This window comes from Myotis myotis, unplaced genomic scaffold, assembly GCF_014108235.1.
Source record: "Myotis myotis isolate mMyoMyo1 unplaced genomic scaffold, mMyoMyo1.p scaffold_m19_p_1, whole genome shotgun sequence".
Classification (NCBI taxonomy): Eukaryota; Metazoa; Chordata; class Mammalia; order Chiroptera; family Vespertilionidae; genus Myotis; species Myotis myotis.
In genome coordinates this window covers 215,703,552-215,846,336 of record NW_023416313.1, presented here as the reverse complement: position 1 = coordinate 215,846,336, position 142,785 = coordinate 215,703,552, and the positions used below count along the sequence as shown (strand labels likewise).

Here is a 142,785-nt window from a genome sequence, read left to right as displayed (position 1 = left end):
CCAGCCTAGAGAGACGTGGGGTGCTGCTGGCCTCCCAGTCCTGGGCTGTGTTTCGGGACTGAGGAGCTCTGAGAACTCAGAGAAAGTGGGTGCTGTTGAAAGTAGGAGGTTCTCTTAGAGACGGGACCAGCTCCTTTTCAGGTTTCTGAGTCTCATGGTTGCCGGCATTGCATTGGGGCCTTCTGGGTCCCAAGCCCATATTCCAGAGCACATGGCTACCCGAGCTGGTACCAGCGGAGACGGCAGCCAGGTTAAGTGGACCGAGCCCCCTGCGTGGCCTGGAGAGATCCCGGGGGAATCTCATCTCCACCAGCACTTGCCGTCTGAACCTGGACAGGTTACTCCGTGCCTCGGTTTCATCATCTGCCCGGGGACGGGGAGGTAGAGGCTCCAGGTGCCGGGGCAGCTCCCTGATCCTGCCACTCGGAGCTGCAGCCCACTTTCACCTCTGACCCCAGGGCCTTGTTTGTTTCCAACAATGACCAGGCAGCTCTTAAGTGCCACCCAGTGTGGCTTATCGTTGCTATTCTACTTAAGCAGACGCCAGAGTTAAGTCAGGCCAACGAAAGCACTGACTTTCCAACTCTGTAGAGGTGGACCCCGCTTTATGGCAACCCACGGGGGTGGCGGGGGGAGGATGAGAGAGAGGCCAGGCTCCAATCTCCCCGGCTGGACGGCTTGTACAAGTCCGGCAGGTGCTGGGGTAGCAGGTGGGGCGGTGGGAGGAGGTGAGGCATCCCACTGAATGTGATTAGTCCAGAGAGACACAGTGCAGGGGAGCTTGGAGAGACCCCTGGCTCAGGGCCGCTCTCCACAAACCACAAGCAGGACGTGCCCCGGCCTGGCTGTTCTCTCCTAATCTCATGATCTCCAGGAAGGAAATCAGGTTAGCCTGACAGGCTCGTCTTTTACAGAGCCGCCTGTTTTCCGTGGGTTTGTTCTGTTGCCCTGCGTAACCCCAGACTCTGCAATAAAGCCAGCAGGAAAGACCCTCCGCTGTTCTAATGGTAGAATGGGGACAAGTCATAGACGGCACCCGGTCCCATCCCTTCATTTCTGTAAGCTTAAAAAAAAAAAAAGTTTACGTCAGTCACCAGGGTTCAAATCCTGGTTCCACCACTGGAAGGCTTTATGCTGTGACTTAACCTCACGGTGCCTCAGTTTCCCCATCTGCCAAAACGAAACAGTGATGTTCCCTTTTAAGATAAAGTAATAGGATGCCAATAAAATGAGTAGGGTCCTGTGAGTCTCAAAGGAGTTAATACATGGGCCTGCTTAGAGCAGTGTCCGGCACCTCGAAGGGCTCCCCGACTCCTGCCCTGTGCTCGCTTCTCTGCCCAAGGCTGGGGTTTCTGGGGAGAGCCCTGTGCCCTCCTGGAAGGGGCCACAGGAGTAGTTACAAGCACCCCAAAGGCCAGGGGCTGTGACAAACTCTTGTCCTCACCACTCTGCCCCCTCCCCAGGCACTGTGATCCCCACGCTGTGACTTATTTTTATTGAGGTTTAGAGAGAGAGGAAGAAAGAGAGCTAGAGAGATAGAAACAATGATGAGAGGATCATTGACCGGCTGCCTCCTGCACGCTCCCCCCACTGGGGACCGAGCGGGCAACTGGGGCATGTGCTCAGACATAACTGCTGAGAGCCACTTAAGATGATGTGAGGAAACCATTTGATGCCACTGTTGGAAGCTGTTTGAGGGTGGTTTTAAGACTTTGGAGGTCTCGGGCATGAAGTTGCGGGGCCACAGAAAGGTGGGGGTACCACGAAAGAACAATTCCCCGGGCAGGAGCTGGGAAAGTGAGTCCTTCCGGCATCAGCTGCTGGAAAGGCCGAGACTTTATGCCATGTTTGTGTCAGCCTCGGGGGCCAGAGCCTATGAGGAGAACATTCTAGGCTTTCAGAAAAACAATGTTTCCATCAGCTTAGTTTGCTCCCTGCTGACCCAAGAGATGAGGATGGACCACTGGTACTTAGGGGGTTATTTTGACACCTTGTTCTCACTCGTATTAAGAAGGGAAGCAGGAGAAATTAAAAATGATTGTCCTAGCCCGGCCAGTGTTGTTCGGTGCTTGAACGTCGACCTATGAACCAGGAGGTCACGGTTCAATTCTGGTCAGGGCACATGCCGGGTTGCAAGTTCAGTCACCAGGAGGAGGCGTGCAGGAGGCAGCCAATCAATGATTTTCTCATCATTGATGCTTCAATCTCTCTCTCCCTCCCCCCTCCTCTCTGAAATCAATTAAAAAATTTTTTTAAATGATTGTCTCATATTTAGGAAAGAATGAATGAGAAGACGTGGTGTTTTGGCTGTCCAGCATCCACCCCCTCCCTACAGCAGCCCCATTTCCTTGGGGGAATTCTCTCTCCTCCATTGCTCATACTTTCCATGGAAAATGATTCCAGGCCTGGCACCCCATCGCAGGAGTACATGGGACAGATGCTCTTTCCCTGGGGCCTGGGACCTCGGCTCAGCCACAAAGCCATCTCTCCTGTCCGGCCACCCATCGGCCACATTGAGGAAATGGAAGTCACCAACGCTGGGGAGTGGACTTAGCGGGTGGTGTGGCTTCATGCCCAGCTTTGCCATGTCTAGTTATGTGAGCTCTGACATGTCACTTAACCTCTCCGAGGCTCCATTTGTTCATGTGGGAAAATGGGCACATGTTGGTTATGATTTTGAGTAAAAGAAGCTGCCACAACATACACTGTATGAGCTCATTTGCATACGGTCAAAATCAGGCAAGGCTACACTTTATTATTTAGGGATACATACATGGTGGCAAAACTAAACCAAAAATGAAAACGTTCTTCATAAAAGCGAAGCCATGAGTGCTGTGGGCGATGGGAGGGGATGTGGATGGGAAAGGCATTCTCTCATTTATTCCCTCTTGAGCTGGGTGGTTTGTCACACAGACTGTTTGCTTTACAATTATTACAGTTACAATTATTCATGACACTTTACATTTGTTTATGTCCTTTTCCGTGTGGCTGCTGTGATGCTGAAGAAGAAGAAATGGACAATGTTTTGAAAGGGGCTTGTAAACTGAAAAGGGTGTGCACACATTAGGGCTCCCATACAACCTCTTCCTCCTGCCTGCCTTTTTCTCTAGGTTCATAATCTGGAATGTTCAAGCTAGAAGGGACCATTCCTGTCCAACCACCCAGACCCCATCATACAGAAGGGCAAACTGAGGCCCAAGAAGGCACAGGCATTATCTCCTCTCCCTTCCCTCCTACCCTCACAAGCTTCCCAGCCCTGAGACCCTTGCTCACCCGGAACCTGAGGCTCCCCCCTTCCCTTAAGCTGCTGGAATGATGTGTGTGAATCCAGACACCACAGACCTCAGAGCCCTGGGCATTTCCTCTCCTTCAGAACCTGTTCCAACCCTCTCCGTCTTAGACTGAAATAAAACGTTTGCAATTTCCTCCCGCCCACGACTTCCCTCGGATGCCTCAGCCTCGGGAGTAGTAGGGGACTTCATTATTTTTTTAAAGAAGCCATACATACCCTCCCGAGCTCACATAAATCTTCTGAGAACCCTTCTACAAAGGAGTAAGAACCAAGCGGGGGAGAGCGCCGAACCCGCTGCAGGTGCATCTAAGATTCTGGCTCAGACGTGATAAGCTTGCAAGAGGCTTCCTGGCCTCCCCGTCACCCCTGCAGATGTGGCCCACAGGTCGCTCCGAATAAATTGCCTCCAGCTTGGAGCAGCCGGCAACTTTACCAGCAGTCCTGCTCCCAAGGCCAGTCATTGGCCAGTGACTAAGCTACACCGGCCTCGGCCTCGCTTTGTTCTGGGTGATGGGGACCACTTGTCCCGCAGCCTAATTTTCAGCATTTGTAGAGCTGTGGACACGGGCATCCCGGGTCCCAGGCCTGAGGTGGGGGCTGCCCTTTGCCGGCGTCCTCGCCTAGTGCAGGCAGCTGAGGAAGTGTAACTGACTTTCAATGACATTCGTCGGTCTTTGTTTCTCCCCCATTTCCCTGGCACTCATCTTCCAAAATAAGAAACAAACAGAGTGGGCGGACTGAAGGCCATTTTCACCGCTTTGACAAAAACAGGGAGTTGTTCCAAGGGCTGATGAGATCCTCCAAATCCCTGCCCTCCAAGAGCTGGAAGGAAAGGCCACTTGGATATCCACTGCCGAGCCCCGCGCTGCCACGGGGCCGCCACCCCAGTGCAATGGACCCCGTTCAATGGAGGTCCATGCCCGGGCCTGGCTCTGAGCTCACAGGCACGGTAACTTTGTGCATGTCATTTAGCCTCAGCGTGTGCATCTGTGGACAAGGTATGACCACGTGAAATAAGTATGTTCCACAGGGTGGTGTGAGCAGGCAGTGCTGACCACATCAGTTACAATAGGCAAAAATCAAGACTGCAGGGCCCCTGGCTCAAAAATTACAAAATTTCAAGATGCCAACAGCTGAGAATGAACCCAAGTGGGGTACCCTGTGCAGCTGCCCAGGTCGCATGCCTGTGAAGCTGGCCCCAGGAGGAGGCATTCATTCCACAAACAGGGGGGCTGTTGTGCCAGATACAAGCCCTGGGGGCTGACAGGAGTCAAGAGGTCAGCAGATCTGGGACATGGTGGCTACTCCATAAACGTGCCTTTATCCCACGTAAACCTCACACTAGAATACACTGTGTTATCATCTTCATTTCACATATAAGAAAACTGACGCTGCAAGGCACGAACTCAGGTCCAGAGCTAGTAAGCAAGAAAGGAGTGAGTTGAACTCAGGTCTGTTGCCTCGGCCTCAGTCCCCTCCAGTTCCACAGGCGATGGCTGGAGGCAGCCTGGGGGTCCCAGCCCTTCTGTCAAGGCCACGGAAACCCCTCCCTCCAAGCTCAGCCCACTCACTGCTGGCCCATCGCGACCATTAGGCCAAGTGCAGCCTCCCTTCCTCCAGGGTCTGACCGCCCTCTCCAGCCTTGGGCTTCCTATGAACCCTCCTTACTACCGTGTGACTGCAGGCTTGTGGGCCACATGCCTGGGTTGGGATAGGGCTCTGCCTTCCTGCCTGTGCACCTTGGAGGCTTCCCCTTTCTGTGCCTCAGTTTCCTCATCTCTCAAAGGGGATGCTAATGTTCCTATTATCATGACCACCATGGGTGGTGGTGGTGAAATGTCATCGCCTAAAGCAGTGAGTGGGGCGCTGGGCAGCCAGGGAGTGGGGCGCTGGGCAGCCAGGGAGTGGGGCGCTGGGCAGCCAGGGAGTGGGGCCTGGGCAGCCAGGGAGTGCTTCTCAGTAGCTGTTAGCGAGTCCATCCGAAGGCCCTGTTTCCCCACATGTGAAACGAAAGCGTTGAAGTGAATGGCAGTTGCTTTCCGGCCTGTTGATGGCACCTCGCAGTGAGAAATAGATTTTTACATCAAGTTCAGTAAACATGTAACTGACACAAAACAGGTACAAAGCAACACTCACCCTGACTGTGTGCGACGCATGCAGTTACTGATTCCAACCGGCGGGTCAAAACAGCCATTTAAGGAGCCCTGGGCAAGGGTCCTCAGAGACACTGTGGATCCCCCACTCTGGGGGGAAGAGACCCCCATCAGGCAGGACTTTGGGCCGTGCACCACCCACTCCTCCAGCCTCAACCGAAACAACCCTGCTCCTCTGTTTTGGGCATTGGGTTCCCCCAGGAGGTTTAGCTAAGAAAAGGTGTTCTCTGGTTAGACTCCCCCCGAAACAAGAGTAAAATCAGCTGGACTGGCAAATATCGGGTGATTCGAGCTTTGATGGTCTATGATTCTGTGGTTTGCACTGAATTGAGCAAAATGGATAATTATGAAAACATAATAAAAATGGGGGGGGCTGGGAAATGGCGCTAGAACTATTTCATCTGGAGAGAAGGACTTTGACTTCTTTCAAGTAAATACATGATTATCATGCATTAAATAAGATGATGATCTTTCTCAGGAGTCCTCTATATCCCAGACAGTTACATGACTCAATGTGATCCTCACTTTCTTTATAGGAATGGTGGGAAAATTCAATAAGAATATATATATATAAAGACCTGAGCGCAATACCTGGAACCTAGTAAATGTTAGTTATTCTAATTATTGTATTGATTTCTGTTATTATTTGTATCCCCATCACCATATTACAATGCCTGCTAAAAAACATAAATGCTCAGTATATTTGTAGGAAGTAAATATGCCAGAGAGATGGTGCCATTTATTCATCACCTACTACCTACAGAATTTCTACTAAGTACTTGTATCAGTCAGCTATTGCCTTGAGATGTTGTGTAACAAACCACCCCCCAAATTCAGAGAATTACAACAGCCATCATTTATTCACTCAAGGGTCTGCAAGTCAACTGGAGCAACCCTGCCCCCCAGGTGTTCTCTCTGGGGCCCAGGATAAAGGGCGGCAGCAGCCAGGGGAGACTTTCCTGGTGGGAATAGCAGAGGGGCAGAGGACAAGTGGAAATCTGCAGCTTCTTGTGGCCTAGGCTGAGAACTGGCACACTGTCATTTCTGTCACTTCTATCTGCTTGCCATTGGTCAATGCCAGTCACATGATCAGCCTCAAGGTCTTCGGGATGGGAAAATCTACTCTGCCTCTACAAGGTTCTTGCAAGGGTGTGGGTGTGCTATACCAGCACAGGCCAGTGAAGAATTACAACCAGTAACAACAAAAAACACACACATAGGAAAGAATTGCCGCCTCGCCGGTGTTGCTCAATGGTTGAGCATTGGCCTATGAACCAGGAGGTCATGACTGGACTCTGGGTCAGTGCATATGCCCAGGTTGTGAGCTCCCCAGTGTAGGGCGTGCAGGTGGCAGCCGATCAATGATTCTCTCTCATCATTGATATTTCCATCTCTCTCTCCCTCTCCCTTCCGCTCTGAAATCAATAAAAAAAGAAAAAAATGCAACCAGTAATCCCACCTGCCACAGTGCTGGTTCTCTAACCTGCAGGTGACTGAGGGCAAGTCACTCTACCACCCTTTCCCCCAGGCTTTGCCCAGGAATCACTAGAAGGGTGTGTCCCCGCCAGGATCTTGGGGAGAAAAATATCTCAGGCAAAGAATGAAACGTATTTGGAAGCATTTTGCAAGTATAAGGAAGTAAAGCACAAACAAAGAGCAAATCCTCTCATTTTGCCCTCTGCAGGTCGAGAGGTTCCTACAAACCATTCCTAACAGCGTGTTCAATTTTGAGAAGCTAGAGATGGAGCTAACAATGTGTTGTTTACTGCCAATTCCAGGGTCTGGAAGTAAAAAGAAAGCATGGTTCAAGCCCAAGGATTATTTGTTCCAGTGGGATCAAGCCTCCATTTCAACTGAACAACACCCCTCTTTCAGGCATATCCACCTTTCTCTTTGAAGAGGGCCTTGGGCCAGGCTGGTGGGAGCAACGAGAGTCCCAAGGGTGGGGGCCAAGTGCACTCACTGATAGGGAGACAGAGGCATCTGGAACTTCAGGTGTCCCCGTGGCTTGTCTCGGTGGGACTCCCTCCGTCCTCGGAGCTTGGTCCTCCCTGGGGATGGTGCTAGAAGGGAGGAAGCAGAGCTGTCAGGGCCGGGGATGTGGAAGGAAGTCTGAATTTGCTCCCTCGTAGCAGCAAAGACTGTTTACCTCCAAGTCTGTGTTTTTCAAGGAAGTGGAGCCCAGCAGAGGAAAAACGCCCTTGTGAAAACATTTCCATGAATTTATGTCGTTCATCTGGGGGGATACAACCCTCCGTGAGGCCTCTGAGAATTGACATGGTCAGGATGAGGCTGGCCTGCCGCTGGCTGCTTGGGCTCCACAGCCACTTGGTAACCAGCCTGCTGGGTCCTCGTAGGAACAACACTGGCCAGGCTCTAAGGGTACAGGTGCCACCGTGGGCTCCGTGGCCAGGCAGGCCTCCTTCCTGGAACTGGGGGTGGGATTACTTCTACCCAAACCACGTGCCTGAGACTCAAGGATGGTGGTCTCCTATGGACACTCAAAGAACAGTTCCCTGAAGGAGAGAGCAATGAGTAGGTGCCACAAAGTCTCCCAGCCAGCAAGGGGCCCACCAGGCAGCATCCCTCAGGCCAGCGTGACACACTGGGAGACGAGACTTGTATTCGCAGGAGTGGACCCAGCACTTAGGCAGTGGTGCTACGGCTCCCATGAAATAGAGAATTCGCTAAATCCCTGCTTACCCACCCCAGCACCACACAGGACTGGGGTGCCTTCTTCTGGGCCTCAGTGCTCAGGCCCTGCATTGGAGGTGGTGGGGGAGAGGGATTGGACAAGATTGGGCTGGAATGATGGTCAAGCCCATGGAAGAGATGGGGTTCTGGCAGGGTTAGTGGTCCCCAGCTTTGCCTTAGACCCAGCGCCCAGTTGGCTCCATCAGCTCCCTCCCCACCCTCATATCTCCTCTCCCTTTTAATCCAGCAAAAAGCTTTTTTATCGTTTTATTTCATCTGTAGTGGAGCCTGAGGATTTAGATCTTTTGCATTTTAAATGTCTATTCGTGTTTCAATTTAAACCCCTAAAACTAATTCTGGGGATTCCACGCAGACCCTGAATCCTTCCTCATCCTGGTCTCCCAGCTCATCAGACTAATGTGATACAGTAGGATTTGTAGGTGGGTGTGTTTTTTTAAGAGAGGGAAAAACAACAACAAAAGGGTTTTTGAGATATTAAACCGTTGTTTTTAGTCTTTGAAATTTGGGATGGTTTCCATGGTAACTGGTAAGTTTGCCGCTTTGTTCTCTCCAATTTTCTAAAGAGGCCGAGATAGCTCTGGGTAGCTTCCCAAGTAGGTTTGGATCAAAGTCCCAGCATCCTGGTGTGGGAGGGGTCCGGCTGCAGCCCCAGTGGTAAGGAGCTGCCCCCCTGAGACTCCATCACTGGTTAGTAGGAAGGCAGGAGCCAGAACAAGCCTCACATTGACCCCACTGCCCTTCCCACATCTGTCCCAGGCTCAGGTCCCATGAGGTCCAAGAGGGCTGCGTGCATGCTAGAAGCCCCTGTCAATCTCCTGCAGGAGGCGTGGGAGTGAGGGGGTGGGCACAGGGATCGCCTACCTCGGCCTCCCCAGCTCCCCTGGGGCCCTCCCAGCTGCCCTGGGGCCTTCCTGGGGTGCCTGTCTGAATGCTCAGACACCCTCCCCCAACTGCCTGGGCTTCAGGATGGCCATCTTGGGCTCTTCCTCGTGGGAGCCAGGCCTCCCTGTGTCTGTGGCTCAGCTGGTTCTCTCACCTCAGCCCCAGGGCCGTCAGTTGAGTCTGGGGTGTAGTGCTCAGAAGTATGGCTCCCCAGTGGAGCCTATTCTGGGGGTGAGCCTCCTTCTGGCTCACCATTTCCCAGCCCGCTTGTCAGCTGGCCAATCAGATGGGCCCATCCGACTCCTGAACCTGGGAGACCAGGCCACAGGATGGGTAGGATCCATGGGATGGGAGCTGTGGGAAGGCAGGCCTCCAGAATGGCCGTGGGCGGAGCTTGAAGAGAGCACTGTGCGGACCCTCCCTGGAGGCAATCTGAGTGGGGGGATCCGGTCGCCTGTGACCTGCTGGAGTAGAAGGTGCGCCAAGGCATCAGGGGGCCTGGTTCTGCCCTAGTCTGTGTATATATATACTTTTTATCTTTTCAGAGAGGGAGGAAGAGATGGAAACATCAATAATGAGAATCAGTGATGGCCTGCCCTGGCCTGACCACCCCCTCCACGTGTGACTTTGGTTGCTCCTCCTCGCTCATTTGGGACCAGGCTCTTCACCTGTTAAGTGGAGAGCGTGGACTCAGCGCGCCTTCCCAGCTCCACGTGTTAGGAAAACCAGCCGGAGCCCATCCCACAGGCCTCTTGCCAAGAGGGACTCTGGAGAAACCCTGCCTGGGGTGTGTTTTCTCCCTGCAAACATGTTTGGCAGGAGGGAGAGCAGGGTGGAACCCCGGCCGCCTGCCCTGACGCCCGGCCAGGAGGCCTCGCCCGCCCAGAGCAGGTGAGCGTTCAGGATATGAGTGGGTTTTTCCCTGAAGCTTCTCCGGAGGGAGGGCAGATCAGCAAGCTGGCGGGGTGCCGCCTGAGTCAGCCCAGCTCTGGCCTCATTCGAGGAAAACTAACTGCAGGAGGTCAGGGAGTCGGGGGTGGGGCAGGGTGTGTGTGGGGAAGTGGGGTGTGTGTGTGTGCGCGCGCCCTTGTATGTGCCTATGGATAAGTGAATGTTCAACATTGACATTCATCTGATGCATGTCTGATACATACCGTCATGGCCCTAATAATCTTTAAATATTTTAAAACGTCCTGATAAAAAAGCCGCTGCCCACCCGGCGGGCATGGCTCAGCGGTTGAGCGTTGAACTATGAACCAGGAGGTGCCAGGCTGCTGGCTCCACCCCCAGTAGGGTGCGAGCGGGAGGCAGCTGATCAATGATTCTCTCTCATCATTGATGTTTCTATCTCTCTTTCCCTCGCACTTCCTCTCTGAAATAAACCAAAAAATAATAATTTTTTTAAGTCACTGCCCCAAACACCGAGGGCCCTCTTTGTTGCCCCAGCCCCGCCCTGGACCCGCGGGGCCTCCCCATAAGCCTCTACCGCAAGGGTTGAGTCCTGGCGCTGCTCCAGCGGGAGGGCAGCGTTCTGGTTGGTGGAGGGGAAGGGGGCCCTGCCCTTCGGTTGTTTATTACCTTGAGGATGGCCCTGCCCTTGCGCACACGACTGTGTGTGAAGGTTGGTACCTGTCCGCTCACAGGGGCTGGTTTCACAGAGAGCCCGTACCGCACCTTTTCCATAAAAGTTTGATAAAAGGTGTCCCCCTTCCTTATTTCAGGGGAAGGAAGCTAAAGTTTGGAGGCAGGTGAACCAAGTTTCCAGCTCGGCTTGGCTCACGCGGGGAAAGCAGCTCAGAGAAGCTGACCACCTGCCTAGATCACTCCGCCAGCAAATAGAGGAGCCAGGCCTTAGCCCCGAGCAGTCTGGGTCCCAGGGGCCCAGAGTCTTATGCTCCACGTGGGCCTGGGAACCAGCACCAGCAGCTTTCTGTCTGCTAAGCTTCTCGGCTCACAAGGCTTCTTGCATCCACAGGAGACTCCCAGACAGCACAAGGGTGGTGGGCCCCATGCGGCAGGCGAGGTCCAGGGAGCCCACGTGGCAGAGCTAGGACTCACATAGGAGTATCCTGAGGCCAACGGCTGGGTGTAGCACTGCCCTCCAGAGAGCAGGAAGGGGGCAAGGGACTCCGGGCACGGGCACGCTGTGTCTTCTCACTGGTGGTATGCGCATCACACACACTGGGGACCAGCTAGGATACATGCATCACTGACCAAAACTAGGGAATCACCCAAATGTCCATCAACTGAGGAATGAATTGTGGCCTCTCCGTACAATGGAATGTTATTCAGCCATAACATGGAACAAAGCACTGATGCATGCTACCGTGGAGCTGGAGGCTGGGGATACATTGGTGAACCAGACCAACCTGGTCCCTGTCCTGATGAGCTTTGTCTTACACAGGAGACAAACAGTAAACAATCTATACTAATAAAAGGGTAATATGCTAATTAGACCAGATAGACTGGACGCCTTCCAGACGTCCTTGCAGACAAAGCCATGGTGGCGGGGCTGAGGCAGAGGCAGTTAGGGGCGATCAGGCCAGCAGGGGAGCAGTTAGGGGCATCATGCAGGCAGAGTGGTTAGGGGCATCAGGCAGGCAGGCAGAGTGGTTAGGGGCATCAGGCAGGCAGGCAGGTAGGCAGGTGAGTGGCTAGGAGCCAGCAGTCCTAGATTGCGAGATGGATGTCCCCCGAGGGGTCCCGGATTGGTGAGGGTGCAGGCTGGGCTGAGGGACACCCCCCCCCACCCCCCGCATGGATTTTGTGCACCGGGCCCCTAGTGGAGTGATAATGGGAGTTATGCTGATGTGAAGCATGGCTGGGCGTCTTGTAGAGGGGTGGTCAGGGAAGGCCTCTTGAGGAGGAAACATCTAAGTTGAGAACCAAGGGCTAAGGAGGAGCCAGCCAGCCCAGAGTTGAGGGACAAGCATTGTGGCCAGAAGGAACAGCCTGCGCCAAGAAGGGTGGCATGACATACAAGACACACTCTACTCATCAAAGACAACAAAATCCAAGAGGAAGAGAGGCCACTGGGGAGGCAATGCTGGAATGTAGAAAGACCATCGGGAGTGAAATTTCAAACCCTGGACTCAACACTGACCCTCCCCTAGCCTTGAGTCACTCACTGAATCTCCAAAACCTTCACAGTGCTCCTGCATTTGCTGCCCTAAATACTGTCTCCCCCATGCACAGGTGTGTTCCGGAACCTCAGCACAAGATGTTACATAAATGCCTCTTAAATCCCCGGGAGCCCATCCTGCCAGCCTGAACTTCCCACATGCTGATTCTGTCACGCAGGGTGTTATGTCTTCATCGGAGCCAAGGAGGAATGTAGACCGGGACAGGGCCCAGTGGCAATCCACTAGCGACCTCCCGCCATATGGAAGCTGATCCCTAACACATTTTTTGAGTATCATATCTACATACCAGCCCCTGTGGGTTCAGGATTCAGACATGAGTAAGACAGTCTTTGTTCTCACCCCATTCAGTGTGTGTGTGTGTGGGGGGGGGGGGGGGGAAGGTCAGTCTCTAAGGGGACTCATGAGCAGTTGGATTAGCCAGGGCATAAGTGGCCGGGAAAGCTGCTGCAGAGATGGGCAGAGCAGCTCATGGAGGGCCTTGGAGAGCATGTTCATGAGGCTGGACTTTCCCCCGGACCATAGGAAAGGAACCCTCAATTCAGGGTTTTAAGCAGGAGTGACACAGTTGGGTTTGCATTTTATGTAGATGAGTGTAGCACGTGTGTGATGGATGGATTTGAAAAGCCAGAGGCAGACAGTCCAGTTAGCAGGCAGTGGCAGTCAGCCAAGAGAGAGAGGTAGACGGTGACAGGGTCGGGGAACCAGTCAGGATCAGGGGGATGTTAACCGGGTGAATTGTCTGGACCATCTTTGATCACAGTTATCTCCTCAAGGATTAAACGAGGCGGCGTAGGGAAGAAATAGGGCCCTGAAATGCTCCATTGGCAAAATAAGGAAAGGGACTGAGTGACTTAAGGGCATAGTGTCTGGAGCCAGTTTTCCTGGTTTCCCTGGGTTCAGATTCCGGCTCTCAGCTTCCTGGCTGTGGGACCTTGGGCAAGTGAGGCAGCCTCTCTGTGCCACAGGTTCCCTTCTGGAAAATGGAGCTGATAACTATTTCATGGGACTGCTGCAACGTTTATATGGCTGTGGCCCAGCAGGCATGGCTCAGTGGTTGAGCATCAACCTATGAACCAGGAGGTCGCGGTTTGACTCCTTGTTAGGACACATGCTTGGGTTGTGGGCTCGATCCCCAGTGTGGGGTGTGCAGGAGGCAGCCAATCAATGATTCTCTCTCATCATTGATGTTTCTATCTCTCTCCTCTCTGAAATCAATAAAAAAATATATATTTAAAAAAAGATTATATGACTATGTAGCAAGGTTTTAGACCAATGGTTGACACAGACTAAGTGCTACATAAGTGTTGGTCAATCTAATATAATTGGCATTTCATGAGGGGGAAGGAAGGGATTATGAATAAGTCCCACGGTTCTAATTTGGGTGATGAGTGGATGGCAATGCTAATGACGTGGAAACCTTTCCTTCCCTCGGCGCAACATCGGTGGAGACTTCCCTGTGGTTCCTGTGGGAGCTGCCCTGACCTTAGAGGAGCCCAGCTTCCTCACAGTAGTTGATTGGTTTAGAGCTGAACACCTGATCCAAGCTAAGCCAATCACAGGCTGTGGCAGACAGACTAATGGCCCCCCCCAAAATGTCCACACCCTCATTCCGGGAACGTGCGAATACGTTCCCTTAGATGGCAAAAAGAGGCTTTGTAAAGGTGATTCCGTTGAAGATCTGGAGGTAGAAAGAGTCACCAGATGGGCCCAGGAAAGCCTAGGTGGGTCCTTATGAGGGGGAGGCAGGAGGATCAATGGGTGGAGGCCACAAAGGAAGCAGGTGTCAACCTATTAAGAATGTTTTCACACTTAGAACTGCTCCAAATGGAATGTGCCAAATGGCCTTTATTAATAACTAAAGGATTAACTAAATTACGCCATATTGATATACAGCTCCTAAAAATAATACCCAAGAATTTAAGTTTATGGAGATGTTCAACATAAGTTTTTTTAGAGAGAAAAACTATGAAAACACAATTCTATTTATATACTAGTATGTCCAGAATAAGCAAACCCATAGGTACAAAATAGATTAGTGGTTGCTGGGGCGGAGGAAGGAGAGGATGGGGAGTGACTGCTAACCCACAGGGTTTCTTTATGGGTGATGAGAATTTCTGGCATTAGATGGTGTCAATGGGTTATACAACCTTATGAGTATATCAAAACCATGAATTTTATACTTTTAAAGGGTAAATTTTATAGTACATGAATTATATCAAGAAAAAAGTATAAGGAATAAAAAGACTAATACTGATGTATGTATACAATATGTAATTGTATATAATAAGGAATAGTATGCTTAATTTTTTTAAAAAAAAAACACATACAGAACCCAATTTTGTCAACTATATCTCTGCATCCATATGGTGAGAAAAAATTCTGGAAAGAAATACGAAGAGTTAGCTATGTTTTGTAGGATAATGGGGTTATTTGGAGTCACAATTTTTATGTAATAAACAGCATTTCTTTTAGAATCAGAAAAAAAAAAACACTTTTGTAAAAAATGGGCTGCCTGTTGCGGTAACAAGATTCTTGTCATGGAAAATATTCCCCAAAGTTTGAGAATCAGCAGGTGTGAATATTTGCACTGGGAGTTTGACCTACAGTGTATGGCCCAGACTTTTTCTAACTGAAATATTATCATTTTATAATTATCCTTTTATTTTCTTTCTTTTTTTAAAAAAATTCATTATCTCAAATCTTGACTCTGGTACCAGTCTTGGGGGGGGGGGGGAGTAGGCGGGGGGGTTCAACTTTTATTTTTTTTAAAGCTGATCACAATTTGAAAGGTATATTAAGACTCAAAAAGGGTCAGAAAATTAGTTTAAAAGCAAACGGTACATGCTTATAAGCAGCCGGAATAAAAAGATTATGTTGCATCAAACTATTTAAGAAATGATCTGCCTAGAGAAGACTTGGGTTTTCCCTTTCATTTTTGTGAAAGTGAAAAAAAAAAAATTGTGTGACATTTGAAATACTCTGTGTAAATGACACACTCTCTCCAAAGGTTGCTGACACACGGGCAGAACATAAGTAAGTCTTATGAGGCAAACTGCCACCTTTTTTTTTTTTATCCCCAGTTCAGGGAGTGTCGGCCATGAGAGGGGAGAGGAGAGCCAGGCCGCTCCTCGGCTGCTGGTCCTCATCAGCCTCGGTGGGTGAGGAACGTGAGCTAACTCCTCCCACTCGCTGGCAGCGGGCTGAGGGCTGAGGGCTGAGGGCAGTGGGAGCGGAGATGCACCAAGCTATAAAAAAACGTTTGTTTTATTTCCTTCTAAGGCGTCCTGAGTCACTGGGCGCTCCAGCCCCCGGTGCCCAAAGAAGTTCAGCTCAGATCGGAAATGTGCGCATGGAAATGTGTCCGGAAAAAGACCTGAGCCAAAGCTGCTGAAAAGGCAGATGTTGTCGCCGCTTGAACTGAATCCCGTGCAGGCAGCTTCCTATTTCCGTCCTGTGAGGAGGGTGGATGTCCCTGAGTGATCAGCTTCTCTGACCCATGTCCCAATATTACATCAGCCTTCTCAGCACGCTTACCCTGCACTCCACCCCCACCGGGGAGCTGCTGAGACTTTTTTTTAAAATCCCATTTGTCATCTCAAAGCATACGGCACGCCCACACTATTTTGCCTCCCACCCTTTAGGCTGCAGTTTCCATTTAAACACCAAGTGATGCCAACCGGGGTTGGTCAGAATCCTAGAAAGCCACAGGTAGGAGGTATCTAGTCCAATAATCTTCGTTTTACCAAGAGGGGTGGGGGCGGGGAATGAGGTCCACAGAAGGTAAGAGACCATGGCTACGGAGGGACAGAACCAAAGGTAGGCAAGGCCTGCATGCAGGTGAGGCTATTTCAATGCTCTCTGGAGCTGTCTCACGCTTTGTGGCCACAGCAGGGCTTACTCTGTGACCATTCCACTTTTCAGCCCTCTCCCTGCTTCTGTGCAGAGTGGGAAAGGACACGGGCCAGGCAGCTGGGGAAAGATCCTTCTGGAAATAGGCGGCAGCCAGGAGGTGGCCTCTTCTGCTAGAGAAGCTTGTCTGGGAACCAGGGACTGGGATGGCACTGATGATGGGGAAGTTTTCAACTCCCAAGACTCTAAATGGAGTTGTAGCCACTCCCATTTTCCTTGGTGACCCTGCTCCCGGCAACAGTATGCGCTTAGGTGATTTAAAACGCCCATCTTCTTCTTAACGTGTATTTCTTTCCACTATTCCTAATGAGACTTGGATTAACGCTGAGGTTAAAGGGAAATCAATCTCTTTTATGGTGTACATTTTCTGCATAAAGCAAGCGTGAATACATGACTAGGCCAAGAGACTGTGTTAAAAATGTCAGCTAACACCCAAACTACTTAAAACTGGAGTAAGGCTGCCGTAGTAGGCTATTTCTGGCCCCTCACCTAGAGGTGAGGTGGAATTACATCCGTGGGCAGGTACATCTCGTTCACTGAGCAAAGGGGTTGATAGCCACGCAAGCTAAAAACCTACACAGTTCGCAGTTAGAGATGAAAGGCTGCAGAAATGTTTATTGAATACAGTGCCAGGTTTATAAATAAAACTTATTTACAATTTCCATAGAGTTGGTCCCCCATCAGAGAGGTGGTAAAATCTCCAAACAGTTTATCTCAAGATTTACAGAAACTTTCAAGTACATTTTCTCCTTTGCAAATCGCCACGGTGAAGGGAAACTTCAGTAACCAAAGAACTACCACCATCTTGGCCACAGACGTGTTTAATGAACATTATAATAGATCTGGAGAGAGCACGCACGCCACCCATGCCACTACCTTCTCACTCCAAGGGATACAGACAGCCAAGTGTCTCCTACAGGACAACTTCAAGGGATTAAAAAAAAAAGGAAATAGTCATTGTTAGCTGAAGGGATAGAGTAAGACACATTCGTGGAATCTAGTCACTGCCAGAAGGGTAAATTTAGGATATACAATAAAAGGATTATTGAAGATATACAATAATTAGTTCAAATGTTTTAAAGTAATCGAATGAACAAAGAGCAGATTGACCAAATTTACATTCTCGGTTTAGGAAGAAGTTCCCAGTATGCTGAGGGGCTAACAATATGCTGCTACTCCGACGGGCCACAGCAGCGCCAGGCCTACTGGACAGCCACTCATTACAATACAGTTATAGGTACAGTCAGACATGCATTTATAAAGAGAATATAAAAATATGTACAGTAGCTAATTTTCAATGTGTTTAAGTTGCTGAAAGACACCAATTAAAGTGTGCAAAAATTCATTTTGTCAAAAAAATCAGAAAAAAAAAGCTTTCCTTGGCAACGGTGCATTAAAAGCTCATCCGAAATATCAAGCTACATTTGCCTTGCTCAACACCTACCCCAAACAGATGGAGAACGAAACTAGGAAAGGGTTTGCCAAGTACGCAGCAGATTTTTACGGCAAGTCTCAGGCTCAAGCGGGATGCCAGTTAAACTAGTCACTTTATATATATAAATATATATATGTGTGTACATGTATAGAGCAGTTAGGAGGAGGGGCAAGAGTTTACGGGAAGGTGCTAACCCTCTTGCGAGAAGTACTGCCACGACATCCAGCTCTTTCCTCTCTCAAACTCACGCAGACCGCAAACACCTCGCTCCTGGGCTGGCCGTCCCCTCCAACGCCAGAGGAAAAAGGCTACAGAGGAAAAAGGCTACAGTGGGCCTGGCAGCACCTCCACATTCCCTGGGGAAAGCTGCTGTGCCCACAGGATCCTGGCCCTTTCAGAATCTAGTTCCAAAGTAGTCTCGTAGGAAAGACTGTGGGACCACCGAAATGGAGTCCACCCAGCTTCTAGAGCAGTGATGGCGAACCTTTTGAGCTCGGCATGTCAGCATTTTGAAAAACGCTAACTTAACTCTGGTGCCGTGTCACATATAGAAATTTTTTGATATTTGCAACCATAGTAAAACAAAGACTTATATTTTTGATATTTATTTTATATATTTAAATGCCACATAACAAAGAAAAATCAACCAAAAAAAAAATGAGTTCGCATGTCACCTCTGACACGTGTGTCATAGGTTCGCCACCACTGTTCTAGAGATAGAAGGCAAAGTTTCCAGCAAGTCAAGTCACCCACAACACTCTTTGGAATTACCAAGAGGCCATCTCCCACAGGCCCGAGACTGGGTCAACAGGCAGGCTATTGGAACTCCCTGCAAGAAACATCCAGGTCTGTAACTTATTCGAACCAGGAGCCCTCACTCCTCCTAGCTCATCAGAACCCCCAAGGTATTCTTAGGTGTTCCTTCCAGATTCAGGAAATGATGAAAGCCAAACCTAGCTCATGATGTCAACCTCTCTTCCACCAACCGAGTCTAAGGACCAGTTGCAGAGGCAGATGGGCGGGCTCCTCTCCACGGCTCTGACCCACCCCTCTGGCAGGAAATCTAACAAGCTGCAAAATGCCAGAGAGGCAGGGAGTAGGAGAGGGAGAAGCCAAGGGTCTCTATAAATCAGCCCTGAATGCACCCAGCTGGCTGCCAAGAGCTCCTCACTGCCTCGCGCACGCAGCCTGCCACTGTTCCACTGTTCCCTGGCAAATTAAAACCTCCCACACACACACGCAGAACCCAAACCTCCTTGCTAATAAGATACCACCAGTTAACACCCTGAAAAAATGCACATCCAGCCTTCATTTCAAAGAGTTCTGCAAAATGCAACGTGCCTTCAAAGGGGCTTTTTAAAAGCAGACCAATCCCACGGCCAAGACCAGTACCAGCATCTTCGTTTTGGTTACAGGTTTATAATTAGACACAACGTTCCCTCTGGGGTGGTGGTTTGCTTCCAAGCTGAGGGCTACCATTAGTTCTACTTGGGGGGGAAAAAAGCAAAGTCAAGTCAACCTTTTTTAAAAAGTAAAAGGAGGCTCCGGTAGAGGATAATCATAACTTAAAAATAATCGTAAATCAAAAGGTGACTGGTAGTGTCTTTTAGGCATGAAGAGACTGGCTTAGAAAAGTGACTACTGCTTCTACCACACACAGCGAGGATTGAGTTACAGACACACTGAATCATGTCTCTTGCACAGATGGTCTCTAGTTACATAAAACAGGTAATCAGCAGCACGATTGAGACGAACCCCTAAATACATGCTTGAGAGAAAGTGGGTTTTTTTTCCTTCATTAAGAGCTCTACTATCTGAATAATCATTAAGCTACCATGACTCACTGTCCCCCCCTCCCCCCCGGGTGAAAACACAATAGACCTCCATGTCCATAAACATGATGAAGCAGTCGAAATTTGCTTGGTTTCTGGCGAGGTCTCAGCTCGGAGGTTGGTGCTGGGATGCTGGGAGGGAGCGGGGGAGGGAAACCCAATGCTGGGCTGGGAGCAGTTACAGGTGCACTGGGCCTCCCCCTCCAACTGCCTTGTCCCCGTTTGGATCTCAGCTTTACAAAGCATTTAACACCACTTTAAGTTAATGGTCTTTTTATTGGAAAAAATAAAATAAAATAAAAAGACTAGCATTTACACAACTTGGAATGGACGTTAAATGGTTAATTTCTTGAACAGCAATGTTGATGGTTGTGCTGAAGTCCACAGCCACAGCCTACCTCTGCTGGCTCCAAGTCACGGTTCAGGAGGTTTTAAAAACAGAGAGTCCAAAGATGCTCCCTTGGTAAAAGTTTCTTTTTTAAAAATTTGTGTGAATGGTGACAGCCTGACACCCACTTCGCGCTAGCACAACGCAGACAACGCTAAACCAACACACGTGGGCATGCCAGCAGGATGCCTCGCCGTCACCACGGGTCGGGGAACATGAAAGTACAAGAGGGACCATCATCCTGCTAATGGGGCTACGTCTAGACAGTTTATCCTTCACCCATTTTTCTACACAACAGCCTGAGGTAAACCAATTTTAAATGTGTTTGCTTTCAGCAAACCAAGCTAGTACAATTTCTACTAACAAACTGAACTAGAACCCATCTGAATAGGTTTTAAATTTGTTTTTTCGTTTTTCGTTTTTAATACAAATGCCTGACTGTGCTCAATTGTCAAGCTGCATGCATGAAAAACTGGCCAGCCCAAACAGTGTATTAATCATTAGCAAATGGAACTGCAAGGAGTCCACTAAGTGCTTCCTTATCGTTAAGGTAGTACGAGGATTTATACTGTAAAACTGATGTGTAGCTTGATCTTTTAGGGGACAGGACCACCAACCAATACATGCAGATTTTTTGTGTGTGTGGACAGAAGGTACTTTTGACATTCAGTTTTGCTATATAGAAACAGAATGAGTAAATGATTTTTTTTTTTTTTTTTTTTGCAAGAGGTAAGTAAAAGATTCAATTTGATTCTTCTAGAGGTGGGGAAAAGTTGAAAGTAGGTCTTCATTTTGCAGTCATCATCTGTACGAATTCTGAAAAGACAAATAGTCATAACTCAGTTATCTTCAAAAGCAGCTTTATGAACCCACCATCTCTGCTCTGCGTAAAAAAAAAATTAGTGCATGTCTAGTGAAACAGTTACCTTGTTTATAGATTCTGAAGGGAAGACTCTTAAAAACTAAGCTAAAGAAACACTGTTTTACCTTCATAGTTGACTTGTCCATCTCCATCAATATCTGCTTCTCTGATCATTTCATCTACTTCTTCATCTGTTAGTTTTTCTCCTAAGTTTGTCATGACATGACGTAGTTCTGCCGCACTGATGTACCCATTGCCATCCTGTGAACATTCAGCAATTGTTAGCAATAGGGGCTGATAGTGGGTCAATGTGGGCAAATAGGTCTTTGACTCAATTATGCCCTCTCAAGTTACTGCCAACTCTGCTCTCGTCGACAATTCGATCTCCAGTCCCCTCCTCTACCCACTACGTACATGCAGTCTGCCAGGGCAGAATACACAGGGGGGTTTCAAAAGCTAATAGAAATTTCCCCAATCAAGAAACTTGGTTCAAATTTTCTCAGCTATTTATTATGCTTTCCCTTACTCGATAAAGTTACTGCAATAAGTCGGGGTTATTTGAAAGTGAGATTTCAGAGGTTCGGGCAGTTAGGTAAGTGTTCTAACTAGAACAGATTGTTGAAGCTTTTAGCAAGGAGAGCAAAAAAGCAGTACTTAAGTACCATCTGCAATGCAGATGCAGGATTACCTTGTCAAAGACTCGGAATGCCTCGCGGATTTCTTCTTCGCTGTCTGTATCTTTCATTTTTCTAGCCATCATAGTCAAAAATTCTGGGAAGTCAATGGTGCCATTGCCTCAAGTGAAAACAAAAAGTTTGTATAAAATAAGTGCTCCAGCAATGCTCCTCTGCAGTAATAATTTTAGAACCACTTTATGGAATGGTAAGCGCCTGCTAGGACAAACTGGTAAATTATTTTATTTGGTTGAACCATTTGTAAGTTTAAACTGTTGCAATACTTCGCAGGGCGATTTCACATGATTCAAATTAGCAATCGATGCCCTGCACAGCATTTAAGAATGCAAAGGAAACTGCATATACAGAACCGTGACCACTGAATGGGGTTGTTCGGTTCAGGAGAAAGAAGCACACAGCACTGAAGGCTGACTCTTTCCGCTCCCAAGGGAAGCATTCCAGATTGTCTCTCCCGCCCCCGCTCCAAGTTAGGGCAATCAGAGGGAGCCAACTCGCCCTTGGCTAGTGGTGCTGGTCAAGGCCTAGATTTGGGCCCCCAGGGATGAAAAGGATCATGATGGGGACAAACTGACTTTATTATGCCATGGACCATAAAGGTTAGAACATCTTCTCCAGGGGCATTTCTCAGCCACGGTTATGAGAAGTCACCTAATGGCTTTCTCCCCACTCAGTATCTTTATTTCCCATTAAGGGCAAAACTCAGAAGTGTTTTCACAGCTCAGACCATTAACACGAGAAAACTGTGTCAAAAGAATCTGTTCTATGGCCAATCTTCCAAACAACCCCTCTGATACGAAGTGTTAGATGAACTCACCAGAGACAAACCACTCGATTAACAATGTAACTTGAATTAAGAGGAAATAAAGTTAAACTAGAAGAAGAAAGCTTTAGGTCAAGCTCCCCATTTTCACCAGTACCTTTAAATCAAAACAGTAATTCAACAGATCCTTTCAAGTTCTTTTGGCCTCACGTAAAGCATTATTGATACTCATGCAAGTCAATATTAAGTATTTAGCATGCTCACAGCCAAGCAGAGATGCATGTCCTTAGGCATCATCATATTTATTCACTGTGAATACCAGATTCTGTCACCAGGACCTCTCACCACACTCCCCCCCGCCCACCCCCGCTTGTTCCATACAAATCTCGGGGAGCCTAATAGCTCTGCCAGTCCCCAAGCTCAGTTCCCCAGGGTTTACTGGAGAAATCTGATAACCTTAGCACACTGGAGAGAACTATGGACAACCTCTTTTTCCAAAGCAATATTAAGGCTGAAAACAGTCTTTAGAAATAGTGTGAATGGGCTAAAACCATCGTTAAAGAGCTTAACCAAAGCCCCTGCTTCTAAATGTACATGACACATCTGACTCAACTTTTATCACCTTTCAAAACCCTATTTTTAAATGACTATCAAGTCAATCATCTAGAAAGTAGTCCAGATCCAAATTCTTCTTAGATCACTGTGTTCTACAATGTTGTGTAGTACATTTACTAGTGTGTGTGTGTGTGTGTGTGTGTGTGTGTGTGTGTGTATGGTTTTTTGGAGGGGGTCTCAAAAACTGTTTACTGATAGAAGCAAGCAATAAAAGATCTACTGCCCACTGTTCTAGAATTCAGAAGACGATGAACAATTGGTGACCAACTGCTACAGAGGTTCTTGCTTGTTCCTTCCTGCCCCAGGCCTTACACATCCTCTCCTTCTGTTAGATTCTGCAGATCTATTCCCTACAGTCCATCACGACCCCACACCTCCAAGCCTCACAAGGACTTCAAAATTCTCTTCAATACACACATCTACAGCTCACACTGTATCCAATTCTGTCAATACACACATCTACAGCTCACACTGTATCCAATTCTGTCAATACACACATCTACAGCTCACACTGTATCCAATTCTGTTAGCGTCTAACAGTGCTCTTCACCCACTTCACTTAAGGGTTTTTTCTCCTCCTCTTAGAGACCATAGGCTTTTTAAAAAGGTCGATGGCTATTTGTCTTTTACTTCCCCACAGAACTCAGTGCAGACTCATGGGCCAGTGGATAAAAGACTGAGCTGTGGGTCACGGCAGGTAGAAAAGAACAATACAGTGATCCGATCCAGGAAACGTTCTAGCCGGTGAGCAGGGCAAAAGGCAGGCCCATAATCTCCTATTTACATTGTCAGTGGCCAGAAGGCAACCACAGAAAAGATCTTTGCACATTTGTTTTGCTGTGGGACCTGAGAGACGATCCCGTAACATGTCCGAACTTGAATGAACACTGGTGCTCATTCATAGTTCTAAAGCCCTTACCATCAGCATCCACTTCATTGATCATATCCTGCAATTCGGCTTCTGTTGGGTTCTGACCCAGTGACCTCATGACGGTGCCAAGTTCCTTTGTTGTGATGGTCCCATCGCCATCTTTGTCAAATAGGGAGAAAGCTTCCTTGAATTCTGAAAACAAAAGTTTACCTTTTAGAACGAATGTCTGCACCCAAGCCAGCCACAACGCACACTTCCCTGGGGCTTGCCAAAGCAAGTGGTCCAAGGTGTGCAAGCTATCCGAAACTGCCTGGCTTTATCTACTGAAATAAAGACTACAACAGTCCTGTTGGACTGGCCTCTCTACAGCAGACTGTAAAGCAAACACTGCTCCTGTTAACCAGCTCCGTAAAACCACAGTATTCTCACATCTTTAAAGGCTAAGCTTGAACACACTGAAATGAGACCAAGATTGGTCTGTGTCCCCTTAAGGTCCCTTCCTGTTAAAATGTCTACAGCCATGCGAAGGCCTTGTTTTCCTAGCAACGTGACGGTTACTAAAATGTGCATTCCAGGCAGCAGTGTGTTCTCTCTACAGGGCATTCAGAATATTCCAAAGGCATTTCTGGTTTCCTAAGGAGAAACCATCCCAAAAAAGTCCTCCAGGGAATATTAAAATCTAAACTAAAACAACTCCCTTCCCAATTATTATAATGGTCCTAACACTCACTTTCACCCATTCCCATAGACTTTAGAATAGCAAGCACAGGTTTTCAAGGTGGATTACTAAAAGACCTGTGACATAAAAATTCCAAACTACGTGTCTGAGTGGTAAACTCAGTGCAATCTCATTATATACAAAATCTCGCACCGTGAAACATCGTCGGCTACTCCAGAGCGTAACAAATGGATATTCTTAGTTCTGCGTCCTTTCACTGTATCTCCAAAATACTGGCGAGGAGTAACATCTCACCTTAATACTTCTACTTGTTTTCATTTTTATAGATTCTCAGAAAACTGTTCATATTATAGGGGAGAGGGACTGACTGATGCCTAGCTCTGGCCTGCTGGGGACTTCCTGAAGCCATGGACTTACCAGCAATCTGTTCTTCAGTCAGTTGATCAGCCTACATGGAGAAAGAAAAGGCTGTAATTCAATCTACAACACTGAGGTCAACACTTGCTCCGATTACACTTTTAATAGTGACCTTTTGTCAATATTTTTAAAATGTCAACTGTTTGAAGACTTTAGCACTATCATTTAATGAAAACAAAAATAAAGAAAACTCTTGATGCTGTTTACAAAAAAAAAAAAAGGAATGACAAGGAAGTGACAGCTCCCTTCAGGTTTTCCTGTCTGGGCCTAGGGCTGCGCTGTGAGGTCTAACTAGGAAGGGTCAGTTCATAACTTGAAAAAGGGCACCTCTAGTGGCAAAGGGTCCCACAGCACGGGCTGCAGCAGCAGCAGGCGCTGAGAAAGAAGAGCGCCACCTACTGCACCCGAGCGCCGCAGTCCCCGCTTCCGCCCCAGCAAGGACCTAGCCTGACGCTGCTGTCACCGCAGCCAGGATCTCGGATCGGTCCAGGGGCAGGCTTTTAGCGCACCTTGCGCATTGCTGCGGGCACTCCAATCTCCAAACCGGCGTTACGTAATGGCACTGGGTTGGATTAACGGGCTTTTACATTCATTTTATGAGATACAATTAGGAGGGGAAAATAAATATACCGCAATGGGTTATCCCGCTAACTCCATTTTCATGTAGTAAATGCTTTCAATCATTTAAATTAGGCAGTTATTCGTTAAAAGTCCACCATTTGCAATGGCTTAATGCCCTCTGTCAAAGTATCCCGACTCAGAAGCCGGGAAGGGAGGGGGGGATGGAACCTCCGATAAGTGAGCTGTTACAAAACTGCGAATGTGCAGTGCACCGAAAACTACACGATTATGAGACTAGTCTCTTTTCTGGAGAGGAGGAACTCTGCTGGAGGATGTTTACCGACCTTAAAGATGACAACAGAGCTGCTCACAAGGAACATTTTACTGGAGGTGGTAATGGGCACGGAGGTAACTCTCACGCCAACATGGAAGCTGCATCTCCAGCCAGGGGAATTGGAGAGCTAATATGTATTTTTATTTTAATGAAGGGCACGTAATGAAGCCAGCTACAAAACGGGTCCTAACAGAAAGGTGACGGTGTTAAGTCTATTCTAACTCTTAAATGAAAACTTTCACAAAGAGGAACGGTGTTCCAATATATGGAAAACTTTTTTTTTTTTTCATATTAGAACTGAGTCTTCTTCCTTTCTACCCCAGTGACTGCCTAATAGGTTTTCTTTATATCGAACGAGGGAGACGCGATGATTTATGTAACGCCGGAGCAGCGTCTGTCTTGTACAACAGGAAGCGCTGCCACACCTCGAAAGAGAAGCTGTCACCCTTACCGGGGAGCACGGTCCCTCCACGCGGCCGAGCTGTCATATTAGAGGGGCTATTATTGCCAGCATCAGCCTTCCTCGACAAAGGAACATCGCCCGATAGCACTGGCCTTGGGGACAAGGGTGCCCCGAAACTGCCAGAGGGCCATCTCCCTACCCAGCCCAGCCAGAAAACCCTGCGGGTGATGTCAGCCCAGCGCAGGGAGGAAGGGGGCTGTGAGCACACACCCAGCGAGGCGCACAGGCGCATCTGGCAATCTCCAAGCCGCAGAGAAAGCGGAAATGTAGAGGGCATCTCCCTGCGGACTGGGAAGTGGCGCCGAGTGGGGAAACGCAACGCGAGGGGCCTGCCAGGGGTGCGCGCCCCAAGGCCAGAAGAGGGGCCAGGAGATGGCCCCAGCGCGGGGGGGTGGGAGAGCCGCCCCTCATCAGCCGGGACGACCTCCCACTCCCAACCCCGGACCCGCACCGCGGGGAGCGCAAAGCCCGCCCCGCGCCTCCCACCGGCTTCAGCTCCCCCAGGCGGTGAGCCCGCCGCGACGCCTCCTCCCCGAGCAGAAACTTTGCGTCTCTAATGGAAACCGAGCCGCGCGCCAGCTCCCTCCTCCCCCGGTCCCCCGCCCCCCCGCCCCAATTAGCGCCAACCCAGCGCCTCCCGCGGGAAGGGGCCTCCGGGTGTGCCGAGGCTCCCGCACGCCTATACTGCTGCCCCGAGGTGTGTGGGGGGGGGGGGGGCTGCTGGGGTGCGAAACAGGGAGAGGAGAGTGCCGGCCACACCGCAGGGCCCCGCCCGGGCGCAGGGCGGCCTGCCCGCCGCTTCCGCTCCCCGCACCACCTCCCCCCCGCCTTCCTGCCCCCACCCCACCCTTCCCCGGTTCCTTCCTTCCCAGCCCACGCCCGCGCCGCGCCCCCCGGGAGGTAGGAGGGAACAGCGGCTGAGAGATGGTGCCCAGCGGGGTAGGCTGATGGGGAGGGCGGGGGCAACACCGACGGCGCCCCCCACGCCCGGCCCCGAGCTATGTGCGCCACCCGCTCGCCCCGGCCCATTCATTCTCCCGGGCCCGCAGGACCCGCCGCCTCCGAGCCTGGGGAAAGGCGGTGGGGTGGGGGGGGCTAGTGCCCGGCCCCGCCCGGCTCCCCCACCCCCCCGGGGCCCCGGCCGAGGCGCGGCGCTGCGGGCAGCCCGGGTGCGGCGCGCTGGATGCAGTGGTGCGGGGCTGAGGGGGGGCGGGGGATGCGGAAGCCCCGGCAGCTGTAGTCAGAGCCCCAAGAGGACCCAGATTTAAAGGAGGATCCCTGGCCGAAGAAACTAAGATGCAAACCCGAAATGTATCCGTTTTAGCCGCCACTGCTGCGTAATGCCCGGGAAAGAGGGGGGAAATCCACCCCCCCCCCAAAAAAAAGACAAACGAACAGCAAAAGAAGAATAAATCCGGACTGAACTAAAAATGTGTTTAGAAATCCTGGGCAGGCAGCTGCTACGCCGGCATTTGCCATCCCCGACCTACCATGGTGCGAACGGAGGGAGGAAGCGCCGAAGGACCGAGGGAGCCTGCACCAGCGCGGGGCTGAGACGGCGGGAGCCTCCGCTGCTGCTGCGGCTGCTGCTGCTGCTGAGGCGCGGGGTGCACTGAGCGCTGTGCCGAGCCGCTGCCGCCGCCGCCTGCGCCGCCGCCCGACTGCGAGTAACGGCGCCGCGCCGCGAGCCTCCCAGCACGAATGCCGAAGCGCGCCCCTGCGCTCGCGGCCTATATACGGCGCTCGGTATCCCTCCGCCGCGGCCGCGCCGCCTCGCTCAGCGCCGCGCCGAAGGCCGGGCCTCGCCCGCCGGGCCCCGCCCCCGGCGCGCCCGGCCTCCCCCGCCCTCTGCGCGCCCGCCACCTCCGGCCCCGGCTCGGGGAGCGGTGCGGACTGACCCGGCCGGCCCGCTCGCTCGGGGCCGGGGCGAGAACCGAGCGCCTGCACAGTGCGGCCCTAAGGGGCTTCAGAAGCCGACCGCCCCTCACCCAGCCCCACCCCATCTGCAAGACCCCCCACCCCCACCCCCACCCCCCTGCGCCAACGTCTCCTGCCGCTGCGCTGGGCACCCCGTCCTGGGGCAGGGGCGGCCGCGGGAGCTGGGGACCGGACAGAGGAATTGAGCGGGCGCCTTCAGCTGCCCGGGAGAGGGGTCTGGAAGGGGCAAAGCAGTTTTCCTCATGCAAGAAGTGGGGCGTTTTTCTTTTTCTCAAAATTTGAAGCAATAGCTGAGACAAATTATAAATGCCCAATTGCTAAATCTATCACGTTCATAAGCTTAGCCACTCTTAATGGGATGTTTTTACGTTTCCTCTATTTTTTTTTTTTTTTTGTATGCCTGAACAATATCTCTTCCCTAGTGTTTTGTTCTCTTTTTCCTATGGAAAATACGATTATTCATCCTGACTGCAGTCTTATTAAAACTTAGGTATCTGTATATCTTCTATGGACCTTAATAACCATGCTTGCATTGTTTTTCTTAATTTTACTGATCCTGACTGAGAGGGATCAGATCTTTATTCATCAATCCAGAGAAACAAAGGAAGAAAATAGAATCCCTCAGATTACAGTTGGAAGACACAGCTAATTGACACTGCTATGGAGCTAGACTAGATTTTAACCTACAGTCTTGATTATATTCATTTTTAAATGGCATTTTAATCTTTAAATTTACTGTTTTCATTTTTTTTCTGTAAACTGGGGGGGGGGGGGGGGTGGAGAAGGACAATTCCAGCTATTGATTTAAAGCCCAAAACTTGTAAAAAGAAGAAAAAATAAATCTTGACCAAACAAAAACGCTGCAGTTTCTTTTCTTGCCAAGGCAGAACACAATTTGATCTTTTGTTTACAGGCCCGGGCAACAGCCGCACGCTATCATCTGCTTACTCTTTCAGAGAAAGGGGCAACGTGTGGGATTGAGAAGCTCTGCTCTAAAGGACTTTGGTCGTGTTTGTTTCATGCTTTAACAAAATCTGCAGAAAGATATTTTAAAAGAATGGAAAATGTTCAGGCACATTGCAGATGCCGCAGGACTGCTGAGGTAACCTTAGACAGTCATCTGTGGAGTTGTTCTTCTTACTTTTATGTTCTTTCTAGCATACCACAGAAAGGGTGAACCTGCTGTCAATAGAAAGAAGCTGCCAGAAAGAGAGAGAGAGAGAGAGAGAGAGAGAGAGAGAGAGAGAGAGAGAGAGAGAGAAGGAGTTTGTATTCTTTTGTCAGGTTTCTCACATAGTAGTTAATTTAATACATTTTAAAACATGGGGTATATTGTATGAGTAGGAGGAAATAATGGCCTAGAAATGAAATGTATTTAATTATTAAGGATTCATTAGCTTCTAATAGTCTTTCATTTCTTATCATTATTTTGGTTAAATTGCTACAATCCATGGTTTTGAAAACCAGGCATTTTATAAAATAATATTTCTCCCTCTGTCATTTAACCTATTTCGCCCAAATAAAGTGCTTTCCATGACTTTACTTGCTAACAATAGAATCACTTTACTTATTACAGGAAAATTCATTATTCTGAGTCTTCATATTCACCATCTAGAGTTATCTTCTGGTAATTTTTAAATGTATCAAGTCACATCTTAGCTTTCAAGTCTAGTGGGTTTATAATGAGGTCATACTTTATTCAGTTTTATGGCTAGTTTGCCACACTGAAATATAAGAAGGTCAAGTGACTTGCCCAAGATCTTACCATGAGTCAGGATGGAGCATAAAATAGAGTGTGAGCCCTTGTTCAGGGCTCTAATCTTAGATTATATATGGATGAAATCAATATCTGAAATTTTTAAACATGCAATGTGAAGGACTTGCCCTCATCAAGCAGGTTCTTCTAACAACTTAGATGATTATAGGATTTTCATCTTGACCAGCACAAAGGTCACAGTTTGAACTCTGTGGGTCCACTTACAGGTGGATTTTTTTCAATAAATACCTGTACTGCTGGGAGTCCACAGATGCAGAGGGCCAACTGTATGCATTGATCTGCGCCATTTGTATACTGGTGACTTGAACATCCTCGGATTTGGGTTTCTGCAAGGGGCCCTGGAACCAATCCCCCATGGACACCAAGGGACAACTTAAGTTTTGGATCCATCAAAAGTTATACTCGGGTTTTCAACCCCCCGCACCCTTAACCCCCACGTAATTCAAGTGTCAATTGTACAACAGGCTCCCCTGGCCCACACTTTCCGAGGCTTCAGTTACCCATGGTCAACCGCGGCCCAAAAATAGTAAATGAAAAATTCCAGAAATAAACAATTCATAAGGTTTAAACGGCATGCCGCTTTGAGTAGCATGATGCAATCTTGCGAGTCCCGCTTCATCCTGCCTGGGACATGAATCATCCCTTTGTCCAGCATATCCACGCTGAATAAGCTCCCCACCTGTTCGTTATGTAGTGGCTGTCTGGGTTACCAGATAGATTGTTGCTGTATCACAGTGCTGTGTTCAAGTACCCCTTTATTTTACCTAATAATGGCCCCCAAAGTGCAAGAGTAGTGATGTTGGCAATTCAGATACTCCAAAGAGAAGCTATAAAGTGCCTCCTTGCCCTGGCCTGTGTGGCTCAGTTGGTTGGAGCATTGTCCCCTGCACTGAAGGGTCTCGGGTTCGAATCCCAGTCAGGGCATATACCCAAGTTGCGGGTTCGATCCCTGATTGAGGCATGTATGGGAGGCAACCAATCAATGTTTCCCTCTCACATTGATTTTTCCCCTCTCTCCCTTACTCTCTCAAATCAACAGAAACATATCTTTGGATGAGAATTTTAAAATAATAATTATAATAATAAATACATAAATAAAAGTTTTAAATTGTTTCCTTTTAGTGAAAAAATAGGTATATATGGGAGAAAACATACATTCTAGGGTTCAGTACTATCGGTGATTTCATGCATTCACTGGGGTCTTGGAACGTAATGCCCACAGATAAGGGGGGACTACTCTAACCTCCCGAGAGTGGGTAAACTTAATTTATGGAGAGACCAGCAATCAGGAAAATTAGCCACATTATTATATATCATAATTTACTGAGAACCAAGCCTATGGAACATGTCATGATATTGAGAGAAAGTGGTTATCATTATTATTTAAATAAAATAATGTTGCCGAAACCAGTTTGGCTCAGTGGATAGAGCGTCGGCCTGCGGACTGAAAGGTCCCAGGTTTGATTCCGGACAAGGGCATGTACCTGGGTTGCGGGCATATCCCCAGTGGGAGATGTGCTGGAGGCAGCTGATCGATGTTTCTCTCTCATCGATGTTTCTAACTCTCTATCTCTCTCCCTTCCTCTCTGTAAAAAATCAATAAAAAATATATATAAAAAAATAATAATAATAATGTTAACTAGACCAAGAGTAGAAAGAATGAAGCCCCAAACCAGGAATCTCAGTTTTGAATATCATTTCTGTTAGTAACCAGATCGCCCCACCCCTCTGAGTCTAACAGAAAGAATACAAATGCAATTATTGTACATACTCCTGGGGAAAACAAGAAGTTTGAATTTAATCTATAAGTTCTTTCCAGTCGTAAAACCCTGTGTCTGATATTATAACAGATGATTATAAAATATACATATATCCCATATACATATTACACATATGTGTCATATATGTATGCATACTTCAATATACATATATTGAAGATGAGGTGGAAAAAACAGAGAAATGGAAATAGTTTAAAAATTAAAAAAAAAAAAAGAATTTGCTGAGCATTGACTATGGCTAGGTTCTGTGTTAAATGTGTTATTTCATTCTTCTGCTCAGTCCTTCTATGGAAACTGAGGCACTGGGTGATTCAGTGATTTGCCTAATCTAAGTGGTGGAACCCAAGATTCTAGCTCAGAGAACCAAGCATGTAAGAATCACACTATATCTATTATTTAATAGGATTTATTTTTTATTTAATTTTTTGTTGGGGGAGTGGAAAGAATAAGTTTAAATGTTGACTTTAAAGAGATACTTCTTACCCATTTAGTTAAAATTAAAATAAGATCAGAGGAATGTCGTAATAGCTCTATGACACACAAGGAGTAGAGTGTCTGTGAGAGAAAACTCAAGCAAAACCTTACCTTTGTGATGCCTTCTAGGTGAAGGGCATCTCTCACCGTGCAGATGAGGCCTAAGGAGGCAAGGAGCCTTTCTCACTGTCAAGCACTCAGTCGATGTCTCTATGCTTGCTTCAAAAGAGGTGACTGGGTGTGCCCTAATCCTAGTCCTGTTCCAAACCCTAGCTCCAGGATTTGGTCTTTCAGGTTTCTCTTCTACAAAATTGTCCTAGAGCAAACCTGATTTTTAAGACATAAGTTTATGCAAATCAAAGTATAGTCCTGATATATATGTATTTACATATCTACATCTGCCTCAAAACAAAGCTCTATTTAAATATTATTATATCCCACACTCTTTTAGGCCCTATGAATACAGTAGCTAAGATTGATCAATAGATGATTGATTGATTAATAGATAGATAGATAGATAGACGATAGATCTTCTTGCCTTTATGGAATTTAAATTCTTTTGAGAAAATGAATGTGTGCATGTGTGTGTGTGTGTGTGTGTGAGAGAGAGAGAATTTATTTCATTGTTTCTACAAAGTAACCTGTCTAAATTCATTCACTACATATAACTATAGTCAGTTGTGTCTTCATGGATGGATTATCTATTTATTTTCCTCAAGAAATCTGTAATCCCAAACTAGAGCCCCTGTCCTGTGCTATCTCACAGGAGAGAAATCTTGTCTCCTGCCTCCCTACCATCCCCGTTCCCTCCTCTCTGCCCATAGTCCAATGGCATTTTGGTAATTATCCACCATTTGGGATTCTCTACCTCGAGTCACCTCCAAGAGCCAGAACAGATTCTTGCTGTTTGTGTGTGGAGTTACATTTCATTTAATGTTATACAGGATTGTTTAGAAAAGCTTTATTATCTCTGTCAACAAAATATCTCATTTAAAATTTTGCTATTATCATTTATGAATGACTCCTATAGGTAAAGAATAGAGTAAGAATTCTAATATAACATTTAAATTTGAATGGATGTTGCTATCAGAACAGAACAAGCAAATGCTAGACCATGACTTTATACCATGAGGAAAACATTATCAATTTTAACATACAAGTATAGGTGTCTATTTAGTGTCCCATAATCTCAGTGAATCATAACCAGACCACATGTCCTGCTGTGTGTTCCAGCTTGCAATGTTCATCAATATATTTAGTTAATGGCCTAAAGTGCAATCTTTCCAAACAGCACGCTCACCTGGTATGTGTGCCCTGTTCCTGTTTTTCTTTTCTCCTCAAATGCTTTCAATTGTATAGTAGAGGACACCTCTTGCCCTCCATTCACAGAGCTTGTTTTGCTAGTAGCTGTGGTGATGGATTTGCACTAGTCCCTCTCTGGCCTGTTCCACCCTTGTGACCAAGGTCATGAATATGCAACACAGCAAGGGGTCAGGGATAGAGAACAGAGCAAAATAATGGGCCATTAATGAGACTAGACCCATGACTTGGGGCCTCATTAGTTCTGTGCTTTGACCTATTGAGCTCTTAAGTCACAAGCAGCCACTGGTTAGAAAAGACTTAGGGACCAAGTATATGAATTCAGATTTTAAATACTCGATGGGATAAGAGCATAGGTTTTGTGCTTTAATTGTTTACACTAAATTCAAGCTGATTTTTTTAAAAATATATTTTATTGAATTTTTTACAGAGAGGAAGGGAGAGAGATAGAGAGTTAAAAACATCGATGAGAGAGAAACATCGATCAGCCGCCTCCTGCACATCTCCCACAGGGGATGTGCCCGCAACCCAGGTACATGCCCTTGACCGGAATTGAACCTGGGACCCCCCAGTCCGCAGGCCGAGGCTCTATCCACTGAGCCAAACCGGTTTCGGCTGATTTTTTTTTTTTTTTTTTTTTTTAATGGGACTCACCTACTGAGCAGTGTTTTCTCTAAACTGTATTATTTTGGAAGTTCTTGAATCACTATTTCCCCATGAATCAAAAAATCAAGTGCAAAAGTAACTTCAGTCAACATAAAACAGTAACCAGCAACTTCTCATTTCTACCCTACAGGGAGCAGATCCCTGCAACCATAGGCATTTAGTGGCTTACAAATGATTCAACGACTATTCAGTTGAGGGATATGTGGCCACAGTGGTAGACTGGAATGGCAGGTTTGGGGATGACTCAGTTTGCCTGAAGAGCAGCGCCAGTGATTGACGCAAATTGACACTTTCACTGGGGGCTTGACATGCAGAGAACTGGACCATAATGGTAAATCGGGTAAATTGATGTTGATTGTGGATTATACCAAAGAATGGGTCTCACCACTTCCAACAGAGGGAAGGTCTGCTTTTGGTAACTGTGTGGTTTGGTTTTGAATCATAATGAAAAACCTTTGTCCTACCTTCTGGATCTGTGCTGTCCAATATGGTAGCCACAGCCACATGAGGCTATTTAAATCAAAATTAATTAAAATAAAACACTCAGTTCCTCACTTTCACTCACCACATTTCAAGAACTCAGTAGACCCACATGGCTAGTGGTTATCATATTGGACAGCATACATTTCCTCGTCTCAAAAAATTCTATTGGACGGCACTACCGTGTTGCCTGGATCAAGAATCTTGAGGGTCTCAATCGGGGGGAAAAGGAGACATATGTAAAACTTTAGACAATTAAAAAAATGAAAAACAGATCATCTTGAGGGTCCTAAAAGTTTTAATATCACATCCATGGTTCTTTATCATCCCAGTGATCTTGTCCTCTTCTGATCCATTCAATACATGGCTGCCAGATTAGTTTCGTCATGCCACTTACCTGTTCAAAAGCTTTCATTGGCTCCTCAGTGCCGGCAGGATTTAATGCTAAGTCCTTGTGCCCAGCATTCAAAGCCCTTCAACAGTTGATTTACTTTTTCAACTCCCCCCCCCCCCCGGTTTCTACAAATATGAACTCTCTTTCAAATTGGTTTACTCTCTACCCCCTGAATACATATTGTGCCCTTCCAACTCATTGCCTTTTCCACACCATTCCCAGGATCCACGTGGCTGTCCGTATCTTCACCTCCTCTCTTCATGGCCAGTTTAAATGCCCCAGCTTCCAAACATTCCTGATTATCATCGCTCCTTGTGAACGTCTTATCTCCCGAATTCCTATACCTCTTATCCACTTCTGCTTGCTATCTTTTCTATCTTACCTGTTCAACCAGTTAGTAGCAGAAGCTACCATCATATACTCTTTGGCCTCATCATAGTAACTAAGTCAATAAATACTGAAAGATCATTTAATTATTTAGTGTTGAGCTCAATTCACTCATGGAACTAGAGAAGGCATTAGGTGTGGATTTTCCAAAGTAGAGGGGAAAAAAGGGGGGCTGGGGGGGAGTCCTTTGCTCTAATGCTAAACCCCCTGAAGCAGTGTGTCCTCTATTAACCCAAAAATCAAGCCAGTCTTCCTAGGTTTGGTGGCAAGCCACACCTCCTCAGGAACACGCTGGACTGTTCTGCTGGGATCCCGACCCGTACCCTGTATGACCTGAGCAACCACATACCTGGCCTGGGCCTTCCTGCTTCAGCTGTTCTCTCCCTACTTTCACCTAAATGACCCCATTCCCCGCTTCCTGTCATGGAGAAAATATGGCCGAAGGCAAGTTGTACTTGAACAGAAAAACTGGGTCTCTTTCTAAGTCCAGTGAAGATGCTTCCTGAGTCCTTATTCATTCTAAGTAAAGACTCTCAGTCCTTGGAATAATAAACCAATTCTAGGCGTCACAACAGGATGATGGGATCACTTGCTCCCTGAACATATTTCCTTCGGGAGAATTTTCACGTTGTACAAATGAGTATTGGTATGCCCCTCTCTTCTCACATTCTCCTCCACAAACCAAGAGTTTAGATAGAAATTTTGTCTTATTTCAATGAAAGGTTTATTTTTTGTTGTTGTTGTTTTGTTTTGAAAACAGTTATTTCCCAAGAAACCTCTTTTACAATATTGTGAAATATTCTTTGCTAGGTTAAATGGTTGCTTCCTTGGCCGCTTAGCCACAGACTCAGTTATCTCATTTGTACAATGGGTATAATAATCATATACCTCAAGGGTTTGTGTGAGGATCACATGAGAGGAGAAAAAAAGATCAAATTAGTTTGTAAACAATAAAGCCCTAGACATATATCAGGTGTGGTTATTGACAATATTTAAAAGGTCAGTTCAATTGACAAAAGTCAGATCAGAAGTCAAGAAAAAATTAGTTGGAATCTGAGGCTATAGTCTAACGTCTTGAGCAGTGGGAAGATCCCAGGTCTTCCATCATTCTGCGCCCTCCACAGGCAGGCTCTGGGGAACAAGCCTTCCCCGGCCTCGTTCCCTTCACCACTCCAGCGGAATGCTGCTGAGTCAGGGCCCTCTTGTAGAGCAGCCCAAGAGGCTGGTGACAAGAGAACTGATTTATAGTTTCATGTTTCACTGCTCTAGCTCTTCCCTGCCACGCAAAGTGGCATCGCTGCACCTGTCTCGCACTAAGTTGGAAACCTAGGAAATGACCTCAAAGCTGAATAGCAGCAAAATCCATAAGCCATCATTTAAATGGCCTATTGACACAGTGATTCTAACAGAGGCATTCCTGATTTTCAAACCCTAAAGAAAGGAGAAGAACCGACGAGAGCTATTCAGCACTCTGTGGCCGTGGGAACTGGTATTTTGTAAGACCTTGAGGTTGGAGCATATATCTCCGCCTGTGTTTTGTATGGCGATACCATAGGCTTCCACCAAGCCATTGTTATTTTTCTAAACGGCGTTTTGCTTCTAAACATTTGCTTGTCAGCCAGTTAGGTTAAAGGTTAGGTGCTGCTGGAGCCATGGAACGAGGTTTCCTTTTTGCGAAAGAATGCCATCTCTGAACAAGTCCAGTCCATACCTGTTTTAATCAGCTGAAGAAGAGGACCGTTTTTTGAGGAACCAGCCTAAAAGTTTCACTATGAGAAATGAAGCTATAACCATGACTATTCTTCTTTAGCACTTTGCCATACCCTAAAAAATACAAAAGAATTATAATTGTACGGCTACATTCCTTTGCATTTGTTTGTTAGCCATCTTAAAACATTCGCTTTGGGGGATAAGAGAGGGAAACATGGCTAGAATTGAGAAGACATAACTAAAGAAAGCATGATAAGGCTTAACAGGAAAGGGTCAGCAACTTAAATGAAGGTCAAAGATTTTAAACAGCTGTATAGATAAGGCCTAGCACAGAGAACAATTCAAGACAGCCAAACCCCAAACGGGATAACAAAGTCCAAAGCAAAGTCATTGCAAGAGTTTTCCACAGTCACTCAGAGGCCTTGTGGATGGCAGCATTTCTCTGCTCTTCGTATTATGATTAATCTTTGATTAAAATGTAATCAAAGGTCAAAGGCCAGCTCAGTCTAGTATCATTCTAAAGCAGCCGTGGGCAAACTACGGCCCGCGGGCCGGATCCGGCCCGTTTGAAATGAATAAAACTAAAAAAAAAAAAAGACCGTACCCTTTTATGTAATGATGTTTACTTTGAATTTATATTAGTTCACACAAACACTCCATCCATGCTTTTGTTCCGGCCCTCCGGTCCTGTTTAAGAACCCATTGTGGCCCTCAAGTCAAAAAGTTTGCCCACCCCTGTTCTAAAGCCTGCTCTGTCCCTAACTAATCACTTCTCAGAACTTACCTGAAAAATGGAAAAGGTGGACCAGATGGACTTTCTCTTGTTCTTCCCAAACTTAGGATTTTTATGATGCTTAATATTTTGCTTGTGAATTTTGTGAGGAATTTGTACAGAATTCCCTAGTAACTAGGAGACCCCTGGAGATGTAGATATAAATAGAGCTATGGTCATAGGGGACTTGACTCACGAGTTTCATCTTTTTATAAATGGTAAAACTTAAGATCATTAAAGAATTCCTACTTTGTTGAATGATACTCCATTAAAATACTTAGAACAGACTAAGCTGTGCCTGCTCAAACTGACTGATCAATCCTGACATTTATTTCAAAAAACTCAAAAAAGATCAAAAGCTAGGTACAGGACATTGTCTCTTTACAACAACGAGAAAAGCAACAATACACGGGGAAAGTGAGCAATTTGGTTTGAGTGAGTCAGATTTTTTTGAAATCATTTTCTTCTAAATCTTTGTATTCTTCAAAGAATGCAATAAAATGCATACAAAGAAAGGCCTGGCGATAAGCCCTACTATTTAAGAAGGCATTATTAATGTCCCATAATGATGATATTTCCTTAATTTGAAGAAGTGGAGACAAAGAGAGAGAGAAATTTGTAATGCTGAAAGAAAATACTTCTGCATTGTAGACTCTCAATAAGTATTGATTGGAACTCAAGAACCCTTTTACATCCAATTCTTCTACCACTGTTGTAATTACTGTTCATTCATTCCTTCAACAAAACTCTATTAAGTCCTTGGACTGTAAAATGAAATTTACTAAGCACTAAGAATATGAAGATAAATTGGATGGGTCCTGTCCTTAAGGAGCTCAGGGAGCTAACTTACTGACCACCCAAAAGCAGCAAATGTGGTATATACCCGGACTGAAGTAATAAGCCTGAAGGAATATTTTGTGGCACACTGATTCATGTTTTAGATAAGCCTGGGGCAAACTTTTAGCAAACCTCACTTCTTTGTAAATGGGGACATATAAAGGTGATATTAAAAGCCTAAAGCACTATCATCAGGCTGAATATAATGACACAAGTAAGTTATCTTCCAAATTCTTCACGGCAGAATCAAAGGTTAGAGCTGGAAAGAAATATGGAAATCATCTAATCCAATCTTCCCATTCTACAGACTAGAAAACTGAGGTTCTGGGCACAAAGGAACTTACCCAAGAATTCCCAATGTGTTAGTGACACAGTCAGATCTCTTTTCTCACATCACCCTCTGACTTGATACAAAGATGTTGCCATAGGTATTTCCTATGCCATATGCATGGCAAAAAGAAATGTGAAGTATTGCTTCTTTGGGCAGGTATTTTTTATGGTGAGCAGCTCGTTGGAAGTTCAGATATTTGCTCACTTGGCAAACATCTTTGGGGATGATGACTCGCCGCCCACAGAAAGAAAACCACGGCTTTTGAACGAGGCTTTGAGTAAAAGTTTAAGCAGCAGCAATAAATGGCAAGTGGCAACGATGGCCTCCGATCAAAGAACAACCTTTCCCTGGCTACAGTGCCGTCCCCACTACTGGTCCTAAAACCCCAGGAAAGACCATTCATGGCGTAACCTTAGAAACAGGATGTGACTATAGCTCGATCGCAAAGGAAAAAAAAATCATGAGATTATCCAAGCCCTAATCGTGCCAAAATCACAGACAGAGGATGTTCAATGAAATGGCAGTTCTGAGAAATCCATTAGATTTCATATTCTTAGCTAGATTCCGAGAGTTGGGAGAATAACCAAGTAACATGTCTTCTCTGCTAGTACTTTGTCTGTAGGACACGATTGAAAATCACGTTCAGAAAATAATAAAAATAAAACGATTCCCTTAGCTCCTACAGCTTCCTTTGGTTATACAATAAAGTTCCCCAAATAATGGAGCCATCTGACAGCCTCAGTGTCAGCTCGGGCCGGGGTGTGATGGAGCAGAGACTCCCAGGCTCGGGAGACGCACAGCCTAGATCCCAGGCTGCGCGCTGCTACTAAAATGCTGTGCGGCCGCAGGCGTGTGTGTCTATGGACCCTCCTGAGTCTCGGACTTTCCACTGTGTCATCAGGGGTTAGCGCTATCTCCTAGCGCTAGCTAGACAGACAAGGGTACCGGATCGGGCCCCTGGTGGCAGTCATTTCTCTAAACCTCCATCTAGCAGGGCGTTTTTCAGAGAAATAACAAGCTTTCCAGGGGGGAGGATCAGCCGAGTCAGGCGGCTGCCAGGCAACCCACCATCCCCTCCCCCGGCCCCGGGCGGGTGCTCCCGGTCGCACTGGGCAGAAAACTGCAGCCCCGCGAGGGGATCAGGAAACCGCAGGGGGGTAGGGGGTGTGGATGGGGATGGAAAATGGGCCCTTTTGACACGCCAGTGCCCACGAGGATGCCCTCGGGGCCAGGGCCTGCGCTCGCAAACAGAAAGGGTCGGCTCCGCTGCAGTTTGATTCCGGCTTTCGAGATCAGGGACAGTTTTCTTATTTCTCGGGCGACCACCGCTTTCCCAACACGTGCCGCATGCAAAGCAAGCAGCGCGGCTTCACTGAGCCCGGGAGCAGAGGGAGGGTGGTTGGCGATCGCCCCTCCGAGGGCCACGGCCAAGGCGTTTAGCGTCGTTCCCAAGGCAACTGTTTGTCCCCAAGCAGCAGAGAAGCAGCCAGCCTCGCACCCAGGCTTTTCAAGCGCGCGCGGGCCGGCGGGGCGGGGCGCGGCGCGGGCGAGGGCACTATATCTCCCGGCGGAGGAGCACACAGGCCGTCGCAGTAACGCCCCAGACCGCGCCGCGCCTCCGAGTGCTTAGTTGGCGCTGCCGAGCCTGCTTTCCTCGCTCAGGGCGACGAGGACGCTCTGATTGGCCAGCGCGCCCCTGCAGTGGTTGGCCGGAAAGAGCTGAGCCTCCTGATTGGCCGCTCCGCACCTGCAATGCGTCAAGCCGCGGCGGGCGTGGAGGGCTCCGCGTGAGTGGTCTAGGCTCGCAGGGCAGCCCGCGGCCGCCGGGAGGGAGCGGCCCCGCCGAGGGCGGCCATCTTTACTAGTGGCAGCGAGGGCCGCTCCGGACGCCGCGGGTTTGTTCACGGCGCTCTCTGAGCGGCAGAAAAAAGGCTGCGCGGCAGAAGTTTTGTTGGGGGTTCCCCTTTTTTTTACTTGGCGGTGGGTTGTGTTGTTTGTGCGTAGATCCCGGGGATGTGGCGGGGATAGAACTCGCGGGCTGGCGGCTGGGAGCTCAGGGAGCTGAGTGGCCGCCCTGGGACGAGGGGGGTCTCACAGGGGTTTTAGCTGCCGCTTCCGTCAGACCGCTCGGTTTGCTTTCTCTCACCGGGCGCGGGGAGGGCGAATGGATTCCCCTTAAATTTTAGGAGCAAACGTGAGATTTGCTTCCCGGGCGTCTTGCTGGCGCCGGAAAGCGGTTCTGGAACGCTCTCCCGCATACGTCATGGTTGCGCTCGCGGCGCGCGGTCCCACCCGCACGGAATGCGGGGTTTTTTGTTTTGTTTTTAACTCTCAATCAAACAGCCGTCTTGGAAGCTGTTTATCGCTCCAGAAACAGTGGCCTGCAGGGGCAAACCTGAGCTTGCCTGACAGACATGCTCCGAGATGTTGGCTGAAAAAAATGTTTTTGATCATATCAGCTCATTTGCCTTTTTAGGCAACTTCTGTTTGGGTGTGCATCCGGTTTTCAGGCGTCTCTGACGTCCACCCCCCCAAAAAGAGAAAAACTCCTCTTATCTTTGTAGCAAAAGTGGCCGTCGCTCAGGACTCGCCCTCTCTGCCGGGGACACGGCTGTAAAGAATAAAAGAACATGTTCCCTGCATAGGTTAGAGAGAGGAACACGGAGAAGCCATGGCTGCCTTGGTTGGGCGGGAGGCGACGTCCTGGTTGGTTTTATTTGAGCTGCGTAGGTGCAAGTGCGGTGGATTGTGGCTTACCCAAAGGTGAATGCTGGCGCTGCCTCGGCGTGGGCGTTGCCATGGCTACAGGGCTAGGTGGTTGGTGAGTTGCGGGCCCATAAACCCAGCAAGGCCCGGTCTCTCCGGTTTACGAAGCTTTAGGAGTAATTGACCCCCCTGATTTATACATCCTGGCTTTCCCCATTCCCAGCCCCGGCCAAGATTCCTGGGTTGATCGATACAGGCACCCATGGGCGTGTCGATGCCTTCCCGTATTGACTAATGCAGGTGCATTCACTGCCTTGGGTAGAGGTTCTGATTAGGTGCTGGGTGTGAGAGCACAATCTTCGTACCACTTGCCTTCTTTTTTGGTTTGTAAGTTGTTCCTCTTACCTGATCTCACCAATTACGAATATTTTAATTAACTGCCTTTTATGCCTTTTCCTTTAGGTAACAACCCATCACTGGCACCCTAAAAGGAACACTCCATTTTATTGTGTGTCGGTACCCTGTCCGTGGACATTGCAAAAGAAAGGAAACTGCAGTTTTGCATAATCTCCATATAGCAACAGCCGCTCGTGCTTCTGTGGAACACACGGTGTTCTTTGGCAGCCGCGGTGCTCGGAGCCGGCACTTTGCTTGCTGTGCGCAGTAGGCAGAGCAGAGGACCGAGCTTTCCCAGAGCCTGGGTTCCTTCGGTCGCACAGCCTGCTGGAGAAGGTTGCATGAGATGTGAGTGTTGCCAGCACTGTGTAAACTGTAAAAATTACTGACATAATGCTCTCTGGTTCCTGGAGCATTTATTGAGTGCCCTTAACTGTCTTGACTTTGTGAGGGGAAGATTTTTCCTTCAGGATTTTCTACGTTGTGGGAAGAACAGATGGACAGACTCAGATCCAAAATGAACTGTAGGGATCATAGTTTTATTTCTTAATTGAAGGCATAATAGTAATACAGTCATATATATATATATATATATATATATATATATAGCATATAGCCAGATTTGGGGCCCTTGGGGTCACTGGCTTATCACAGTTTGCCTTGGAATTTCCTGGTTTTAGCACTCAAAGGCCCTTGTCCTAGAAAGCCTCTTTGTCCCAGGCAAACTGGGACAGTTGGTCAACCTTGGACTGTTTTCAGTGTCACAAGCTGGGAGGATGAGCAGAATGGGAAGTGAGGGTTCTTACTGTATAGAGGTGATTAGGGTTCCCTGCAGCTGGAGGGTTACTGGACAAATGGATGTTTTTGTATAAGGTAAGTGTGGGCTGACATCTGAAACTCGGCACATCCAAAGTCAAAGTGATCATTTAACCATCTTTATTGTTCTTCCTTCTCTCAGTCCCCACACATGGGTTCTTTAAAATAAATATATGTGTGTATTTAAAATTTTCTATCTAATTCTAATCTTTATCTCTGGTAAAGGCTTTACCAAACTTTTAGTCACTTCAGAGTGAAGAAGTTCTTTGTTATACCATGTTACTATTTGCCAGTCTGATGAAACCTAATGCTACCATGATTTGTTGCCCATATTCATAATTGAAGGTATGCTACATTTCACTTAGGGGTTTAGTGAAAATAAAGATGTTGTACTTTTCCAGCCAAGTTCAGGGTCTCCCTGAATTGTCCTTGGGGAACCCCTGTTCTTCCACTGCCCCATTGCAGTTCTCTTTCCACTCTGCCCCCTTCTACATTCTTTCATCTTTACATTTCTGCTGTCACCATCATAGTTCAAGGCCCTGTTGTTGTTTTCCTAACTCCTATAAAAGTCTTTATTGGTCTTCCATACCTAGTTCCATCTATGGCCAGCTGATGGAGTAGCTTTTCTAAATCACACTTCTGACTATATCATTTCCCTGCTCACGCCTCCCATGGCTTCCCCTGGCTTCTAGGATTAAATCCAGATTTTTTAGGAGTTCATTCAGGTCCCTCAATAATCTGGCATTTTTATTCCTAATAACCTAGTATCCTTTCCATCTCGTAAATTGCAGCCATATAAATTATTCTTAAGTCTTTGTTTTCCCCACTCATTCTTTATTCACATTGCATTCTTGGCCTAGCTCTCTGTCCAAAAAGTTCTAATATCCGTAAAGCTTTCTTCAAATGCACAGTCAACTGAAATAACCTCTCCCTCCACTGTGCTTCCTTAGCGCTTCATTTCAACCTCTTCTGTTACCACATTGTACTTTTAGTAATAGTGTATGGTTACTCGATTCCATAAATATTTGTTAAGCACCTTTTGTAAGTGTGGCCCTGTGTTAGGACCATCTATATATATAAAGCCTAATACGCACATTGTCCCCTCGGGAGTTCCACCGGGAGACCGGGAGTTCGATTGCTCGCTATGATGTGCGATGACCTCCAGGGGACGGTGGGAATGAAGGAAGGCCCTGGCTGGCAGCCAGCCCTGATCACCAGCCAGGCCTAGGGACCCTACCCATGCACGAATTTCGTGCACCGGGCCTCTAGTAGGGATATAAAATGAAACAGATTGGAACCTTGGGTTTGGAGGACTTATATTTTGGTTGGGAGATAATGTGAACCTAAGGAACAATTTTTCAAGGTAGAAGAAATGACAACTATTTCAGGAATCCGTAGGGGAAAACTCACTTTGCTAGAGGGATGAAAGCTTTGTGGAGCTGGTAGCACCTGAGCTAGCTTGGAGGGTCAGCAACTTATATGGATACTCATAGGGAAGGCATTCCATGCAGATGGAATACCAGGAACAAAGCAAGGAGGCTTAAAAGAGCAGGGTATGTTGGGAAAGGAGAAGTTTATTCTGTTATTAAGGGGCCTCATGAGAGACTAGGGTGGTTAAGGCGAGCTAGAGAATGGCCACACATGCCAGGTAGGAAGATAAAACTATCCTGTTTGCATGAAATCTATTGAAGAATTTTGAATAGAGACTGACAAAATCAAAGGTATTGCGCGCGCGCACACACACACACACACACACACACACACACACACACACACACACACTAGGGGCCGAGTGCATGAATTTGTGCACCTTGAAAGGAATTGTGGGCTGCGAGGTTGTGGTAGGCACAGGGGTGGGTCTTGGCCCACCCTCCACGCCCCCGCCCGGCCCCTCCCGCCACAGACCCCAGTCCCCTGTCTGCTGGTAGCCCCACTCCCATGCGCTGACAGTGCTGGCACCACCCACACCTGCTGATGGTTTGGAGTGATTGGGGCCAGTGCCAGCAGCAGGTGCAAGCAGGACTGGTGCTGTCAGTGGGTGCAAGTGGCGGCTGCTGCCCTGATTGCCCCTCAGCAGCAGGGGGAGGTAGAGAAGCCCTCAGGGGAGATCAGGGCTGACAGCCACCATTTGCACCCACTGCTGGCACCAAGTGATTCGGCGCCAGCAGCAGGTGCGAGCAGGGCTGGTGCCAGCAGCAGGTGTGAACGGAGCAAAGAATTTTCAGTAACCGCCAGAGGCTTGCCCTGATGAAAGCAACTGGCACCCTGCCTTGGTCTAGCGCCCCCGCTCACCTGCTCCACCATCCTGCCACAGCTAACACCCACCATGTTCCACACATGCCCCCTGGTGGTCAGTGCATGTCATAGTGACCAGTTGTTCAGTTGTTCTGCTGTTCAGTCTATTTGCATATTAGCTTTTATTATATAGGACTAGAGGCCTGGTGCACAAAAATTTGTGCACTCGGGGGGAAAGGGGACCCCTCAGCCCGGCCTGTGCCCTCTCGCAGTCTGGGACCCCTCGGGGGATGATCACCTGCTGGCTTAGGCCCACTCCCCGGGGGGATTGGGCCTAAGATGGCAATCAGACATCCCTTTGGCATCCCGGCAGCCCTCGGGGGATGTCCACTTGCCAGCGGGGAGCAGGCCTAAACTGCAGTCGGACATCCTTAGTGCTGCTGAGGAGGCAGGAGAGGCCCCCACCACCACCGCTGTACTGGCAGCCATCAGCCTGGCTTGTGGCTGAGCAGAGCTCCTCCCATGTGAGAGCAACCTGATCACCAGAGGGCAGCTCCTGCATTGAGCATCTGCCCCCTGGTGGTCAGTGTGTGTCATAGTGACCAGTCATTCCCAGTCTTTCTGCTGTTAGGGACAGTTTTCATATTACCCTTTTATTATATAGGATAGAGGCCTGGTGCATGGGTGGGGGCCGGCTGGTTTGCCCTGAAGGGTGTCCCGGATCAGGGTAGGGGGTCCCGCTTTGGTGCCTGGCCAGCCTGGATGAGCGGCTGATGGCTGTTTGCAGCTGGTCACACCCCCTTCAGGGTGGGCATCCCCACTGGGGTGCCTGGCCAGTCTGGGTGAGGGGCTGAGGGCCGTTTTCAGGCTGGCGGGTGACTGAAGCTCCCAGCCTCTCCTTTTTTTCTTTTTTTTTTATTCTGGGATTTATTTGCCTTCTATGGCTGTCACTGGAGCTGAGAGCCGGCTTTAGCTCTGAGGCTCGGCTCCAGCTCTGAGACCTTGGCTGCTGAAAGCAGGTATCTGGGTTTGTTTGGGTTCTATAATTGTAACACTGTTGCGGTCCTGCTCGCTCCAGCTCTGATGACTGAAAGCAGGTTTCTAGGGTTTATTTAGCTTCTATAGTTGCAACATAGTTGCTTAGAGTGCAAGCTCAGAGGCCGGCAGCGGCAGGCGGGGAACCTTGGCTTCCTCTATCACTGGAGCAAGGAAGCCTCCCGTTCGCTTCAGCTGCCTGGCTGCCGGCCGCCATCTTGGTTGGCAGTTAATTTGCATATCTCGCTGATTAGCCAATGGGAAGGGTAGCAAAGTTACGGTTAATTACCATGTTTCTCTATTTTAGCTAGGATAAGGCTAAGCGTCTGTCCAACCAGCTGATAGGTATGACATGAGGTGATCACCAGGGGGCAGACACTCAACGCAGGAGCTGCTGAGCTGTGGTGACTTGGCAGTGGCAGTTGTTGGGTGATGCACCCCAGAACCAATTCCTCGTGGGGCCACACGATTTCACCTTCAGCAGTGGGTTATGTTGTTTCTGGGACACTGTCAGCCCCGAGTCTGGTTTACTGCACACTTGTGTTTGCGTTCCACACCCTGTACGACAGCAACTTTGCAGAGTGCCCTCTCATACTCTGGGACCCCTTGGGGGATGTCAGAAAGCTGGTTTCAGTCCGATCCCCACAGGTGAGGGACCCCACCTGCTGGAGGGACCCCGCTCACTCCGCAGACACCCTTTGAGCCGTGGTGCCACCTCTGGTATGGCTGGCAGGGGAAGGACTGTGGGAGGTTGGCTCCAGGGCGTGTCCGGCCCCTCTCACCCAGTCCCACCCCACCGGCCACCTTCTAATTAAGTTCCTTTCAGTGTGCACAAATCCATGCACCGGGCCACTAGTTTAAGAATAATTGTGTGGCAGCAAAGTGGGAGGTGAATTTTAGAGAGAAACTGTAGACAGGGACACTGATGAAGGCAATCACTATAAGAATAATGGCTAGTATTTACTGAGCACTTCCAGTGTGCCATGCAGTATCTTTACTTACAGTTTATCTCATTTACTGCACACAAAATCCTGTTATTTCCCTCCTCTTCACAAATAAGGAAAGTTAAGCTTAGAGAAGATAAATAACTTATCCGGTTCACCCATGGAGACAGCACTAGAAGTTGAACCAGATTGCAGTAGCTGGTATACAAATTAGTTATAATCTGAACGTATTAGCAGTGGAATTAGAGAAGATCCAAGAAATTATACTCTCTTTAAGTGACAGTATTTTCATACTTTACGTTAGAGGTGAGGAGTGAAAATGCCACAAATGTCACCATGGTTGGGCTCAATTCCTGGACTATCTTCTCCAATATTGGTCTCATCATGTATCTCCTACATATTTTTCTACAGTAAATAAGACACCAGTAAGCAGTTGTACCTTACTTTCCAAAAACTCATAATACCAAAATGAGGAAAGGATATAGAGTCTAGTTGGACTTGACCTTCTGTTGGGACTCCTCAGAAACCTCACAAGAAAGTGGCAACAGTACTGGCTTGGATGTGTACCAAGTTAATGCTTCCAAATATTCCTATTGGGAGTGCTCCCCAAATGTGAACTAGAATTTTCAAGGCATTTGCTCCTTTCTTGGCCTAGTATCTGTTTAAAGATGTATAATAGTTTCAGGGCACTGGAGGAGTCAGCAACCTCTACATTCTCCCTTTCTCCCCCTGCCCCCCAAAAGGCAGCCATACCAAGGAGCTAGTGAGTGTGCTCTTCAGGAAGCACTGGATCACTTTGCATTCCCCTTGGTACTCTCCTCCCAATAACTGAAGACTGAAAAAACTTCCTTCTATGCCACTTCTCCCTGCCATTTATACTTTTGGCCTTCTCCTGAGTGTAGATGGAAAATTAAAAACTGTATGTCAAAACTCCTTCAAACCCAGGAAAGGCTTTCACCTTCAAAAATTCTAGTATACATTTTATAACACATCGACTACTATATTTTCTTTGCTAATATTCTTACATCCTTCTGTGTATCTTTTGTCATTCTGATTAGTTTCTTAAAAACAAATTAACAAAAAAAAAGACTAAGATCTGTCCTGCATATAGTAGTCAGTCTTGATTTGTCACTGTTTTCCTGATTTGTCTTTCCTGTTCAACATTTATCTTTGATGACAGCATCAGTGATATTCTAGAAAAAGTTTATTCGTTCAACAATGTTTATTGAATTAATTCTATATAGCAGGTACCTTAGAATGTGAGTACTGATTAATCTCTCTTGGAGTCATGCTTCTTAGTGGGGTTTTGGGGGGGGGGGCAGGGGGAGAACAGGGTCATCAACACCTTTGAGGGTCTGATAAAAGCCACAGAAACCTCCCAGAAAAACATATATACATAAAATAATTATGTTGAACCCTGTCATAAAGTCTAGACCAGCGGTTCTCAACCTGTGGGTCGCGACCCCTTTGGGGTTCGAAGGACCCTTTTAGAGGGGTCGCCTAAGACCATCGGAAAACACATATATAATTACATATTGTTTTGTGATTAATCACTATGCTTTAATTATGTTCAATTTATAACAATGAAATTGGGGGTCACCACAACATGAGGAACTGTATTAAAGGGTCGCGGCATTAGGAAGGCTGAGAACCACTGGTCTAGACTTTCTGATTCTCTCAAAACCAAAGCAAAAAAACCTTTTTATTTTTTTAATCCTCACCCAAGGATATTTTTCCATTGATTTTTAGAGAGTGGAAAAGAGAGGGAAAGACAGAAATATTGATGTGAGAGAAACGCAGGAATGGTTGCTGGGGAGGAGCCTGTTTACCTGAGTAGAACCTGGAACCCTTCGGTCCGCAGGCCAACACTCTATCCACTGAGCAAAACTGGCCAGGGCCAAAACAAAAAAACTTTAAATCCAAAAGATCCTCTTCAGTGTGATGTGGTTAGTGTTTACCACTGTGTGAACACATACGATCTCTATATCGATAAGTGTGTATATAGTCATTCATATGTAATTGATCATCTAATATTAAAGGGAATTATATTAATACTTGAACTGTTTGGTTTTTTATTTTATCAAATAAGACTCTAAGGCAAAAACTGGCCATTTTTCTGCTACTAGAATTTGGAAGGCAAAACACATTCTAGCATTGTTTTTTCTTTAAGGTAAACATTCTAATTAATCACTGATAATAGCATTTTTCAAATTATAATATGCCATATTGGCAAACCTAGTCTTTGACATTTTGAAGTTGTAGTCTCTTATTTTAAATTTTGTGCTACCTGAAACGTATAATTAAATTCAGCTCTGATCTGGAGTACATAAATGAGATTTTCCATGAAACATTTTCCCATGAGATTTAGTACAATTGATGTTTCAATAAATGTTTGTTTATTATCTTGAAAACATTTTCACTGAGAGAATGCGTAGTGATTGCATGAGTAATTTTCATAGCAGTGTATCATGGGTTTCTTTGTATTCCTTCCCTTGTGCTGCTCTTCCTAATTAACACCAGCATTTGCTAAATTTTATTGCAGAAAGACTTAGATGGAACCCTGTCATTTGGACCCTGTGATCTCTGAATTTGTGTAAAACTTGTATGTTAAAGGGCACAGAGAAGGGGGGGGGAGCTGTCATTGGAGAATTTCCTCTATATATGAATAGTTAATGATGGGGTAACTGAATACAAAACAAAATTTGTAGACTTCTACAACTCCTTACCTCTACCTGGAAACTTGTTGCAATGATTATTATTTCACTAAAACAAGGTTATTGAGATTCCCAAAAGGATGAGATTCCAAGTGGCTTTAGGAATCCAGTGTGACAGATTTCCTTGTTGCTGGATGAAGTCTATTTTAAATGGTAAAATGAGCTGATTACGACATAAAGAATCTACCCCTAAAAATGATCTATAGGCAGAACAAACATGATCAAAAACCACTAGGAAACATTGAGGTTCTTCCATGGGCAAGGCACTCTAAAAGGTACCAGGCTTGCAAAGAATTACCCCTCAGCTCAGTGCTCACAGCTAACTAGCTGTAACCTGCATGAGGACAGGAACTGTATTTTTATTGATGTTGGTTTTTGTTATATATTTTTACTTATGCCTCAATACTTACAATCATGCCTGACACATAATAGTCGCTAAATAAATATATGTAGAACACTTGAATCAACAACCATTGAGAGAAAAAGAGGAATTAAGTGAAAAAGGACAGCTTCTCTTACAATGTAGCTTTTTAAAAGGAAAATATTATGTTCTCTCTTTTTTTATTCCTGACCCAAGGATATGTTTTTATTGATTTTTAGAGAGAGGAAGGGAGAGAGAGAAACATTGATGGGTTGCCTCCCGTATGCACTCCGACTGGGGATCAAATCCCCCACAACTTAGGTATATACCCTGACCAGACATCAAACCCACAACCTTTTTGGTGTATGGTATGACATTCCAACTAATTGAGCCACCCAGCCAAAGCTATTACGTTCTTTTAAAACACCTTGATTGTGTAATATTTATACCTACAAAATTATATGGTAAATGTAAATTATTAAGCAAAATATTAAAGTGAACCCACCACCCATTCAAATAACTAGAAAATTACCAATTTTGTGGAAAATACTTGTGTACTTCCTGCTGTCAAACTAGGTGTGCCATCTTATGGATCCTAAATGGAACTACCAAAACAGGGTATTATATCTGTTAGTGTCAGGAGATGGTTTTTGCACAGATTAAGAGAATACCTGTTTGTGTATATGTAGCTTATTTCCAAAGGAGTTTATACAGCATTTTGAAATTTATTTTCTTTGATAATTCTTAATTTTAGCTCTCTAGGAAAGAATCCACAGAAATCTAAGAAGCCCCTCACCCCAATTTTCATTGTTTGTTGAACCCAATAAATATTTTCTAGGCACCATTTTATTTTTTTGCTTTTGAAATTGTTTGGATCAAGAGACTGAGTCTTTGAAGTAATTGGGTGCAAGTGCTGACAGGCATATTTTATGAAAGCTGTGGTCAGCTGCTCACACATGATTGTGAAATACAACAGTCTTCCTTTTTCCTTTTTATATCGCTGGGAAGTGATGAGGATAGATCGTTTCCCATTGCAACTAGGATGTGTGGCATTCACTCTTTCCATCCCCTGCTGATGCACCTTAGCGTTTATCTTTTGTCACATAAAGGATCCAATTCCACAGCACTTTGGTTCACAGTGAACATGGGGAATAGATAGCAGGAAACATTTTTCAGCTATTTCAAAATTACAACTAAAATATTACAGAAAAAAGATTCTGATTCTAAAGTAAATTACGGAATTTGTCTCTAAACTTTGTTTTGTTCAAAACAGATCCAAATAGGATTGTTTTGCCTCCCTTCCCACTAATACAATTGGAGACACTGAAGTATTCTAAGGATTGCTTTTGATGGGCGTCCTGAAATTTTATCTGGGACAAAAACGGTAATTCTGTTTAAAGTTGTTGATTTCATGAAGCTTTAAACTGCAGTCTATTTCACACTGATTTTCAGTTTTCTTCAGTATTTGTGGAGGCTTTAATCCCTTTCAGGAGGAAATGTGATTATTATAGTAGAGTAGAAGGCAGCATTTGGACATGGCTGACAGTGCAAGCATGTGCTGCAACTAATTTTCATCTGTATGGATACTTACAACTGAACCAAAAACATCACCTTATCAATCATAGAGGACTGTAGGGGACTTGCATCCAAATCATTTAACTTCTTAGGGCTCCCTTTTCTGCTGAATAGAAACATAGGCTGAGATTACCTTCTTCCTGCTGCCTCCTGGAAGGTTAATGCATCTCATGATTTAATTATCAGATCCCCTTTCTTTAGAATTTTATCTCGGTTTGACTCTTGTTATTATTGACTTTAGGCAACGGTGTAAAGTAGTATTTCCACATTGAGCCCAATCAGAAGATGGTGGCCTCCATATTTTTCTGTTTATTTTTGGTCATATATTTTAAGATTTTTACAAATATTTAAAATTCTGGTCAAAACTTAAAGTATTCTTTTGTAGTCTGGCTCTAATAGTTTATTTAAAACATATTTGAGAAAGCTTTTGGTTTTTACTTCTAGTTCAATTCATGTTTCAAAATGTCTATAATTCATCTACATTTGCTTTTACTCTTAAAATATGCTGAATATCCATTCTCTTTCCAGTAGAAAAACGTTGTGATCAGAACCCAAGGGCAGGATTCTTCCCTTTTGGGTGGGTACCAGCTACACATCTTCTCACTGTTCCCCAAAATACATCTAGCTGAAGGAGAAATAGTTTCTTGTCTGCTGGTGCCTGTGAAGTGTCGGTGAAGCACTGTTAGAATTCCCCAGGGAGGGGTCTCGTGGACCCAGATAAGCAGTAATCCGGAGGTTTCTGACCGTGGTAAACGGACCCTTAGTAAAACTATGACATGGTTTACACCCATTCAGTCTGGTTTCCACTTTCTCCTCCCTGGTCTTCGAGTCATAGCTTCCATTCTCAGACATTCAGGGTCTTGATTTGGTATCCTCCACAGTACACCTTCTCCTAAAGCTCACTTTCTGGAAAAGATGAGTTATTAATATGCTAAAGTGAAATTTAGGTTAATGTCTTATCTCTCTCAGGAATATGCGCATTTCAAACGTTTCTTTTTTTAAAAAATATGTTTTTATTGATTTTTTTAGAGAGGAAGGGAGAAGGGTAGAGAGATGGAAACCCATGAGAGAGAAACATCAATCGGCTGCCTCCTGCACGCCCCTTACTGGGGATTGAGTCCACAACCCGGGCACATACCTTGACTGGGAATCGAACCGAGGATCTTTTGGTTTATGGGTTAACGCTCAACCTGTGTAACATCATATATGCATATTTAACGAAGAATTCTTACAAGTAAAGAAAACGACTCCAATAAAATGGGTAAAAGTCATGATTAAGCAATTTATCAAAGAGGAAATACAAAGGATCATAAATATTTAAACATAAAGTAGTATATTTCTGGAGCTAATGTACAACACGGTGACTATATTGTACAGATTTGTGCACATTGAAAGGAAATTAATTAGAAGGTGGCTGGCGGGGCGGGACTGGGCAGGACGGGCTGGACATGCCCTGAAGCCAACCTCCCGGGGTCCCTCCCTGGCCGGCCACACCTGGGGTGGTGCCATGGCTCGAAGGCATCTGTGTAGTGAGCGGGGTCCCTATAGCAGGTGGGGTTCCTTGGCCTTGCCTGCAGGGATTGGGTCAAATCCTGATCTCTGACATCCCCTGAGGGGTCCCGGATTGCGAGAGGGCCATTCTTGGGTGATGCACCCCAGAATTGGTCTCCCTCCTCTCTGGTTCTGGGGTGTGTCACCTGAGAACCACCACTGCCAAGTCACGGCAGCTTGGCAGTTTCTGCATTGAGCGTCTGCCCCCTGGTGGTCAGGGCATGTCATAGCTACTGGTTGGACAGTCGCTTAACCTTATATATATACTAGAGGCCCAGTGCACAAAATTTGTGCACAGGTGGGGTCCCTAAGCCTGGCTGGTGATCAGGGCTGATCTATGGGGTGATTGGCAGGGGGGAGGGGAGGCCCGCTGGCACCCACCTTGGCCAGCCTGGTGCTGCCGGCTCACCAGCCCCGCCCCCTGCTGCTGCCGGTTGCCTCTCTCTGCGGGGCAACTGGTGGGGTAATTGGAGGCCTCCACTGGCACCTGCCTTGGCTGGCCTGGGGCCTGTGGGCTGGGGGCGGCTCCTGCTTTGAGTGTCTGCCCCCTGGTGGTCAGTGTGCCTCATAGTGACCGGTCGTTCCACCGTTCAGGCGATTTGCATATTAGGCTTTATCCTATCTAATAAAAGAGAAACATGGTAATTAGCCGTACCTCCGCTACCCTTCCCATTGGCTAATCAGGGCGATATGCAAATTAACTGCCAGCCAAGATGGTGGCCGGCAGCCAGGCAGCTTCAAGCGAACATGAGGCTTGCTTGCTTCAGTGACGGAGGACTCCAACGTTCCCTCCGTGCCGCTGCTGGCCTCTGAGCTTGCAGTTTGAAACATTGTTACAAATATAGAAGCTAAACAAAACCCCAGAAACCTGCTTTCAGCCAGCCTGGATCTCAGAGCTGGAGTTGAAACAGTGTTTTGATTATAAAACCTAAACAAACCAGATACCTGCTTTCAGCAGCCGAGGCCTCAGAGCTGGAGCCAAGCCTCAGAGCTAAAGCGGCCCAGAATAAAAAAAAAAGAAGAAAAGTCACCCACCAGCCTGAAAACAGCCCTTAGCCCCTCACCCAGACTGGCCAGGCACCCCAGTGGGGACCCCCACCCTGATCCAGGACACCCTTCAGGGCAAACCAGCCGGCCCCCACCCGTGCACCAGGCCTCTATCCTATATAGTAAAAGGGTAATATGCCTCCCAGCACCAGGATCAGCGGAGCCGCAAGGCCTCCCGGCACCGGGATCATCATGATGGGGCAGCGCCCAAACCCCCTGATCGCCCTGCGGCTCTGTGTGTGACGGGGCAGGGCCACAACCTCCCTATCCGCCCTGCTCTGTTCCTGACAGGGGAAGGCGCCCCAACCCCCTGATCAGCCCTGCTCTGTGCCTGATAGGGGGGAGCTCCCCAACCCCCTGATTGCCCTGCGGCTCTGGGTGTGACAGGGTGTGGCGCCCCCCCCCCCCACGGGCCCTGCTCTGTGTGTGATGGGGTAGAGCCATAACCTCCCCATCTGCCCTGCCCTGAGTGTGACAGTGGCGGCACCCCAACCCCCTGATCAGCCCTGCTCTGTGGGTGATAGAGGGCAGTGCCCCAACTGCCCCCCACAGGCCCTGCTCTGTGTGTGACGGGGTAGAGCCATAACCTCCCCATCGGCCCTGCCCTGAGTGTGACAGGGTGCGGCGCCCCAACCCCCTGATCCGCCTTGCTCTGTGTGTGACGGGGCGGTGCCCCAACTCCCCTATTGGCCCTACTCTGTGAGTGACAGGGGGGAGCTCCTCAACCCCCTGATCGACCCTGCTCTGTGTGTGACAGGGGGCGGCGCCCCAACGCCCCTGATGGGCCCTGCTCTGTGAGTGACAGGGGGCAGCGCCCCAACCCCCGATTGGCCCTGCTCTGTGCCAATCGACCCTACCTTGAGTGTGACAGGGGGCGGTGCCCCAACCTCCCAATTGGCCCTACCCTGAGCGTGACTGAGGGTGGCATCGCAACCTCCTGATCTGCCCTGCTCTGTGCATGACAGGGGGCGGCGCCCCAACTCCCCAATCAGCCCTTTCCTCTGAGCCCAACCAGGGGCTGCACCTAGGGATTGGGCCTGCCCTCTGCCACCCGGGAGCAGGCCTAAGCCAGCAGGTCGTTATCTCCCGAGGGGTCCCAGACTGCGAGAGGGCACAGGCCAGGCCGAGGGACCCCCTCTCCCCCCGGAGTGCACAAATTTTTGTGTACTGGGCCTCTAGTTATATAGGATAGACTAGAGACCTATCCTTAGCACTGCTGCAGAGGTGGGAGAGGCTCCCACCACTGCCACTGCGCTTGCCAGCTATGAGCCCAGCTTCTGGCTGAGTGGTGCTCCCCCTGTGGGAGTGCACTGACCACCAGGGGGCAGCTCCTGCGTTGAGCACCTGCCCCCTGGTGGTCAGTGCACAGTATGGCAACTGGTTATTCTGCCATTTGGTCTATTTGCATATTAGCCTTTTATTATATAGGATACCTGGAAGTTGGCTTACCACACACACAAATGGTAATTATGTGAGGGACTGGAGGTGTTAGCTAACCTTACTGTGGTAAACATTTTGCGATATCAAATCATCACATTGTATGCCTCAAACTTACACTGTTACATGTCAATTATCTTTCAATGAAGCAGAAAAAGAAATAGTCTATATAGTTCATCCTCTCTTGATTCCCAAGAACTCAGTGCTCTCATCTACTTAAAAGCAGAACTGCATCTTCTTGAGCTGTTAAGATTCACATTAGGCCCAGTCTTCTCCCAATAATATAACTTTGTATTTTCTCCTTCTCCTGGCCAGGTGCCAGGATAGGCCAACTCGGGGACAGAAAGAGAACAATTATGACCCACTCAAAACCCTAGTTCAGCTAACTAGGGGATGGCAATGCAGAAGGTGGGAATGTTTAAGTAGTCATAATAACAAGAGCAAAAACACCTTGAATGACTTCTCAGTAAGATGCTGTTTTCCCAACGGATTATGGGTGAGCTTTTTAAACTTTGTTAAATGTCAAACCAACTGATAGAGTCAAATGTTGGTAATCATTCAGAAGGGTTATTTCTTATCAAATAGAGAACCATGTTGCGAAATCATTATCTGCAGTCTAAAACAGTTGGTAATCTTGGTGGGAACCTCAACTCAAAGGTCTTCTGGGTTTATTGTTCAACTTCCCTTCAGAAATGGGTAGCATGGAGGGACACCGTGACTGGGAAGGTGAGTGACCCTAACTACTGCTAAAAAGGTGGGCTGGCTGATACAATGTAATACCAACTGCCAGAGCAGTTGAAAATTAGAAGAATGATTTGGTGCAAGCTCATGAAAAATCTTCAAGCATGATTTGCTCTGGTCCCCTTTTCAAACAAAGGAGCATGGAAGAAGAATACCCCTGAATTCCAAAGTGCCCCATCCAAGGACCCACACCTTGCCTGCCATGAGGAGCCGAAGAGGAAGGAATTTACCCCGAGTGGAAAGTTCACTGAACAGGCTGAGCTGACTACTTGAAAATTACTTGTTCCAAAAGCCCTTCAGAAACCAGTAATCCTATTAGCGTGGCTTCTGGAACAGTTACCTACCTGCAGTAAAAAGTAATTAGAACTGTCAGCCAGCAAATAATTGCTCTGGTGCCTAAATGAACGGGGACTCTTCTCTGAAAGGAATTACTGTTCCTAAGTGAGTCAGCTCAGCCCATGGTCTTTGCTTTGGTTGCTGACAAATTGGGCCAACTGCCTAAACCAGTGAGGAAGGGTGAGAGGGGTGAGGGAGCTTTAAGTTGGAAACAAGGCAGGACAAGGGCTACCCCAAGTTTATCCAGCTGAAAGGCTTTCTTTTTTTTCCTTTGAAGGGCATTTCTGAGCCACGCTAGCACTGAGCTACCTTCAAGCCTTTCCTGAAAGCATAGGCACCCAAGGCTGCTCGAAGGTCAAGGACTTGGCTGCTGGCTGCATCATAAGACCTCTGAATCTCCGGCCTTTTCCTCCCATTCTTTGCCAGTGCTCACTACATTTACAAGGGAGTCTGGAGGACAGGAATCCCCACGCCCACAGCTGGGCAACAAGGTCAAGGGTGTCAAAGTAGGTCATTTCCAAAGGAAATCAATGGGAAGGGTTTGGCAAGGACAGGAGTCAATTTGTAAAAGGGAAACATTCCAGTAAATTGGAGCAATGCCTTTCTAATAAATAACAAAAGTCTCAGATGCTTCTCAGGACTCCTAAAGGGACCCGCTTTCACCTGCTGAAAAGCCAGCTCTACTTAGCTAACGTCACTAACAGCTGGGAGAACTGGGGCACAGCAGCGCCTACTCTGGGGGCAGAAGATCAGAGTTCTGGCCCAGCCACACCATAACCAGGCGCACAGTTTTGGGCCAGCTCTTAGATTTTCCAGGCTTGTTTTGTCACATGTAAAATGAGAGGAGCAGTTATCCTTGGGGCTTCTACTTGGAAATTCTCTGCTAGATTTGGGGCACAGTGGGGCTGTGTGGTCCGAATGCTGGCGGAATGCTGTGGGTAGCGGCTTTGGGGATGAAGGTTTCAGGAGCTTTCAGGAAGCCTCGTTGAAAGGTTTTTAAAGGGCCCTTGTGCATGGAGGTCCAAAGGGCATGATTAAGTCCTGAGGGAAACTTACACAAAAATGGCTGCAGATTTGGGAGGCAGTAGATTGTCAGGTAGAGGCCTGGCTCCATAGCAACTGTGTGCCTGGCGCAAGTAACCGAGCTTGCTAGGCCTTGCTGTTATCCATTACCTTCTGCAGATGAGGATGAAGCATTGCAGGGATGTCATATTGGTGAGCATTGCTGATGCAGAGAGAGGAGTCCAGCCCTGGAGCCACACGCTTCCTGCTTGGTCTTCCATCCCAGTAACAGCTAATTTGGCAACTCAGCTGCCTGCAAAAATAACAGACCTTATGTATTTGTCTGTGCACCAGCCCGTTTTTTGTTCTCTCTTTAGCTCCAAGTTTAATACTAATACTTACTCATAATATGAAATACCTAACTTAACTGCGGACACATTTACTACTTAGAGACCAATAATATTGGTTTAAATGTGTTGCTAAGAAGACATGAATAATTTCCTGAAAAATTATGCCTGGGGTAGTTGCATAAGTAACAGTAATTAAGCAAATGCCTGAGAGAATTATTTACCAATTATTAATTCAAAGTCTATTTTTTCTCTCTCCACTTTAGATGTACTTTATTATCATATCTATGAAAAATGTTAATAGAAAGATGTATATTTAATGAGCACCTATTAAGGATGTCATTTGACTTAATGCACTACTTTAAACAGTTTATCAACGATCATGCTTTTATAAATAACAATTTTTAATGCAAGGACAAGGGAAATAATTCACCTATTTTTTGCAAATCACTTTGTTCAAAATATTGAGTCAGGATAGTAAAAGCTGGAAACATTCCTTGGCAAGTGGAATGGGGAAACTGAGATAGAGAGCTGAACAAACTGGCCAAGCCACTTACAGCCAGCTGGAGAAGGTCGCCACCCTAGAGATAACATCTAGGCCTCTGTTGTATTTCAGATCCAGGCCCAGAAAAGCAGCAAAACCAGGTGGGCAACACCAGGACCAGCTGCAATGACTAAGGCGCTGACCAATCCCTAGAGACCATGACCCTGAAAGGGCACACCTGGAAAACTGATGAGTATTCTGCTGAAACCCTCCCTGAGACCGCCCCTAAGATTCCCGCCTGCAAGAGACAGGTAAAAACCCTCAAAACCAAGGACCCAGCATGTGCTCTCCTTCCTGGGAACATGCACAATGTCTTTCTCTTCCCCTTCACCTTCCCCCACTGGCAGCATCTCTAAACTCTCAGGGTCCCCACAAGAGGAGGAGCCAGGGAGCAATGGACAGCTAACCCCCTGAACCTGTCTCCAAGGCCCCCTTTTCTCTGACTTCCTAGTGAGCCAAAGAGGCCCGTCTCATCCTCTCCTGTTACTTCCTCTGCACTAAGCACTTCCTTGTCTCACTGTCCCCAGTGAGGGCTTATTATTTTAATAAGCCTACCCTCAAAATCACCTGGACTTGTGAAATCTTTCCTGCATGAAATCAAGAAACGACACAATACTGGCCGGCCCTGGGCAGACCCGATCAGGACCAGGTTCCCTGTCCCGCAACAATATTTTGCAGGCAAATTTGACCCTATGCAACTCCCTGCACCACCCATCAGACACGTTTTCAATGTAACATCCACATTTATTCTGTAAGCGTTGGAGTGACACTCTTTGCGGAGCACAGGGCCGGGCACCGAAGTGCTGTAGAATTGAGAATGAGCACTTGAGTGCTTTCTGCTTTCATCTCCCTTTGAGAGCTCTTTTCATCCTCAAGGTTGAAGCTTTCGAGAGCTCGTCTTTTTTTCAAGATTTTAAACTCTGTGCAGACAACTCTCAAGTCAAGGTTTTCAGCCCTGTAGCCCTCTAGGCCCACATCCCCACTCAGATGGGTATTCTATCTGAAACCAAACTCTTATATGTAGGACGGTCTTAGTCTGGAAGGCTTCTTTTGCTTAAAATGTGGGTGTGGCTAGAGGTGGGGAGAGGGGCAAGGGAGGTGTTCTAGGTAGGAGAGCAGCCACAGAGAATTAGGAATAAAATTGTGTGTGTGTGTGTGTGTGTGTGTGTGTGTGTGTGTGTGTGTGTGTGTCGGCAGGGGGTGGGGGTGGGGGTGCACTGCCCAGCTCCTGGGAACCCTTCAGACTGGGAGGAGGGAGAGAGAACTGAAGCCATTAGCACTTGTGTTTGACTGAAGAAATAGTGGGTGACGTCAGTGTACAGATGGATTGAAAGGAGAACAGGCAAGGGGTTCAGCTAAGGGACTGTTTTAATATAAAGTGTAACATAATGATAGCATTGATTAAATGACAGACCATTTTGATCCTTTTGGAGGAGGAGAGGATCATAGACCCTTTGAGAATAGAATGAAAACTTGGGAGGTCTTCTCCCCAGAAAAATATGCACTCATTTACCCAGGAAGTGATGACACTATGTATAATTCATGGGACCCAGTGGGTGATGAAATAAATGGGTTTGGGATCCCCAAAGGAAACAGGAATATTTGCACAGTGTAGCTGATAGAAGTCAATAGGAGACTTGGAAAAGGAAGTCAGTTGGGAAAGAAGGGAACAGGTTTTGTTTCATACAACAGGACATGTGGACACGTAGAGATGTGCTTTCGGCAGCTGTACAGGTATCTGGAGCTCTGAGGAGAGACCTGGCCGCATGGCCTGCCTGGGGGCAGGGCGGGGGGCGGGAGTGTGTGGTGGTGGGGGCGGAGATCTGAGTCATTCGATTCAATTGCAAGAGTTTACATTTTGAGAATGAATGACCTCCCTGGGTTAACAAAAAAAGCAGAAAGCAATCAATAAATAATGGAGGCGTAGCCCTAGCTGGTTTGTTTCAGTGGATAGAGCGTCGGCCTGTGGACTGAAAGGTGGGGGTTCGACTCCAGTCAAGGGCACATGCCCGGGTTGCAGGCTCGATTCTCATCATTGATGTTTCTATCTCTCCCTCTCTGAAATCAATAAAAATAGATTATAAAAATATATTTTTTACAAATAAAAATAAAGGAAGTAAACAGTCCTTCAAGAGTTTGGGATTGCTGTTGCAAAAACCATACATTAAAAAAAAAATAGACACCAGGTGAATTCCTAAGTAAATCATTTCATTAATATTTTAAGCTTAAAAATCAAACACAAGTTGCAAGAATCAGATCAGGTTAGAAGCTGACCATTTAAAGTGATAGTTGAAATAAGCTTAAGATGAACAGATACATCAAGATGGCTAAACTTTTCACAGTCGTTTTCATGGTGTCTGTGTGTTGCCATGGCAGCAGTGTAAATCCACATAACGGCCTCTGTGATTCTGGCTCTCTGCCTCATCACCTGAGCTGGCAGCTGAAGCAGCAGGACCTTGACCCTGTAACCTGTACTCACGGGGCTTCTGGAGATTGATCTCCTGGGAACCGATGTGTAGATGTAGACTGCTCTCCCAGGAGAGAGAAGGGAAATGATATGGGTGGTTCCCAAAATATCCAGGATGCTGCCCACTATATTCGAGAAATCGGCGCTCTGACGTTCAGCTTTGGGAATTCACTAGTTCCTCCAGCTGGGGCAAGCGGCACACCTATTCCAGAGACTGCAGTGGGGCAGATCCCTGAGCCCTCCTTTGGTCACTTTCCCAGCCTGTTGCCACCTTCCCACAGGGTCTGGTGGTCCCTGGACTGCGTGGGTCCAGCTGGGACTGAAGACACTATAGCAGTGATGGTGAACCTTTTGAGCTCGGCGTGTCAGCATTTTGAAAAACCCTAACTTAACTCTGGTGCCGTGTCACATATAGAAATTTTTTGATATTTGCAACCATAGTAAAACAAAGACTTATATTTTTGATATTTATTTTATATGTTTAAATGCCATTTAAGAAAGAAAAATCAACCAAAAAAATGAGTTCGCGTGTCAGAGGTGTCATAGGTTCGCCATCACTGCACTATAGCCACGAACTGCCCTGGAACTGAACACTAGTCCTGACTTCTCAGAACCCACATTCTATTCACTACAATGAGGTCACCACAGGCAGGTTCTAAAGATTATCCCTGAATTATCCGGGTATTTCTGGGGACCATGATTTATTTAACAAAATAATTGTGGCAGTTTCAGAGGCCCTAAGTCATCTTTACTTCCCAGGGGCTATATAGCTTTGGGGACATTTTATAGATACTTATAACCGGCCTAAAAGAACTCCACTCCCCAGAACTTGCAACTACTGGAACACTATTGCTTGTTTAATTTTATAGTATTGTCCCTTATCAGAAAACATCAAATGATGAGAGAGGTGACTCAAGCCAAGGAGTCCAGTGTCTGGTCCTATTATCTGAGGAGCCACATTTTGGGGTGAACCACAACTCTGGAGCCTTCACTGATGTTTGGAATGAAGACCCTGAGGTCCACACCTTCCCTCACCATCGAGGAAGAATCAGGGGGTCTTTGGAAGTGTTGAAGCAAAAGATTTTTTTTCCTTGGCTCCAAAAAGCAAATTATCCACAACTGCCTTGGTCAGCTCAGTCGGAGGGACTGGGCTGGCTTGCGGAGACCCGCCCTGGGTAAGGGGCTCCTAGAGGGGCCTGTACAGGCCTCATAAATGGAATGGGTTTAAATTAAGGAGGAGCAGGAAGAAGGGTTAAGGCCCAGAGAAGCCATCAGAGGTCCAAGGGTCTCGGAAAGGCTATAAGCAAGGAGCAGGTTGGGGGATAAGAAGTGAGGGCTCAGCCCAGATAGATGCTTATACGACAGACGAGTGAACTGGGACCATCCCTGTGACTGAGGAGGCCATGGCACTGGGAGGACCTGTTCCAATCCAGGATAACCAAAGGGGTGAGCACAGAATGGCTAAGATATGCCAGAACGGACTAATTAGGAAAATTCTAGGAAACGGAGATTCTGTTATATGTTTGATACAGAAATAAAATGCCTACAATTAGAGTTTGATGTTTCCTTGTGCGATGGGCATTTTGTATAACTTTGCAAAGGACCAATAAACGCTCATTAGTTACACAGCTCCCACCAGCTTCCTTCTGGTGTTTTGTGTGGCCTGGTCCCAGCCCCAGTAGCCAACAGGCTCCCCCGCCTCTGGGGCATTAGTAATGCAGCAACTTGTCATCAGGTCTATTTTTTGTGGAGGTGAGAGGTCTTTCCTTCCTGCCTTCATTCTTGCCATTGAATAGTGATCCCTCGTACCAAGTGATAAGCTCCCCCTCCTATTGGCACATTGAGGGTCAGCAGGCAGAGTGGGCTGAGCTGCTGGAGGAAGCCTGGGCCCTCCTGGTTGTGTATTTACCTCCTCCAGCTGGCTCGCTGGTGTGCAACCTGGACTCCCACTGAGCCCATGTGCTGCTTCTGTCACCTTGCCAACGGCTTCTCTTCACTCCCCCCTGCTCTTCTCCCTCTCCTGTGATTGTGGGAGCAGCTCAGTGAGGCCCCCTCTAACCTTTCCTTGCCTCCCTGTGAGTTTCCCAGCAGGGGTGATGTTCTACATGGGGTGCCCCTCCTGGGAATGACACAGGGTTTCCAGGAGATGAAACAAACAAACAAACAAACAAACCCTAAGGTGGGGGGGGGGGGGCGGTGTCATCTCTGTATGTTCCCTCAGCCCTTAGAACTCAGGGCAGTGCTGGGAATCTTGTCCGTGCTTACTAAAAGAAATATGAAAAAAAAATCAAACACATGGACACATTTAGGGCCTGGCAGTTCTGAAAGTTTGTAGGCTGATATGACATGGCAGTACTTTCAAAATCTCAGCTGCCTCTAGCTATTGCACTGGGTCCCAGGGAACCTTGCATTTGAGTGCTGTGGGCGACAAAACCGTGACTTTTCAGTTGCTCAAGGGCAGGACACCAGGTTCTCCTGAGCATCCTGGTTCTGAAAGGTTCACTTCTGGAAGGTTCTTCGCAAGCCCACCGATGAGAAACCCAGTGTCTCTGGCTGGCATATTAGAGATGTTAATTTAGTCTTCTGCCTTTATTACATGATCCCATTTAAAAGGAAAAACTCCCTAGCACTGTTTATCTGATTGCTTAGGGTCTCATGTTGTGATGTATAAAGTTTTACAGTAATTGAAAAAGTAATGAATAACACCCCAGGCAGTAAACAAATCACAAAGTTCATTAATTCCAAATACCGAACATCAATTTGTACAGTGTAAAATAACATTACCTACAGTGTAAGAATGGGAAAGTGGGAATTAATTTTATTTTAATTTTTAATGTACTCTTGACTGCTCATAAAAGATATTAAACATTAACATAATTTAATGTATACACTGGCATTTATTAAACCACTGATTCATGAACAAATTAAGCATCATGTATTTTTTAAGTATTAAAGAATCAATAGTGATAATTAACTGGAATGTCAGAGGAAGTCATTATCAACATATTCTGCAGAATCCCCCATAGATTATGCAACCCATATGCTGAAGGACCGTGCAAGGTTGCCATCAGCTGCCTGATCAGCTCAAGAGAGGTTGGAAGACATCATGCCTTCACTTGTTCTGATGAATCAGTGAGCCAAACTTCTGAAGATAGTGACAAATCAGGAGATGAATTCCACCCTTGATGCCACCTTCCCATCTAACAGGGAGAGAAGTGTTTCTCGAGTTTAGGCAAATCAAGCTGTGTTACGGAATTCTGCCTACAACACAGGCATCACTAATGATGCAGAATGGCAAACCAAACTGGGAGTGTTGCTTAGTCTGAATGACTGTCACCACTGTCACCAGACATTTCATTGCTGAGCTCTTCAAATTTGAAGGATCTGACTTGAATTTAGGCTTAAAAAATTTTTAAATACTTTTTTTATTTATTGGAGAGAGAGAGAGAGAGAGAGAGAGAGAGAGAGAGAGAGAGAGAGAGAGAGAGAGAGAGAGAGAAAGAAACACTTTTATTTATGCATTCATTGGTTGCTTCTTATATGTGCCCTGACCAGGGATCAAACCCGCAACCTTGGTGTATGGGGACGACGCTCTAATCAACTGAGCTACCTGCCAGGGCTGAATTTTTATTTTTTAAATACAAAATCTAACTCAAAATAAGGAGCAAACTGAGATGATTTTTCACTAAAAGGAAAAAGTTGTCACTCTGAGGACTGGATTAGTTGGTAAACCAATCAGGAGCTAAACAAACATAGACTGTTGTGTTGGTTTTTTCCTAGTTGTCAAGTGGATTTACCCCCAGAATTCTGTGTGGTTGATGTTGAAGTTGAGCACTGGATTCCGAGCTGCTAAAAAGAGAATGAATTGTGTCTGAAATTTGTTAGTATATTATTCTATATTTGTCTAATAGGGCCTTTTGGCTTAAATTATCTAGTTTGACAGGCTAACATGATCAAATTAATAAAATGATTGCCAAGTGTCCACTAAGTACACCCATAAATTCTATTAGTTAATATTTATTTAAGTTCATAATTTCCCCCCAAATGAATCACTTGCACTCAAGCTTATAATCTGCCTCATGACGGTGGCCTCTTTGCTGGTGCACCCTGTAGAGCCACTTTGGCTCATAGTTTGCAATTATTTATGCAAAATTAGTAATCAGAAATTGAACTTTATTTAAATAATCCTGGAAGAAATAAATTTGGGACTGAACTGTCCTTTTGTAAATAACTTCTTTCTCCTTTATTATAAAGGTAAGAATATTCATTATATATTATGCACTATAATATAAAGTTAAATGCATATATTTTCCACAACTCCATTGCCTAGATGTTACCTTGTTTACTTTGGGATGCATAAACTTTATTTTTCAAATATACATATAATATATTTTTCCCACAAGTGTGTTCATACTAAGCCTATTGTTTTAAAACCTTTAAGAAACATGTCATATCATAGCAGCTTCCATATTAATAAGTATAAATCGGTTTCGTTACTTTTTTAAAAAATGCGTTTTTTATTGATTTTAAAGGGAGGAAAGCAGAGGGAGAGAGAAACATTGATAGGTATTGATAGTTGCCTCCACACCCACTACTGGGGATTAAGCCAGCAACCTGGGTATGTGCCCTGACTGGGAATCGAACCAGCCACCTTTTGATGCACGGGACAACGCCCAACCAACTAAAGCCACACTGGCCAGGGTGATTTCATCACTTAAACCAATTCCAGTTTAAGGCTGCATAACATTTTACTGTATAGAACTTTAGGTTGTTTTTAATTTTCACTGTTTGTTATGGACTGAGTTATGTTCCTCCAGAATTCATGTTGAAGACCTCAGTGTGACTGTAAGGTTCAATGAGGTCATAAGGGTGAGGCCTTATTCCAATATTATTGGCATCTTTATATTAAGAGGAGAGACACCAGAGCAAAGGCCATGTGAGGACACAGGGAAAAGACCTGGCTGTCTGCAAGCCAGGAAGAGGTCTCACCAGAAACTAGCCCTGCCAACACCTTGATCTTGGACTTCTAGCCTCCAAGAAATAAATGTCTGTTGTTTAAGTCACAATTTGTGTTTTTTATTTTTTTTTAATTTTATTTATTTATTTTTTAAAATATATTTTATTGATTTTTTACAGAGAGGAAGGGAGAGAGATAGAGAGTTAGAAACATCGATGAGAGAGAAACATCGATCAGCTGCCTCCTGCACATCTCCTACTGGGGATATGCCCGCAACCCAGGTACATGCCCTTGACCGGAATCGAACCTGGGACCTTTCAGTCCGCAGGCCGACGCTCTATCCACTGAGCCAAACCGGTTTCGGCGCAATTTGTGTTTTTTAGTTATGGCATCCATAGCAGACTAACCCACCATTATAAACACAACAGATGCATATTTGAGGTAAATTCCTAGAAAAGGACACGTTAGTTCAAAAGTATTCCCTGTATCGTCTCCTTCCCCCCTCTACCTGCCTTTATTATTTTCTCCTTTGACTTTCTTACACATATTACCAAATTCCTATCCAGTAGGTTTCTACCCAGTTATTTTCCCACTCTCAGTGTATATATGTCTTCTGCACATACTGGAATTTTCAGTCTTTTAAATTTTCACTATCATTTATTGTGGTGAAATTTGCATTTCTTTGACTATTAAAAAGAACAATATCTTTCCACATTATTTGCATATCTTGGTTTGTGAATTGCATTTTCATTTCATGTTCCCATTTTTATGGGGGAGAGTCATATTTTTCTTATTTATAAGAGATCTTTATATGTTTTCAGGTATTCAGATGACGTAGATTTTAAACATTTTTTTGTTGCTTCACTTTTTATATTTGTTTTGACAGGTTTTTTTTCATAGTTTGGAAGTTTAAAAAACCTTAATTTAGTAAACTCTATCAACATTTTCTTTTCAGAATTTCTAGCTTTGGTGTCATGTTTAGAAAGATCTTATTTGCCCCAAGATGTAAAAAATACCTATACATTTTTTTGTTTTTGCATGTGTTTTTAAAATATTTAATCTTTGACCCAACTAGAATTTATTTGGTATTAAGGAGAACTGGGGCTATAATAACATTTTTCCTCTGAATTAAAATTTATTTTGAGATCATTATCTCTTCGCTGATTTGAAATGCCATACAGATGATGGAGTACGTTCTGTTTCTGTACTCCGTATTCTGTGCTATTATGTCTACCTTGTTTTAAACCAACTCCATACCATTCAAATTACTGTGGACTATTACAGCAATATATTTTAAATCTGGTAGGGCAAGTTTACTTGACTATTTAAATGGCATTCTCAGCTCATATTGCATGGTTATAAACCATAGCTCGGGTGTGATGAAAAGAGTGTTGCTATTACCAGTTGAGTCTTTTATTTCATTGCTGCTGCAATTATACTGAAAAAATTTCTCTTCCATCGTCCCACCACATCATCTCATGAACATTATCTGCTAATGTGTGCGCTTCTCATTCTGGATTATGAGATCCTTGAAGGCATCTTAAGTGATGTTTCCCTCACCTGAGATGATATTTTATCACCAGTGTAGAGGATGGTACTTAGCATGTAGTTGAAAAATATTAGTGTTCTTTTTTTAAATAAAAAAACAAGCTTTTTTTCCATCTGTTTCAGTAACTTTCACTTATTTCAGTTGATTAATTTTTTTCTTGCATTGAAGCATCATGTCAGTATCTCAAATTCTTGGGTTAATTAACCTAAAATTCTTATAAGTTGTTTATAAAACTATGATTTGAAATAGGTCATCTTTGTTTAATAAGCCTACCTTTGGTGACTATTCCAACAGGTGTTAAACTCATACTATATTCTGTAGAAGATCTTGCAGGATGGACTCCCGGTGGCTGTGTCTAAAGGGACCGAATGAAGGAGGGAGTGTTTGTTACATTATATTTTGGTCAGGGCTGAAACAAGCCTAGCCCTGTATCTAATCTTATTTTTGGAAATGGCTTTTCCTGATCTTATTTTCTACCACAGTGAATAAAGGAGAGTAAAGGGAGGAGAGTTGAATCTCCTCTCCCTTTCTCAGTGGGTACACAGGGATTTCCATTTTTTCTATAATTTATTTCTTTTAAATCAGGGTTTTTCAGGCTCGGCACTCTTGACATTTGGGGCCTGATGATTCTTTCTTGAGCTGTCCTGTACATTGTAGAATGCTTAGCAGCATCCCTGGGCTCTGTCCACTAGCTTCAGTGCCACTCCCCAGTTATGACAACAGAAGATATTTCCACACGTTGCCAAATGTCCCCTGGAGAGGAAAATTGCCACTCCCCCAGCCCCCAGTGAGAACCATTGATTTATAATAAAAAACAAATAAGCACAAATAGAATAAATTAAGGAAAAAGAAGAAAATGTTAATATGTGCTAAATTGGGGACAGGGGTGAGCACACAATAATATGCTGTATTATTCAACATCTTTAAACTCTTCCCACAGACTCAAAAGGAAAATGTATCTTGTTAGTCTTTTTTATAGAAGATATAAATCTTTTAGCTTTTGGATCATTGAAGGTGATGTTTCCAATAAACTGCTGCCTTCCTTCCACCACAGGCTGGACACACCCTGGCAGAACCAACCCATGGGGATGCTGCTCTTTGATCTGCCCCTTCACACACTTCTTTCAGAGATGATGGCAATTCATCTTCACTCCTGATGCTGTATGTCGGACAGTTTATTGTTTCTGCCTGATCTTCAGAAATCTATGACCCCCCTCCTTCATATTCCTTCCTGTCTAACCCATTCTTTGTACGTCCACAGAGTGATTTTTCTAATAGTTGATATTTCCCGTATTTAAACTCCTTCAAAATAAGATCCAAACACCTTAGAATGGTGCAATAATTGCTATGTGATTCCTCTGCAGATCACCTGGAGTTGGCACAGACTCATGGGTTAAGGGCACGGTCCCTCATAAGACTGCTCTCAGTTCAGATGCCAGGCACAAGTTCAGAGATCCCCAGGCTACCCACACTTCTGACCAACTGGCTACAAATTTGGTCAGTTACCTAAGGTATGCTCCTTTGCTAGAACATTTGATAAACAGAACTCTCAGGAAAGTGGTATACTCACGGTGATAGTTTAATGAGAAAGGGTTACACATCAGGACCAGCCACATGAAGAGACACATAGGGCGAGGTCGGGGAGCGTCCTGGATGTTGGGCTTCTGTGCACTTTACCTGTAGAATCAGGACGCACCGCCCACCCGCACACTCATGCACTCACCAAGCAGGAAGCTCACCGGAGCCTTGGTGTCTCGAGTTTTATGGGAGTTTCATTATGTGGGCATGATTGAACTTCATCTCCAGCCCCCGTCCACTGCCTAGCGGTCAGCTGGCTCAAAACCCCAACCTTCTAATCACATGGTCCGTGGGGAGTCCACATCCTGAGTCGTATTGTTAGCATAAACTCAGGTGTGGTCAGGGACCCACCATAAGTAATAAAGAATCACTCAGGAAATTCCAAAGATTTGGTGTTTCCCTCTGAAGAACCAGGGACAAAGACCAGACAAATTCTCTGTCGTACAACACACGGAATTCAGGTCCTACCCCAGCCATTCTTCCCAGCTCACCCCATCCTCTCTCATTTCAGTGCCCGGGTTGAGCGTCCTTGAACACACCTTGCTGTTGTAGACCCTGCACATGCTATTCCCTCTGCCTACCTTTGTTTTCTCAACAATCACTCGTGGATTTTCTGAACCCCAAATGCGACAATTTTGTCGATTAACCAAGCCATCAAGATGAAAATAAGCCTCATCGAAATTCAGCCACATTTATGCAAAACGGTCATGGAAAATTTCAACAAAAGAGTGTGTATGTGCCAGCAAAGCCGTGGAGGCCATTTACCCGATATGCTATTCCATACATAACCCTATACTGTATACTTTACGAATCAATAAAAAATTAATATTTTTTAATTATAAACCTGTGTTTTCTATCAAAATTACTTCTTGCGTGAATTTTGGGACACCCTTTACATATAAAACATGTTTATGAGATTTGTATTAAAACAGAGAGATGCTTGTGTATTTATTGTACTTGGAAGAAAAGCAATCACAACCATGATGAAAAAATATATAAACTAAGACACCCAACAAGCATAAAAGAAAGAAAGAAAGAAAGAAAGAAAGAAAGAAAGAAAGAAAGAAAGAAAGAAAGAAAGAAAAGAAAGAAAAGGCCTATGTAGAAATACTCCAAAACAGTATTCATCTTTGGGTAATGGAAATTGGGTGATTATTGCCCATCTTCTTTATACGTCCCTGCTTTTAAAACGTTTTCTGTATCAAGCATGTATTGCATGCTTAAAATTAGGAGAGGATAGTTCCTCTCTGTGTTCCTAAAGAGGTAGGCAAAGGTGAAATCAATTTAACTTAGGTACTTCCACCTGCAACTGGAAGTTTACAGGTGAGAAGATTCACACGTTTGCTTTTTTTGGCAATGAGAGGAGGCAGTGAGAAGAGAGGTGCAGATGGGAATGAAGGGGGAGGAAATAAACCAGCCACTCCCGCCCCACACTTAGGAGAACTGCCAGAAAGACAAAAGTCAACCAGATAAAAGGGTTTTTAAATGGAGACTAAAATCAAATCAGTTCTTAAATGGCCACTTTCCTGTCAAAGAAAGGCAGCTTGAATGGTGAAGATTTAACTATTTACTTATTAAACAATTATTTTTAAAAATAAAGGATTTATGTTGTTTCGTTGATCTCTTTCATTATCAACATAACTCATAAAACATATATCCCTTTCTGGAAGAACTCCAATCACAACAAAAGCTGGGCATTTTGGGAAGAAGTGTTAGTTTCAGAGTAAGCTACCCAAGAAACTGCATTTAACCTTTGAAAACTCTTGTTAAAATCCCTTTGATCCAAAGCATTTAAAAAATGCCCTCAACCTGAGCACACAACCCTCCTTAGAGGAGAGCAAACCGGAGTGAACTTCCTCCTGAAGATTTTATTTTTTGGTTAATCCTTACCCGAGGATATTTTTTCCATTGATTCTTAGAGAGATTGGAAGGGAGAGGGAGAGTGGGAGAGAGAGAGAAACACTGATATGAGAGAGACACATTGATTGGTTGCCTCTTGTACATACCCCAACCAGGGTGGGGATTGAACCTGCAACCCAGATATGTGCCCTTGACTGGGATTCAAACCCGAGACCCTTTGATGCAGGAGCCAACGCTCTAACCACTGTGCTCGCCGGCCAGGGCATCTCCTGAAGATTTTAAAGATTCTAAATGATATCATTATCAGGTGTTGTTGCTGATGCTCATTTCTATACAATATTTCAAATACATACATATTTCAGATAGATTCTTGAGTACATGAATTGTGATTAGGCACAAATAGGCTAGTTTAGCTATGGCTAAAGAACTACCACTTGGGATTGTGTCTACATAGTAAGGCATTTCCAACCTAAGACAGTTCTACCCTCCTCACCACCCACTTCAAAAAAATAAATAAGTAAAAAGGAATGCTGATCATACCGATGAAGTGGTTCAGGCTCTTTTATTTTCTTGTGGTATCTCCTGTCTCCAAAGGCACATTTTCTTTCTTTTACTTCATAGGGGTTACCAGAAAGTTCCTTAAGATGGAATGAGTCGATAGACCAGTTTCTCCAGTTGCCTCAGTTGGTGGGTGAGGATTCTTTCCCTCTTAAGATGAAAGGAGTCTGCTTTTACATGTTCTGGGTAGACCAGTTTAAGAGTCTCGTTCACCCCTGAAACTAGTTGGAACACCTCCAGACACTGGGATCCAGACCTCCGAGGGTGGAGATGGTGTCATTTACTCATTCACTCACGTTGTCATTCTGTATTATTTGGGACTCTTGGTTGTAAATGACAGAAAGTCAACTTGAATCTGTTCAATGGAAATGGGGAATGTATCATAAGGATATTGGGACGTTTCTCAGAATCCAAGCATAGGAACGAGGCCCCAGGGACAACTGGAATTAGCGTTCCAGAATTTCTGGGACCCTCTTCTCCAACTGACATCGGCTTTCACCCTTCCCTCCACAGGCAGGTTTCCTCTGCTCCTCCACTACCTCCTGGGCTATTACATCCTGCAGTCCAGACACAATAAGAGACACCGTGTAGCTTCTCTTTCTCAGTTCTGGTTCCAGAGTTCCTGGAAGAGAAGTTTTCGTGGCCTGGCTTGCCTCAGAGCCAAGACTGAGCACCTACAGCCTGAAAACTTGGCTGAGTTGAGTCACATAGTTACCCTGACCAACCAATCAGATGGTGCCAGGAGAGTGAGGGCTCATTGCACTAACATGACCACATTGTAAATTCAGAAAACAGGGTGCTAAAGCAAAAATTAAACTAATTAACCAAAAAAGTGTTCACTACCTATTCTTTTTTCTATATCCTGCAAAAGTAAATGGGAATTATGTAGATGCTATTTTGCCAACAAACAAGTACTGAGCACCTAACTGTCCATGTGTCTGACTGCCTCTTGGCAATCCTTTTGTTCACATTGAGTCCTCCGTGACATTACTTAAAGGCCTTTTCCTATAGTTTTCAGCCCCTAATCATGCCTACCTCCTTTGCATTCACCATGGCCAGTCTGGCTGCCTACTTTACTGAGATCAAGACTGTACCTCACCATCTCTCACCCAACTCCTTTGCTACTAAAATAAAGGCCTTTGTCACACATCTCTCGTGCACAATTTCTCCTTCCCACTTTTCCTTCTTACAGGTTTTCTTCCTCCAGCTTCAGAGAAAATATTCACTCTTGTCAGTGTCTAGAGGTAATCAAGATCTGTGAGACAGGGTCCTGGCCCCGTAGCTCAGTTGGTTAGAGCATCATTCTGATATGCCAAGGTTGTGGCTTCGATCCCCAGTCAGAGCACATAAAAGAAACAACTAGTGAATGAATAAATAAGTGGAACAATAAACCTCTCTCTCTCTCTACCTCTCTCTCTCTCTCTTTCCTCAATAAAGATCTGTGAGAGAGATGCAAGCTAAATTAGAATGCACTAGAAAGTGAGATAGATGCTAGAATAGCATCTTACCAATTTAGATGAGTAATCTCTGCCACAAAGAATAGAAATACTTAAAAGTGGTTGAGTAGTGCATGCTCTTCCTTTTGTCAAGCCATGTACAAAGCCAAGTCATAATTTGAAACCATTTTTGGTTTATTCTAAGAAATCCCTGCCACAGCCACTAAAAATACCCACGGTGTCTGTGTGGTGAAATAATAATAATAATAATAATAATAATAATAATAATAATAATCCCTTATAATAAAAGCCTAATATGCAAATTGACCAAACAGCAGAACGACCATTGGAACGACCGGTCGCTATGATGCACACTGACCACCAGGGGACAGATGCCCAAAGCAGGAGCTGCCCCCAGTCCACAGGCCCCAGGCCAGCCAAGGTGGGTGCCAGCGGGGGCCCCCTGGTCGCCCTGTTGGTCACCCCACAGAGGGAGGCAACCCATGGCAGCAGTGGGGCAATCAGGGGGCTGGGGCGGTGGGGTGATCAGGGGGTGGGGCCGGGCGGCGAGCAGGTGGCATCGCCCCCTGCATCCCCCTGATCACACCGCCAGTTGCCTCCCGCATAGGGAGGTGATCAGCAGCGGTGGGGGGTGGGGCCCCCAGGCGGGTTGCACCAGGCCGGCCAAGGCGGGTGCCAGGGTGGTCCTTCAATCGCCCCACAGATTAGCCCTGATCACCGGCCAGGCCTAGGGACCCTACCGGTGCACAAATTTCGTGCACCAGGACTCTAATAATAATAATAATAATAATAATAATAATAATAATAAAGTGAGCTGTTTTGTGCCTTCTGAATGGTTTTTCCTATATAGAAAAGACTATTCAAAAGTTTACTTTTAGTTTTGTCTAATGGCAAAAAGTTTGTAGGAGTCCAGCAAACTATGGCCTGGGTCAAATCTGCCCACTCCAATTTGTATGGCTCATGACTTAAAAATCGTTTTTACATTTATAAATGTCGGAAAAAATGGAGCAAGCGAGTAATATTTTGAGACATGTGAAAACTGTATGAAATTCAAATATCAGTGTAGTTGCCACAGAGATCTTATGTCCTGCTAAGTCTAAAATATTTACCATGTCGGCCTTTCCAGATCCCTGGTTTAAAAGATTGGTGTTCCGTTTATTAAAACAACAAATTCAAAACCTTAGTGTGTTTTCAAGCTTTTAAAAAACCAGGTGGTTACACAGCCATGAAACCACAACCACTACAATCAAGATAACAAACATTTCCATCACCTCAAAGAGCGGCTCCCCGCCTCTGCTCCCGGAGCCAGGAAACCACTGATCTGCTTCCTGTCACTACATTTTTATTTGCATTTTCTAGAATTTTATAGAAATAGATTCATACAGTAAGCACTCTTTTGTGTCTGGCTTTTTTTTTTTTTTTTGGTCCAGATTATACAGATTTTGAGATTCGTTCATGTTGTTGTATCAGTAGTTTGTTCCTATTTATTGTTATGCTTTAAAAAACTTAAAACTTTTTAGTCTAAAATTTCTGTATTATGGAACATTTAAACATACCTAACAAAAAAGTTCCAAATAATGTATGAACCCCCATGAACACATTACCTAGCTTCAACATTACTAATTTATGGTCAACCTTGTTTCAACCATACCTCCACCCATGAACTCCCTCCCGTATTTGAAGCAAATCCTAGGCATCATACCTTTTCCCCTGCAAATATTTTAGTATGTACTTCTAAAAAAGTATGGACTCTTTAAGAAACATATAACCACAACACCACTATAATGCCTATAAAATTTTAACAATAAAAAATAAAATTTTAACAGCAAAACTAGTTGGCTATGTAATAATAAATGTTTTAATTGAAGAACGATGTCCTTAAATGTTCAAGTTCTGCTTAAAATTTTAAGTCTATAAAATTTAGCAATAATTTCAAGGGGTCTTGAATACTGTTTGTTTCAATTTATAAAGGCTGCCCAGTTTAATAGAAGGCCCTTTGGGGTTGGCAAACTATAGCCTAGGGCTTGCTACTTGTTTTTATAAATAACTTTTTATTAGAACTCAGCCATGTCCATTCATTTATATATTTATTATCTACTAGAGCCCTGGTGCATGAAATTCGTGCACTCGGGGGTGGGGAGACCCTCAGCCTGGATTGCGAGAGGGTGCAGGCCAGTCTGAGGGACCCCACCGGTGCATGATTGGGGCCAGGGAGGGACTCAGGAGGTTGGCCAGCTGGGGAGGGACCACGGGAGGGCTCCAGGGCATATCCAGCCCATCTCACTCAGTCCCAATTGGCCAAACCCCAGAAGCAAGCTCACCTACCTGTTGGAGTGTCTGCCCCCTGGTGGTCAGTGCACATCATAATAAGCAGTTGAGCTGCCGTAGCATATCATTAGCATATTATGCTTTGATTGCTTGAATGGCCGACCAGATGACTGGACACTTAGCATATTAGGCTTTTATTATATAGAACTAGGGGCCCGGTGCACGAAATTCGTGCACTGGGTGTGTGGGGTGGGGGGGAGAGTGTCCCTCAGCCCAGCCTGCCCCCTCTCACATACTGGGAGCCCTCAGGCGTTGACCCCCATCACCCTCCGATCTCCTGATCGGCCCCTTGCCCAGGCCTGACGCCTCCGCCAGAGGTGTCAGGCTTGGACAGGGGACCGCCATCTCCCCCCGATCACTGGCTCTGGCCCCCGCCCAGGCCTCTGGCCCAGGAATCATGCCTGGGCAGGGGACCCCCATCTCCCTCTGATCGCTTGCTCCACCCCCCGCCCAAGCCTGACGCCTCTGACCCAGGCTTCAGGCCTGGGCAAGGGGACCATCATATCCCCCCAGTCCCCGGCTCTGCCCCCCACCCAGGCCTGATGCCTCGGCCAGAGGAGTTGACCCTCATCACCCTCCGATCACCAATCACCGGGTCGGCCCCTTGACCAGGCCTGAGGCCTCCGGCAGAGGTGTCAGGCCTGGGCAGGGGACCCCTAGCTCCCCGTGGTTGCAGGCTCCGCCCCTGCCCAGGCCTAACGCCTCTGGCCTAGGCGTCCGGCGTCGGCCCGGGCAGCGGGGACCTGCAGTGGCAGCGGGGGGCGCCGCGATCATGGGCTTCGCTTTAGGCCCAGGCAAGGGACCCCTAGCTCCTGGGACTGCCAGCTTCGACTGTGCCCAGCTCCCATCGCTGGCTCCACCCCTACTTCCTGCTATCACTGGCCAGGGCGGCAAAGGCGCCTGATTCTCCGATCATGGCTGGGGGGCAGGGCAAAGGCGGCCTGGGGCCGCCTTTGCCCTGCCCCCCAGCTCTTAGCTCCCCCCTGGGTTTCCGATCACTGTCAGTGGCAGGGGGCTTCTTCCTGCTTTCCCTTTCGCCTCCCTGCATTGTGCCTACATATGCAAATTAGCCGCCATCTTGTTGGCAGTTAACTGCCAATCTTAGTTGGCAGTTAACTGCCAATCTTAGTTGGCAGTTAATTTGCATATAGCCCTGATTAGCCAATGAAAAGGGTATCGCCGTACGCCAATTACCATTTTCCTCTTTTATTAGTGTAGATGGCTGCTTTCCCAATAAATGGCACAACTGAATAGTTGTGACAGAGAGCTTCTGGCCCGCAAAGCTTAACATATTTACTACCTGACCCGTTAAGAAAATGTTTGCTGACCTCTGCTGGAATTTATACATTTCATATAAAGTTATATATTGAATACATTTTCTTTCCTTTTCAGGTACTTCAGTTACCACCTGACAATATATCAATCTTTTTCAAGTATTAATTTTTATAAAGTCCCAATTATACTCACAAATTAGGTAAACTTTATTATTCTTTAAAAAGTAATTTTATTGATTTTTAGAGAGAGGGAGAAAGAGAAACATTGTTGTGAGAGCAGAACATCAATTGGTTGCCTCCTGCACACCCTTTATTGGGGATCGAACTCACAGCCTGGGCATGTGCCTGACTGGGAATTGAACCCACAACCTTTTGGTGTATGGGACGATTCCCAACCAACTGAGCCACACAAGCCAGGGCCAAATGTGGTAAACTTTGAATTTTTTTAGATGTTCTGAAACTCTGCTTAGGCTTCATAAGCTTTCAACTTAAAATCAGGAGTCTATTTCAGTTACTCAACCATACACTTTAAATTGTTCTCATAAGGGAGTATCTCAAGCCAAATTCTTACACACATTTGTAGTACAGAAAATATCTAATGTATCCAGATTTCTTCTTACTACAGAAACTATGGTTTTGATTCTCCTAAACCTTGTCTATTAGTTATTTTCCTGAAGTGGGAAGATATGAAGCCCTGGGGAAGACTGTCACCATCCCAGTAACCAGAGCTGATCTGCTGAGGGAGGGAGATGCTGCCCCAATTAATTGAGGTAACAGCAGAGATTTTGGTAGGACCTGAGTTTTATAGTTGCAGACATGCAGGGTTTACCACCACTACTGCCCTACTAAGTCCCTTTGGAAAATACTCTGTAGAAGCCTTTGAGGCTTGATGGGTACTCATCTTGGGATCACACAGTGCTCATTTGGGGGCAGCAAGAGTCTGTCCATTCCTTGATTAGATTTGCATCTTTTGGTTCCTAATTCATTTCCTCTCTAACTCTAAAGATCTTCGAACTCTCAGGGATCCAAAAAATGTATTTTCATTTATCTATTTTCACCTGCAAATAATAGAGTATCTCTAACATATTAAAACTTTTAAAAGGAACCTTAGTGCCAGTAGTTTGTCTAGAATTAAGAATTACTAGATGTCATCTAATACTCTTATTCACCTCTTATTTCTCCACTTGCCTAAAAAAGGTCTTTTTACAATTTGTCCAATCAGAATAATAATGAGGCCATATACTGTATTGCATTTGGTCTCCAAAGTCTTTTCATCTATTGCAATCTTCCATCCCCTTGTGCCATTGATTTGTTGAAGAAACTGGGTTGTTTTCTATAATTTCCCATATTCTGGATTTGGTTGATTGAGTCTAGGTGGTATGATGTCTTTAAATTGTCTTTTTTTAAAAAAAAAAAAAAATCCCCTATATTTCTAGCAGGCTTGATTAGTTGTTTTTTTTTTGTTTTTTTTTGTTTTTTGTCTTTTAGTCAAGCATCCTTCATAGGTGGGTAAATGTATTTTCTAACTAGCAAAGACTTGAACTTGATATGACCTTGCATTCTTTTTTGCTATTTCTAAGATATTTAACATGGTAAACTTATTGAAATTTGGATATCCCACATGGCTTTCCGTTGGACTTGCAGTCACAACTCACATAATAGCTAATTTTTAAGTGCTTTTCAGGGACAATGTTAATTAAGTACCTTACCTATATGCTCATTCAGTTTTCTAAACTTTTTGCAGACAAGGAAACTAGAGCTTAGAGAGTTTGATTAACTTAACCCGGTTAGTAAGTGATGGTGTGAAGTTCAGGGGTGGAATTGCAATCCTAACTTCCTAGCATTTCCCGCTCCGAACAATTCCAAGTCTCAGTCTCCGCCTTTTTAACGATTCTCACGGAAACTTGCTGGTATCCAAATTACCGGGAGTGGCCCCGCCCTGCCAGCCCCGCCCCTTCCCTTCCCTTCCCGCCCCGCCTGAGTGAGCGCCAGGAAAACCACACTTCCCAGAGTGCACCGCGACCACGATGGCCTCACTACCGGCGTCCGCTCGCCAGGCGCCATTTATGTAGCCGGGAACGGCGGTGCGGCCTGCGACCATGGCGCTGTTCCCGGCCTTTGCGGGCGTTAGTGAGGCTCCCGATAGCGGGAGCGCCAGGAAAGGTAAGCGCACAGAAGGGACGAAGAAGACACTCGGCGGGCTTAAGACGTAGTTCCTCCGCCCCCTGGCTTTGGATTTGTTGGTCCACCTGTGTCCCAGAGTTCCCCGCGGCGCTGCAAAGCCTCCTGGGAAGGGCCCCTGTCTGGGTCCCGGCTCCTTCGGCGCGCGAGTCCTAGAGTTACGGAAGGAGAAAGACCTCGGAGGGACCCTGGAGCTGGGACTTCCATAAAGTCATTCTTCCTCTGAGCCTCAGTTACTTCGCCTATAAAGTGGTGATAATGGTGCCCCACGCGTCAAGGAAACTCCTGGCGCAAATGCTGGGTGTTCTGGTGCCCTCCTCCTGTTGTACTTATTCCTGAAACGCTGATTGGGTTCATGGCTTTAGGCAGGCCGAGAGCTGGGGCATGAGGACCCCAAGCCCAGTCAAACTGTTTCTCTCCCGACAGGCACAGCGGCTGGGAATAGACGTAACATTTATTTTTTGAGAGCCTACTGTGTGCCAGGTGATGGCCTACCATGTAGTATGTCAGCCTTAACCGTCTCCTGGAGGTCTGCAGTGTTAAAAATTGAGGCACTGACAGGCATGCCTCCGAGATGTTGAGAGTTTGGTTCCAGACTACCCCGCAGTTAAGCGAGTTGTATTCTTGTTGGTGGAGGGTCTTCCATTCGTAAAAAATGCAACACCTGTGAAGCACAGTAAAGGGAATAGGAGGTATGCCTACAGGGAATTGTAACGTACAGGAATTCTAAGTCATGCGCTTAATGTGGCGGAGTCCAGTTGTATCTGATACCTCTTACATCCTCTCAGATGGCTCTGACATCTATATTCTGGTAATACAATAATTGTAATTTCTCATATAATTAGTGTAATTTTGATCATCCTTTACTGATTCTAAACTCCATGTGGCCAGGACAGTGTCTGTCCACTGTAGCACACTTAGCCCCTAGCAAGGGTCAAAAATAGAGTAGATGTTCACTACATATTTGCTGAATGTAGAGAACAGTAGTAGGTGCTTAACAAAGAAATAGCAGTACAAGGCAGGATGTTATAGATGTCACTAGAGGCCTGATGCATGCAATTCGTGCACTCGGGGAGCCCCTCAGCCCGGCCTGTGCCGTCTGGGACCCCTCGCTCCTGACTGACTGGAGGCCTGCAGTGGAGGTGGGAGAGGCTCAGCAGCGGTGGCAGGAGCCTCTCCAGCCTTGAGCCTGGTTTCTGGCTGAGCAGAGCTCCCCCTGTGGGAGCGCACTGACCACCAAGGGGAAGCTCCTGCATTGAGCATCTGCCCCCTGGTGGTCAGTGCGTGTCATAGCCACTGGTGGATTTGCATATAAGGGTTTTATTATACAGTGGGGCCTTGACTTACAAGTGTCCCAACTAACGAGCTCTTCGAGATACGAGCCATCTCTTGGCTGATTTTTTGCTTTGAGTTGCAAGCTAAAATTCGGGTTACGAGCCAGCTTCAGATACCCCACCGCTAGTTGACGCAGCGAACGTCACAGTGAATGCCACAACATCAGCCCAGCATCACTTGTTCACTTTTTGATTTGACATACGAGTAATTTGAGTTACGAGCTCCATTACCGAACGAATTTAACTCGTAAGTCAAGGCCCCATTGTATAGGATAGGTTAACTATAGGAATAATGACTTCTCATGGGAGCTTCATATAAGGCTTTATGTAGGAGCTAACTTTAGAGGCGGGTCTTCAAGAGGGTGGGGTTTAGACAAATAGAGTTAGTGGAAGGGCATTTCAGAGCCTTCGAAGGCATGCAGGAAGGGGAGCATGAGACCTGTGCAGAGAACTGCAAATAGTCCAGTTTGTCTGGAAATATAGAGGAAATATAGGAGCCTTGGGAAATATGGTTGGGACTGGTGATGAGGGAAGGTAGTGACTTGGGTAACAGGCCAAGGGCTTATCCTTTTATTATGGAAGGGTGACGTGGAAGGTTCATAAGGGGAGTGTTGCTCTTGTCTTTTAACTAGTACTTATTGGACGTCTGGGTATCCTGCATGGATAATGTTTGTAAAAGTGTTGTTTGTAAAGTACTGTATTTTTAAAAATTTAAACAACGTATTACTCAATGAAATTAATGTCATCTCATTGTCAGTCAATGTTCAGACTTCCCAGTTTGTCTCAAAAATGGCCTTTTATAGTTCGTTTGTTTAAGTCGGGATCCAAAAAAGATACAACGTTGCATTTTGTGAGTGTGTCTCTCAGTGCCTTTTAAGTATAAAAGTTTCTTCCTCCCCTCCGTTTTCCACTGTGATTTGTTGTGGAAACTGGATTGTTTGTCCCATACATATTTTCCACCAAATCCTCCTGGTGTCATTTAATATGCTTCTCCCAGTGTTTCCTGTAAACTGGTAATTAGATCTAGAGAGTTAATTAGATTCAGGCATAATTTTTTTTTAGTTGAAAATAGCTCATTGGAGATGCTCTGCACTCAGTGTTGAATCAGATCAGGAAGATCTGCTGTCTAGTTTTCTCTCCCTTAGTGATGTTAAGATCCATCAGTGGGTTCCTGGACAACCGGACTCATCCACTATATTTTTAAAATATAGTATTTTACAAACATTATCCATGCAGGATACCGAGATGTCCAATAAATACTGGCTAAGATAAATGACAAGAGCAACACTCCCTTTATAAACTTTCCACTGTCAGTCTTCACCTAATAATCTTTGCAGCCATTTATGATTATTGCTTAGCTCTATTATTTCGTTGGGGTTACAAAATGGTTATTTTCTAATTTTAGCATCCCTCCCATATTTGTTAGCTCAGTTATTTTATGAAGAACTTTCCTCAACACTATTGGGACAACCTGAAGTATAGTATAAGCCGCGTCCTCTGCCTCGGTGTTTCTTGGGAGCATATTTGCCCAAGTCCTTATCATCCTTTAGGTCAGTGGTTCTCAACCTTCCTAATGCCACGACCCTTTAATACAGTTCCTCATGTTGTGGTGACCCCCAACCATAAAATTATTTTCGCTGCTACTTCATAACTGTAATTTTGCTACTGTTATGAATCGTAATGTAAATATCTGATATGCAGGATGTATTTCCATTGTTATAAATTGAACATAATGAAAGCATAGTGATTAATCACAAAAACAATATGTAATTATATATGTGTTTTCTGATGGTCTTGGGCGACCCCTGTGAAAGGGTCGTTCGACCCCCAAAGGGGTCGCGACCCTCAGGTTGAGAACCGCTGCTTTAGAGATGCTCTTCCAGGCAGTCTTCTCTGATCCATATCTAGTTTGGATGAGGGGGACCTAAGTATGTGCTCTGATTTTATGCTGAGTGTTTTCTCTATTTTGGCGTTTGTCCCATTGCATACAATGACTGCCAGTGTGTCAGCTCCCTGAGGGTCATGTTGGGTTTGTCCTATTGGTTTTGCATTCCTAGCATCTAGAACAGTGCCTGGCTCTCAGTAAAAAAAAGTGCTGAATGAAAGAGACTCAGATTCTTTTATTCAGTGTTGTACAACTAATAAATAATAAAGCCAGTATTTGAACACAGGTTCTTCTGACTCCAGAACTTGTGTTAGAAACCACACTATGATATTAACATGCTCTGGTTTTGGTTGTTTATACATTATCTGTGGGTCTGGGTGTTTTCAAATTGTAGGTTTACTTCATGTAAGAGCTATCTTTGCCTAGGTTCTCTTTAATCACCACTTTAAAAAATATTTTTATTGATTTCAGAGAGGAAAGGAGAGGGGGAGAGAGAGATAGAAACATCAATGATGAGAGAGAATCACTGATTGGCTGCCTCATGCACACCCCCCACTGGGGATCGAGCCCGCAACCCAGGCATGTGCCTCTGACTGGAATCGAACCTGGGACCCATTAGTCCAGAGGCCGAGGCTCTACCAAACCAGCCAGGGCTCACCATTTTTAGGTGTAGTTTTGAGCCACGTTTTCTAGTGCTTTTTGTAGGAATGTTTGTGCTGTCAGATTCTTTGTCACAAAGTAAGGGTTTTGATCAAAATGAAGAGCTTGGCTCATTCTTTTTAAAGGAACCCCTTCCTTAATACATATGCTAATTTATTTATGCAATGAGCCCTAGAAATGTCTTTTGAATTACCATCCCTGGAGGTGTGGCCTTCACCTGAGTTCACTTAAACAAACTAGTAATCAATGCTATTTGGTTATAATAGGATGGGGAATGGGTATAGAATTGGATACTTTATCCAGTTGTGATTCAGAATTTATGTTAAGTATAAGGTTATGATTAAGTATAAGCACTATAGGAGCAGAGGCCTGGCCTAACTTGTTCACCACTGTACCCCCCAAAGCCGAGAACTGTGCCCGGCACATAGTAAGTATTCAGCACGCTATTCTTTAACTTATTATTATTATTTTTTTTAAATATATTTTATTGATTTTTTACAGAGAGGAAGGGAGAGAGATAGAGAGTTAGAAACATTGATCAGCTGCCTCCTGCACATCTCCTACTGGGGATGTGCCCGCAACCCAGGTACATGCCCTTGACCGGAATCGAACCTGGGACCTTTCAGTCCGCAGGCCGATGCTCTATCCACTGAGCCAAACCGGTTTCGGCTCTTTAACTTATTAAATCTCTATTTACAGTGAAGTCTGGAAGAGTTATAATAGTTGTACTTTATACCCACCTAATGGCATACTTTTAAAAAATCTCTTCCATTTGTTCAGTAAATTAGGTGCTGGGATACAAGATGAAAAGATATGGTTCAGATCTTTATTCATTCATTATGGGACAAATACTTATGAGTCCAGTTACTTTGTGCTGGGAGTTGGGAATACAGGAGTGAGTGGTTATGGCTTCTGCCCTCATGTTGCTTTTAGTTTGGGAAGAAAGGAGTTGGAGGAAGAAGAGGGAAGCTGGAAACCAGTTGGTGTATTTGTTTGGCTGGCAAAATATTTTTGTTTTGTCTTTTTTCTATTGTCACTCCCTATAATGTCACAGTAATCGTTACTAACCTGGACCCTATAGGGGTGTGAGTTGTTGACCTTTAGTTTAGAACAAGCATGTCAAACTCAAAGGCTAACAACACAGGCCAAATAAACAAGGTTTAAGTTTATGTGGCCGCAAAAAATCAAGAGCTTCAATTTTCATGGAACGTAGGTTTATTTCAATAGAGACATGTGAATACAAAGGGCTGAAATAAATGAGTCATCGTTAACATAAAATAGTAGAACATTTTAATAAAAATTAATATTTTTTCTTGAACATTACCAGACACTGAATAACTGCACAAATTAATAAGCGTAAGGTAAATAAACCTCTTTTTCTTGTTCTCCAAAAGCGAAATACTTCCTGTTGCGCACACTGAACAAGTCAGTCCAAGACCAATGACGTGGCACTCGGCTGCTAAAATATTCGCTGCTAGTATTAGTGGAGAGAAATGGTGTGCCTGCGCGGAAGGCACGGAAGGGAAATGAATGCAACATGATTCTAGTCATCAGTCATTAGCGAACGTTGTAGTTTGTTATTAATAATTATGTATAATAGGATATTATAAAAATTAAGTTATGAAATTTTTATTAAAATGATTCTTACATACCGTTATATTGGCTGGGCCGCAAAAATATTCATTGTGGGCTACATGCGGCCCGTGGGCCGTGAGTTTTACATGCTTGGTTTACACTGACAAAAGATCATTTGAAATGAAGGTCACACAGAGGGCCAGTGATTATTTGAGTTCAAAACCCAAGAGTTGTTAGTTCTTTATACTCTCTCTCCGCACTCTCCCCCCACCCCCATGATCCCATATGCCTTAATTGCACCCTTAAAAACTCCTTCTTGAACCTTCTGAAGGACTTTGGAGAGGCACACTGTGTTTTTTGACATTGTATTTGTTTACCTTTCCTCCAAGCTGTTGTCACCATCTAGAATCTTTATGTAAAAATACCCTGGAATTGTTCGAGAGCACCTCTCCTTGCATGTTTTTTCCATCTCTCCCCGCTTTTCTTTCCCTCTGTTCACTCTAGAATCCAGTTGTTGTGGAAATAATTGTCATCTCAGCAAGCAACCGGAACTATTTTCACATGCCTCTTGCCGGAAATTAGGCCCAAGGGAAGGGAACCAACCTCAGAAGGAACAAGGAGACAGTAGAAAAAAGATTGTGTGCACGGTTGTTTAGCACTTACTGGGTCTGACTTTATAAATGACTTAGTCCCTTTGAGCCTTAGTTTCCTCTGCTGTATAGCAGAGATCATCATCCCATAGAGGATTAACAGGTAAAGATGTACAGTGCTTACCCTGATGCTTGGCCTACTGTAGGCACTTAATTAGAATCCCTCTTTCTTTCCCCCTTTCCTGTGCTTTTTAACGTACCTCTCCTCCTGAGGAATTTTCCTTCCTTCCTTTCCTGTTTTTCACAAATATTTATTAAACTCCTACTACCGAATGCCAGGCACTGGGTCCAGTGCTGGGGTATAGCAGTGAAGAAAACAAATACTTGTCACCAGGGACTAGAATACAAAATATGTAAAGAACTCTTATAACTCAATAATAAAAAGGCAATCCAATTAAGAAATGGGCAATGAATAGCTATTTCTAGTCCAGTATGAATGACAATGAACACATGAGAAGTTGCTCAATATCAGTAATCATCAGGGAAGTGGAAATCAAAACTACAATGAGAAAATATCACACCACTCAGATGACTGTAATATAAAAGACAGTAGCAAGTTGGCAAGGATGCGGAGAAGTTGGAATCCTCATACATTGTTAGTGGGAATGTAAAGTGGTGCAGCCAGTTTGGAAAACAGCTTGGTAGTTTCTTATAATGCCAAGCATGAATTACCTAGCAATTCTGCTCCTAGACATCAGCCCAGGAGAAATGAAAGCATGCGTTCATATAAAAACCTGCACATGAATGTTTATGGCAGCGATATTCATCATAGCCCCAAAGTGGACACAACCCAAGTATCCATTAACTGATGAATAGATAAAATGTGGTATAATCCATAAAATATTATTCGGCAGTAAAAAGGAATAAAGTAGTGGTACATGCTGTAGCATGGATGAATCTTGAAAACATGTCAAGTGAGAGAAGCCAGTTACAAAAGACCATGTGTTGTATGATCTTGTTTATATTAAAAGTCCAAAATAGGCAAGTATGTAGAGAAAAATGATAAGTGGTTACCTAGGACTGGAGTTGGGGTGGGAGAGTAGGAGGTGGGTGGTGGAGAGTAGCTGTTAACAGGTATGGGGTTTCTTTGGGATGATGGAATGTCCTAAAATTATTTTATAGTGATATTACACCATATTCTAAATCCCACTGAATTGTACATTTTATAAGGTTAAACCTTATGGTATATAAATAATATGCCAGTACAACTGTTAAAAATCTAATTTCCCTTTTCTATTCTAACTGCACCCATCTTTTCAGCCTAAGAATATGCCCTGACCACCCATCCTAAAGCAAAGTAGGACAAATATAAACCCCTCGTTGGGTCCCCTTCCTTCTCCCGACCTATGATTTTCTTACTTTCCTTCATAGCTGAGACACCTAAAAGTTAGAAAATAAGTAATTTATAAATAGTTCATTGTAGAAGAGTTAGAAATTAATGAGTAAGCAGAAAAATTGTTTCAGACATTTAATCTGTTATTAATAAATAATCATTGTTACTATTTATTTTTATTTGTTGATTTTACAGAGAGGAAGGGAGAGAGGGAGAGAGAGAAACATCAATCGGTTGGTTGCCTCCCACACTGGCCCTACTGGGAACTGAACTCGCCACTTTTTGGTGCTTGGGATGACACTCCAGCCAACTGAGCCACACTGGCCAGGACAGTCATTGTTAGTATCTTATATCATTTTAACTTTAGTTAGAAAAGTTGACACCTGTGTGTGTATGTTTTTACATCTTCACCTGATCAGTTGCCTCTCATATGTGCCCTGACTGGGGACCACACCCACAACTTTTTGGTGTATGGGATGGATGATACTCCAACCAACTGAGCCACCCTTGTGTTTCTATTTTCAGAGGAGTGTTTGTTATAAGGACAGGTTTATGCTAACTCAGATAGAACATTAGAGTACTCTTTTAAAGAAAAGAGTCTTACTCTTCTGTGACAAGGTAAGTATGGCGGGCTTTTATGCATGACTTGATTTTTTAACTTTTTGGAATTGCCTAGATCAAATTTGAGGTCATTAAAAACTAATGCTTACGAGGCTTTCCTGCTCAGTAGAGTGGATGGAATGCATAAAGCCTGGTTGCCTTTTAGGCCACACTTGTTACATGGCTTTTGCCTCGTATCACAGAGGATTTCAGCCCCATGCCCTGTGAAATAAAAATTTCATGGATTACCTTCCGCTTCTGTGGACTATTCTAAGTGTCTGGCTGACATTGGCTGTGAATGAGGATGTGAGCTGGTAAGATGGATTTCCTGCCTTAGAAATTATACTGAGCTCGTTTCATTGGTCTTTTCTCTCTTTTGCGTGTGCAGAATTAGATTGGCTGAGCAACCCAAGCTTTTGTGTTGAAACCGTCACAACTCTGAGCCAACAAACTGAAGAGGCCGCAGCCCTTGTTTCTGAAGGATCACCACTGACGAGGTAGTACTTTTGGGAGATGGAGTTTGAGTCTTTGTCAGTGACCACCCATGGCTTAGCCTGAATGAGCCTCCTTAGAAAACCCTATGACAGAAGAGCTAAGTAAAGCTCTCACTGAGAGTAATGAGGCGACCTTTGACTATTTTCCCTTACCTCACTCTTATTCCTTTCCCCCTTTGCATTGCAGTGGCAACTGCGTGACACAGTTACTGCCAGTAATTAGCCCATGAGGGAAATGGCATCACTGTGACTCTTATTTACTAACCTCATTAGTAACCTTTAGAATATTGATAAACATAGAATTCAGCTATTTCTTCAGTTGCATTTTCAACATTTTTGTAAAAATAGAAGGCGCTTGCATAATATAATGTGGGGAAGGGGGAAGTTTTTCCTTTCTTTCCTCTGGCTCTTTTTGGCTAGCAAAATAATATTTCAACAGGAGGTAGATTGACAAGAGAAAATAGAATTTAATATAGTGTGCACGGGAACCCCACATACAGGAGAGAGGAAGAGACCCCGCATGCATGGGAGGTTCAGAGATAGAAAGGGAGACATCCTGAATGAGGGGTGAGGTGAGGTGCCTTCAGAAGCTCATTGCAGGATAGTAAAATAGAAGTTTCCTGACCTATAGGTAGGTCAGAAGAAGCTATGACAATCTCTTATGGGCCAGGGTCTCTAATTCAGCTTTTTCTAGGTAGTTAAGGAATCGGGGAGGGAGGAGAAGTTTCTCTTGAGCCTGAAGCTAAAATTGCCTTTAGCTCAAAGCAATCTGCATATCACTGAGGCACTCCTTCGGGGTACCTCCTTCTAGACCTCCACAATAGCATAGGAGAAATCTCATGAAAACGTTGGGAAAAGCAAAATGGTACACATCTCTACCCAGCTTTGAAAGAATATTGTTGTAGATCATTGAATTGAGAAATGAGCTCACTCGCCCGCCAATATAGATTAGATGGTCCATTAATACGATGAACCCCCGGAAACCATGTTCTCCCAAAGCGGAAGAAGCCATTGAAAGTTGAGAGTAGTTGATACATGAGAGGGAGTTGTTTGTAGATATTTCAGTAATGATGAAGAAAATAAACCTTGCCCTAACCAGTTTGGCCCAGTGGATAGAGCGTCGGCCTGCGGACTGAAGGGTCCCAGGTTCGATTCCGGTCAAGGGCATGTACCTTGATTGCGGGCACATCCCCAGTGGGGGGTGTGCAGGAGGCAGCTGATCGGTGTTTCTCTCTCATCTATGTTTCTAACTCTCTATCCTTCTCCCTTCCTCTCTGTAAAAAAATCAATGAAGTATATTAAAAAAAAAAAAAGAAAGAAACCTTTTCTAATGTTGCTTTTAAAAATACTATATTTGATAAAATAACTGGTAGATTACTTTCATTTAAAAATGTATAGATATCAAAGTATAGCTTCAGAAGCTATTAGAATTTCATTACCTGGTTTTACTTTAGATCCAACTTTTATTTTAAGGTGAGTTGTGATCCAGGAAGATATTTTATGATATATGGGCAAATAGTAAGTCTGTGTGAGCACTTTTAGACTGTCCTTTTATATACTTGTTTATTTGGTTACTTATTTACATATTATTTCCCCTCATTCTCTTCTAAAAAGTCTAATGTGGATTTTCCCAAACAGGAGTCCTCTGAAATCAGAGCTATCAGATGAAAGTGACTCGAACAGAAACCTCAGACAAGTAAGCAGGAAAAAGAAGAAGGAGAAAAAGAAGAAGAGGAAGCATCAGCACCACAAGAAAACCAAGAGAAAACGCGGGCAGTCCAGTAGCAGTGGGTCCGAACCAGACACTGACTCCGAAAAGGACAAATCCCCCAGAGGCCTCAGAGGCGGCAGCAGAGGACTGGAGACACTGAGGTAGGTGTCCTGCCTCAACACCTGTGATCTTCTAAATCTTTAATTTTTCTCCCCCGATTACTGCCATAACTTAAGCGCTTAAATGATTATTTAACTTTACTCAGTCAAACAAAGTCAAAAAATATCTCAACAAAGCTGGGGGAAAAATAGTTCTACCATCTTGTCAACATAAAGAAAAATTTTTAACAAATTAGGGTCATGATTTTGTTTGAGAAATGTTAGGCATGGTAATGATTATGTCAAAATCTGATTTAGACCAAAAAAAAATCCTTGGGAGTTTTGAAAGACGGCAAATGTGCACATGGTGAGCGTCTGGGCTAGTTCACTCGAAGGGGCCATTGGCTCCACATTTATCAGGAATAAGAGAATCGTCTTCTTCTCATTGTGCTGTATCTTCCTTTTAGTCACTTTCACCCCTCTGTGCACCCCCTCTCACACTGTTTGTTAAGGTTCATTATAGCCCTTAAAATAATAGTTGCTGTTGTTCTTATTTCACATTTTTTAGAACCACTGAGTTGGAGGTATAAGCTAGCTATGACCACAGTATTTCCTCTCCGGGGGCTTCACTGCTGTGCATCCTGGGCTGCTGCCTACCTCGAGGGCATTGTCCAAGTCCTTCTGCAGACGGTCACAGCGTAGGTCCTCACTGTCCCTGCTCCTCTCTGCTCCGTCTAACATCCCCCTTCATAGGGAGGCCCTTTGCCCAGAGGCAGGACAGTGAGTATGTGCTGAAAATACTTGAATTATCCCCTATTTAACTTTTTTTTTTCTTTGTTCATACGGTCGAGAAGAGAGAAAAGTTAAGCACCCGTCCATGGCATACTAAAAGTTTAGTGCTAGTAAGATTTCTGCGATTCTCGAGGGGTGATTTGCTTTTGTTGTATGCTCAGAAGTCCCACGATGCCAGTGAGAACTCTGTGTGGAGCAGAGTTTCAATTGGAGAGGCGGACGCCGCAGTCTTCAGGATCCTTCTGTTGTCTGACCGGTGGTGGAGGACATGCCGGCCTCTGACATGCCAGGTGTATTTAGCCCTCCGTGTGTTTCAGGCGCTCTCCCTGTAACCCACACTTGCTCTCGGAGGATAAATAAGGGGTCAAGCAAAAAGGTGGGAATTTCTGTGGGCAGGAGCCAGGCCCCCCTTGCTGACCATTGTTCCACCCGGCCTTGGCACAGGGCTTGATGCGTAGTAATACACACGCCGAATGCATTTTTGTTAAGCAAATGAGTGAGTATATTATTGACATTCTTGCTTTTTTGGCATGTCTTCAAAGAAAAATATATTAATCGTTATAGCGTCTGAAAATTCACTGTTAGCTACCTGTCCCTTTTTTAGCCGAGGCAGAAAAGCTTCAGAGGATTTCCTGAACACACACAGGAACCACCATTCGAACTGGAAAGATAGTTGTTTGCAGCCTGTGCTTAACCACAACAGAGGTGATCTTTGCAGCCTCCTGGTGGTTTTATGACCCAGACAGCATTTTTAAATTTGTTGATGTTTTGCAGAATATCCCCAATAAGATAAAAATAAAATGTTTTTGTCCTGTTTTACGTTCTTAGTATGACTGTCTGTAGTCTCTTTGTGGGAAGGTGACCTGGAAGAACTGTTTGTTTCCATATTGATTGGTGAGTTTGAGTCTTTCTGTGATGTCAGTAAAGTGGATTCATGGGGGGTAATACACCCTGTGGGTCTCTAGATCAAGGGACGACTTCCCTAGAGACTATAGCTTCTAATTGACCTTTGTTTCCTGGGATGACTTCTTCTTCACCTTCAGGTGGGAGGCAGATTCCTCCCTGCGCACAGCCCAGACCACATCCTGCTTCCTGACCTGAATACTCAGCAGGGGAGGGATTAGGGCTTGTTCACTCCCCAGGGATGGTCTGCTGCTGGCCCTTCCTTTTATTTTTTGTTTTACCCCCAGCTGGCTTTCCCTTTCTTTCTGGAAGGCATCCCTCTCTTTCCCTCCCTTGGCCTGACCCGTATGGTTTTCACTGACAGAAACCCCTCCACCGTGTTTCTGAAGGGGGATGTGTTATCATCACCCTGTTAACCGGAGACGTCATTGAACAGATATTTATTGAATTGCTACTTTGTGTCCCTGAAATACCATTCTCTTGTATTCCCAGCCAAGAATGATTTAGAAGCCTCCAGAATCCTCATTTCTGTCCGGGAGAGCTAAAAAGCAGGTGGGACAACAGTCAATGGCTGTTGCGACCTTTGGCAGCATCTGTCAGCAGCAGCATGAACTGATTTTCTTTAGAGGAGGAAAGGTGTGAGATGCCAGAAGCCTCCCCTCCCTCTCACTTGGCTCCTAGGGAAGTGGTTCCATTGGTATCTGAGCTGAAGGTCTGCCAGCTCACAGACTGGCGCAGAGGGATAAATCAGGGCCTTGTCTTACAGCGGGCGCACTCTGCCCTTCATGTAGGAGGTGGGTCCATGCAGGCAAAGCCGTGCTCAGAGCCCAGGCCAGAAAAGCAAGACTTAGACTTATCCCAAGTGACATCTGAGGCGGAACTATTCGCCACTGTGGCCTTTGTTGTTGTCATTGCTGAGTTTGGGGTTGGAATAAATAACCCAAGCACTTTCAAATAAGGTGAAGTAAGAGCCGCCCACCTTTTTTCTTTTCTTAAAGAAAAATCGCTTGTTTATGAATATATTTGACATTCAGGTTACAGTACTTTAAATGGAATACTTGGAAAAGAACACCTCCGTACCCTCAGGTAAGGTTCTGAGATGACTTGTTTTCTGGGAAAGTGCCGCTTAGTGTTGACAGGTTTGCTTTCTGTTTTAAACCTGCTTTTGCAGCAGGCCTCCTCTTCTCGTCTGTATGGCATGTACGCATTTTGGGCACCTGGTTCCCTTGATGCCGTGTGGGGTTTGAAACGTGTAACTTCCATGTTGCTGCAAATGTGAAATGTTAATGGAAGGTTGTTAAGTGCCTCTCCCTTTTTCTTCTTCACCTTCCCTTGTCCCATAGCCAAGAAAAGAACGCTGCTGCTGCTGCTGCTGGGCCCCGCTGTGTTTGGCTTGAGGACATCCAGGCTCTGACAGGAGAAACCTTCAGAACAGATAAGAAACCAGACCCTGCAAACTGGGAGTATAAGTCTCTCTACCGAGGAGATATTGCCAGGTACCCATCCTACCTTTTCCTGACTTTCTCTGGTGGGAAGTCACTTCTCTCTCCTGAACTCTCTCAGCCTGTCTCTGGCGGGCCGGCCACACCCATCCTCTTGTAGATTCTGTTGGGTTTTTGTCCATTGCTAAGTTCTTTAGGCGTATCTTATCTTACATTCTTAAATGACAACTTAAAACTTGAGATCAGGATTCAGGTCGGATTAATCGTATTTATCCATGGTGCTTGGGGAACAGTGCCTGGCATAATAGGTGTTCAGTAAGTATTTGTTGCATGAATGAATCTAAAAATACCGTGAAATAATTGTGACAAACTATCTGGAAACCATTTGATCTAACCCAGCGGTTCTCAACCTGTGGGTCGCGACCCCTTGGGGGTCAAACGACCCTTTCACAGGGGTTGGCTAAGACCATCAGAAAACACATATATAATTACTTATTGTTTTTGTGATTAATCACTATGCTTTAATTATGTTTAATTTGTAACAATGGAAATAACATCCTGCATATCAGATATTTACATTACGATTCATAACAGTAGCAAAATTACAGTTATGAAGTAGCAACAAAAATAATTTTATGGTTGGGGGTCACCACAACATGAGGAACTGTATGGAAGGGTCGTGGCATTAGGAAGGTTGAGAACCACTGCTCTAACCTATATGCCATTTTAAAAAGTTGCAAAAGCCTTTTATTTATCCATCTGCCACTCCCATTTTAAAAATGACCTTAAATGGTAATGACTTTTCCAAAATGTTTTCACCATACATCACTAGATAATCATAAGACAGGTGATGATATTTGCTTCAGTAATGAGTTTAAGCTTTTCTCCTCTAATCTGTTAATAAAAAATATTTGAATACTTATTAAACCTTTTAGGTACTTAGTGCTTTGTGAGACACTGTTGGGAACATAAAGAACAATAATATACAATCTCTGTTCCCAAGCAGCTCACAGGTAATCAAAAGAGAAGGTAGAGAATCATGGGATATAAGGCCAAGAGGTCCTGTCCAGTTAATAGGATTCTCTGATAAATGATAAATTGGCTACAACCTAAATGTCCTGGAAATTGTTAGATAAACTATGGCATACCCCTCTAAATGGACCAGTTCAAAGCCAATAAAAATTACATATATTAAGACTAATAGTGTGGGAAAATACTTAAAAAATAGGAAGAAAAGTCTGAAGCTTTATAACTATTTTAATATGGGTTGTGTATATATACATATAAATCTATACATACCCATATGTCTGAAAGAAGATGCTTAAAAATATGGACCAGTAATATTATTTTTTCTCCTTTATCATTTTCATCTAATTTGTTATGAAATGCAGCTATTAAAATTAGTTTTACAAAATGCAGTTTTAAATTCGGAAAACTCAGTAAACCTGTTTTGGATATATGAATTTCTAAAATATTCATTTTTAGTGAAAATAAAATAGTAATTAAGGACAAAAAAACTAGTTTTTTACTTAAAATTTGTTCCTTGGGGAATGATAGGCTCATTTAGAGCAATTGTAGCACTATTTTATCTCCTCACCCTATTGTTAAAGTTGTTTTTAACTCATAAATGGAACGGAGAGAGGTTCTTTGGAGATAATCTAGGAGAAGCTGGGGGAGAGGATGAAGAGAAGGGTTTGAGAGACAGCTCGTACGTGTGTGTGATACACTCTTCCCCAAAGTGGACTCACTGCACCTGGGCAGCGAGGGAGCACAGGCAAGCAGAGAGCTTCTCGGGTACCTGTTGACAGTGGGAAGCCAGTGAGGTGCTGGCTCAGCCACAGGGGGAGGGGGCAGAGCTCCCGGGAGTTGGGAGTTGATAGAAGATGGCAGCGGGTCTCTCCTGCCTTTTCTCTCCTTGGCACTTTATTATGAAAATGTAAAAAAATACAGCGAAGTTGGAAGGATTTTACAGTGAACACTCATATACCTGCCCCCTACATTCTTTCATCTTATCCTATATAATAAAAGGCTAATATGCAAATTGTCCCCTCGGGAGTTCAACCGGGAAACCGGGAGCTGGATTGCTTGCTATGACATGCGCTAACCACCAGGGAGCGGTGTGGAACATGGCAAGTGACCAGCGGTGGCGGTGGGGTGCTGAGAAAGCGAGGGTGGTGGATGGGCTGCGAGGGAAGGAGGAGGCGGGGAGGCGGGGAGGCAGGGAACCTGATCAGCCCTGATCGCTGGGCAGGCCTAGGAACCCTACGTGTGCATGAATTTCATGCACCGGGCCTCTAGTTTTATTATATTTGCCTTATCATATATCTGTCCATTCATTCATTAACCCATATTAGTTTTTGATGCATTTCAAAGTAAATTGACAACATCAATTTACTACCCCCTAAATACTTCAGCATGGATATCATTAACTATAGTCCAAGATTTGTTTCATTTATTTCTCTTTTGATTTAAAATTTGCATATATTGTAATACACAGATCTTCATTTGCTGAGGGTGACAGAGGGATGCACCTGGATAACCCAGACCTCTGTGGAAGGAGAGAACATCACTGTGACCCCAGAAAGTTTCCTCAGGCTCCTTTCCAGTCAGTCCACACCCCACCTCCCCCGAGGCCAACACCGTTCTAATTTTTTCCTATCAGTTAGCTTGGTCTCTTCTAGAATGTCTATTCAGTGGAATCAGATAGTGTGTACTCTTTCGTGTCTGGCTCCTTCCACTCAGCGAAATGGTTTTGAGCTTCATCCGTGTCGTGGCATTTACCACCATTTGTTTCTTCATTCTTCAGTTGGCAGACACCTGGACTCCCTCCAGTATTTGGCTGTTGTGAATAAGCTTATGAGAAGATTTGTGCACAAGTATTTGTGTAGACATGTGGTTTCCTTTTTCTTGGGTAAATACCTAGGAATAGAATTACTGGGTCATAGGGTAGGTCTATACTTAGTTTTCTAAAGAAACTGCCGGACCTTTTCCCAAAGTGCTTGTACCAGTGTATATTCCCATCGACAGCATATGGGGGTCCTGGTTACCCCGCAGATTACTCACCAACATTTGATATTGTCAGTCTTTTTAATTTTGGCTGTTTTGATGGGTATGTGGCCTATCTCTTCGTGGTTTTAATTTGCATTTCCTTGATGACTCATGATGTCCAACACTTTTTTCATGTGCTTATTGGCCGTTCATGTCTTCTTTTATGAGTTCTGTTCAGATCTTTTGCCCATTTTTAAATTGGGTTGTTTATATAACATGTATACAGAGAAGTGCACAGTTTTCCTGAGCTTTTGTGCAGCTAGTCGGTAGTCATGTGTTCCTAACTCTGGGGACGCCTACATGTTCCATAAAAGCATTTCAGAACCCAGCCTCTTTTCCTCCCGAGGAGAAAATAGCCAGATGTAATTTTATTTGACACACTTAGTTTCAGGATTAAAAAAGAATCTTAGACCTATATGTTATCTTTTTAAGTAGGGACACAGGACCACACTGAGGGAAAGGAGACAGATGACTTGGTGTCACCTGAGGTCTCAGTGTCCTTATTTAGGAACACTAAGGAGGGGATGATGGTTCCTGCCTTGCCTGTCGCCTGTGATTGTGATCAAACGACATAATGTAGGTGACAGGACTTGAACTACAAAGCTCCAGGGAAGTGTAAATTACCACCATCCAGGAGGCAGGCATGAGCTTAAATTCGTGAGACGTCAACGGAGACTTGAAGTGTTAGAGGAATAAGTTACATGGACAGAAAAAGTTCACTGCTAATCCTCCTATTTTCCTCAGTAGAGACAGTTTGAAGGTAAGGTGAATTTGCACATATGCACTTAACTTGCATAACAAGAGTTTTAAGTGTGATGAGCCTTCACCCATTCAGAGTTAGTGCACATATTTCCTCAATAACTTTTTCTTTTTCATACTTAAGATACAAGAGGAAAGGAGACTCCTGCCTTGGCATTAACCCTAAGAAGCAGTGCATATCCTGGGAGGGGGCTCCCACGGGGAAGAAGCGTGTGCACAAGCACATCGAGCGCTATTTCACGAAGAAGAACGTGGGGCTGATGAACGCTGACGGAGTCGCTGTGAGCAGTAAAACTGACCCTCCCTCGTCTGCGCCCCTCTCCTTCATCCCAGTGAAGGACTCGGACGATGTGGCTCCTCCTGTTACAACCTGGCTGAACCCTCTGGGGATTTATGATCAATCCACCACCCAGTGGTTACAGGGACAAGGTCCTTCGGAGCAGGAATCCAAGCAGCCAGACTCCCAGCCGGACCGTGAGGACGCGCTTCTCAAGGCCAGGGTGGAGGAGTTCAACCGGAGGGTGCGGGAGAGCCCTCGGGATACTCAGCTGTGGATGGCGTTCGTCGCTTTTCAGGTAAGCATCACCGTCCCCCTCCTGCCTCACATAGCACGGCAGTGCTCATGTTGGCAAAGCGATGTGCTCTGTGAGCTCCTAGGAGGAACCCAGGCACTGGGCATGTAAAGATGATTACGCTATAGCCCTTGCCCTGAGCGTGCCCAGAGTGCAGGGAGAAGACTGGCGTGTGAAGAGCCATGCATCTGGGGAGATAAACGCCTTCATGTGTAATTCGGGGATGGAGTGAGGGAGTGACTTGCCATAGAGAGTAAGAAAGGGTTTCCAAGAGAAGGTGAAATCTGAGCAGAATCTTGAGGGAAGAGTGGATGCTCACCAGGAGGGGGAGGCCTTGGGGAAGTGCAGACAGACCACGCGGAGAGCGCAGAATATGGAGAGAAGGGCTGCTCGTCGAGTTACCTCCTTAGGGCTACGTGCGCCCTTTCTAAAATACATGGGTTGTCTTAGTTCCGCCTACATCTTTTTGAACAACTTATACAGGAATATTTTGTCCCTCATTTGACCGTTTTAATGGTCAAGTTGATTCCAGAAAAGGATTTCAAGGCATTGCATGCTAGTTATTGATACATAAATCTAAGTTTTAAATGCCAATAGGCAGGTCAGTCAGGTGAAATAAATACAAGATCAGTATACGAGGTGGCACAGGTACCCCAGGAACTGAGCTGCCATTAGGAGAAATTGTGATACACTAGTGGTTATCAACAAAGCCCAAATAGCAGAGCCTTTTGAGAGATGAGGAACCCTCTGGGGCTTGTGAGTGGCTGCCTGGGCAGCTGCGATCCGGAGGTGCAGTTCCCCATGCATTTGTAAATGGGTGTTTTTGTTGTTGAGGACGAGGTCATGAGGAGCCCTGGCCTGTATGCCATCGAGGAAGGCGAGCAGGAGAAGCGGAAGCGGTCCCTGAAGCTCATCCTGGAGAAGAAGCTGGCCATTCTGGAGCGGGCCATCGACAGCAACCCGGGCAGCGTGGACCTGAAGCTCGCCAAGCTGAAGCTCTGCACGGAGTTCTGGGAGCCCTCCACGCTGGTCAAAGAGTGGCAGAAGCTGATATTCCTACACCCCAACAATACAGCCCTTTGGCAGAAATACCTTCTGTTTTGCCAGAGCCAGTTCAGCACCTTTTCAATATCAAAAATTCACAGCCTTTATGGGAAGTGCTTGAGTACACTGTCTGCTGTGAAGGACGGCAGCATCTTGTCTCACCCTGAGCTGCCTGGCACCGAGGAGGCCGTGTTTGGTAAGGAGATGGTGACCAGAACCATTTACATGAGAGGAATGATGTTGCCTTTTTTTTTTTTTTAAATTAAAGGAGAGAGAGGGAGAGATAGAAACATCAGTGATGAGAGAATCGTTGATTGGCTGCCTCCTGCATGCCTCCTCCTGGGGATTGAGCCCACAACCTGAGCAGGTGCCCTCGCTGGGAATTGAACCGTGACCTGGTTCATGGGTCAGTGCTCAACCACTGAGCCACACCTGTTGGGCAGGGAATAATGCTTTTGACTTTCATTGAAAATGAAGATTTATTTTAGAAGAGTCGAAGTTGATAAACCTGATTGATACATTGATAAAATTGATTAATCAAGAAAAAAACTATTATGACTCCTTTAGACCATGATGGATTCTCCCCCCTCCAGCTTCTTGGTGGTGGTGGTGGGGGCATTAGAGACAGTAGAGTTAGGAAATTATCCCTGGCCTAGAAGTTCCAACTTCTCTGGTTATTAACCAGGGAGGCACATAACTTTGGCTGCCAACGGCCTGGTCTGTTGAGGTACCTGTGCTGCTCATCACCTCCAGTCCTAGGGTTTCGGGCAGTAATGCTTGTGGGATGTCCTCACTGACTGGAAATCTTTGCATCAGTTTAGAGGTTACTGGGATTATATGGTTAGCCTTTTGGTGTGTCCCAAAGGAGCCTAGAATATAAATTTGTCCAGTAGTGACGTATCAGAGGCAGCACGTTATGCAGGAGCTAGAGAATGTCGCTCTTGACTTGAATCCTGGGCTTGCCCTTCAGTGGTTCTGGTATGACCTTGGATAAGTTCCTTAACCTGTTTAAGCTCTTGTTTCTCCCTCAGCAACGATAGTATGCTATCTGCTTACCGGGTTATATGGTGAAAATACTGTATATGGTGAATCTAGCTCAGTGGCTGGCACACCGCAGGCAGTTATTGGGTCAAAACCCTGCGATTACAGTGAACTTCTAAAGATGCAAATATATTGCTCTAGAACAGTGGTTCTCAATCTTGGCTGCACGTTAGAATCACCTGGGAATCTTTTTAAAATCCTGATTTCTGGGCCTCATCCTCCGGAAATTCTGTTTCTTTGTTACTAATGTTGTGGCCCCACCCCATAACAAAGAAACAGAATTTCTGGAGGATGAGGCCCAGAAATCAGGATTTTAAAAAGATTCCCAGGTGATTCTAATGTGCAGCCAAGGTTGAGAACCACTGCTCTAGAGAGAACAAGCATTTACACACTGGCATAACAAGCCTCGTGTGTGCTATCATTTGTGATATGCTCAACTAGCTCAACATGACTTAGTAAGTGGAATTGCACCACACTTAAGGCAAACTGAAATGTTCAAGCGTGGAACCTTGATTTGGTTACAGCTGACGCTGAGCATATGATGAAAATTGCTGGTGAATAATGCCATCTAGTGATCCACTGAGGATAGGTGTTGGCTTTCTGGTAAAAAAAAATGTACCACGCTATCCTTTTCTAGAAATCTTCTGTGGGCATAACTAGCATTTAAACAAGGGCCATAAGTAAAGGAAAAAAGGGACATTAGTGAGTCTTTGTATTGGGGGGGACTCGTTTTATCTCTCCATGGTTCTCCACCTTCATTGTGGAAGTTTCCTTGGATTGCTAGAATCTGTCTGAGAAACAATCCTTTGAGTTTTTGATAACAATATTCAGACCAACCTCTTGCCTTACATTTATGTATATGTAGTTTTCATTGTTAATATTTGTATTCTCTGGTGGTTTTATATAAAAATTAAATGAATATACTTTGATTACAGAGCTGTTGTGAGTCCTTTTAAATCAGGACATGTAGGTATCACAGCTTTGAAAATTCAGCAGTAACTGATTTCAGGGAGAAGATGTTCTCGGTGTTTTACTGTATCTTAGGAATCAGGTTGTTTTTCCTCGATGGTGTTAACCAGAGTTCTCTGCCGCGTTCAGCGCTCTTTCTTCAGCAGTGCCACTTCCTGCGCCAGGCCGGGCACGCGGAGAAGGCCGTCTCCTTGTTCCAGGCCATGGTCGACTTCACCTTCTTCAAACCCGACAGCGTGAAAGACCTGCCCACCAGAGGGCAGGTAGGAGCTCCGCTTTCCTTTCTGTCCGCCCTTTTCCCCTCCCCCTCTTTCCTTCCCTGCTCCTCTCTCTTTTGGGGCGAGGGATGGATCATGGGAGGTGATGGTGGTGTTTTTTTTTAAATCCTCACCTGAGGATATTTTTCCATTGATTTTTAGAGAGAGTGAGAGAGGGAGAGACAGAGAGAAACACTGATGTGAGAGAGACACATTGATTGGTTACCTCCTGCATGCCCATGACCAGGGCTGGGAGCCTGCAACCGAGGTACATGCCCTTGACTGGAATCGAACCCAGGACCCTTCAGTCCACAGGTTGATGCTCTATCCACTCAGCCAAACCAGCTAGGGCGGTGGTGGTAGTATTTTTAAAATACCATATCTTCCTTTGTATCATTTGTATCAGACCTGCTGAGGACTGTTTCTCAGGTAGATTCTAGCAATCCAAGGAAACGTCCATGATGAAGGTGGAGAACCATGGAGAGATAAACAAGAGTCCCCCCACCCCCCAATGTAAAGACTCACTTTGTCCCTTTTTCCCTACTTACGGCCCTTGTTTAAATGCTAGTTATGCCCACAGACAGGAAAACCATTGTCTTGCCTACTTTAGTGCGTTCTGAGGTGAGTCTTTTGTAACTTCCCCTCGTAACCTTGTCACTGCTCCCATCTTCGCTGGAGTTGCCAAGGGAATGCCATGCTGGTGCTTTGCCAGCACCAATCCTAATTGGGGGAGGGTTAGTCATTCAGGTGACAGGTGAGCGTGGCCAGTATTTGTGATGTGAAGCAGTAAGAAAACCCTATTACAGAGCTATTCAATAAGAAAGCCTTTTCCCTTTTCCGTGGAAGATAACCCGGTTTCCTGTTCTGCAAAGGGTATGGTGGAGAGGGATAGGATATCTGAATTCATGGTGACCTTTCAGAGGTCTTTCTCGAGAGGCCTAGGTCTCCATCTTGTAGAATTTTTTTGAATTGCCTATAAAGACTTTTTACCATCATTTCTTTCCCACTAGAAAAAACACAGGATTTTATTGTTCTCCTGTTGAAGGGCAGGGCTTTGCAGGACGGGGGAGTGAATTTTGACAGCAGGGAGGAACCCCTACTTGCCAGTGATGAGTGGGTTCCGCAGGACCACAAAGGCCAAGTCCCTGCGCAGGTTCCTTGTGGACTGGCTTGGACTTCTTGCCTCGCCACTCTCGGGGCCCTCGGTCCACATCTCCTTCACTTCTCCAGCACCGTGTCGCAGTGCCTGTCAAGCCATCACTCGGCCCAGGAGCTTCTTGTTGTTGCGACAGTTGTTGAGCACCTGGGTTGTTCTTGACCGACTGCGTGAGCACGGAGTGTTAAGCTCTCCCTCCTCTGCTTCTGCAGCTCCTCCTGGGTCATCTCACTGGGGCCGTGGAGAAGCTCATGGGGGCGTGGTTGCCTCTCAAAACGCTCCCATTCTCTGCATTGCGTCGGCCTCGGAAGAGAAATATCATTATTATTTTTATCTATTTTTTTTCCAGACAAAGTTGGGTTAAAGAATATTGGTGGATATTGGGATAACTGATTATTCGTATAGTAAGCCAGATAACAGTTATTTTAAGACATACTTTGCTACTTATGAGTATGCTGTGCTACAGCAGTGATTCTTAGCCAGCTCTGCAGAGCATGGGGTGTGTGGTCGGGGCTCAAGGTCAGGGTCAGGGTCATGCTCATGCCCACCCCTTTGCTGACACTCGCAGTCTGATGAGAGCTGTTTCTCATGGGGCTCAGGGGCGGGCCCTGGCCAGGACTGTGGGCATCGGCAACCTCTCTGATGTGTCAGGAGAGCCTGATCCAAGCTCTTGGGGTTAACAGCACAGGTAACTGCAAAGTATTTACATGACAACCTTGAAATAAAGCTTTTTATTTAGTGACTTTCTGTATCTCTGAGTAAGTCGTCACCATAAGCAGGCAGAGTCTGGTATTACTAGTCTGTGTTTCTGTGGAATAAATAAATTGGTTATAACCATTTATCACACTTTAAAAAACCCCCCTTTTTTTTTTTGAGTAAATAAAACCTGTAAAGAGGGAGTGTAGCGAGGCTGGCGTGGCTCAGTGGTTGAGCATCGACCTATGAACCAGGAGGTCACAGTTCGATTCCTGGTCAGGGCATATGCCCCAGCTTCGGGCTCAATCCCCATTAGGGGGCATGCAGGAGGCAGCCAATCAGTATTCTCTCTCATCATTAATGTTTCTACCTTACTCTCCCTCTCCCTTCCTCTCTGAAATCAATTAAAAAATAAAATATAAATGTAAAAACAGAGGGAGTGTAGTCTTCCCAGTTCCCTTCCTGAGGTGGCTGACGTGTGCTCAGCATCCAGGGCCCATGTCATGCTGGCCGCCCTGCCTTTGTGGCTCTCCTGGACACCGCCCTCCCTGGCGTGCGAGGCACTTCTGGGCTCAGGCTGGATAATCCTGCGGCTCCTGGCCCCCGTGTGCCTGTTCAAAGCCTGGTATCCTCTTCAAAGGTTCCTTACAAAGCTCCCATGGAGCCAGTTACTGGCTCTCTTATAAAGTCCTTACTGTGGATTGATAGCATGATCGCTTCCTGTTCCTTGCTGTGTCCACATTCTGTTCCATGTGGAATTGCTGCCACTGAACTGGTTACCATGCACTGAGGACCTAGTGTCCAGATGAGTGAGGAGGGGCCAGGCTTGCAGCCCTGTTCATTCGTTGGGTGCCTGCCATGTTCAGCTCTGCGCCAGCAAGTGTTTATTGAGTCCCTACTAGGTGCTGGGCGCTGTGCCAGCTGTTAGGAGCAGGTAGTTGAGACGTGGCCATGTCCTCAAGACCTCAGCGTCTGTCCTGATGGAACCTTGGCTCCCCTTCCCCTCAGCAGGTCTCGAAAGCAGCGTGACTCCGGGTACCAGTTAGGGGGCCTGCAGTGCCAGTGCTTCCTGTGAGACTGGCCAACCAGGGTCAGAACTAGAAAGCCGTTCTGCTCCTCCCCTTCTCAAAGACCTAGGCCAGTCTTTGTAACCCAATCTTGGACGTGTCATCCCATCACTTTTTGCCATATTCTTGGTCCAGCCCATACCAAGGGTGTGAATCCCATAGCCTGAGGGCTACCATAGAGGCCCCCCACCCTCCACTAGATAATTACATTTTCTGTTTGGGGTGTGTGTTATATCTACTTCAGGACTGATGACGGGCAAGGCTTCACGAAGCATAGCCCCTCTTAGGCCAGCCCGCACTTAATTTGCCTGGCGACTCAGCAGATTTGTACAAGTTGGGCTAACCTCCATGTCTTACATCTGAACAGGTGGAGTTCTTTGAGCCCTTTTGGGACAGCGGAGAGCCCCGGGCTGGGGAGAAGGGCGCCCGAGGCTGGAGAGCGTGGATGCACCAGCAGGAGCGGGGCGGCTGGGTGGTCATCAACCCAGGTAAGGCCCTCGCAGCACGCGTGTGAGTTTTCCTTCTGGGACTTGTTTGTACGTCATCATGATTAGTAGTTTATATGTAGAAGCCATTAGCAGTAGCTTAGGAACATTGTACAAATGTCAATGTCAAAAGTACATTAAGTAGATGTCCCAGGAGCATAGACTGTTTTCCTCTTGCAGTGCTTCTCAACCTTCTGGCCCTTTAAATACAGTTCCTCATGTTGTGACCCAACCATAAAATTATTTTTGTTGCTACTTCATAACTGTAATGTTGCTACTGTTGTGAATCGTAATGTAAATACCTGATATGCAGGATGGTCTTAGGCAACCCCTGTGAAAGGGTCGTTCGACCACCAAAGGGGTCGCGACCCACAGGTTGAGAACCGCTGTTTTAGAGCCTTTGAAGCAGATGACCCCTCTCTGCATCACGCTTGCAGGTTTTGAGTTCTCTCAGGGGAAATGCTTCATTTTTCCTTTTCAGGCTTCTGAAGACCTGATCTTATTGCTAATCCCCACCCCCATTTCAGTGTGTATTTAAGACGGTCTTTTTGTTTTCTTGGCAGTGTCCAGATCATTTGAAAATACATGCCTTTTAAGGACTACTATAAAATAATTATTAACTAGCACTTCTATAAATGTCATTCTAAATGACTCAAAGTACTTTCCAGAGTTACCCTCTAAAACAGCCCTGACCGGTAGAAATATAACTCAAGCACATGCGTAACTTCACATTCTCTAGTAGCCACCTAAAACAAGCAAAAAGAAAAGAGGGGCAATTAATTCTGATAACGTGTTTTGTCTAACCTAGTAGTAAAAACATTAATGTTTCAACATTTAATCAACATTAAGAAACGAATGAGGTATTTTGCATGTTTCCCCATACGAACTCTTTGAAATCTGGTGTGTATTTTTCCTTTATAGCACATCTCAGTTCAGACCGGCCACTTTCTGGGGCTTGGTAGTCACATGTTAACGCTACTGTTTTGGCCAGTGCAGCTCTTAGCTCTTCGGGAATTGCTTCACTCACCTGGTTTCTTGCACGTGTGAGGGAGAAAGCGGTGGATGGGCGCTCACCAGGCTCGGCCAGCCTCTTTTCACCGGTGTCACCTTCCAGCGTTCATCTGAGAAATGAACACTTGGGATTGGCTGTGATCTGCCTGGCAGTGCAGAGCTGCAGGCCAAGTGGCATGTCTGTCGCCTCTTAGGCGGGGCCCTTCAGGTGTCTGGGGTAACTTTGCCAGCACTTGTTTTCTGTGTAACTTTGAAGATTGTTTTTTTTCCCCCCCGCTTAGCATAGTTCCCCTGAGATTCAGCCAAATTGTTGTGTGTGTCAATAGTTCATTCATATTTATTGCCCAGTAATGTCCATGACATAGCTGTACCAGTTTGTGTATGTTGTCTCCAGTTTAGGGCTGTTGTGAATAAAGCTTTGCTGTGGGCATTAGTGGATAGGGTTGTGTGTGAACATAGGTTTCCATGTTTCTGGCATCTGCACCTAAAAGTGCAATTGCTGGGCCTGATGGTGAGTGCATGTTTAATTTTATAAGAAACTGCCAAACTTTTCCAAGTGGCGGTACCATTTTACATGCCCTGTTTGTTTCTGTTTAAATGTGGAACTTTGCAGGTGATTCAACTCTTCTCCTCTTCCATTCTGCCTGCTCAGAGTCAGGAAACAGTGAAGTAGAGGCTATCACTGAAGGATAAAGGCTATCACTGAAGGATGTCTTGAATTGACATTTTTTGAAAGACATGAACATAGGTCATAATCGTAAGGTCACTGGCTAAAAATTCTGATGGCTTAAGAAAATCTAAACCAATGTTGTCATTAAGTGTCACTTAGTACTCTAGAATGATGTTGTCCAGTAGCAGCCACTAGCCATGTGTGGCTATTTTAATTAAAGTTAATTAAAATGGAATAAAATTAAAAACTCATTTCTTCTACCAGCTACATTTCAAGTGCCCTGTGGTGGTGGCTGCTCTGTCAGACAGCACAGATATGGAACGTTTGATCACCACAGAGAGTTGTGTTGGTCAGCACTGTTCTAGAATATGTGTTCTCATTTTCATTGGTGTGATAGTGTTAAAAATCATTTGATTTCAGCAGCTGACCTACCGCTGCTGGGGGGACCTTGATTGTGATTACAGGAGAGCCCATCGGTAAAGGCCACTGAGCCTTGCAGAGGCTGGGCCTAGGTAGCTCTTACCCATCTTGGCATTCCAGGGGCCACCACAGTGGCTGGCATCCAGGTTGATTGGGTGTTGATGGTGATGGTTTTATTTGCTGGCTAGTGAGCTGGAAGTTTTGTTCTTGCCTAGATGATGATGATGATGAACCAGAAGAGGATGACCAGGACATCAGAGATAAGACCCTGCCCAGGTGGCAGATCTGGCTTGCTGCTGAGCGGTCCCGAGACCAGAGGCACTGGCGGCCGTGGCGGCCTGATAAGACCAAGAAGCAAACGGAGGAAGACTGTGAGGATCCAGAGAGACAGGCAAGTACCCCACCCCAGGAGGGCGCCAGCCATGGGGTCTTTGCCTTCTCCCCATCCCCATTGGGTTTGGTGCCCAAAGAAGGTGTTGGGCTCTCAGAGCACTTGCCTGGCTTAGGAGATGCTAGCCTGGCTCTTGTTCTTGTCTGGAAACTTCCCTCTCACTGAAAACCAGGGTAGAATGTCATTGGCTGCTGGTGATGTGGGAGCTGAGCGGCACTTGACCAGGTAGTTCCTGCCCCTGAATAGGAGCGGTGGTCTTCCAGGTTGTTCAGTTACTTTTGCACATGGAAGCTGGAGGGCTCAGGGTTTAAAAACACAGAATCCCTGTCCTAGATTCTTTAACTGTGTCCACTTTCCCCGCCCTCCTTGTATCTTCAGAAAAATGGCCGATAGGTTTGACTCCAGAAGACAAGGGGGACTGGATGTAAGGCCGTTAGGGGACAGTCGGCGTACAGCTAGTCTTATTGGAGAGGGAACCAGCAGTCAGACGGCTGTGTGCCAGGCATTTAACTCACGTTGGCTCTGTTACCGCCGTTGCTGTGTGACTGGTACATGCTGCTCTGTCTCATGGCCGCAGCATGATAATAAAGGAAAAGATTCTCTTTTGATACCTGGAATTGACCCAGTTTCACAAGATACATTTTATATTGCTTGGAATAAAGTATAATAAGTATATGTTATGTAACATGGTAGTATGGACTCAGAGTAGGGAGGCTTGTCAGCTTTGGAATGGTTTGTTGTCTGTGACCCTCCCTACCTGTTACATGCCTCGAGGGTGGAGCTGTTTGCCTGTTTTCTTCACTGCTGAGCCCTCAGTGCTCGGTGAGGGGACTGCCATGAGGCGAGTGTGCACGTGAGCTCCCTCTCCTGGCTGTAGCTGGAAGGTTCAGGGAGGACTGGGGTCTTTCTGTGGCGGTTGGGGGTTTTGCAGAGTTCATTACCCTTCCAGAGTCAGTTCTCAAGGCTCAAAATCTGGGCAGTTTCCTGGAAGCTCATTTCTGGAGCACACCACTGCTGCCCGCAGTTTCTTGTCACTTAGCTTTCTCAACTCCAAGCCTGGAGATTTCTGATTGACGGATGGTTTTGATTAGTTGACTCCAGGTAGTCCTTTGCTCAGAGCCACAAAGACCTCAGATGTGCAGGACCTTGGAACAAAGGGTAGTCTCCGTGGTCTTACATTTTAAAGTTTACCTGAAGTCAGCCACGAACACTCACTGTTGGTATTAGGTTCTTAAAACTGCTCTCCTTCTTCCCTTACCTTCCTGCTGTTTATCTATTTTTTTAGCACATTTTTCATTTCCTGAAGCAATTTCGTACCAGAAAAACACAGAACAATAAAGTTATTCTTCTATCTTAAAAAAAATTTACACTTGTGACTACAAAGCAATTATGTGTCCTTTCAGAAGTGAATGATTCTAGATTTTCTATGAATCCAACAGGATATTTTGAAAATTTTTGGCTCCAGCCTGCTCATGGGCCTCCCTCCTTCTGAGAATCTCAGGAGTGTGGGAGTCCCACCAGCACTGCAAACCTCTCCTGCAGCGCTCTGGGTCGCCTGGAGAGCCTCTAGCTTTTTGGCATCTTGCAGAAAATCTAGCTCCTGCCTGTTTAAAATTGTCTGTTGTTGAATCATTATGCAATCATGTGGAGAGGACAGTGGGAGAATTGGGATGGTTTTCTGTTTCTTACAATAGATAAACAAACCGAGCTCCTGAGCAGGTCCCTTTGTCTTCGTTGCAGGTGCTGTTTGATGATATCGGACAATCTCTAATCCGACTTTCCAGCCAGGCTCTTCAGTTCCAGCTGATTGTGGCCTTTCTGCAGTTCTTGGGTGTGCCTGCTGGCTTCAGCCCTCCAGCCTCCTGCCTCTACCTGGCCATGGATGAGAACAGCATCTTCGATAACGGACTTTATGACGAACAGCCATTGACTTTCCTCAACCTTTCCTTTTCTGGCGTCAGCTGTGTTGGTCGCATGGACCAGTTGGGCTGCCGGCGCTGGACCCGGGGTCACGGCCGAGAGGGCGAGGAGTTCATCCGCAACATCTTCCACCTGGTGATGCCTTTGTTTTCCGGCAGGGAGAGGTCCCAGCTCTGCTCCTCCTGGCTACGGTACGAGATCGCAAAGGTAACTCCGGCCCCTCCACCCTGCGTGGGGACTTCCTTTTGTGTCTATTTATAAAGGCTCTTGGTGTTCTTCAGGGTCCGGGGCCACAGCACCTCCTTCGGGGACCCTAACGGCACCTGGTGTGTGGCTGCCCTTTTAGAGGCCTTAATATTAAAGTATTTCTTCTAAAGCTGCAGTAAGAGGAACGTAGGAATGACTGGGCTATTTGTGTTGATTCTTGTGTCACCAGATGCCTGTGATTATGTGAGCTCTTAGTGTTAAGAACCAAGCTTAAGCTTAAGCAGGGTTAGAGGATTTAGAGGCTTATTAAAATAGATAAAATAAGCTACTTACCCTGCTCTCTTATCTATGTATCTGCTAGAAATTTGTCTAGAATAGACTCTTCTGCCCTCTGCTGGCCAAAGTTAGTATAGAATCTTAACCCCCAAAGTTGTGACATTTTAACTACAGATTGTACACACTAGGTTGTATTATCTCTATATATAAAAGGCTAAGTGTCCTCCCAGCCGGTTGCTATGATACGCACTGACCACCACAGGACAGACAACACAGGAGCTGCCATGACACACACTGGCCATTTAAAAATAAATGGCATCATGGACCTGGAGCCCACAAAGCAACACTCAGCCTCCCCCAAATGGGACACAGGCCCCGCCACCACCCCGGAGCAACACCCCACCAAATCGCAGCCAACGCTGCCAAGACCCCATGGCGCAAAATGCGGCCCACAGCCCAGCCCAGCCCAGAAATGGTCTCTGTGGGCGCCAGGTAATGACGTCACATAGCAACGCCCAGCTTCTTCTCCCTCGTGACTAGCCTCCTTGGAGTTTCTTTAGCCCAGGAATATGACTTGCTTTATAGCCAGGTGCAAACATTTCACACTGTAACCAAATGTCTGTGAGGCGTTGTCCCGTGTCTCATCTCATTTGATCCTCACAGAAGTCCTGGAGTAGGTAGATAGGAGACTCGGTGGAATCTTATTTTCTTTTCATTAGCCAGAAAACGGAGATTTAGAAAGCTTAGAAACTTGACCCAACTGAAAAAAAGAAAGAAATGGTGGACCTTGAAAATGACTTGTTTTTCTCACTGCGCAGAATGTAGTCAAACACTGCTGCAGTTAAATATTTTACCCTTTGTTCTTCCTGCGTGATCTACAACAATAATGTTTTGTGTTGATATTTACTGCTGTGTTGCTGACAGTTACCTGAAAGAAAAGTTGGGGTGCTTCACTGGGCTGGAAAAAGTTAAGCTACATCAGAAAGCAGGTCTAATTAAGCAAGTTTATCTATATATATAAAAGGCTAAGTTGACTCATGCATGTGCAATACATATAAAGTTCTCGCTGGCGCCAATCGCACGTGTGTGTTTCTGTCTGTCATTGTCAGTCTTGAATTTGGTTGACACTTCTATTGTAGAGAAAGGGCGAATAGCAATATTAAAGTATTTCTTCTAATTAATTTCCTTTCAATGTGCACGAATCTGTGCACCGGTTAAAGTATAAAATTGGGAGGCTGCCTCTTTGGAGAAGAACATTTAGGGTATGTGAGCCTTGTTTATAGCGGTTTCAGATGGAAACCGGGATGTTTCATATTGGGGTTCCTGTGGCCTTGGTAAAAAATCCTGATTTGTGCCTTGGCTAGTGTGCTCAGTGGTTAGAGCATCAGACCATGCTCCAAAAGGTCATGGGTTTGATTTCCAGTCAATAGCATGTACCTGGTTTGCAGGTTCGATCCCGGCCCCAGTCGGGGCGTGTGCGGTAGGCAACCAATTGATGTGTGTGTCTCACATCTATGTCTCTCTTTCTCTCTCCCCCCCCCCCCACCCTCTTTCCCTTCCACTCCCTCTAAAAATCAATAGAGGGAAAAAAAATCCTGATTTGTTTCCCAGATTAGAGAGCCTAAGTGTTCACCAGACACGTGGTGAAGGAAGAAAGTGTAGACGCCTCGTGTGGCTTTCTCAGGCTGGCAGTACCCCGGGTTGTTTAACATCATAGAGCACGTGGAGTTATTCTTTCCTTTTTACCTCTAGGTCATTTGGTGTCTGCACACTAAAAACAAGAAGAGGTTAAAATCACGAGGAAAGAACTGCAAAAAACTAGCCAAGAATCTCCTTAAGGAGCCAGAAAACTGCAACAATTTTTGCCTCTGGAAGCAGTATGCACATCTGGAATGGTTGCTTGGCAACACAGAGGACGCCAGAAAAGTTTTCGATACAGCGCTCAGCACGGCAGGGAGCGGGGAGCTGAAGGACCCTGAGGTCTGTGAGCTCAGTCTGCTCTATGCTGAGCTGGAGCTGGAGCTGGCGCCAGACACCAGAGTGGCCACGGCGGCCCGAGCTGTTCACATATTAACCAGGCTGGCTGAGAGCAGTCCCTATGGGCCCTACACTGGGCAGGTCCTGGCCATTCACATTTTGAAAGCTCGGAAGGCTTACGAGCACGCACTGCAGGACTGTCTGTGTGAGGGCCGCGTCTCCGACCCAGCTGCCACCGCCTCCCTTGACCGCCTCGTTAGTGTGGTTAAATGCTTTATGCTCTTCCAGTATTTGACCATAGGGATCGATGCCGCTGTGCAGATATATGAGCAGGTATTTGCAAAACTGAAGGGCGCTCTTTCCCCAGAGGACCCAGGCCTGGAGGCCAGTGCCTGCCCCCCAAGTGTGAGCAGCGTCCTCGAGGCCGTCACACTGATGCACACGAGCCTGCTCAGGTTCCACATGAAAGTCAGCGTGTACCCTCTGGCTCCTCTGCGGCAGGCGCTCTCAGAGGCTTTGAGCTTGTATCCGGGCAACCAGGTTCTTTGGAGGTCCTACGTTCAGCTTCAGAGCAAGTCCCACAGCGCCAGCAAGACCAGGAGGTTCTTCGGTGCCATCACCAGGTCTGCGGCACCCTTGGAGCCTTGGCTGTTTGCCATTGAAGCTGAGAAAATGAGGAAACAACTGGTGGAGACCGTCCAGAGGTAATCACGTTCCTCTTGTTTGTGTGTCCACCTTTATGGAACGTGTGCGTGTCCCCTGCCCTCTGAGCCTCGGCACAGAAATGCACACGGCCAGTGCTTGGCACACCGGGGTGGGTAGGGTTTATAGAAGAGACTGCAAAGAGCAGCACCCGCAGGTGAGGCTTCTGTGGCCGGCTTCCTGGCCATGCCTTCTGGGAGCCTAAGCCTTGCCGACGGTGGTGGGTGGGGATGGTCAGGCCTCAGTGTCTGAGACGCTGAGGGGAAAGCATGTGGGTAAGAGCCAGGCCTGGAGTTGGACTCCGGGTGCAAACCCCAGCTCTTCCATTCACCAGCTGTGACCTTGGACAGGCCACTTCGCCTCTCCGACAGGTTCCCGAGAAGCAAGGACTTGGTGTGTGACTTCTAGTCAGACTCGTGGTGGAGAAACCACGGAACCCTGGGCACTGCCTTCCTCTGGCTTTGGCGGAGCGCATCCCATCTGTACTCCGCACCCCCAGCACTCCCAGCTCTGAGGGATAGCCCTGCCCCTGACAGGCTGTGAGCCAGTTGCTGCTGACGTTCGTTGTCACGAACACATGCATCTCTGCCTCTGTGCCTCTTGTGATGTCAGTGAGAGAACTTGCGCCGGGGTTTCATGAGCCTTTGTCTTGCAGGGTAGATGGCAGAGAGGTCTACGCCACAATCCCTGAGACCGGCTTGACGCACCGGATCAGAGCCCTGTTTGAAAATGCGATCCGGAGTGAGCACGGCAGCCAGTGCCCCTTACTGTGGAGGATGTACTTGAGGTTTTTGGTAAGAAAGTACTTGGAGTTTTTGTTTTTTACGCAGAAAGTGCAGGTGTCCAGGGGCCCCGCGCGGGAAAGCTGGAGGCGCTTCCTTGTCCCTCGCCCTTGGACGGGGATAATGTCAGGGCTCCCGGGAGTTGCATGTAGCAGTTTTACTCGGTATTTGGTGGGAGGACAAGGAGGAGTAGTTGCTGGGCGTTTTGGTGTGAGGCTTCGGCAGTATTTAGGGACGGTTGTTGGCAGCCTCGGAGACTTTTACATGGAGACCATACCTGCAGCTCTGCCCCTTCGGCAGCTGTGACTTCAGTCCCGTGCCTGGTCCCAGTTAGTGCCCCGAGACGTTCCCAGGTGCCCGAGGAGACACACTTTCACCGTCACAGCCCCGCAGGGTCACAGGGTGCATGGGCGTCACCCACTGGTTAGATTTCAGCCGTGACGTAGGAACTGTACAAGGGTTGGGGTTTAAGATGAGGAAATTTAAAGGTGGACGCTGTAGTGAGAGGGAGCAGTCACATCCAAGGCCGTTGTAGAATAGGGAATTCCGAACGGAGGAAACCAGCGGTCTCATAGGCCTTCCCCTGGCTGAGACCCTCTGTACGGTCCAGCGGGAGTGTCTGTGGCCGGTTGACAAGCGCAGAGAGCGGGTCCCTCTGAGTCCAGCCAGCTCATAGAGGCACCTGGCTTGCGGTGCAGGACCTCTGAGTCTTGCAGACACGCTGGGTGAGAACTTGCCTTAGTAAACCTTCTTCCAAAAACGAGGGGAAAACATCTCAAGTTTAGTCAGTATTTTTGGAGAGGACATTGGAGTACACTGGCCCTGGCGTGCGATGCAGAGGTCTAGCCCCAGAACGGCGAGGCTCACGCCAGGGGGGAAGCAGGAGTGTTTAGCCAGAGGCTCTGTGGGGCGGGGGGGGGGGGGGGGGGGGACATGGGGAGGCTTGAACCTTTTATCACAGATGCTGGGTACAGCCCAAAGGTACAGTCTTGGTGATGGTGGACGTTAACCTGAAAACATGGAAGAGGAAGTGAGCGGGCCTTGGTGGGCAGAGCTCCCGAGGCACAGATCGGAGTCTCTAGATGCCATTGCCAGGGTTTCCGGGAGGTTGGTCAGCAACCCTCACTGGACGCCAAGTACCAGCCACCTGGCAGAGGCCTGGCGTCCCCTAGAAGGTTCTGGGAATGAGTCTGGAGGAGGTAGGTGGGTGGGTGCAAAGTCCAGAAACACTTAAGCTCCGCGAGCTTGGCTTGTGCCCACGAACAGCTGTGGACACCTGGCAGCCAGGGGAGCTGCCCGGTGGGCTGAGTGCACGGAGGAGCTGCCACGCAACAGGTCCCTTCCTGGGACGTGGGAGGCCCCCGGGGGGTGCCGCCTGCAGCTCCGGCTCCCACCGGGCGTGGAGAGAGAAGGCGTGTCTGAGTTGAGACTAAGGATGTTATACCTGGAGAGAAACCTGCCGAATGTCTACACCTTCTCGGAATGAAATGCCTGCCTGAAGTTTCCGTTCAGTGTTAGCCATTCAGCAGTCCTGGCTCTTTTCTCAGAGAGAGTTTTCAGAAAACGGCACGTGTTAAAGCAGATGTCTTCTCTATGTAAAGCCATCAGCCTCACCACACACAGGGCCTCGGGGTCCCAGGCACTGTTAGGAATGAAAGGCTGCAGGCCCAAGGCAGAAGTGTGAACGGTCTGCACTCTGGGCCTGTTGGTGGAGGAATGGACCCCACAGCAGAGGCCCCGATAGCTAGCGTCCCCTGGTACGTAGACCCCACAGCTGGCTGCAGCTGAGGACCCGGCGTGGGTCAGTGCAGGGGTGGTCTCTGTGGCCTCAGTCTACCTGCTTCAATTCACCATTTTTGTGTCCCCTTCTCCCCCTCCCATCCCCCCACTCTCAGGTTTCGTTAGGAAATAAGGACAGAAGCAAGGGTGTGTTCTACAAAGCACTTCAGAGTTGTCCTTGGGCAAAGGTAAGTTCTAAAGGCCATGGTATCTCCTGACATCTGAGGACCTTCCTGCCCCGTCAGTCCCCCGTGTCCGCCTGCCTGTCCGTCAGGGAGTCAGGGCCCATCCAGGCCCTTCTGGGGGAACTTCCCTGGGCAGCCTGAGCCGGTGGGCACGCTTCCAGTCTCTGCATGGAGCGGGGTTCAGGGTGTTGCTGTGGGTTTCCCGGCGTTTGCCCTGAGGCTGCAGGCATTGGGGACTATGGCCCGTCTGCCCTGCAGAGTCCGGTCAGACACTGAGAAACCTGTGTGCCAACTGGTCCCACCTGGAGTTGACTCCCTTTCACTGCCCCGAGGTCAGTGCCCTCTGAGGTGCTGCCGGAGTCAGGACAGCGAGGGGCTTGCGGGCTGTGGAGGGCGGAGGGCAGGCCTGCTGGGACGGAGTGGCTGGTGACCAGCGGCGGCTCTCCTTCCTAGGCGCTGTACATGGACGCCGTGGAGTACTTCCCCGATGAGATGCAGGAGATCCTGGACCTGATGACCGAGAAGGAGCTCCGAGTGCGCCTGCCCCTGGAGGAGCTGGAGCTGTTGCTGGAGGACTAGCGACCGGGGATGGGCCACGCCTCAGGGCATGTCCCTGCCCTGGGAGCTGGGGGAGCACGAGGTGGGATCAGGTGTGCGAGCATGCGTGCCAGCAGACCCGTTTTTAAAGTTTTCTAGATAATTTGTGTCTGGGTTGTCTCATCTCTTGCACTTTTTTTGGATGTGCCAGTGACACAAGCCCTCGTTTTACATATTATAGATGCGCATCTTGTGTTTACATGTACATAGACAGGAACAGGGCAGTGGTAACCAAACCTACTGTGGTTGGCGTGTGTTTCCTCCTCTGCCTCGCCAGTGCAGGGGTGAGTGACCCGCTCAGTTGGCACCCGTGGTGGTCCTTGCCAAGTCTTGGTTTCGCAGTCGCGATTAGAAAGGTCTGGTTACTCAACACCAGGACCTCCTCCCCCGGGACTGGTTAGTAGAGCAGATTCTGCCCTATCTTCAGATCAACTTGGCCTGTATCAGGTGTGTTTAGAAAAGTGTTATTTCCTCAGCCTCCGCCGTGGACCAGCCTGTTAGAGATGTAGGCCCAGGCCCGCACCAGCTCTGTGTTAGCATCTGCTCAGACAGGACCCCCGGGGACTCGTGTGCAGTGGGGAAAGCACTGCCCGAGGAGACAAGGCGCCCTGCTGAGTGAGGGGGGCAGCACTGTCCCCAGCTCCTTCCACCAGACCCACCCCTGCCCGTGAGACGTGCGGAGGTCTGCGTCCTGAGCTGTGCACAGGGCTGCTGAGGTGGAGGGGTTTTGTGAGGGCTGTCCGGCTGCTCTGGCTTTTTAAAGTCAGTCTCTAGAATCGAAGAAAAATTTCTTTGGCAACTCATCCAGGAAAGCCAGTGTGTGGACTAGAACTCTGGCTACAGACATGGACATTAGGTTGGGAAGAGGGGAGGGCAGTGTCTCAGCCCATGAGGATGTTGGCCAGCCAGATACTTGCTGCCCCACTTCCTGGCTTTAAGACTAAACAGTTGTGAGGAAGAGAAGTGCCGGATTTACATGGAGAAAAGGGGAGAAGCTGACACTTTTAGATGCTCTTGAGAAGGATGGTTTCTGAACCCAGGGACAAGGCAGGCAGGGCTGGTAGGAGCTTCTTCACCCCTGACCTTTCCAGATTTCTCTTAGCACCAACGCTGCCCAAGTGCCGGGAACCCACAGCCACAGGAATGCAGCCTTTGTTGCTGGAGCGTCAGCGATGGCTGGCACGTGGCTATGGGGTCACGTCTTCCCCACTGGCTGCTTCCCCACTGGGTGCGCAGTCACCACCCGCTCTGGGGCACGATGTGAGGGCAGCAGGTATTGAAGGCTGCACTCTGATCGCCCAGAACAGAAGCTTCCCTGACACCCAATCCACCTGGTGAGCAGCGGGTGTGGATGCTCCAGACACAGGAGGACCTGCTGGAGAAAGAACTCGCTTTATTGGGAATGGAGCGCTGCACGTCGGGCTCCTGCACGCGGTGCTCAGAGAGGTACACAGGGCACATAATGAAGAGCAACGGCAACTCCCCCTCCTCCTCCCTCCCCAGGGTCGGCCCTTTTGACCACTTCCTTGAAGGCAACTGAGGTTCCCTAAAGATAAAGCCCCTCAGGGGTGCCTTCTTGTTTTTTATACAGAACATTTTCTTTCGATTTTTTGAAGTCTTCATTTGTGACTTTCATTCTACGTTCTCTCAAGGCCATGAGACCAGCTTCTGTACAGATTGCCTGTAAGAAAGAACGGTATGTTTAGAAAGTGAAATACTTTTTATTTTTATTCCAACAATTCAGAGAGCTATTTGGAAATAAGGTGGAAGACACTTGTTTTAAACACAAATTACTCTAGATTTATTTGGGAAAAGATTAGATTTTTTAAATGCATTAAGCATTGTAATTGTTTTTCTCAAAGGACATGAGGCGGCTTAGACTGGAGTAACTAAGGAAGAGGACTGGCCAGGAAGTAAGGCTCAGGTGCTAACCAGCTGTGTGGCCTGGCAGGTCAGTGAGTTCTCACAGCCCCACCTTAAAGGGAGAAATATTTCTAAGTAATAGATGATTTATACACGGAAATTTAGAGGTAACAGTGTATGACCGTTTCATTTACCAATAGGCATAAGAGAACATTTAGTAGAATGAATACATAATATTCACTTTAATATATTTACTTTTTAAATAATCACCTGTTACAAAACAAGATATAAACAATGAAATGATATAAACAATCCTAGCATTGAAGTTCCTATTTGGTTAAGGTTCAGCAGAAAAAACGTGTGCATAGAAAGATAAAGCAAACGGTGAAATGGCAACATTTGGTAAATCGAAGTAATGGTGTATATGGGTGTTTACTAGTTGCAACTGTTATGAAGGTTTAAAATATTTCAAAGTAAAAAAGTTGGTGCAAAATCAAATTTCTGTTTTAAGGACAGAGATTTTACTTCCCAACCAAGACACTAATGTAGTCCTACAGATCCAGGGATATACAGCACAGGCAGCGGCATGAAAGGCCACGTCTGCGTCCCACCCTACCTAATCTAACAGAAACCGGATCTTCCCATAAAGAGCAGGATGCAGCATATTCAGTGCTGCCAGGCCTTGTTCTAAATCCTGGTCACCTGGGAAGAACCATCCTAACTCATAAAGGGATGTGATCAAACAAGAGTCCAGCCAGCGCAGTTCTCACCTTGATGTCAGCACCAGAGAGGTCGTCCTTAGCCATGATCAAGTCGTCCAGTGTCACGTCATCAGCCAGCGTCATTCTGCTTGTGTGGATCTGAAAGATTCGCTTCTTGGTCTTTTCATCGGGCAGGGGGAACTCGATCTTCCTGTCGATGCGGCCTGCAAGTACAGAGGCTTCAGTGGCAGCTCTGTGCAGCCCCGGCTGTGCCCGCGCCTGTCTCCTCATGTGCAGTTTCAGTGTCCTTTGGAAGGGGTCCAAATCTTAAAAGGTGAACACTCACCTTTCTAGTTTGTAAGTTTCTATGTTTGAATTCACTTATTTTCTCTGCTACCTCCAGAAACAAATGAAAGGAATGGTTCCTGAATGGCACATTTAGTGCAAAAGGACAGATCAGTCTGGATAAAAAAATTATGAAGAGGGTAACGAAATTAGCTACCCCTGCTTTCACTGCTAAATGAATGCAAAAACTGAGCCTAAACTGTTATATGAATTACTTCTTCATTTCTTCAGGAAAAAAGTCCTTGAGGCTTAAAAGGGAGTACCCGGGAAAGAAAAGATCACATAACATTGGAATTCAAAAAGCCACACTGCACAGACTATATCATGCTTATCTACAACCTCAAGGTTACTCTAAATTTCAGTGCAATGTTGCCTTTACATGTATCATTTTATAATCTCATAAGCTCCCCAAACTACACGTAAGAAGCACAAATACACACAGACAGCTATTCTCCATGATGAGGCAAAAGCAAATGTGACCTGGTCTGATTAGTGCTGGATCCAGAGTTTCTATTCGGTTTGTGGCCATGATGACTTTCACGTCTCCCCTTGAATCAAATCCATCCAACTGGTTCAACAGTTCCAACATTGTTCGCTGAATTTCTCTCTCACCACCGGAGTTTGAGTCATATCTTTGGGAAAAAAGGAGAAGGAATGAAGACCCAACTGATCTGCTAACGGGAAATTACAGCAAAAAACTCAACCCAACAGCCAGGTTACACAGCTCATTATTTTCTTTGTAGCAGTTTTCATTGCCTAAGTTTTCTCTCCCAGTTTGGTGTCCCCCCAACCCCTGAGTGCTCCCTGAGGCCAGAGGCTTGTTTTCATGGCTGTGTCCCCAAAGTCGGAGCCTGGCTCAGAGCAGATGCTCAGGGTGTGGTTACTGACCGACCAATCTTCAGGTTTAAACCACCCAGCAGGTGGGAGAGCAGAGCCTACAGCATCAGGGAAAGCCAGAGTAGGAACTGTGGCAAACACTGAGGCCACAGGGAGTGCTCAATGACCACTCAGAGAAGAGCTACAAGGTTTTTCCCTCCAAAGCAGCAGTTCTCAACCTGTCGGTCGCGACCCCTTTGGCAGTCGAATGACCCTTTCACAGGGGTCGCCTAAGACCATCCTGCATATGATATTTACATTACGATTCACAACAGTAGCAACGTTATAGTTATGAAGTAGCAATGAAAATAATTTTATGGTTGGGTCACAACATGAGGAACTATTTAAAGGGCCAGAAGGTTGAGAACTGCTCTAAAGGATACAAAACAGGTAAAAGAAAGTCTACCTTTTTGTCCCAATGGCATCAATTTCATCAATAAACACAATCGATGGTGCATGTTCTTCAGCAACTCGAAACAATTCCCGAACGAGCTTGGGCCCATCACCTAGGTACTTCTGAATAAGTTCAGAGCCAACCACTCTCAAGAACGTGGCTGAGGTTTGGTTTGCTACTGCTTTAGCCAGTAAGGTTTTACCTATTTTAGATTAAAAAGACAAAGGGAAAAAATCCTCAGACTCTGTCATTACCTACTTAAGTGGATATTAAAAATGGACAGATTCCTATGATGAAAAGGCATGCCACCCTCTTGGGTACATGATTTTAAGTCAATCAAATAACCTTCGTCCTTTGTAATTTTACATAGCAATGAAATGCTAAGTCCTGGACTGCACAATTTACACAGGTCAATTACATATAGACTAGAGGCCCGGTGCACGATGGGGGCCGGGGAAGGGACCATGGGAGGTTGGCTCCAGGGTGTGTACCGCCAGTCTCGGCCAGTCCCTGATCGGCGGGACCCTAGCAGCAAGCTCACCTACAGGTCGGAGCATCTGCCCCCCCGGTGGTCAGTGTGCATCATAGCGACTGGTCAAACGAACAGTTGGACAATTAGCATATCAGGCATTTATTATATAGGATTTTTTTTTTTTTTTACCTTCATGCATTTATTCATCCACTATGAATATTTAGTGCCAGTGGACCAGGAGAATGAACCTAATCTGAACAGCACAGGGTAGGTTTTAAATCATGACCCTCCGCTGTGGCTCTGGTGCGTGATCACACTCCAGACGACACATCGTAATCTCCAGGGAGGGGCCCAGACAACTAGTGTTTTTAAAGCTCCCAAGGTGATGCCAATGTACAGCCAAGGTGAAGCACCCTCTTTTATTGAGCTCTTCTTACAAACTAGTTTCAATAGACTCACATTGCTTTTATAAATATTTGAAGGCATTATATTTTACAGCATATACTTCTACTGTGTTTGAGTATAGGAGTTTTGGGGAACTGTTCCTAATATTGTTTTTTTTTAATACACTGACTCTGTGCAGTCTACAACTTCAAGTCCTAAGTTCAGTTTCTTAGTGCCTCTATTATACAAATACACTTTTTTATGTAATAGGTATTTTTCCAGAGAAGCTGCTTATCCCCAAATTCCAAAATATTGCTTAGAACACTTTTAAACTAAGGACTGTGTAACTCACTAACGCTGCTGCTCAAGTTGAGCTGAGTGCCTCGAGGTGTCAAACCCACAGCACACATACCTGTGCCAGGTGGCCCATAGAGAATGACCCCCTTAGGGGGCTTTATACCCATCTCTTCGTAATACTCAGGATGAGTGAGAGGAAGCTCCACAGATTCCTATAGGAAACAAACACTACGTAAAAGTGAAAAGCTTTCTTATTGAAATCACCACCATAGTCATGAACTGGCATCACGAGCATGTCTCACTTGCAACAAAAAATAAGCTAAAATTTCAATTACTCTTGTTGGAGACAACGTGCTTGACGTCACTAGTAGCAAGGACACACTGAAGAAGACACCCACCCCCTCTCTTCCTAATGGCACCCCATTTCCCCTTCCCTTCTTTGTAGAAGTCAGCCTTGAATAACATCTAAAACTTCCTTAGCAAATGAAACTTAAAAATTCACAGACAGGAACTGGCAAGGCTTTCTGATTGCTGTTGCCACCCTAGCCATTCCCAGCTGTGGAAAGGTCACCAGTGAGATCTGTGACAGCTCTGAGGGACTCCTCTACAGATCAAAGAACCTGCAAAGGACTGGCCCACAGCCATCCCGGATGATCCCTCCCCGAACCCCAGGGCAGGGAGTATGTTCCAGACCCCACCACTGTGTAAGTGTGTGCCACGCACCCTACCCCACACATCACTGGCTGAAGTCAACACAATGGGACCATTATATACTCACACAGAGAATCACTAAACATTACATGCAAAAAGTATTAAGCTGCAGCAAGAACTATCACAGAATTAGTTACTTCTATTACCTAACTCGGTATTCACAAATATAAAACACCACAGCTGGTAAGCTCTGAGTCAGTTATTGGTCTGATCAATAAAGAAAACAAAACATGCAAAGCAACTCCAAGTATCCGAAACGAGAGACCAGAAGTCTAAAGACCCAGCGCTGGTTCCTAGACATACCTTAATTTCCTGGATTTGGTTGTCCAACCCCCCAATGTCGGCATAGGTCTCCTGCGGGGCCTTTTCCACCTTCATCACCGTGACCAAGGGGTCTGTGTCATCCATCAGCACCCCTATCACAGCATGAACCTAACAGGGAACATTACGCTTCAACACAGGATGTGAGGCTCACACATTCATTACAACCAAGCAAAGCTGGTCACAGAATTTGACTGTGGAAGATGTACTTACATGGGATGGGTGGGCAGGTCTACAAGAAAGGAGAAAGCTTTCTCTGAGACTCAACTCACCTTGTGGTTGAGCAGGACGGAGCAGCCTGGTTCCAGCAGGTCCTTGTCCACAAAGGAAAGAATGCTGACGTAGTGTTCTGAGCCCACAGATGTAGACACGATGGCGTGATTGTCATCAATGATCTCTTCCAAGGTCCCCACTGACATCGGGGTGCCCCTCAGGTCATCCACCTTTGATCTTTCCTCCTACGGAAGAGTATGTCAAGAAGGAAAAGATTAGGCTTAAAAAAGCAGATGAATTCAGAGTTCACTAGATTTACAAAGCAGTTGGCACATTTATTTATTACTAGGGGCCCGGTGCGTGCCCATCGGTCTGGCCTGCGCCCTCTCGCAATCCAGGACCCCTCGGGATGTTGAAGAACTGGTTTTGGCCCGATCCCTGTAGGCCAGGCCAAGACCCTCCTCCCTCCTCTCTGGGTCTGGGGTGCAGGTGAAGTAGATTCGAGGCTGACAGTGCCCCAGCAGCAACCTAACCCACAACCAATTCCACGAGGAATTGGGCTCCCTCCTCTACGGGTCGGAGCGTCTGCCCCCTGGTGGTCATTGGGCATCATACCTACCATGAGAACAGTCGGACGGTTGCTTAGGCTTTTATATACATAGATTACTTTTTGTTACTCCTCACTGGAGGATATTTTTCCCATTGATTTGGGGGTGTGGAGAAGCATGAACATGAGAGAGACACATCGACTGGTTGCCTCCTGCATGTGCCCTGACCAGGGCCAGGAATGGAGCTTGAGCCTGCAACAGTTAAGGTACAGGCCCTTAACTGCGAGCCAACAGTCTAACCACTGAACCACACAGGCCAGGGCACAGTTGGTGCTTTTAAAAGGCAGCTAATAATGAATCATCATAAAAGCCTGAAAGATTCAACTACTTGAATTTCATTTATCCACGGACAGTTTTAGGGTTTAAATAGAATTTAATTTGTAAAAATGAAAGCTACAGAAATTTCTCAATTTACCTCTTGCTTTTCTTCTAAAGGCTTCATTTGTTCCTGATTTCTAATGAATTCTTCCTCCATGAGAAGATAGTCTTTAATTCTTTCTAACTTCAATAATTTTAACCGGCACTGAGTGTGAGGTGTCACTGTAATTAAAAAAATAAAGTTTTATTATACTTGAAGCTTGAAGTTAGCAATTGTTTACTCTTTTTTTAAATTGTTGACACTATTACAGATGTCCTCATTCCCCCCCTTTGCCCACCTCCACCCAGCCTTCCCCCCTCAGTTTATTCTGGAAAGAGATTAAAAAAAGACTTAAAATAAGTTCACTTTAGTTGGACAGACTCTGAAAGTTAAAAGTTTGGTGACCCTAATTAAGCGGTGCCTAAATGCAAAGGGACAGGGATTTTGCAGTGATAGGCAAGCCTGTAAACATGGGATGAGGACTGTATAGATGCAGAAGGTAAGTTTGCTTTGGCTTATTATTCCCCACAGTGCTAATGGGTACACATAATGTGCAGTCCGTCCACCCTGTTGCACACTAATGTAATTCACCTCCCTTTGTAGGATTGTGAAATACTAGTGATATTAACATGCACTAAACATTTTTTTCCCCCACACTCTTTTGCACTGTTTCTCTTGGCTTCGCTTCTTAATATTTATATAGATAAACCTTTTCTTTTGTGGTGTTGGGTTTCCCGACTTCTTCAAAAGGTCTCTCCTCCCCTAAGGTTAATGAATTATTCCTGGAGTTATCATTTATTTACTTATTTTCATGTGTATATCTATAATCCATCTGGCAAAAAGCAAGGGGTCTATTTTCTTTCAATAGCAAATAAATAACCCAGCATCTTTCCACAGAACTAAAATGTCACCTTCGCCATATATTAATTATCCATGTAACTTGACTTCCTATGCTCTTCTGGTGACCTGATGATCTATTCTTTTTTGTTTTTTTTAAAATATATTTCTTTATTGATTTAAGAGAGGAAGGGAGAGGGAGGAAGAGATAGAAACATGAATGATGAGAGAGTCATTGATTGGCTGCCTTCTGCACAGCCCCTACTGGGGACCAAGCCCGCAGCCCGGGCATGTGCCCTTGGCTGGAATCGAACCCGGGACCTTTCAGTCCCCAGGCCGATGCTCTATCCACTGCGACAAACTGACTAGAGCAAATTCCTTGACTTTAAAATAGGGTTACCCTGCTAACTCAGTTGATTTGATTATCAAAGAAAAATCAAGCAAATGAGGCAAATTGCAAAACATGGAAAAACAAACTTCCACTCATCTTTCCTTCTTTCTCAGACCAGGATGGAAAGTCTCACCCCAGCTCTAAAATCCTCACAATACCTTCGCTCAGGGAGAAAGTGTGGCAGAGCTGTAGAGACAGGCCGCAAGACAAATGAAAAACAACCCGTCTGGATTCCCTCTGCTTTACTGTGGCACCATCTGTCCCCACTCTAGCACGAAGCAGCAAAGAATGGGAAAGATTCAGGTGCTCTGATGGTCTATTCTTTACCAATGCCATATTGATTCATCACAGTAGACTGATGGCACATTTTTTACTGTCTGACTCATTTTTTAACCAGGCAATATTTTAAAAATTATTTCATCTAAGCAGGAAGGGACTGATTTAGATAGGGGCAGGGGAGGTTTTTGAGCTCAGGCCTACTGGGGTGAGAAGCAGGCAGCCATAGGAAGGACTGGGGACGCACATTTTGAAGCAGAGGGCAAGGCCCTGGCGTGCAGAAGAGTCAAAGAGCACAGGGCTACGAGAATCACCAGCAAAGGGAGTGATGGGGCTAAGGATGGACACATGGGCCAGGCCACCTGGTCTGAGTTTTATTCTGTGTTGTACAGGAAGCCATTGAAAACTTTTAGGTTCAGGCCCCATAGGATGTGAATTCTAACACAGTGGCATTCCTTTGCTTCATACAGTAAATGTGTTTCTAAGTTACTCAAGCTCAGCCTGACTTTTCTACTCTAAAACTACTTTTAGTAGATTAGAGGAACTGGTTCAGGATTCCTAAAGTGAGATAGTCATGTAACTGTTAAACCCAAAGTACAGCTTGCATTCCAACCTAGAGGCATTCCACACACAGGAGTCAGACAGAACACAGTCCCGGGGCTGGAGCTCCAACCGCGCCCATCTCCGTCTAAGCTACACACACAGTCCATTTCCCTAGGAAGCGGAAAGACAGCAAGGAAGAGCCATGTCATTACCCAGTGGCAGTTTGCTGGCAGCATCTGGCCCCTTGGTTTTCTTCTTCTTTTTCCCCACTCTGGTTGGCACGGGAGGTTCATATTTCTTCTTCTTGTCCTAGAGTTTTCAGAACAGCAGGGGGAAGAGAATCACACAAATCATATGAAAACACAAACTGATTTCTGTAGGATCATTGTCTATTTCCAGGTGACATGATTTTCCTGATCTTTTAGGATACTATTACAAACTGTTCTTTAAAAAAACACACTAGGTTTTATCTTTCTGCAATTTAATATGTGAATGTAATTGCTTTCTTTTTATAACATACAATGATAGATTATTCAATAAGGAATACAGAGGTTAGAATTCAGTTATATTCCAAAAGTTTGAGTTGATATAACTTGAGACAATTCTTCACATCTCAGGAAATTAAACACTAAAATTAGAAGCAATTTATTTTAACACTCCTCCAATGTGAAAATTACTTTTACACATTTAAAAGTCATTAATTCATAAGCACATATGTGACAGGTCAATAACCTTTTCGAAAACATGTAAAGGGCACTGTATCTGTGGGCCAGGCTGGGTTAAATAGCTACAAGATTATTTATCTTGCATTTTAAGATCCATGAATCCCCAAGTTATGCACTGAGATCCATGACTTTTCCCACAAGCTGTTCACAACGCGAACATATCTGGCTTCATACTAACCTTGTCATCCTTCTTGCCACCTCCAGGGCCATGACCACCACTCTGACTCTGACCCTGGGGGTGAGGAGGGAAGAGGTACACATTCAGAATACAATCACTTCAAAAGAACACCCTTCTTTTCCTGAAGCTCTAAGACACTGGCAGCACTTCCCCCATTTTAACGTCTCTGAACTCGAGGTGCAGTTGCAGTCAATGAGCACATCGGGCATGGCACAACTTACTTTTCTGCAAAGCAGTCGGCAGCACGACGGTACACCTTGTCACTGCGTAACTCAAGGACAACCCCATCAACAGACAGACATCACTAATGTGCCACAATGAGGCCAACATTCCAGACACACACCCTTCTTGAGGGGAAAGTATAGAGTTTGGTACAGTATTTAATATAAAACTACCACCAAGAGTATATTTTGTGAAATTAGGCCATGAAAACTAAATCATTTTCCCTTTCAACAATGATTTATTAATAATTTACTCCTCACCCAGGAGACTTCCTTTCAACAGCAGCTCACACGCCTACCATCCCTACAGCCTGGGCACTCGTGCCGTCTTTTCCCCCAAACCTGAAAGGCTGAAGCACCTTAAGGCACCAAGAACTTAAGGGTTCTAATAATAAGCTTCAGCTACAGGACAATGCATAACACAGAGCAATGTCTCAGAAGACTGCATTTTAAACAAGTAATAGTGAACCTGACTGGGGGGCCCTCTCTTGGTCCCCTCAAATCACTTCTCCTTCGGAACCTCTAAATACGCAGCCAGCTTTACCATCAAACAACCTACCATATCACAGTTACCCAAAGGCGTTAGGGCCAAATATATATCCCATGTGCAGCCTTTTTAAAACTCCGTGCTTTATTCCGAAGACGGTAACCACGCGCTCTGAGAAATGCTGGGAAACAGCTAGAGTGCAACAGGCTGCCCAAGCGACAGGTCTTTACAGTCACTTATAATAAGGAAATCTGCGGGTGGCTGGGCAGCCCGTGTGTGGGGTGCTTACTATGTGCCCGTCTGTACAGACATTTTCCTTCACTATCTCGTTAATTCCACACAATCCTCCAAGGCGGGGCTCACTATTCCCACTTTCTAGAGGAGGAACTAAACAAGCCTAAGAACATGGCATTAGATGCATCCAGGCTTGAATTCCGACTCCATCACTAACAGGCCAGTGACCTCAGGTAAGTCAGGGCACCTACCCGAGCCTTGGGGTCCTTAACGGGAAAGCCCGGAGGATTCTAGCTCCTCGCTGTTGCTGAAAATGAAGTAGCATAAGGATCTATAATGGCCCACTCAGTATCACGTGACGCAGTAACTACCCACCAGTATGTACAGTATCAGTGAGTCAGAAAGGCCAGGGTCAGCATTTCATTGCTGGTCTGGTCACGGATCTGGACACAGAACTCCACCTGCTGCAGCTCACTCTCTCCTGCCCACCCCTAATCTCTGCTTCTGTCCAGGCCGTTGTGTCTCATTTGGACTCAGCCTCTCCCCTGAGATTCCCCCCTCCCCATCCAGCTTCCACCTTCGAAAACCATCAGCCAACCCTTTAATTCTCCTCAAAGGCCTGAGCTGCTCCCCAGCGCCTGCGGTGTGACACCCAACCCTTCGGCTCAGCATGCCGGCCGGGCCCTCCACAAACCGGCTGCAGGTTCCTCTGCTGTTCAAACTTCCCAGCTTCACCGACATCCTCGCGATCCCGCCGGTCCCGCCCCCGGAGGACCCTCCAGAACACACCCCGCACCTCTCTGTGTCTCCGTCTCCGGTAACAGACACACCGCACGCCCCGCCGGCGCTAACGGCCTCAGGGCCTCACCTCATTCTTACAGACACCATCATTACCTCGAATTCACACACAAAACCAAACCACCGAGGCCCAGAGAAGTAACGCACGTTGTTACCAAGCAGGAACACACTCAGGTCCGCTGGAGGCCAGTCTGTGTGTCTCCCCCACATGCACAACGAGCCCATCGCAGAAGGGGCCCAAGAAAAGCCTGGCAGGGTCTGCCTCCAGCACAGCCACTTCCGGTGTCTCCTCCTCGGGAACGGGAGGACGAGAACTGCCTCGCTCGTGAGGAATATGAGGAAATGCTGGCAAGCGCCTGGCACAGGCTTCAACAGCACCCCAAGTCCCAGATGCCCCCCAAGGCTCGGGGCCGCCTGCCTGCTGTGGGCGACGCGGGCTGCACGGTCCGCCGCAGGCCCTTTGCTCCGGGACCGCGTTTCCCCGTGGGCACAGCTCCCCGCCCGCGGGACTGAGCTCCACGCTCAAACCTCACCTCCCGGGGGGCCTCCCCCCGCCCCCAGGCGGCCCTACGAACTGACCAGGCCGCCCGGGAACCCTCTGCACCCCGCTCTCCGGCATCACCGGACCTCTTTCTTTCTCTGTGTTCGCTGCCTCCCCTAGAACGTAAGCGCCGCGAAGGCGGAGACGGTCAGTCACGCTCAACCCCTACACCCCAGGGGCCTGAAGAGGGCCCGCCCCGCGCCCCCCAAAGCGCAGGTGCTCAGTAAACAAGTGCTAAGCGAACGGTGTGTTTTACTGAGATCGCGCCCCGGGGCCTTTCCCTCCGCCTTCCACCCGTCCCGACACCGTCCGCCTTCCAGGTCGCCGGCCAGTGCCCCGCTCCGAGCGGCCTTCCACGACCCCGCTCTGCCCCGTCGGCGGGACTGAGGCCTCCCTCCCGCCGGGCGAACATCCCGCCACCGGAGCGGCTCACACTCACTCATCCCAGGTGCGTAAGGAGGCTCCCCGGACGGTCAGCCGAGCCCCACAGCCGGGCGACCGGACCGCCCCGCAGTCCTACCGGTTCTCCCGGGGGACCCTTCGCGCCGAGCCGGCCCCAGCTCCCCGAGCCAGGCCCGCAGGTCGGCACGGCGCGCGGCGCACCCGAGCACCGTCGCCCGGAACCTCTGTCCCCCCCCAGGAGATCGGGCCGGCGGGCACGGCAGCGGGTGGGCCGCTCGGACCCCGTCACACCGCGACCACCAGCCGAAAGCCTTAGTCACTCACCATCTTGCCTCGGCTGCAGAAGCCGCCGCCGTCGCCGGAAGTGCTCTCGCACGGCAGGCGTCAGAAACGGAAGCAGCCCGGGGACGCTACGGGGGCCCGTAGGAGCCAAACCTCGCGGGATAAAATCGCGCGCCGAGGCTTCGCTCGGGAGAGTTGGGGCAACGGTATCTTACAACATGTGAACCTTATATTTTACTTGAAAAAGTCTAAATCGCAGTTTTTAGGCTGTCTCAATAACTGAAGAGAATAACCTCGACTGTTAGAGATCTAAGATAATTGTGAGAATACAAGTTATTTTAAACGTGCAAAAACCGTAACCGGGAAGAACTTTTCCTTATTGCTCCAAGAACTGGACTGGCATTCGAAACTGCGGGGTTGACGTATGCTTGTGCATCAACATTTAAGTTATTACTTGGCCTCTGGAATTAACCCGCTCACCTGAGAATATTTCTTTGTCTCATTGATTACCTAAATCTTTTTTTCCTTTCTGATGACTTGTGTCTTGCGATGACGCCAATAAAGCCCTCATCTTGCACCTCGTTGGTTAAGTTCGTCACTTGTCATACCCACCAGGACATCGGAAAGATGGTAAGCACCCCTTTGTCTGCCCGTGTGTCTCCTATGCTTGGTGATAAAGGAGGAATGAATGAATGAATGAATGAATGAATGAATGAATGAATGAATGGTGGCCAGTTCTCCTGGCGGCTGATGGGCGCATGCAGTCCACACACTGACCAGCAGAGGGAGCCACAGCCAAATACTGCGCAGTGGCCCTATCAGAAGTTCCCGTGGAGCTGGTCCCTCCTTGCTCCTCTCTCCCAAATGGCTGTGACACTCCTTGCTCACCCTCCTCCGGGGTTACCCACCCTCGTTCTCACCGTGGCCCTTGAGCCCTTTTGCCCAGGAAACCTGGTGTTTAGCCTCTACCCGGTTCAAAGCCTCAAGCATTGCTTCTGGAATCTACGTGCTGGCATCTCTGTGGCCACCTTTTGTCCGCCTGCCCAGGCTGAACCTGGCGGGCCCACCCATGCAGGAGAGATGCTGGCGCTGCCCAAGCCCCTCTTGGTGCTGGAACCAGACCACTCCATTGCCCCTGGGCCCCTAGTCACCACTCCCCACTCCTCGTTTTTGCACCCCACCCGTCCCCTTGGGCACGTGATTCTCAAAGATAGCGAAAGCTAAAAACTTTGATTGCACTTACACGGCCAAGTGCCTCCTAACTGCCTTCGCGGGCGTGGGCTCAGATGACCAACACCAGTGCTTTGAGTTGACTGTATTACCCTCACTTTGCAGACGAGGAATTAGGGCCCGGGGACATGAAGTGATCTGCTTGAGACCATGCCGCTGATGGGCAGTTATGTCTAACTCAGATATCTGGTTCCCAACCTTTATCCTCATTGCCCTATTTGTCAAGAAAATCCAGAGTTCCGGCCGGCGTCCTCAGTGGTTAGAGCATCAGCCCGCACACAGAAGGGTCATAGGTTCGATTCCTGGTCAAGGGCATGTACCTGGGTTTTGGTTCGCTCCCTCCCCTGGGTCAGGGTGTGAGCGAGAGGCAACTAGTTAATGTGTCTCACATCAATGTTCCTCTTCTCTCTCCCTCCCTCTCCCCGACTCCCCCTCCTTCCACGCACTCTGAAAAGCAAATGAAAAAAATGTCCTCCGGTGAGGATTAACAAAAAAGAAAATCCAGAGGGTTTTAGGACTGGCACGCACCCTAAAGTTCACATTCTGCAACTTCCCATCCAGTCGGTCAATGACTCAGCCAGTCCCCGGGGACCCCATGCCCTCTGCTTGGGGACATCTCTGCCTGGCTTCCCTCCTCTTAACTTTCAGGTCTCAGTTCAGAACCACTCAGCTGGGGACCCACTCAGAACCCTAGAGTTGGTATGAAGGTTATTTTAAGCTGAAAACATTTGAGATTCAACAGATGCAGAAAGATGCCTTCTTGGAGCCTCTCTTATCTGACTGACTAAAAGCAGCAACTTCGGGAAATGGGGCGCCGTGAATTCCCTCGGTGGGCGTGCCCACCTCCAGGAGAGAGACCCACAGTGAACAGACTGGAATTCCCTTCTGGGGGTTATGGCTCCAGAGAAGACTGCTCACACCTGTCTCCACAACATCACAAGCTTCCTCCTCTTCCATTTGTTCTAAAAACCCTGTGTCTTTTCTGTAAACACCTATTTGTTCTTCCCTTAGACATCCTTCCTGCCCCTCCCTTCCCCCTGCTAAGGTAGGTGGGTAAACCTCTAACTTGAACCCTTTGTGGAACTACCTGTTGCTTTGTCAGCACAGCCACCTCCCGGGCACGCCCACCCAGCCCGATCCTGGGAGAAATCAGCGGCGCCTGGGAACCCCTTGTGGAGGGAAGATGAGGTGCAATTGGTTAAGAAGAGTGTTCACCAAGCGTCAAAACTTGGCTTTCTCTGTCTCGGCAAAGCCTTCTAGACCAGCAAACGCCCTGGGGCCATGCAGCAGGCACTACGCAGCCGCCAGCAGCGGTGGACTAATTTATGGGATCCAAATTGCAATATTAATAGTAATCCTCATTACCCAGATGTGTCAGCCCTCCCCAGCCAGCACCAGCAGTGGGATTAGGAGCTGGTTTCAGACAGCTGAGAGGGTGGAGGTGGGCCAATCCCACCCAGCCAGAGGAACCCTCCTGGTTCCTTCTCCTTCCAGCCCAGGGGCCCCGGACTCCATGGCTGGGTGTGTGACCACTGGATTTCAGGTTGTTGTCCTGGAGCATTTATTGAGCACCTACTGTATGCAAGGCACGCTGGCTCAGGAATTAGCGAACCTGGCTCTGCCGTTTGTGGGATGGCAAGCACTTTGGTCTCTCTGGACCTCGTTTCCTCAACTCTAACGTGGGGACAGTGATGGTGACGGTGAGTTTCCACAGTAAGCGCTCACTCCGTGCTGTCCCCGGGTTCTTGGAAACGGTGGCTTTGAGCAAACGACACACAACCAAACCAATTTTACCACAGGCTAATCGATGTAAGTCAGAGTTAAGTTCCTACGACATATTTCTGGTCACAAAGCATCACCCAACTTCTAAATAAAGACCCCAAGCACTTCTAACATCAGACATTGGAATAAATGTGAGCTATCCACACGTTTTAGAAAGGTGAATAAAAACAAGCAAGATAATGATTTACCAACCTGCTTACTTTAGTTCAGGCCAGGGGGTGGGCTGGGGGAGGGGGTAGTGGCCGGAGCCCATCCTGGTGGCTCAGGGCGCAAGGCAAAACCTAGCCTGGAGAGGACGCCCTCCCACGGCAGGGTGCATGCGAACACACACACACACACACACACACACACACACACACACACACTCGGGCAAGCGGGCACACAGGAGGAAACCAGAGAAGCAGGGGAAAACGCAGGCAGACGTGGGGAGAACGTGCAAAGCACACAGACAGTGGCCACCAGCAGGAATCCATTCTTTTTCCTCATCAACATTATCCTGAAAGGATGCTGAAGGAAGTGACACTATCCTGGGACCCGCTGTATCTGGTGAGCGCTCTCACTGCCAGGCTCCGTGCTGACAGCGTTCCAGCCATGTGTCTTATCCCATCCTCACAGCAAGCCCAGCCACCGCAGCTACGAGGAGCACCAGTTCATAGATGCGAAGGGAAAAGCGAGCCTTGCAGAGTGTGCTGGCTCGGATGGAACCCCCCTCCCAACTCCTGTCCTCCCCGGAACCTCAGACTGGGCCTGTGTTTGGTTATTTGAAAGTTGGGTCATTATAGATGTAATTAGCTAAGTCGTGTGGGTTAATACTGGAGTTGCTTCGTGAGTAGGAAGGGCCCTTACTCCAGTATGACTGGTGTCTGAATAAAAAGAGGCCTTCTAGCCTCCAGCACTGGGAGAGAGTACATTTCTGTTGTTTCAAAGTGTGTGGCCATTGTTCCAGCAGCTTCAGGAAACGCACACCGAGAGGTTAAGTAAGCTGTACAAGGCTGCCCAGCTGGGAGGCGGAAGTCCTGAGATTCCAAAGCAGATTCCCATCCCAGAGCCCCCGGTGACGCGCCATTCCTCTTCTATTAACTGAGTCCGTTGTGTAAATCAGTGCCTGGAACACAGCGAGAGCTGAAGAAAGTATTATTATTGTTACTGTTGTTATTAATTATACATTCTCCTAGGCGCCCTCCCTCCTCCGCACACTCCGTGGGGTTGACGTGCCGATCAGGAAGATAATAAGTACCTTGTGATCCCTCAAGACCCAGACTCCTGTGCGTTATATTTTCATTAACATTATCAGAGACAATGATGTGAAGAAAAACCACAGCTAATGTTTTCCCACAACCCACTGAGTGGGGTTTCGTCAGAGCGACACCCCTTCATCCTGATGAGAGGGAGGTGGAAGGTCCAGGGCTCTGCTGTCTTCTGCAGGGAACTTGACATTGTCCTGCTGCTTCCTGGATGTCACCAGAGGCTGCCAGGCACCAGGCAAGAGGGAGGGAAGAACGGCCCCCCAGTTCATCTCTTCCCACGTGACTTGGCAGCTCCCTCACGTCTGTAGGTGGAGCTTAATTCCCTGCACTTGCCTTTGGGTTGACCATGTGGCTTACACTGGCCAATAGAATGGGATGAAGTGATGGTATGCTTAATCTTACCGATTTCTACCTGCCCTCCTGGCGCCTCTGCCATCACTGGGAGAAGCTTGTTAGGGGCAGCTTGCTGATCCCAGGGGGAGGGGGAGAGACTGTGGGGGCAGAGCCACCTCCAGTGAGCCCAGCCCACATCAGCCAATCCCCGGCTGCAGACACCAGACATGGGAGCGAAATCAAAGCTCACTGCTGTTTGCCATTGAAGTTCTGATGTTGCTTGCTATGTATTATTACTGTAGCCAAAGCGAACAGAGACGCCCCCAAGCCAAGGACTTCCACCCGGATCTATGACACACAGTGGGGCTCAAATAGCAGTGAGGGCGCTCCCTGGAGCCTCCACGGGGACTTGGGGGTTGAGAATATGGCCACATGAGCCCTAACCAGTTTGGCTCAGTGGATAGATCGTAGGCCTGCGGACTCAAGGGTCCCGGGTTCGATTCTGGTCAGGGGCATATACCTTGGTTGCTGGCCACATCCCCAGTGGGGGGTGTGCAGGAGGCAGCTGATCGATGTTTCTAACTCTCTATCCCTCTCCCTTCCTCTCTGTAAAAAATCAATAAAATATATTTTTTTAAAAAAAGAGAATATGGCCACATGAATAGCACCTAACAGCCATGTGACCTGGGAAGCTTCCTTAAGTCTCTGTCTCAGACTTTCATCTGTAAAATGGGAATAAAAGTGTTTCCCTTAGGGCTGCTGTGAGTACTAAATGAAAGCGGTCGAGAATAGCACCTGGAACACAGTAGGTGTCACGAAGTACTGGCTCCTTAGCAAATGGAGTGCTTGGAGGCCTCTCACTGGTTAGACTTCAGTATGGAGTGCCTCCTCTGTCCCGGGCACTCACCCCATTTACAACTGAGGACATTAAAGCACTGACGGTCCTGCAAGTGGCCCGAGCGCCACAGCGGGGGGGGGGGGGGGGGGGGGGGGCAGAAACAGACCTGAACACGGGCCTCCTAACATTCAGAAAAGGGTGACAAAGAATGGTCAGAGTTTGGGCAGATGGAGAGGCCACCCCCCCCCTCCACTTACCCACCACCTTCCGGGGGGCCCAGGCCAGGCTCCCATCAGCACTATGTGGGGGGGTTCCGGGCTCCCTAGGGCCAGTAGCTGGGGACTGACAAGGGTCCCCTTGAAGGTCCAGCTGACCCCGCACTTGTGTTCAGGAGCTGGGGTGAGCTCCTCCTAGGCCAGCCGTGGGCAAACTACGGCCCGTTTGAAATGAATAAAACTATTGAAAAAAAAGACCGTACCCTTTTATGTAATGATGTTTACTTTGAATTTATATTAGTTCACACAAACACTCCATCCATGCTTTTGTTCCGGCCCTCCGGTCCAGTTTAAGAACCCATTGTGGCCCTCGAGTCAAAAAGTTTGCCCACCCCTGGCCTATGCCCATTTCTCTCATCTACCTGTAAACACCCCCACCTGCCATTCTCCCAGGGCCATTGCTGGAAACCTTTCTGGAGCTTTAAGAGCAGCTGGAGGTGAGCCACAGTCACAGCTGTGCTTGGAGTTCTCCCTGAGATGAGCTTTGTGCTTTTCCCAAACCAAGCAACCATCCATCCATGCACCCATGCATCCATCCATGGATCCATCCATGCACCCATGCATCCATGCCTCCATCCAGGCATCCATCCATGGATCCATTCCCCATCAATCCATTCATCCATCCACCCATGCATGCATTCATTCATGCATCGATGCCTCCACCCAGGCATCCATCCATGGATCCATTTCGCATCAATCTGTTCATCCATGCATCCATTCATCAATCCATGGATCCATCCCCCCCCCCCCATCAATCCATTCATCCATGCATCCATGCATCAATCCATCCACCCTTCCATCCATCTTACATATCTCCATGGAGCATATTCTATGTGTCAGGAACTCTGCTAGACGCTGGGCTCACAGCAGTGAATGAGACACAGAGCTCACATTCCAATGGGGAGATACAATGAAGAGAAAACCCTGTTGATAAATACTCTCCACGTGGGTGGGGCGCCAGACTATAACCTGTTGGTTCTTAATTCCATTCCAGCGATGAAATGAGAGTTGCCATTTACTGATGGCTCACTCTGTGCTGGACCTTTGACTTGCAGGAACTCATCGCATCCTCAGAACCATCCCGTGAGGCCGGGCTGCGACAGCTGCAGAGAAGCTACACACTAGCTCAGGATCACACCGCTGTTATGTCAAGGACTGCAAGAAACTACAAGCCAGGTTCTCTGGGCTCCAACAGTCTTCCAACACACCCTCGCCCTGCCTTTGTGTGGCTCATCCCTCCCACATGCCTCTATACATCTTTTCCTCTGGGTGGCTCCTGTCTACAAAAAGCCTACAGGGGCCAGGCAGCACCTAAATACTCTATGTGTATTATTGGTTTTTAATACCTCCCAAGAACTCCTCATGGTAGGTATTTTATTGCTAAGCCATTCGAGTCCCAGAGAGGTACATACCTTGTCTCTGGTCACACAAATGGTAAAGAATGGAGCTGGAACCCTGGCCGCTTGACTCTCGCCTGTGCTCCTTCCCCATCTCACCTTGGACCTCCCTCTGGTGAGCTCCGACACATTCTTCCAGACCCACTCTAACTCAAACCTCTTCATGGAGTCATCTCTGACTCTCTGAGGCACCGTTTTCCCACTCTGTAGTCCCATCGTCCCTTTCGTGTGATACTAATGTGTGACTATTTGTTTACTTCTGCCTCTTTCTCCCTAGGAGTGAGCTCCTGAAGGCGGGGCATGCCTGGCTCTTCCTGCAGAGACTGGGGCTCTGTGCATTGAATTTCACTTCTGATTTTAAACTCATTTAACCTGTCAGCCTATTTGTCCACTTATGTCTGCCATTTACCACGAATCCAGTTAGTGCGGAATGAGGAGTCAGTCTCAGCAGAGCTCATGGAACAAGAGTTCCCAAGGTCAAGCCCAGCCCTCAGCAACGTTTCCAACTCTGCCTTCAACCACGTCCTGCCCCTTTAACACTGTCCCTCACGGACGCCCCCGGGCTCTCGGACTATATCTGCCCCCTCGTATTAGGAGCACTGGCTGATCAATAGTCTCCCATGTTAATGTGGAACCTTCTCTCCAGGGACCTGCTTTCAATTCAGAAAGAACTGAGAGTGAACTGGCACTTGCCTGCACGTAGTGGGCCGAGGTGCGACTCTCGGGACCCCTTTCCTCCAGAAAACATATTAAATTACATTTTATAATCGCACTGCTATAAAGACAAGTATAATCCAGGGTGATTTATATTCATTTCCCTCCCCTCCCTTCCCTTCTCCTCCCCTCCCCTCCCTCCTCCCCTTCCTCCCTCCCTCCCTCCCTCCCTCCCTCCCTCCCTCCCTCCCTTCCTTCCTTCCTTCCTTCCTTCCTTCCTTCCTTCCATTTTTCCTCCCCTCCCTCCCTCCCTGTTCTGACAGGAGTTACAGTTTTACTGTGGGAAAGCTGATTGGCAGACGAAACAGCAACAGGCTCTGGAACCCTCTATTTCCAATATCTAGGGGCTGGGGTTCCCATACACAGCCCCCTACAGCCCCCGATGTATTGATTGTCCCCTTCACAACAATCACTGCCCGCCTCTGGCATGGACCTGCCTCTGGCGTGGACCTGCCACTGGCCACAGACCTGCCAGTGGCCACAGAACAGACACAACTCTTCAGGGCGACTCCCATCAGGAAGTCCCAGGCTCTGTCTCCTGCTCCCTCAGGCTCCTCCCCAGCCCTCGGCCGCAGCAGCACTGCGGGGTGCTGACTGTGTGCAGGGTGGTGAGGGCAGTGGTGGTCGCAGGGGGAGGGGGGAGGGGGGAGGAGGAAGGAGGGAGGGGGAAGGGGGGTGGAGGAAATAGCAACCGCAGACCTTGCTTGGGGAAGTGCGGCTCTGAAGGGGAGCGGAGAGACGAGGCGGCAAAGCCAAGGAGCTTTTGGTTTCTTCGCTGCTTAGTTTTACGGGGAGTGACCCCCGTGTGGTGCGGTGGTTCCACACTTGTCTTCATAGCCATGCGGTGATGGTGTGGCACACGGTTAAGTGTTCAAAGCGTTGGCGTCAGCCAGACCTGCCTCCTCATTCCTCTCACTCGAGTACCTGTAACTTCCCTAGCCTTGGGCAAGTCACTCCTCTGAGCTCCAGCTCCTTTGTTGTAAAACAGGGAACATAACTGTTCCTGCGCCCTGTGGTTACCGGAGGAACCACATAACATCACGTGTGTAAGGCCCCTGGCAGCGTGCCTGGCACCCAGCAAACCTCAGCAAGTGTTCGCTGTCAAGATAGGGGGGGCCGATGGGAGAGACCAGCCGTGCAGAAGAGGGGGACCATAGAGCCCTGCCGGGTTCCAGCCCCAGCGGGTCCAGGGGTCCCCAAAGGCGTAGACGGAGTCGGCGAAGAAGGAAGGACACAGAGACAGTGTTCAGTTGATCAGCAGCCTAGCCAGGATCTCCAGCCAAGTTCTGGTCTGGATCTCCAGAGAGGTTCTGCTCAGGATCTCCAGCCAGGTTCTGTATCCATGTTGTCTTGCTAGGTTCTCCAGCCAGGTTCTCCAGGTTCTCCAGCCAGGTTCTGTGGCCAAGTTCCCTCGCTAGGTTCTCCAGCCAGGTTCTGTCCAGGTTCTCCAGCCAGGTTCAGTTACCAGGTTCTAGTCAGGTTCTCTTGCCAATTTCTGTAGTCAGGTTCAGTCCAGGATCTTTTGCCATGTTCTCTCCAGCGAAGTTCTTCTGTCTCTAGGCTCTGTGTAGGTTCTGTCTTCTTGGTTCTGTCTTCCAAGTTCTGTGTTCTTACATCTGTATTTATACCAGTTGATTCCAATCCTATCAATCTCTATTACAAAGGTTAGGGCATTTCTTATCTCCATTCCAGGGAGTAAAGATTATGTAGCTTAAGCATGATTGTTCGTAGTTAAAGTGATTAATTACCCACCTGGCACTTAGTTAAGAGGTTTTATTCCCTCCCTAACTTCAGGGGAAAATCCCTACCTGGGGAAACACCCTTTCTCAGAGACCTTGGTTAAAACACATAGTGCCAAGAAGGTGAGCAAACATATTAAGAACAGTATGCCATATATGCCAGGTCCCTTGAAACAGCAAGCATGGACCGGCTCCCGGCAGAGCCCAACCCCTTGGTCAAGTCCCTGAATGGCTCCGTGCCTAACACAGGGCCTGGAGATCCTGGTGGCGATGCCGGACGTGGTGCCTGGGTCCTGCTGGTGTGTCAGGCAGAGCGGTCACCGGAGGTAGGACAGGAGCTTCATGGAGCCCAGGGCCCCGGCTGTAGACCGGGCTGGGGCCCGCATATGCCCCTGATTGCTCAGCACATGTCTCTATGGAGGTGACATGGGCCTGAGACTTGCTTTCACTGCTTCCTGGCAGCGAGGTTTGCTGGGGCAGCCAACTCTCCTCTCAGAGTGGCAGTGGCCGCCTCATCCAGCACCAAGAACCTCAACATCGTCAATGACCACATTGGCTCCGCTCAGGTCACAGCGGGCACCAGAAATGGGCTTTTTTTACTTTTAAAACTTTTTTTATTTTAAAAAATTTATATTAGAGATAGGGAGAGAGGGAGAGAGAGAGAGAGAGAGAGAGAGAGAGAGAGAGAGAACCTCCCATACACGCCCCAACCGGGGATCAAACCCGAAACCTGAGTATGTGCCCGGACTGGGAATCGAACCCACCGCCTGTAGGTGTATGGGTGCTCACTGAGCCACACCAGCCAGGCCAGAAGTGGGCTGCTGAGGTGAGAGGAGAAAGGACCAGGTAATTAAGGGAAGGGGAGAAGTGCGGGATCGCGGGGGTTAAGCTGAGTAAGAAAATGGAGCGTCCAAGGGTAGAAAGGGTGCATCTTCAGATCAGCCTCTTCCTCTCCCTCCGCGGCCCCCAAGATCGCTCAGTGGCTGAAAGGCAACCGACTGACTGGACCAAGAGGGACCGTGGGATGGGCCTTGCGATGAGCTGTGACCACGACTCAGCATGAAACATATCAAGCAGCTTCGTCATGACATTAATCATGGCGGCATCCACTCCCCTGGCCCGTTCATCATATCTTCTACTCACAGGACAACTGAGGCTTCTAGTTAAGGGTCCACTTACCTGAGGCTTTGCGCCTGGAGCAGATGGGGGGGAGGTATCTGACGTTTTTCTTCACAGGCCTCTGCGTGAGGGGCAGTCTCCGTAGCTGAAGAACAGCTGTGGCCACACGTTCAGCACAGAGAATGGGCACCTGAAACACTGCCCAGGAAGCCGTCTGCTGTTCCCCACCAGGGCTCCGCACCAGGGCTCCGCACCAGGGGCTCCGCACCAGGGGTTCCCCACCAGGGGTTCCCCACCAGGGCTCCCCACCAGGGCTCCCCACCAGGGCTCCCCACCAGGGGCTCCACACCAGGGCTCCACACCAGGGCTCCATACCAGGGCTCCCCACCAGGGGTTCCACACCAGGGGTTCCACACCAGGGCTCCACACCAGGGCTCCACACCAGGGGCTCCATACCAGGGCTCCACACCAGGGCTCCACACCAGGGGCTCCACACCAGGGGTTCCACACCAGGGCTCCACACCAGGGGCTCCACACCAGGGGTCCACACCAAGACTCCACACCAGGGCTCCACACCAGGGCTCCACACCAGGGCTCCACACCAGGGCTCCCCACCAGGGCTCCACACCAGGGGCTCCGCACCAGGGGTTCCACACCAGGACTCCACACCAGGGCTCCACACCAGGGGTTCCACACCAGGGCTCCACACCAGGGATTTCACACAATGTCAGGATTCCAGCCCCCAGCCCCATCTCTACTCTGAGAAAAAAGTAGACTAGGAAAGAAGAAATGTTTTGGATCAAAACCAGACAGTTGTAACTGGATATTCTCACCACCAGTAACTCCATGTTCTAGAAAGTTCTTTGACTTCAAAATATATAATGGTATCCTTATCGGCAATCATTTTGAAGAATTCTCCTTGGTGAAGCCAATTAGACATCTGTTACATTCAGTAACAGGACTCTTCTCTTTGAACGTGTATAATTCAAAAGGTGAGCCGGTCCATCCTTGCTGTTTCAAAGGACCTGGCATATATGGCATACTGTTCTTAATATGTTTGCTCACCTTCTTGGCACTATGTGTTTTAACCAAGGTCTCTGAGAAAGGGTGTTTCCCCAGGTAGGGATTTTCCCCTGAAGTTAGGGAGGGAATAAAATCCCTTAACTAAGTGCCAGGTGGGTAATTAATCACTTTAACTATGAACAATCATGCTTAAGCTACATAATCTTTACTCCCTGGAATGGAGATAAGAAATGCCCTAACCTTTGTAATAGAGATTGATAGGATTGAATCAACTGGTATAAATACAGATGTAACAAGACAGCAAGACACAGAACTTAGAATACAGAACTTAGAACACAGAACTTAGAAGACAGAACCTACACAGAACCTACAGACAGAACTTCGCTGGAGAGAACATGGCAAAAGATCCTGGACTGAACCTGACTACAGAAATTGGCAAGAGAACCTGACTAGAACCTGGTGACTGAACCTGTCTGGAGAACCTAGCCAGAACCTGGCTGAAGAACCTGGCTACAGAATCTGGTGACCGAACCTGGCTGGAGATCCTAACCAGAACTTTGCTGGAGATCCTGAACAGAACTTGGCTGGGTATCCTGGCTAGAGATCCTGGCTAGGCTGCTGATCAACTGAACGCTGTCTCCGTGTCATTCCTTCTTCGCCGACTCCGTCCACTCCTTTGGGGACCCCTGGACCCGCTGGGGTTGGACCCCGGCATATGGCGCCCGAACAGGGACCCCTAGGTAAGCCCCACTCTTGGGATGGATAGGACTCCACCGTAGGAAGAGGGTGGATAGTCTTCGCCGACTCCGTCTACGCCTTTGGGAACCCCTGGACCCGCTGGGGTTGAACCCCGGCAGAAGGTGTATAATTCAAAAGGGCCTGGCTGGCATGGCTTAGTGGTTGAGCATCAACCTATGAACCAGGAAGTCATGGTTCAATTCCTGGTCAGGGCACATGACTGGGTTGCGGGCTTGATTCCCAGTTGGGGGCATGTAGGAAGCAGCTAATCAGTTATTCTTTCTCATCATTGATGTTTCTATCTCTCTCTTTCCCTCTCTGAAATCAATAACAATCTATACTAATAAAAGGGTAATATGCTAATTAGACCGGACATCTTCTGGACAAAGCCACAGTGATGGGGGCCAAGGCAGAGGCAGTTAGGGGTGATCAGGCAGGGGAGGGCAGTTAGGGGCGATCAGGCCAGCAGGGGAGGGTAGTTAGAGGGTGATCAGGCCTACAGGGGAGCAGTTAGGAGGCAATCAGGCTGGCAGGCAGAGGTGGTTAGGGGCATCAGACAGACAGGCAGATGAGTAGTTAGGGCCAGTGGTCCTGGATTGTGAGGGGGATGTCCACCGAGGGGTCCCAGATTGGAGAGGGTGCAGGCTGGGCTGAAGGACCACCCCCCCACACACACTCGTGCACAAATTTTGTGCACCGGGCCTCTAGTATATATATAAAAAGGGAGAGATGGTTCTTCATAAACAGTGAGAATACCGTTTATGTTCTCCAGTAATCCAGGAGGGAATGAGAAAGTGAAGTGGGAACGTGTATTGGTCAGGGTGCTCTAGAGAAACAGACCAATAGGAGTTGGATAGACAGATAGACAGACAGACAGACAGATAGATTCTGACTGAGAAGGTCTAGGGAAAGGCCTTTAAAAAAATGTCCCTAGGTGCCTGTCGGGGTTTGAGGATGTCGGATGCGCGGTGCCTCTGGCAGGTGATTCTGCATTGACTCCAATTCCAAGGCTGCTGCTGGGAAGACTAAACATTCAATTAGCCAACGGCCTACGGTGACACAGGAATCTTCTACCCCAGGACCATCATGAGGTGATAATTTTTTAAAGTCCCTTCCAAATAAAACAGCACCTCCTCTGCCTGAATCCAGGATGCCAACACAATTACCCTCGTCTGATTCCTTCTAATTCTTCCGTGGGAGCAGTACCCACAATAGATGTGTTGGCGTCTGGGCAAGTCAAGTTCACCAGCAATGGCTCCGAGATGCAGACGAGAGATTCAGTCTGGGAGGCACTGGGATCCGGTCACAGCGGCAGAACGTGGTGGGGACGCGAGCTGGGCTCCAGGGCAGGGCCTTTCTCCTGTCCTTTCCAGCTCACGCTCAGGACAACATTCTTTCCTGGAAAAAATCACCCAGAGGACGCGTTAAGATGCAGATTGCCAGGCCCTGCCCTTCGCACCTCCGATTCCTTCCGTCGGGTTGGAGCGCTGAGACTCTGCACTTCCAACACGTTCCCAGGGCTGCTGCTGGGCTGGACCACACTCTCGGGCGGCTGCTGGCGATCACTGGCCACGGCTCGCGTGGGATGTGAGATCCGAATTGGAGTCCTCTGTGTATGCTCAGCTCCTGGCCCAAATCGAGGTGTGACTGGCTGTGTGCAATCCTGAGAAAGTCTCGATTTTTTTTAACGTTTTACTTTGAGAGAACTTTGGATGTCTAGTCGAATTGCAAAAGTCGTACAGAGAGTTCCCATATACCTCTACCCAACTTCCCCGTACGTTAGCACCTTACATAACCACAGAGCAACCATCAAAACCAAGAATGTAACCTTAGTAAAGACGATGACCAACTAGACTACAAGTTGTTGGGGCTCACCCCGCTTTCCCACTAAGTCCTTTTCATGCGACTCAAGACCCATCCAGTCCAGGCTCCCATGTTGGATTTCATCTTCACGCCTCCTCGGTCTTCCCACCTGGGACAGCACAGCGGTCTTCCTGTCTCTCGTTAGCTTGACAGCTCTATCTGGGAGGACGCCTCTCACGTTGTCAGTGGATTTCTCGTGATTAGACTAAGTCAGTGGTTCTCAACCTTCTGGCCCTTTAAATACAGTTCCTCATGTTGTGACCCAACCATAAAATTATTTTCGTTGCTACTTCATAACTGTCATGTTGCTACTGTTATGAATTGTAATGTGAATATCTGATAGGCAGGATGGTCTTAGGCGACCCCTGTGAAAGGGTCGTTCAACCGCCAAAGGGGTTGCGACCCACAGGTTGGGAACCGCTGGACTAAGCTATCTGTTCCTGGAAGGATGTCACAGAGGTGCTGTGTCCTGCTCAGGGCACTGCTTCCGGCGATGCGTGACATCGGCCTGAGCGGCTGGTGATGTTGACGCACTTGGTTAATGTGGTGTCTGCCAGAATTCTACACGGGGAAGTTGCTATTTTTCCCTTTGTAATGACTAGATGTTGTGGTGGCGATCCATTGAGACTTCAAGTATCCTGACTCAGCTTAAATGTGAGCATCACTAATGTCAGC

The 142,785-nt window shown here is 47.0% G+C and overlaps 3 protein-coding genes, 1 long non-coding RNA gene and 1 other non-coding gene across 12 annotated transcripts; 2 read left to right on the top strand and 3 right to left on the bottom strand.

Moving 5' to 3' along the window:
- Positions 1 to 19,617: 19,617 nt before the first annotated feature.
- On the bottom strand, positions 19,618 to 27,736 carry CALM1 (calmodulin 1). The gene is made up of 6 exons (XM_036315398.1): positions 27,497 to 27,736; positions 24,649 to 24,679; positions 23,601 to 23,744; positions 21,300 to 21,406; positions 20,737 to 20,872; positions 19,618 to 20,565 (listed from the first exon to the last, which is right to left on the bottom strand). The coding sequence occupies exons 1-6, from the start codon at positions 27,497 to 27,499 to the stop codon at positions 20,537 to 20,539; spliced, it is 450 nt and encodes a 149-aa protein (XP_036171291.1). The 5' UTR covers positions 27,500 to 27,736; the 3' UTR covers positions 19,618 to 20,536.
- Positions 27,737 to 40,516: 12,780 nt separating this feature from the next.
- On the top strand, positions 40,517 to 69,890 carry LOC118659192. Of its 5 annotated transcripts, none has more exons than XR_004968470.1 (7): positions 40,517 to 40,657; positions 42,039 to 42,320; positions 57,042 to 57,270; positions 58,730 to 58,908; positions 68,685 to 68,791; positions 68,995 to 69,141; positions 69,720 to 69,890. It is a non-coding gene; the product is annotated as an uncharacterized LOC118659192 (long non-coding RNA). The 5 variants fall into 5 exon arrangements; XR_004968468.1 differs by lacking the exon at positions 40,517 to 40,657 and adding an exon at positions 40,668 to 40,850 and having other exon boundaries at positions 57,191 to 57,270; XR_004968466.1 differs by lacking the exon at positions 40,517 to 40,657 and adding an exon at positions 40,668 to 40,850.
- An 8,817-nt stretch (positions 69,891 to 78,707) lies between these two features.
- NRDE2 (NRDE-2, necessary for RNA interference, domain containing) lies at positions 78,708 to 117,138 on the top strand. Of its 4 annotated transcripts, XM_036315342.1 has the most exons (14): positions 78,708 to 78,848; positions 87,292 to 87,400; positions 89,036 to 89,269; positions 92,245 to 92,397; positions 96,275 to 96,725; positions 97,557 to 97,962; positions 99,906 to 100,039; positions 103,320 to 103,440; positions 105,754 to 105,929; positions 107,670 to 108,056; positions 110,085 to 111,013; positions 111,667 to 111,805; positions 113,689 to 113,760; positions 114,211 to 117,138. In XM_036315342.1, the coding sequence occupies exons 1-14, from the start codon at positions 78,785 to 78,787 to the stop codon at positions 114,334 to 114,336; spliced, it is 3,501 nt and encodes a 1,166-aa protein (XP_036171235.1). In that variant the 5' UTR covers positions 78,708 to 78,784; the 3' UTR covers positions 114,337 to 117,138. The 4 variants fall into 4 exon arrangements, 3 of the variants coding, with proteins under 3 accessions (XP_036171235.1, XP_036171225.1, XP_036171250.1); XR_004968464.1 differs by lacking the exon at positions 114,211 to 117,138 and having other exon boundaries at positions 111,672 to 111,805; XM_036315332.1 differs by lacking the exons at positions 113,689 to 113,760; positions 114,211 to 117,138 and having other exon boundaries at positions 111,667 to 112,689.
- Positions 115,731 to 127,928, bottom strand: PSMC1 (proteasome 26S subunit, ATPase 1). The gene is made up of 11 exons (XM_036315370.1): positions 127,855 to 127,928; positions 124,848 to 124,901; positions 124,157 to 124,253; positions 121,955 to 122,079; positions 120,991 to 121,176; positions 120,701 to 120,829; positions 119,802 to 119,898; positions 118,546 to 118,735; positions 117,744 to 117,895; positions 116,988 to 117,142; positions 115,731 to 116,035 (listed from the first exon to the last, which is right to left on the bottom strand). Exons 1-11 carry the CDS (start codon positions 127,855 to 127,857, stop codon positions 115,901 to 115,903), a joined length of 1,323 nt encoding a protein of 440 aa, XP_036171263.1. The 5' UTR covers positions 127,858 to 127,928; the 3' UTR covers positions 115,731 to 115,900.
- On the bottom strand, positions 123,299 to 123,432 carry LOC118662009. The gene has a single exon (XR_004969569.1). It is a non-coding gene; the product is annotated as a small nucleolar RNA SNORA55 (small nucleolar RNA).
- Positions 127,929 to 142,785: the final 14,857 nt, after the last annotated feature.

Bases quoted from the DNA above. Each gene is read 5' to 3' on its own strand.
- CALM1 (XM_036315398.1), bottom strand. The intron at 23,745-24,648 runs GTAAGTCCATGG...TTTTGTTTTCAG, and splicing joins GACTGAAGAACAGATTGCTG to AATTCAAGGAAGCTTTCTCC. The intron at 21,407-23,600 runs GTAAGGGCTTTA...TTTTCACTTGAG, and splicing joins CAATGAAGTGGATGCTGATG to GCAATGGCACCATTGACTTC.
- PSMC1 (XM_036315370.1), bottom strand. The intron at 121,177-121,954 runs GTAAATTGAGAA...ACTCTTCCGTAG, and splicing joins CTTTAGAAGAAAAGCAAGAG to GAGGAAAGATCAAAGGTGGA. The intron at 120,830-120,990 runs GTGAGTTGAGTC...GTTCCCTGTTAG, and splicing joins CCGTCCTGCTCAACCACAAG to GTTCATGCTGTGATAGGGGT.
- NRDE2 (XM_036315332.1), top strand. From the start codon at position 78,785: ATGGCGCTGTTCCCGGCCTTTGCGGGCGTTAGTGAGGCTCCCGATAGC. The intron at 87,401-89,035 runs GTAGTACTTTTG...TTTCCCAAACAG, and splicing joins GAAGGATCACCACTGACGAG to GAGTCCTCTGAAATCAGAGC. The intron at 89,270-92,244 runs GTAGGTGTCCTG...CTTGTCCCATAG, and splicing joins AGAGGACTGGAGACACTGAG to CCAAGAAAAGAACGCTGCTG.